We start from the raw sequence: 142,228 nt of genomic DNA, 5'->3' as shown, positions 1-142,228 counted from the left end.
GCGCCGCAGGGTCCCTGCGCGCGGCGAGTGCTCCGCAGATGTGGGCGCGCAGCTGCAGAGCAGCTCTCGCCCGGATTCCACCCCGTTCCCACGTGCGCAGAGGCCACGGAAGGGGAGACCCTACCGGATGCGGCTGCTTGGAATTTTAGAGGGTGCACCCACACCCCAATACCATTACAGAACGGGGCGATCCTAAGCTTCCCGGTTTCGCCTAAAAGCGGGCAGCTGCTGCGCCCCGTTAAGGCGTGCACCCACCCACAGCACCCCTGATATGTTTGGATGCAAAAGCAAAGATCTATATTTCCCAGCGTGTTCCATAAATGCAGACCCCGCATGTCCTATGCACTTAGGGCAGGAGCATTCTGAACTGCGCGGGGTGCTTACCTATGCCAAATGAACCAAAACACTGCCTACGAAGCACAACAGTAGCCTTAGATACCACAGGTTATGCGGGGTCGAGAGCCCTGCAGGTTTCAAACGCGGGGTGGGGTGAGAGGAGTGCCACATTTTATGAGGTCGTATACTGGGACTGGAAACTCCAGAGGCGGTGGGGGGGGGGGGTCGCAGTTATCGGCAGATCTGAGCCCCCGTTTCAAAGCATATGGAGCGGGGTACAGGATCCAGGAATCTAAATACACCACCACATGGTAAACCTCTACAGAGGAACGCAGGCAGGCCTTGTAAGTAAATGACTGAGCTCAATGGGTTTTACTTCCAAGGAAATGTATATACAATCAGCAGGCACATCACAGCCTTATATGGGGCAGGAGCATTTCAGAGGAGTGTCTGTTTTGTTGCAATAATATCAGCCTTCTCCAACATGGGCAAACATCACTGTAGTCCAAAACATCCAGGAGGTGACTGGTCCTCTCAATAAAGGTATTCTGTCTGGGGACATTCAGTCCTATACATGCACAATAGGAGACTGGAATGTCACAAGCATGTACCAAAACAATTGATTCCTGCCTATATGTACTAAGGAGAACAAAAGCTTATGTGCCAGAAGATCTTCAGATGTCCACTCAAGGTTATGCAGCTTCCAGCTCCCTTTTATTCAGGTTCATTAATGAAGTTATTTTAATCCATGTTACTTTACAGAGTTCAGAAAAGGGCTAGATTATGGATTAAACTACCAAAAAGGCATAGTGGTAAATCCAAGGACACCCCGTAGCTACCTTGATCTCTATAAGGAAAAGTGGAGTAGAAACATTTTAATAAGTGATACCAACAAAACTATTGTGGAAAGAATGAGAGGAGGGTGTTAACAAAAGATTTGTCAGGGACAAAGTTACAATTCAGTGGAAAGCAGGATTGGACCCTCCAGATGCAGTCTAATAGGCTCAGATGTAAAGGAACTCAAAGAGAAATAAACATAAGGAAATGAAATCAACTATAAGAACCTTATAAAGGTCCAGTCTTGTATTTTAATAGTCCAAATAGGGTGGGGGCTAGTTGAAGATATTAAATTTCAGGCCTCAGAAGAGCATAACCTCATAAAATACAAGCTGCCAGTACGTTTTGGGACAGACCTGGTTTGTCTCATGGCTACTGGCCAAGAAGGGAACCTGGTTTAAGACCTCAAGCGATTTAAACTCAAGTCGCATAAAATTAAAGCTCAATCTCCATCAAATGCTACGAATATCATAAATATGGCATATAGGGGTAGCCGGAGGCCTTAGAAGCTCCACACTTCCTTCTAAATTGTGGAAATGGTGCCCTAAATACTGTGTGTGCTAGATACTGGGCTCTATAGATAAGCAGGGAGGGGACTTTAACAAGGTCTAACTGTACAGAAATGAGTTGGTTGATAGTTTCAGCAGCAAATAGAATTATATGAGATAGCAACTGGTCTCAACTTTAGACATTGTAGTACTGCGCTAGCATGCCAAAGTTGTCATGCAACTAAGCTCTAGAAGGCCCCTTTGGTTTCAGATATCCTTTCAGAAAATGTGATTTCATGTCTTAAACAGTGCACAATTCATGAGAAGAAGGGATTTGTTGACCCCATACTTTGTGGGAGAGAATTGATTGTGGAGCTGGAAATTCTGTTTCTTCAGTAATTTTGATTAACACTTTCAGAGTGCAAAATTATTTAGAAGTCACGTTTTATTCATGGCACACTGGCTTCAGACTTTGTTCACACTGTATTTATCTAGAGTTAACTGTACGTATAGCAGAAACTCTGAAGAAGCTTGCATAGAAAGGCCTCCATAAATATTATACAGATTGAGCAGCAGAGGGGTCTGTTTATTATAGTGTTTGCCTATTGGAAAGACACTGTTTTGAGTTCCTACTGATAGTTATGCAAGACTGGCTATGCTTCTAGAGCACAGGCCTCTCTTCCGGGCTCATATGCAGTTTGAGAGAGGCCTAGTACCTGTACTAAGGCCCTATAACAGCAGCACATATAAAGGGCTCAAGTTTTAGGGTCAAAATCCTCCTCAGTACCTGGATAGATAAGGAAAGGCTCCTCTAAGTTTCAGGGCGTTCTCCGAAAGGAGGCTGGCTATGAGGGTGGACCTTTGTCCCCCACTACTGGCCTGTGCCAAGGGCATATTTGCTTGGAAAGCTCTCGTTCTTAAAACACAGCTTGAGTAAGATGCAGGGCAAAAAATAAATTTACTGCTTATTAAAATACAGGCACCACAGGCATGACCTATAGGAGACTAGGCTGCCTTGTGGAGTCTGCATTAGGGGTGGGGAGCGAGAGAAAGGGCTCGAATTCAGAACCGAAAAACCTCACATCTGTTCCAGGTGCGGAGACGTTTTAAAAACAAGATACTGGCGTTATGTGAAAGAAAGGTTTGTTTGGTGGAGCAGACAGAGCCTCAGAATGAGAGGCGTAGCTACGAGGGGGCTAGCCAGGCTTTTTTGGGCCGGGGTGAAGCCCCCCCCCCAGGGGAGCCATTGAGGTACACACAGCCTGCGTGTGTGTACCCAAATCCGCGTGCGAAGAGATACCAAACTGGGTCTTTGACCCGGGTGAAATGGTAGCCCAGTTTCGCCCCTGCTCGGAAACACCCTTTCCGTAACCTTGCGCTTCGCACGCACGCGAGGAAGCCGAGAGAGAAGCGCCGTCTGCACGCGCCCAGGAACACCCTGCGCAAGCCGATGGAAGCGGGAGCACAAAGGCCGGCTCCACGCTCCCAGAGAAAGCCTAGTCGGCGGGAGGAGGAACCGGGGAGAGGCCGGGTCTCTCTTCTCTCTCCCGGCAGCCGCCCTTCACCCGGGCGCGGGGACCACGAGGCCTAGCCCGGCCGGCGTCTCCTTCCTTCCTTCCTTCCTCCTCCCGCCCCACGTGGTGCTCAGGCGAGGCCTCCGAGGGCCAGGCAGGCCCAGGCAGGGTAGGCGAGGGGGCAATGGCGGCCGGAGCCCAGTCAGGGCGCGACGAGGGGGGGTGAGGGGGGAATGCCCTCGTCGCGGGAGGGGGCAGCAGGGGGAGGAGACCGGCGAGGCCCCGCCTCTCTCCTCCTACCCCCCCCACCGCGCCAACCGCGGCCTACTCTGGCTTTCTCTCTCGGCCCCCCCCCCCCGCCGCACCTTCCCCCCTCCCCCCACCGCGGTTACCTTCAGTCTCCTTCAGTCCGGGGAGCGGGGCCCGACGCAGCCGCAGCGCAGCCCAGCACGACCATTTCCGGAGCCGCTCTCCGAGGGGAGGGGCGGGGCAAGAGGAAGGGAGGAGGAGGAGGGTCGGTCACGGGGCGAGGGAGGACGGCGCCGAGGGGGCGGGGCTCGCCTGAAGCCTCTCAGGGGGAAGGGAGGGAGGTGGGGCGAATTGGGAGGGGTGGGGTGAGCTGCCGCCCCGCCTTCGTCACGTGGCTCGCGCCATGCTCTGGTATTGGGGGACGAAGGGGAGAGAAAGAAAAGAGGCGGTCAGGTGACCCCCGCGCGGCCGGCGCGGCCTCTTGGGCACGTGACCTCCACGCGAGGCAGGCAGGGAGGCGGGCGGGCTGGCCGGCCGGCGCGCGCACCTGCGTCACGTGGCGGGGAGAGGAGCTTCCGTTTCCCCTTTCCTTGTCGAAAAGCGTTCTTGCCGCCGCCCGGTGCCACTCTATGGCTCGTGACACGTGTGGGTGGTGGGGGAGGGGATCGGGCCCGGAGTAGTTTCCTCGCTCTTCTTAATGAATAAGCACAGGGAAATCAATATAGATAAGTGTGCTTGTATATATGTATATTATAAACACACACACACAACAATAATTTCAGAGAACAATAATGTTTTTTTTTTTCTATTAATGCTTAGTTGTTTTTAATCTTTTTTTCTCCCTAAGTTTTTAGCTGTTCCTATTTTATCTGCACGCCGCCTCGAGACCCTGTTGCGGGAAAGCTGCGATATAAATAAATGCACAATAATTATTCTACTAAATCTCCCAGTGTACCAGCATACGCAGTAACAGGAGGTGCTGGTGGCTTCAGGCTTCCAGGGGCGGCGTCAGCTCATTCTTCCCTTCCACCTGGTTCCGAATGCGATGCTCCCAGCCAGTGATTGACATTCTGTAAGGCCCCTGCCGTTCCCTTACAGCCTCCACCCCGCCTCTGAATTTCATAGCACCTTTGTATCAAGTTTAACCCACAAGAGCTAAATGGAACTTCCAGGTTCAGAGACACTCTGCTCCTAGATTACAGGTCTTGGAGGATAAAAACATATAGAGGGTGCCTCTGAAGTGTGTCTGAAAACTTCAGTTGGCAAAGAATGTGGCAGCAAGGGTGCAAGTGGGTGCTTGGGCACGGGAGCTCATTATACCTATCTTACAGCAGCTGCACTCATTGGTTGGCAGTTTGTAAATGGGCTTAATTCATGCTGGTCATTACTTCTAAAGTTCTAAATGGCTTGAGTGCATGCTGACTGAGCGGCCATCTCCTTCTGTTCCCAACTGTTCACTCTTAACACCTTCCATCCAAATATTGCTTCTTTCTAAATCGGTTTGTTCCTCTCCCCCCTCTCCCTGGCCCTATTCAAAAACACATCTCCTCAAGGGGTATTTCCTCACTTTTCCCTCAACTCACCTCTATGACTTAGGCTCACAAGGACCAACCTCCAACTAATAATAAACTGCATGGTGATTTTAAAGTGTGTAAACTATGTACTGATTGACTGACCCAAGACCACAAGATTGGATGAAGATCCTATGTATGAATATGTTGGTTTAAAAATAATAATTGAGAGTTCCTTATGAAAGATCTACCTACCTGTCAAAATGGAGTAATGAAACAGACAGTAATGAAAAACATCAACTGACAGTGCCCTGCAGATATTATGCTGGCCTTTGCTTGCAGTTGTTGAAAAGTGCCCTCTCTTGGACGTAAGTTTGTACGCAGAGGAAAGGAAGGGCCATGAACCTGCCTGAACCCAAAGTCATCAAATGTTCTTTTAGACACTTGTGGAATTTGAACAAGCTAGAGTCAGAAAGGACACTTTTTAAATAACATAGTACATCCGTATCTTGAATTCTGGCTTTGATCAGCAGTTGAATCCAATTGTCAAGAGATGCTTCAAAATCACACACTGTTGGTTAGTCAGCAAGCAAGATAATTGCTAAGTGTTGCTTATGGTGACAGATAACGATGCAGACTCTCTGCAGCAGTCATCTCACCCCACCATCCTCTCACAAAATGAGCCTGAGCATGAATGAGCTGAAGTGTTTCTTTCATATGAGATCATGCTTATTCACCATCACCGAGTGTTCAAGTCAGGAGGGACGGTTAGTCTTTTCTGTAGCACTGACTCACATAAATCCCTTTTCTTCCCTTCAGCCACCCATACTACCTCTGCAAAAAACCTAGCCCAGAGTCAGATATGAAACCCACTCCTCTGCCGTGCCTTTCTGTTCCCTTTTAATTTGTAAGGTTTGTGTTCTGTCCCCAACCACTAAAAACTCCTCCTTTGTCATTCACTACATGAGGGGTGAATTCTATAGAGGGTTCACATTTCCACAGGGGCCGGGTAGGCAGCGTCAGAAGTAGATGTGACTTTTCTTTCTGTCACCTTTGTATCTTTTTTTTTCTACCATTCCTTTCCTCCCTGTTAGCAGTGCTGCCAGAGATTGCTCTTACAAAAGATCTGAACTCATCGCCTAAGCTGCAGTATACAGACGCTCAAGAAAACTCCTCACCAACATTAGGACTCCTAAGAGCTGAGATAAACAGAAAACACAGGCTATTTCAGAATCTACAGACGGGCTGGTGAACTCTTCAAACAAAAGACAAGGAATAAGTAAGATTTCTAGCAGTTATGGATCAAGAGCCTTCAGAAGGCACTGCCTGCTCCTCTTTTCACCTCCCTGGCCAGCGGACTGTAAATTTGAATAAGCTCGCCCCGGGGTCCCCAAAAAATGAGTGTCTACTATTTAATTGTCCTGACATTTGGTTTCTTACACCCTGAACGTCTGGCTCTTGCATTGCTCTATAGCAAGTGATTCTTAATCCTTGGCATGATGTCCTCCTGAATTTACTTTTTAAAAAACGAAAAAAAGAAATGTAGACACCCAAGGTATATAATAGCACTGAGATAGGTGAGTATCAGGATTTAAGGAAAGGAAGTAGAAAATAAGTCCCCCACCCCCACAGCCATGAAGGGAATAACAGAGGAGATTCCATTTGCTTACTTTCTAATCAGTACAATGCATATACAGGTAGATGTGTGGTTAGCAAGGATGACTTATCTTGTGACCTACAGCTATTAAAAAGAATGCCTCAGTTGATGTCTTTCAGATAGTGAAATAAAGGTAGAATTTGGCTATTTAGGAGACTGGTGCTATGCATCCTATTGCGATTTCTGAAAAGTACTTACAACCACAACGGGATATATATACATGTTTTACATAGTATTCCCTGATCAAATGAATCTACAACATATTAAACTTGAAAGGTGCAGAGCTGGAAAAGTTGCAGGGAAGAACAACCAAAATACTCACGAGCAGTGCAGCAGCTTCTTAAAGCAACTTAAAACATTTGGGGCTATTTTGTTTAGAAAAAAGGTGTGGGAGGGGGGGGAGAGAGACACAATATAAGTGTATGGCATGGAGAAAGTAGGTTTTTCTCCCTCTTCCAAAGCTAGAATCCACTACAGCAGACTGGTGGGAGATGCAGGACAGACATAAGGAAGTACTTCTTCACATGCTGGAGTAAAACTATGGTATTCTCAAAGATGTGCTGGTAGCCACCCATTTATATTGTCTAATCCAGGCATGGCCAAACCACTGATCCTGTTAGCTAGGGATGATGGGAGTTGTAATCCCAAAACATCTGGAGGGTCAAGTTTGGCCAATCTGTTTAAAACTAACTCACCAAGTTAGTTTTATAAATGGCTATATGATGCTTGTAGACTCAGAGACAGCATCTGTCTTAACCTCAGAGGGACTGGGGGACCCAACACACATCTAACCAATGTCCAGGGGGCACAGCAGTATTTAACTTTAAAAATAGCTCTCACCATGTGCCATCTTGCATCATCTTGCCTGTATCAGCCTCCCAAGATGTCAGCTTCCACCCACTGCACTCTGCCCTCGTTTTGACACCTGTGCTGCTAATGCTGGGACAAGCCGGTGCCAAATCAGCCCCTCAACACTTCTCTGGTGAATTAATGTGGAGATGGGATGCCATAGGCTACAGAGGCAACCAAGGGCCAGGCAAGACCTTTAGGCTTTGTGCTCAGGAGCCCTGCTGTAGTCCAGCACATTTTGAGTAGAAACGTTTCTTCAGGCAAACCTACTTCATCTGATTCTGTAAAAATGTAAGATAGGACAGCAGCACCATATGATTATCAAATGAGTTTCTATCCAGCACACAAAAGATTACAGCAGTTTACTAGCTCACCCATACATGGTCTCCCTTTGTTTCTTCCAGCTCCTCAGCCCCCAATACCTTTCCGTGGTTGGAAATGTGATTCTTCCATTCTGTATCTCTTTGATTATTCATGTTAGAAAACAAAGTGACTGAAAAATTGCATCCTTCCCTTGAACTGCTGCATTTCTTTACTAGAGAAATGCAGCCACTTTATTGGTCTGGAAGGATCTGACAATATTCTGTGAATTAATACTGGGTATTGTGGGAGCCACAGCAGAACAATTTCTGCAAGAGTCTTGCATTTTTAAATACCTGTGCTTACCAACAAGCTAGAAGGCATGCTGGCAACGTGGACTGACCCTGTAATCAAAGCAGGGGGACAGGATAGGACACAGATAAGACTTGGAATCTTCCAATGGCGAGAGTCCTTCAGCCCTCTGCCCAGTTTTCTTGTAATCTATAGACCTCTGTAGTCTGTGTTCTCAAGGAAATCCTTTCTTTTCAAGCATTACAATGTTCGCCAAGTAGTTTTCCAGCTGTCAAAAAACCACCCAAGTTCTCCTTGCCCTTTTCAAGTGTAATGATGAATATGAGACACTTCGTTCAATCATTGATAGATGTCAACTACACAAACCTCTTAATAACAGTGTCCAGGTTGTAGCTGCTCCTGGGAATCTACAGGCAGCCCTGTGCAGAGCCAAATCAGTTTACAACCCACCTTCCCTATTCCTAAGTAAAGGCCAAGGGATTTATGGTTACCTCCATTCTACAGATAGGAAGATCACAACAGAACAAACGGGAAGCCAAATTAACTCGGGTCAATTTATTTTCCTAAGAAGAGCTCCTTCTGTAACAAAAAAGACGGAGGAGGCTAGTCCCTCCTCACAGTGCCGCATCCTACTCCCCACTCCCACCCCACCCCAAAACCTCAGGCAATTCAGACATCATAGTTGGGATTCTTGCGAAGAATAACAAAGCCCTCCAGGATGGGTGTCACTGGCAAGTGCTCCTCTGTGGCCAGCTCTGCCCGCTCACCATGGGCCAGCAGCACTGGCGTTGTGTGGGTCTGGAAGCCAGTGATAGTCTTCGGTTTGCCTGCCTGGCCTACCACATCCACCGCCTGAGAGGAAGGCCAGAGGTTAGTGCTAGTGAACAGGGAACTTGCTCCCCCAACCCTCTGGTCCTCAAGCCTTCAGGGAAGTCAGGAAACAAAAGCACCCCAGATCCCCATTCTCCACTAAGGCTACCCATAGTAACCCATGAACAGCCAAAGTCCAGTGCCCCATGGGATCCCCAAGCAAAGCAGGGACCCTCCCAGCTTCTGTTCAGAGCCTACTTACCTGCCCCACTCTCACAGACACTGGCAAGGGGCGCAACTCCTCGTCAAAGGTCACAAGCATGCGTGGCTGCATGGCAGCCACAAGGCCATACAGTACATAGTGGGACTTCCCCAAAATTACTAGGAGAGAAAGGAAAACACAAGTCAAGGCTTGCAGAGACTGGTCCACTAAGGAAGTTTCCCTTATCCAATCCAAAGGTGCCCTCATACTTGATTAAATCTGTTCACCAGTAGAAGGCAGAGACAGAATTCAAGGGATCAATGAACCACATTAAAAAAAATAAATCTTGTCTGTCTATTGATTCAGCCACCATTTTGATGCACAGTAATATAGAACAGAAAAATCATTATCTTCCTTTGATCATCAACAGCACTTTCTCACTTTTTATTTAACTAGAACACAAAAAGGACAAGAGAGCACTTACCATATTTCTCTGTCTTTTTCCAAGTGGCAATTTAAATGTGCATGTGCTATTCTCTACTGCCACTGGGTACACGAATTTTGCACTTTGTCATCTATACTCCAGTACAAAACCGAAGCAGGATTATGGCCCAGAAGCCTAGGCTCAGACACACATGAAGGAATCCTTTATGTATGTCAGAACAATGACCCACCGAACTGGATAACTGTCAAGCCTGACTTACGAAAGCTCTCCAAGATCTCAGGCTAAAGAGAAAGGAGAATTCTAGGAGCACTGAATTAAGGATCTTGTGTACCAAACCTTCTCCCTTGAAGCTATGTGGATCTCTAGAGGAAAGGAGTTCCAGAATTAGACACCTAGAACTCCTCCAGTTACTCTCAACTGTTCACATCTGAATGATGGCTGCAAACAGGGGCCAAAAACATTTAATGACGGCACCTGCCTCCAGTAAAAATGAAATAGTCTCTTAACCACTGAAAAGTAATTAATTCCAGAGTTCACCATTAGAGGGGCCAGCCAATTATACTCCCCAACTCCAGGGGCCAATACTTACTGTTACGGACATCAAGGAAGGACACCAGCACAGTCAACAAGCCTGCCACGGCCACCTGGCTCATGAGCTGCCGATCACTGTGGTAAGGACAGAGAGTGAGGGTCCCTTTCCCAAGGTGTGTCAGGCCCTGCATAGCAAGCAGAAAATATATTGGTGATGGGGAAATCCATGGCGGGACCAAACGACCACTCGCAAGCAGTCTTGAGGCTCATTCAACTGAAATGTGGGATATAAACCTAACATTTAATAAACACCAAACATTTGGCTATTCGGGACTTGTTGTCACTATATGAGGAGTGTAAGAAGTCAGCAGCGTGTATGCATTATCATTCCAAATTGCTACCATAGATCTGCTCCGAGTACCCGGTGGTGGTACTTCATCAACCCTTGCAGACCTGCTCCCTTTCCCTCCACCCTCTCTTCTTGCTTTCCTTCCTTCTACAGGAAGACAACCCTCCTCACAATGACAGTGATACAGGTTTGGAAATGCAAGTCCCAAGACTCCAAATAATTTTCACAGACTGAAAAGCTTCCATGCGGTACTATAGTGCATCATTATTTTTATTATTTTTACAAAGCCCCAAAACCCATTTCTTTCTCAGAAAGATGATAAGCTGCTTGAGTTCTAATTGCTCTTTTCTATGTTGTTGTTTAGTCGTTTAATCGTGTCCGACTCTTCGTGACCCCATGGACCAGAGAACGCCAGGCACCTCTGTCCTCCACTGCCTCCCGCAGTTTGGTCAAACTCATGCTGGTAACCTCGAAAACACTATCCAACCACCTCGTCCTCTGTCGCCCCCTTCTCCTTGTGCCCTCCATCTTTCCCAACATCAGGGTCTTCTCCACGGAGTCTTCCCTTCTCATGAGGTGGCCAAAGTACTGTAGCCTCAGCTTCACAATCTGTCCTTCCAGTGAGCACTCAGGGTTGATTTCCTTCAGTGTGGAGAGGTTTGATCTTCTTGCAGTCCATGGGACTCTCAAGAGTCTCCTCCAGCACCAGAATTCAAAAGCATCAATTCTTCGGCGATCAGCCTTCTTTATGGTCCAGCTCTCACTTCCATACATCACTACTGGGAAAACCATAGCTTTAACTATACGAACCTTTGTTGGCAAGGTGATGTCTCTACTTCTCAAGATGCTGTCTAGGCCTGTCATTGCCCTTCTCCCAAGAAGCAGGCGTCTTTTAATTTCGTGGCTGCTGCCACCATCTGCAGTGATCATTGAGCCCAAGAAAGTAAAATCTCTCACTACCTCCATTTCTTCCCCTTCTATTTGCCAGGAGGTGATGGGACCAGTGACCATGATCTTCTTTTTCTTCTTTTTTCTTCTCTTCTTTCTTTTTCTTCTTTTTTTGATGTTGAGCTTCAGACCATATTTTGCGCTTTCCTCTTTCACCCTCATTAAAAGGTTCTTTAATTCCTCCTCACTTTCTGCCATCAAGGTTGTGTCATCTGTATATCTTAGGTTGTTGATATTTCTTCCGGCAATCTTAATTCCGGCTAGGGATTCATCCAGCCCAGCCTTTCGCATGATGAATTCTGCATATAAGTTAAATAAGCAGGGAGACAAAATACAGCCTTGTCGTACTCCTTTCCCAATTTTGAACCAATCAGTTGTTCCATATCCAGTTCTAACTGTAGCTTCTTGTCCCACATAGAGATTTCTCAGGAGACAGATGAGGTGATCTGGCACTCCCATTTCTTTAAGAACTTGCCATAGTTTGCCGTGGTCGACACAGTCAAAGGCTTTTGCATAGTCAATGAAGCAGAAGTAGATGTCTTTCTGGAACTCTCTAGCTTTCTCCATAATCCAGTGCATGTTTGCAATTTGGTCTCTGGTTCCTCTGCCTCTTCTAAATCCAGCTTGCACTTCTGGGAGTTCTCGGTCCACATACTGTTTGAGCCTTTCTTGTAGAATTTTAAGCATAACCCCCTTCATGGATCACTGCCTTGCCGTGGCGAAGGGGCTTGAAGAACTCAGAGAAGCTATGAACTATGTCGAGCAGGGCACCCAAGATGAACAGGTCATAGTGGAGAGTTTTGACCAAACATGATCCAGCTGGAGGAGGAACCGGCATGCCACTCCAGTATCCCTGCCAAGAAAACTCCATGGACAAAGACAACAGGCTCTTTTCTATACATCCCCCTAAACTCCCATTCAGGGTTGCAAATGCATCATGATCCTGTAAGTGCTTGATGCATGGGCTTGTGGAAATCTTGAAAGACTGAAGGGTGTAGCTGAATATGGTCCCCAGGATTCAGAGCAGGGGCTTTGGTGCTCTGCATAGCCCCTTGCTCCACCCAATGACGAGCATAAACAGATTACACAGTGCAAAAATTCTGTAAATCTGCCCAATCTGCATAATTTTTTACAGTCACAGGCTGCCTCGATGCATTATTATTATTTTGCTGCCTTTTCTTGCAGTTACTCTTTAAAATGCCATGGGCACTGACAGCATTGGAGAAATATTATTTGGAAAACAGGACAGAGGCAAAACTGAGAGGGGGGATTTTCAAATACATTTCCTCTGAGGGGAAAAAATGCATCTGTCTTCTGGTAATATTTAGTGGGGATAGAAGCACACCAAGGGGAATGAAAATCAGCACAGCAAAACACCCAACAATCCCATACAGACACCCCCTGAACACACACCTCTGCAGCCCCCCTTCCGCCACTGCTGCAAAACCCTGCAGCCGTACTTCAAAGCAAGCCCATTAGCAACCCTAACGTAGTCCTGCTGCTGTGAAATCTCTGCCTAGGAATAATGGCACAGTACAAAAGGAGAACAAAAACCCACCTAAATTTCAGGTCTCATCAAAAGTCACTTTCTGCTGAGAATGTTAATCACAGATACAGCCTAATAATAATATTTGGTATATTCATCTAGCTGTTTAACAATTCTAAAGTTAACAATGCTACCCACTAGCTTGGGGCAGAGTTTAAGCTGAGCCACTTACCTGGGCCAACCGCACCATAAAGAGGTTATTGGGATCCTTGGCATGATATTGTGCCAACTGTCGAAGCATTGCAGCCAGGCGGGCATTATTGGTACCTGTGGGGTCCGGAAAGGAGGGATCAGGAAGCAACTAAAAAAGGCCAAGCTCCCACAATCACTTTCTGGCTAGGACAGGGGACTGCTGTTGCGAACAAGGGGGATTCCCCCTACCACTAGACAAAATGAAAAGGTATGCACGGGGAGGTTCCATAGGGAGTGCAACTTAGGGCATGTAAAGGGGCCTGCAGGGTGGTACAGCCCTTAATCTCCCATCGCAGAAATATCCAAAAGATTTTAGCTTTGTTATTGCACATATTTTAACTCATGCTTAATGGGGGAGAAGAAAAACTGAAGTGAATGTATAGAGTGGCACTGCGGTCCACATATTTTCAGTTTTCATTTTAGTTTGTTTTCGCATGCAAGAGCCCGGCATCTGCAGGTATGGCCAGGAGAGACCCCCACCTGAAACCCTGCAGAGTCACTGCCAGCCAGAGCAGACAAGACCAAGCCAGGTAGGCCAATGGTCTGACCATGTGTATAGCAGCTTCCTATGATGCCGTGCCAAAATAAATTCTTAGGTTTTTAAAGTGCCACTAAATACTTTCTCTCGCTTTCTCCGAAATAGACTTAACACTGTGTCAGAAGCGAGCCAACAGTAAATCACACCATTCGAAGTTTGAGTTAACTCTTTATCAGCAAGAACACGATCTGCAATGACTGGGCGGGTTGCCGTGCCTAATGAGCACAGTGGTTCCTCCCTGGTAGGTCTTGCCCCATGGATCAGTTGCCAAGGCTGAAAGTCCCCACCTCCCTATAGCCACCTAAATTCCCTCCTCTTCAGGGCTTTCCCACAAGCAATTGGAGATGGTGCCTGCATGAATCCAACCTCTCCTCTGCACTTGTCAATGCTGTATTCTAACCACCAGAGCATTCTGGATCATCAGAAGGCATTTCAGACCAACTGCAGGGATTCCGCATTGGCCCGTGGCTTGCACAGTCACACAAGATTCTGAACGTGCTTACCGCTGCCTACCATGCCCATGGCAAAGATAGAGTTGTAGGACACTTCTGGGTCAGCATCATGGGAAAACTTGCTGAGGGTGTCAAGTATGTTGAGGCGGGGGTTAGAGACAGAGATGAGGGCCAGGGCTAAGGGGACAGCTCGGCGAAGAGTGGGTTCCCCATACCGCAACTGTAGAAGGAAGAGGAGAAGGTGAGGCCAGGATTGCAGAGCACTATGCACGCTCTGACACCCGCAACCAGAGACAAAAATGCAGCTCTTCTGAGGGTTGCAGCAGCAGTCCAAGAGGCATCGGAGCATCCACCAGCTGCCAGAGTAACAAAAAGTAACTCCAATCTCTTAGCAGAAAGGCTTCACACACACAATACAGTGGTGCCCCGCAAGACGAACGCCTCGCAAGACGGAAAACCCGCTAGACGAAAGGGTTTTCCGTTTTGGAGGCGCTTCGCAAAACGAATTTCCCTATGGGCTTCCTTCGCAAGACGAAAGCCCACAGGGAAATCTCCGGGACAGCGGTGAAGCGCAGCGCGTCTTCCCCACTGTCCTCGGACCTCCTCCGAAGGCTGGCGGTGGGGCAGAGAGACCTCCTCCCCCCGCCAGCCTTCGAAAAGCTGCTCCGAAGGCTGGCGGTGGGGCGGAGAGCCCTTCTCCCCGCGCCAGCCTTCGGAAGGTTCCTCCGAAGGCTGGCGGGGGGGGGGGCGGAGAGACCTCCTCCCCCCGCCAGGCTTCGGATGGCTGTCCTGAAGACTTGCGGTGGGAGGAGGGTTTTCCTTCCCACCGCCAACATTCAGAATGCTGTTCTGAATGTTGGCGGTGGGGAGGAAAAACCCTCCTCCCACCGCAAGCCTCAGGAACAGAGGAGAAGCGCTGTGCGCCTTCCCCTCTGTTCCCGTACCTGTGCTGAAGGCTTGCGGTGGGGAGAAAAGCCCTTCTCCGCACCGCCAGCCTGGCAAGCGGTCTCCATAGGAACGCATTAATTGATTTTTAATGCATTCCTATGGGAAACCGTGCTTCGCAAGACGAAAAACTCGCAAGAAGAAAAAACTTGCGGAACGAATTAATTTCGTCTTGCGAGGCACCACTGTATGTAGCAACCACCCAGTTTATCCACAGAGAAAGCAAAGCTAAAGTCTCAACAAACCCTTAAACATGTTAGATGCAAAGCTTTGTGGTTTCAAACTGCAACTCCTGCCCCTCCTAAATTCTCAGGAATGCAATGTTCATTTAGGTTCACAGCTCACACCCTGCATATGGCTGGCAGACCAGGGGTTGGAGCAGTGCAGCTCACAGGGGCAGCAGCGGCAGCAGTATTTCCTTGGCTGAGGTCACCCTCCCTTTACAGTGGTGCACCAGAGTGCAGACCATCCAGCAAGCCTGTATAAATTGTAATGTGAACCAGGGCCAAGAAATGTTTTGGAACACATGGAATGTAGATCTTGGAACTTGCAGGCAATGAACGGGATAGGACAGACTTTCACTTTGTTCCCCAGTGTCAGTGCAGTCCCTTCGGAGACACATTTCCAGTTCAGAATTCTTCTATCAGGGTAGACTTAATATATCTAGCTGTATTACACACAAACACCAAAAAAAGGCATGTTGAAGCAACACATTCCTAGGCAACTAGGGACATTCCAGAGACCTAGTCTGATCTGCATTATTCACACAAGACAGGTTTTTTTTTTTAGTCAAAAGGCTCTCCTCTACCCCACCCTTCCAACAAACAGTATTTCCCTTGTCATAACTTAATGGTAGGTGCTGCTCAAATTTAATCCCTTATTTGTAGAGCTAAATGAAGAATATGGCTTGTAATCCTGGAATGTCTTCTCTCTTTTCTATTAGTCCTGCAAAACTATTTCAAAATTGTGGCAAACTTGGCTTCACTGAGAAAGGAATTCAGACAAGGGGTTGGAACAGCAGGCAAATTTATTCTGTTTTTCAGTTCAGACTACGGCAGGGCTGGCCAATGACACAGAACGATCCCTGGCTGCACACTGGATCCCAAGTGGCAATCTTTGCCCCCAAATGGAGAGAGCATTTCCCCCACACCATCTTACTCACCAAGTGACCGAAGGTGCGCAGAGCCATCTCTGCCCCAATCTCTTCCCCCATAGCGATGAGTGCAATCCCCAGTACAGCTACGCCCTGCAGAGGGAAATACAAATTCTGAAACCAAAGGATACCTTGTGACATGGATGAAACACATTTTCCCCAAACTAAATGTGGCATCTCAACTTCCTCAAGCAAGGCCACCCTAAGACTGCCTCAGAGCTTTTTATTGTGAGAGTAAGAAAGAAAAATGGTTTCCCAGGCTAGTACTAACTTTGCACTCAAATCTGTCAGTCCAGTTTTGGCTCGTTGCTGTCCATTGGTTTAGTTCAGGACTCTTTATTCCACAGTGCCCCATATGGCCCTCCCCATGACTAGCAGAATTAAATCACGTTTCGCCAAACAGGAAGGCAACACCATCCAATTGGGCAATAAAATATTAGCAGCTAGTATTTTGAAGAAAGGCTATGGCTCAGTGGTAAAGCACCTGTTTACATACAAGCTCAATCCATGGTATCGCCCAACTAGGGCTGGTAGTGTCCCCAGTTTCAAATCCTGGAGTCACTGCCAGTGTGTGTCAACACCCAGTATATTGCAGCTTGCTATATTCCTACAACCATGACCAAGTGCTTTCAAATACTCCATGGAGTGAAAGAGCGCCCTTGTGCTGATTTCAAGATGAGGAAAGGACATAATTGAGGACATTACAACCAGCTGATGATGCAAATTATCAGCAACTGCTCCTTAGTTAGGAACAAGGACCCACACATCTGGGCTGGTACAACCAAAACTGCATTTTAAGACCAGCTTTTGGTGGTGATTGTTACCATGCATATACAATTATACAACCCTACAAGCAAATAACCAATGGCATTTGTTCAGGATTTATTTTTTCATCATTTCTGAACATATAACTAAGCTGGTGGTTTCATTTCAAGCACAAACCCAAGGCAACAATTTAAAATTGTTTAAACAAACTTTTTTTTTGTCTTGTTGCACAGTCAATCCCAATACCAAGGAGCAGAATGACCTTTGTCTATGCAGCTGTCAGCCCCTCTATCTAGGTTGGGAGCACAGGAATCAACCGTATACCAAGGCCAAACTGTTTGAACAACCAAGTAGAATCAGTTCTGACAGGCAGTGGCTTTCCAGGGTCTAGGCAGAGGCTCTTTCCCATCATTGGCTATTTGATGTTTCTAGTAAAAATGCCAGGGACTGAGCCTGGGAACCTCTGCACACACAGCACATGCCACATGTTTGCCTTGCCCACAAGCTCCTGTTCTCTCACTCACAGCATCCAAGAGAGAGAGACCTCTCACCTTTTCTTAGACCCGGAACCTTTACCCTACCTGATGAGCCCCCATGTCGGCAGAGTTCTCTTTTTTCTCCTTGTCCTTTTTCTCTTTCTTCTCTTTCTCTTCTTCCTTCTCTTTGGAGTCAAAATGCTCACTACAGATGTGGAGAAGCTGTTGCACCTTCAGCACATTGCCAGATCCTGGAGGAAAAACCCAATGCCACAAGTAAAATGGGACTGGGGCCTCCAACACCCAGTTCACAAGCAGCCAAAACAATGCTGAGCCCACTCACCTGCATAGGCACAGATGTCTACCAGCGTGTTGGCAAAGCTGCGGAAAGGCTCCGACACGACCTGCAGTGCTGCCAGGATTGCTTCAATGGCCTCACCCTTTCCTGTAAGAAACATCACAACAGCAGCTCAAGAGAAGCCCAAAAAATTCTGACCAGAGACCCTTCCTCCTCACTACACAAGTGTTTGCCTGACACCCATAGACCTGGCAATAGTGAATGTGCTTACCAAGGTGGTTCAAGCCCAGGCCAAGAGGTAGCCATCTGGCATAAGTGTCCTTCAGCTCCGTCTCAGATTTCTCCATGATGGTTTGGAGGATGGTGGAGGTAACATCTCCATTGCATGAGCCCACAGCAATCATTCCGCAAGCCAGGGCTGTCACACCGGCCACCTGGGGAGAAAAATAGTGTCACACCAAAATCCTTGCAGCTGGAAAATACAATAAGAGCCTGCTAGATCAGGCCACTGGCTCAGCTAGGCCTACAGCATCCTGTTTTCACAGTGGCCAACCAGATGCCTGTGGGAAGCCTCAAAGCAGGACCTGAGCATAACAGCCCTTCCCCCATCTATGATTCTCAACTGGAATTCAGACACATACTGCTTCTGACAGAGACATATTGCAAGCAGCATCCTGAAGGAGACCACAGAGTGAAAGCTATCCACCAGATTCCTGCAAAACGGTGCTACTTCCCAAGAGCCAAATCACTGAAACACCTGCTCATTGATATTTTCCTGCAGCACACAAAGGGAAGAATATGTATGGCAACTTTCCCCTTTTTCCAAGTGATAGCCGCCAGTCTATCAGGGTAAGGTCTGAAGCAACCATTAAAACTAGTCACACTTTACTAGGCTGAGCAGTTGAAACTAGGAAACACATCATTTCATGGGTTCAGCATTCCCTGGTTTCCTCAAGGTTTATATAGCTTTGCTGTGCCCCTGAACAAACCACTACAGATGGGATTTTCCGGTAGCCAAGAACTCTGACCCATTCCACGTGAGAAGAAATGCGTCAGGATCATCTTTCAAACCATCTTTCAAACTTGACATATATTGACATTCAGGACCTCAAGGTTACACAACTCCTAGGTTGGCCTTGAGCATTGTTTGCCCACTGCCTACTGCATGACAAACATGTTTAAGTGGCTTGAGATGACATTCACACTTCAGGCTCTGTGTTTCTGCAAACTTAAGAAATGGATAAACCTTTTCACTAATCCTCCCAAGCCAAGAGTCAAGCAGAAGACTCTCCACATGGATGCTTTTGGAGTCCTATGCATCTTTAAAGTTGTACTAACTTCCTATCAAAATTTGATTTTGCTGGGCAACATGCTGAGGGCACTGAGATATGAACCTCCTCCTTCCCAAGGTCACTTGGAGAGGTCTTGGTCCACCTGCCTTCTCATTATCAATAGGTTAGAGCAACAGGCTTTTACTAGGTTACTTACTTTTTAGATTCAACATTCTGTTTTGGACTCTGGGAAGAACACACCCCAATATTACAACATAAAAGTCTGAGTCAGCTAAATGGCCCTCAGCCATTCACACAAAAACAAACTCCAAGCTAGAGCACAGAAACTCTGCTTCTAATTGCCTTCTACACTCCATGAAAGACACAGCCCCATCCATCTACCCCTGGGCAAACAGCTGACCGAAGCACCAGATGGCTGTGGTGCTGTTCCCTCACCTCCATGTTGGACTTGGAATCTCCCATCACAGGAAGAAGCAAGGTCAGGACATCTTCTCGATTAGAACCAGCATACGCCAACCCCAGCCTGCAAGAGAATACCATGTCACTTAGAATGATATATGCGATGCTCTGCGGAGAGGGAAATGGAAGCCAAGGCAGGTCCTCACCCAAAGATGGCGCCGATCCTCATGGTGTTGCTATTGTGGAGGACATAGTCCGAGAGCAATGCAAGGGCAGGGTCACACTCGTTCCTCACGCCAGAGTTCACGATACCACAAGCCAGAAGAGCCCCCGACTATAGGACACAAAATAGGAAGTGGGGAGGCACTGTCAAGTACAACGAATGTCATGACAAGCCTATACAGTATCTAGTAAGTTAAAAGGGCTAAATTAACTGGAGGGTGGCATTATGTTAACTACTTGAGTTATGTAGTCCTTGCCCGGATGAATCAGGGCAGATGACCTGTCACTCGGATGCCTCACATGCCAACCTGATAATAAGAGTCAATGCGGAGATAGATGGACTAGTGGTCTCAGTGTAAAGAAGCTTCCTATACTCTTAAAAAGAGTCTGTCTTGTTATTTTGATATGACTGGATTGCTGTGAGCAGTTAACACTCGGGCTGAAAGGAAGGCCACCCACCTTGATGTAGTCTTCTGAGGAGTACAGGTACTTGTCAATCTGTGTAAGCCCCCCATCCACATCCCACAAAAGGATCATCCCCAGCGAGGCTGCAGCACTCAGCATCCCTATAAAATAAATGTAAAAGCTTCTTAGGGTGAAGATGGACACTCTTATAAGAGAATGAGAGGATGCATGTCTCATTGGGGTTATGGAAATTTACACTGGGGAGGAAGAAGAAAGGGGTTCAGGACAACTAGGAGGGGCAAGCAGCTATGGCAAAGGCTGCTTAACAGATGATAGCAGTTACCAAAAATATTCCAGGCTTTCAGACAACACCTTGTGTTAAAGTCAAAGAGCCTTAAAGGTCAAGAGCCTTAAAGGCCCTTATTTCAAAGCTAGGTGTTTCACATCAAGACACTGCTTGGCACAGTAATGAGATGTCTTTCAGATGAGACATGATCTAACTCAAATGCTCTCAGCTGTGCAAAGTCAAACCAACCCCACATCAAATGGTGAGGGTTTCACACTCTGAAGAACTAACCCAGAGGAAAACATGGCTCACGCCTGGGTTGGAGTGAGCAGTCTTGGCAAGGCAGCAGCAATCTCATTCGTTTATACCTTTCCTGTTCACATATAAAGTAGGGGGAGGGGTCTTAAGTCTTAAAATGAAAAGGTATGAGGCACCATCATGTACCACGTTCAGAGATCCAGGCTGGGGAAGTAAAGTGCCTGATGTGACAGAGGGTGGGGACACAAAGCAGGGGATGCTTCCACACCTATGCACACACTTCTTTGTAAAAATTTGCTTCCCACCCTCTGCTTTATGCCAGATCGTTTTATAATTAAAAGCAATTCCTGGGCCACCTATCATCCATGCAGATGCCACGAATGAAATATGAAAATAAACCCCTCACCCCTAGTTTGGCCTGAAGCAACCAATTTAACTGGGCGAATGTCACACATGCAGCACTCCCAGTACCAGTGAACGAAATGTCCCAAGCCCATAGCAGCCAAAAGAATTCAAACCTCAGGAATGAAGTCCTTGGCCAAGGGCACCAAGTTAGAAAGTATAACATACAAAAGTATCACCAGGCCCTTGTCAAGAAGGTCATTCAGTCAAATTTTGCCACAGAAAAATAGTAGGGCAGAGCTCTCTGATCACCACCACCCCCACCCCCACAATGTTCTCCCAAGCAGACCAGCTGCTGCCTGCTCCTCTTCTGACTCACCATGGTCCTTGTTCTTGTACAGCCACTTGTTGCCGTCGTCTGTCAGCAGCTTGTCCTGCCCAAAAGCAGCATTCACAAAACCATTAACAAAGGACGAGGCCAAGTTCATGCGAGCCGAATCCACTTGAGAGCCGCTGCCGCCAAACCCTGAAGGAGCAGAACGCACAAGAGGGAGCCAGTTGAGGATGACAGACTCCGGTGTCAGCCTAGAACTACTCAAACAGGTCCTCCTCTCAGCCAGCGCTCCATTCACACTTCTCCCATTCATCTCACGTGGCAGTCAAGGAAAGACAGCATTTTTGCAGGAAGAGCAGTCACCAGCTATTAAAGAGACCTACACTTTCTAGCTGAATGATTGCTTGATTAATATAGAAAACTGCATGCAACAATGAAGACAAGACACAGCATTTTGAAGTAAAGCACAAGTGATTTGGTGAGCCTAAGAGCTCGGGCAGAACTACAGATTTATCAACTTGGACTATCATAATACCCTGCACGTGGACAACCCTTGAAAAGTTTGGAATACCCCAGCTCTTACATATAACACCAGTTCATCCCTATGAACTAAGCAGGCAAGACATTGCTCCAGGTGCCACCACTGCCTGCAGTTAATTCTTAAGTTTTTTTATTCCAAACCCACAGTCGTCGCAAAATAAATGTGCAAATATTACAGCAAGCACCTGTTGGCAGCTTAATCATACTATTCCTGACAACCCCAAGATCACTGGATAAAGTTATGTTTTTAACTGAATCTGCTTTTAAATGTTTTAAACTGTTGTAGACTGTTTTTCTTTTTAAATTGTGGGTGTGTTTGCCATCCTGGGCTCCTTTGGGAGGAAGAGCAGGATACAAACTCAATGAACAGCAGCAATGGTCAACCAGACCATCTGCTTACAGTTAGCATCTACTTAAGAACAGAGCCATTTCAGCAGTGATATCTGTGTGGTGGAATTCCTCCCAAGGGAAGTTTGCCAGGCCCACTCTACTAAGCGCTTCAGAAGCATGCCTATTTCATAAGGTCTCTTCTAGCTCTGATAAAAAGCTCACTGATTTGATGCCGTGTAATAGGTGCTACATATTACAATGTGTGAATTTTAGAAATTGCTATGATGATCGAGATATCAGTCTCAATATGCTATAGATATTGGTATCTAAGCTGCTTTGAGTGCCTAAAGACAATAGCAGTATACAAATGAAAATATACACATTAGAATGTACTTTATTCATATAAAGTACATGCTAATGTGTATGTTTTCATTCAAAATCTAATACAGTGGTACCTCGGGTTAAGTACTTAATTCGTTCCGGAGGTCCGTTCTTAACCTGAAGCACCACTTTAGCTAATGGGGCCTCCTGCCGCCGCCACGCCGCTGGAGCACGATTTCTGTTCTCATCCTGAAGCAAAGTTCTTAACTCGAGGTACTATTTCTGGGTTAGCAGAGTCTGTAACCTGAAGCGTATGTAACCTGAGGTATCACTGTAGATATGTAACATAGCATGAAACCATTTTTATTTACTTTATAAGTGAAATTCCTTTACTGTAACTTGAAGCTGCCTGTATGGCTACCCCACTGCTCTGAGTAGAACACTTACGGTTGTTTTCTAGATGGGTTTTGTAAATATCATCTGGCACTTTTGGCTCCATGATGTCCAGCTGGAAGGAAAAGAAGAGGTTATTCTTCTTAGTCATATGATGCCGCAGCATCGTAACTTGGCTTTCCTAGCTTTACAGGAAAGCATTACAGTGGTACCTTGGTACTCGAATGGCTTGGCTCCCGAACAAATCGGCCCTGTGGAACACCCTCCCTTCAGATGTGAAGGAAATAAGCAGCTATCCTATCTTTAAAAGACATCTGAAGGCAGCCCTGTTCAAGGAGGTTTTTAATATTTAATGCTGTACTGTTTTTAACATTTGATTGGGAGCTGCCCAGAGTGGCTGGGGAAACTTAGCCAGATGGGCGGGGTATAAATAACAAATTATTATCATTAATTATTATTATTATTAGAACAATAAATTTCAGTTTTTGTTTGCAAAAGACAAAGGAAACAAAGTTTCACATGGTTTTCTGTTGAATTAAACCTCACTGCCTCGGTAAGCATTCCCAGACATCTCTAATAAATTTGGTATTTCCAATCAATGTTCACCAATCCGCTCCATTCTAAATGTGTCTTCTGCAAATCACCAGAGACAACTGCTCCCCTCATGATCCAATCCATCCATGAGAGTGAGCTCATAGCAGTCTGCAGGGCACTCACCTCCCTGGCCAGGGCCAGAAAGTTGCTGTTGAGTTGGACGTTAGACATGATTTCTGTGAGATCCTCATACTCTTCTACATCCTCACTTAGCTCCAGAAAGACTCCATGACGACCCAGCATGAAGGCCATTTGCTTTTGAACAACCCTGCAGTAAAGTGCAGAAAATGCAAGCATATGAGCACAAGGAACCGTGCATGCAACATTCCATTCCTCACATAACAAGGCTTGCGGAAACCTCACTAGTATCTTCCTAGATTTCAGCCAACAAAAGAACTATAGATCAGGGGTAGAGCAAGCAATTTGTGTATTTAAGGCATCATGGAGATGCCAGGAATGGAACGAGTGAATTTCTGCATGCAAATCAGTTGCTCTACCATTAAACTAGGACCTTTCAGGTATGGTCAGTTTAAGTGGTCATGGCCAATTTTTAATTTTTTAAAAATCAAATTCTGGAAGAACTTTGAGGGGAAGGTTCACAAAAACCTTTTGGCATCACAAAATCACAGCAGGGGACTAATGTCAGCGGTCACCCAAAAAATAAAGGTAATTAAAAAAACTAAATGAAAACTTTGGTATGGTCATAGAAAACATTTTGGGAACCAAGAGGTGGCCTGTGGGATGCAGTTCATCCACTCCTTGCTTATCAGTTCTAAGGCCATTCCCTGCCCTGACCTGTGATTTAAGTGAGAATAACCACACCAGCCTTGCTCACTGCATCTGGGCTTCTCACTACTTATCTGCTCTCCTTTTCCTCCAACAACCTGGACCTCTGTGACAACACCCAGCCCTAGACATGGTCCCCACATACACATCTTTGCAGGAGATGAAGATGTTCTCTGCCAGTTCCATGTCATTCAGCATGAGAGCCAGGCGCAGGGCTTCTGGGTAGCGATTGAATTTTCGGAAGATGCTGAGGGCACAGCGGAGGAGGGCAGAGTTTTCCGGCTCAGGGACATAGCTAACACAGCTGCAAGAGACAGGAAGGGAGATAATGATTTTTGGGTGGTATCAACATGGTGGGCAAACCCTTTCCTCAGTAATGGATGAGAAGGCAAACACTACAACATTCGGGGGGATACCGTAACTGTATGCACAGCAAAATAGTTGCTGTCACACACAAACCCATTGTTGAAGTAGCCAGAAATCTCAATGGCTAGTAAATAAGATCCACGTTTATGAGCGTTACCTGACTCAAGGGGCATCCCAGTTCAAATTGTGACAATAAAACACTTTACTTAAAGATGGATTAGCTACACCACAGTGAATATTCAACAAGAACTTCAGTTCTGTGAGCCAAGACAAGAGATCAATTCACTCTGCAGACACTATTAGGCCAAAGCTACACATTATTTGCCAACTTACATTTCCTATTGTTTAACTGTAAATTTTCCACTGCAAGGTGGTGATGGCACAATTTACAAGAGGGTGAAGCAGTGAATGGGAGAAATGTATTTAACCCTGCCTCCATCCATCACCTTTCCACAAGACCCCCATTGGGATTTTATCGCCAACAGAGACTTGGAAGCTCAACTGTAGATAATAGAATGAACTGTACAGGAAAAGAGGTAAGCAAGGGTTAAACCCCCTCCTCCAATTGCCCTTTTAGTCCTGTAAATTGTCCCCTACCAAATGATACATTGCAAAGGTAGAGAGATGGGTGGGCATTTGGAAACACAAGCTAGCCCATGTGGTTCCAGCCTTCGTTTGAAGTGCACTGCAGTGTCAGAATCAAAACTGGAATGCAAAGATCAGCTGACTGTGAAGTGACAGAACAATACCTCCACTTTCAAAGCTCTCCATCTTGTACTCTCTTAAACCTTTGCACTTCCCACCCTGCACAAGCTCATCTCCTTTTAGCCCTCAGCTGCTATTTTCCAGAATGCTCTTCTCTGGCCTCCTCTATACCTGCAAGTATGCTATACCTGCCACTCTTCATCAGGCTGCTCCCCTCCATTTTCCAAGTCCTTCTGTGTGATCCTACAGGGTCTTGGCTAATTATTTGTTGCCATACCAGGTGCCTCTCATGCAGTTACACCTCAAGATCGACAGGCTGGCTTTCTTAGTTCCACATTTTTTTTTAAATACTAGGTATCCTCCACGTTACCAAACCAAAGAACTAGATCTCACTATTGCTGTCCTCCACTTAATAGTTGAACCAGTCTGTGGAGACAAGAAGGTTCTGAATACACCAACTTCCTTAAGCCCAAGTCTCCATCCTATAGCCCCAGGGAGCAGCTCAGACTCAAACTCACAGACACACTGACCACAGAACCAAACAACAGAGTTCCCTCACCTTGTCAGGTAGAGGCAGACTTTGGCATAGGCGTTGTCATCAATATATTCCTCCAGCATGTCCATCTGCTCAATCTCCATAAGCAAGTCACAGGCCTCGTGCTCTGCATTGTGTGCCATGTTGTATGGCACAATCTCCTTCACTAGGGTCAGAAGAGTGTCCTTCTGGGTCTTGTCTGCCTCATCTATTTCTTGCCATTCCTTGGCCACCTCACCAGCCAAGTGTCTGTAGAGGAAAAAACAGCAGGAAGAGTCACAACAGAAGCAATATTTATTCATCTCTTTTCTGGCAGGTTCATCTCGTTTCTGGCAGGATTTATAACCTATGTTTAACCAGCTGTTCTCAAAGCAGTTTGCAAATGAAGCAAAACTGCCAATAAAATTATAGCAACAGCAACAATAATAAAAAAATATTATTGTAAAAAAAAATATTGTTTAGTGTGGTGACACCTACTCTTTGGAACCCCCTGCCTATCGAGATCAAGGAGGTGCCTTCATTTTACACTTTCTGGCTCCTGCTAAAAAGATTCCCAGATGCTTAGAAAGTTCAGGTAATTTTAATCTGCTTTAGCATTTTAGCTTTTGTACATTTTAAAGTAGCGTAAATTTATATTAATTTTATTGTCTTATCTTTTCATAAACTGCTTTTGAGTGTGTTTACAATCAAGCAAAGTATAAATTTTATAATTAAATAATTAACTCTTTGAGCTGATAAAAGCATATTAGCTTGGCAATGGAAAACAGCACTGAGCTGCTGTAAGAATTTGATGAAGCAATTCTGTGGAAGCTAAGCTGGTCCACCTAGTTCCTGGATGGGAGATCACCTGGGAACCCTATGCATGCCTCCTGGGGTTACCCAGAAGGTGGTGTTTCAGTTAATAATAATTAAAATACAAAAAATTACACCCCAGAGTTTCAGTAAAGTCAAGTATCTCAAATTGTTGCTTACCTGACATATTCATGCCCCCACGAGGCCAAGGGTTCCTGGGATCCTACCAGCCGGTACTTTAGACACTCTCGCTCTCCACTCATTGTCATGGCCAAAACTGATATTATGTCAGCGGCAAATCGCTGTGGGCAGAAAGCAAGTGTCAGAGATGCATCATATGGTCAACCATGAATATGGTTGGTATAAATTGAAGAACGGCAGAATTGAAAACAATATTATAATTTGCATCTTCCCCAGTTCAAAATATGTCTCCCTGAATCAGACCAAAGCTGCATCTAATCCAGTACTCTGTTCCCATAGGGGCCAACCAAATACCTAAGGCACAATGCTTCAAGGTAAAGGCTGTTCACTTCTTTCCAAAGAACAAACAACAGCACCAACTCCACTAAATACTAGTCCTCCCACAGCAAAGATAGGAAGTGGGCTTGCAATCCATACCAGAAGGGCTTCCTTCTTTCTTTTCAAATAAATTTAATGCACTTGCAATCCACATTTGCTCGTGCAGCACTGGGAGAGATGAAAGCAAGACTTGAGATGACCTCTAACACTTTCTCAGGCCAAACAATATTACATACCTTGTTCTCCCCAGCAGCCATAGCCTCATAGATCTCCTTCAGCTTGCCATAATGTGGCCGCAGAAACTTCAGAGGTTTGGGTACAGAAGTCATGGAGGTTGTGGAAGAGCGGATCTGCCTGCGTAGCTCTTCCAGTGCAGGTCGATAAAGAGCGGTGTCATGCTCCTACAATAAAATCAGTTGCTTTCAGGAGTGGGAGGGGATCAAACAACAACACCCAAACACCACTTCCAAGAACGCCTCTTTATATTAATAGTGTCAATGTGAGTTAACACACATCTTTGCCACCAGAAACCCACATATAGTTACTGGAAACAGACACAGGTAACTTTTCACAGACAATAACCTTCTTAAGAACCTGCCCAAGCCCTGAGATCTTCATCAGACTCTCTCCATGTGACCCAGGTGGCAACCAGGGAAAGCTTTTTTTTCCCCCCAACAATACCACACTTATGGAACACGAGGTGCCTTATCTGAAATTGTAGGTAACAGGTTGATTATACCTTTTAATTTGCTGTTGCTTTCAACAAGCAGCAAAATCTACGTCTACATAGATTGTTCCTTACCTGAGCATTTATTCTGTGATGCTTCATTTTCAGTGCTACTACTTGATCTAATTTGTATATTTCATTTTTTAATTATTAATTAAATTTCTATGCCACCCTTCATCTGAGGATCACAGGGTGGTTTACAAAACATAAAAATACAGAATATAGTAGCTAGGAAACAAACAAACCTCACACACAATTTTAAAGGCCATACATTGTTTAATTAGCCAAAGGCCTGGGAGAAGAGAAGAGTAGAGAAATTGTTTTGACTGGTGGAGGTAAAGAATGAGGACTGTTACCAACACAGCCTGCAGACTCCACCATGCACTCTACCTTTCCAGAGAGTGACTGCACCACACAGTGATCTATACTACTGATGTAGAAAAGCATAATGCTTTACTATTTAACTTCCACATGCTCCCAGTCAAGAACAGGGAACTTACCCCCAAGCGTTCCACAAGCATCTCCAGCTCATCCTGTAACTGTTTGTCTTCTTCAGACTGTAAGGAATTAAGGAAAGATGTGAAACCTCAGGCCTCTTGGAAAACCTGTACTGTTGGAGACCATTTTGCACATGTCCAACTGACGATGTGCGGATCCTTTTGGACCTGGAAGAGGGCAGAACAGGGGCGAGCTTCTGCATGCTCTACCAACACATGCAGGGGCCAGGAACAACACCCCCATGCAAAATTTTCTCCTCCTGTACTAGAAAATCAACTAGACCTTTCAGTTGCTCTGAAGTGCAACTGATGTTTGCAGCAATATGCAGTGGGAGGGGGTGCTCGCTTTCTCCCAGCCCAAAAGATCCCCAGCTGCTGGGCAAAACTGCTGATGAACACTTTCAGAAAATGGGGGGAACTGACAGGAAGCACTGAGACTGCCTAAAACACCTAGGAAGGTTGTTAAACAGATTTGTTGCCAGCACTGGACTAGACTGACTACCAACTTGAGGAGACTTTCATTTAAATTAGATGAGGGACCAGTCTTAATTATGTGCAATTCCCTTTCCTATTAAGGAATAATGCCATATCTAACCCATTTTCATTTTGCTCACCTAGGAAGAAACCATCAGATCCTAAACTCTTAACACACCCGCTCAGGTTCATATGCCCAGATACAGCCTTCCTGCCCCTGGGAACAGAAGGAGGGCCTCCCAATCATAATATTCTCAGCAGAGGGAGGGCTAGCCCACTTCTTACCATGGCAGACATAACCTATGCCAAAGTATTGCCAAATATATACCACTAATTATTGTCATTAGCATTTTTATTACCTCATCTACTAGCTCCACTGAGCAAGTGGTCTCATTAGGCATACCAGGAAAACCCAGGTTTTGAGTGCCCACAGAAACAGCACTACAGTGGTACCTCGGGTTAAGAACTTAGTTTGTTCCAGAGGTCCGTTCTTAACCTGAAACTGTTCTTAACCTGAAGCACCACTTTAGCTAATGGGGCCTCCTGCCGCCGCACTGCCGGAGCACGATTTCTGTTTTCATCCTGAAGCAAAGTTCTTAACCCGAGGTACTATTTCTGGGTTAGCGGAGTCTGTAACCTGAAGCATATGTAACCCGAAGTACCACTGTAATTATTTTTAGTTTGTTTGTTTGTCGCCCAGTCACTCTAGGCAGCTCAAAACAAAACAAAAAAGCCGTAAAAGCACAATATAAACATCGCATACTAAAAACTGGAGAGGGGAGGAAAGAGGGATGAAATCCACATCCCACTATGCCCAGCTGTGGCTGCCAGAGTCAACCCCCACCCCCCCAAAAAAAGCATTCCGCACATATTCAGAAGCACTCGCCTCTGTGAGGAACTCTGTACATGCTCAGAAGCAGTAGGCTTGCCAGAGAGCTCTCTCTGCACATGCTCCTTCGGCTCTTCCCACATTCCGGAGCTGACATTTCCCTGGCTATCAATCACTGCCCACAAGGGAATTAACTGCGCGGGGAAGGGGGGGTTGCGGGGGTTTTATGTGGCCCACCCGCCCCCTCGCGAGATCGGGGCCCGACGTCACGCGCCGCCGAGGCGACGGCCGTCCCCGCTAACTCCCGGCTCGGGGCCTGGCGGTGACTCAGCTCGGCTCCCTCCGGCGCAGCGCTCACCAGCTCCTGCTCCTTGTCCGCCGCCGAGGCGTTGGGGTCCTTCTTGTCCTTGCTCCACAGCGCCGCCGGCTTGTCGTCCCCGCCGCCGGGGCCCGACCCTCCTCCCGACTGAGACCGCCTCTGGCAACTGCTGCTCCCTCCGCCGCCACCGTCCTCCATCGCCGAACGCTTCCTCTGAGGGGACGGGAGGGGAACTGCGCAGGCGCGAGGGAGGAGGGAGGGGCCTAGGCGGGCCAATCCGCGGCGCGGTAAGGTTAAAAAAAATGAAAAAGAGCGGCGGGGCGCGCGCGCCGAGTGACGCGTTACGTTACGAGGCAGAAAAGCCGGGGGAAGTAAGGCGGGGAAGGGGAGGAGCCTGGCGAGCGGGGAGGAGGGGCGGGGCGACGGCGAAGACCACGTGGATATCGTTCCGTACCTCCAGGGGGCTGCCCGCTTTCAATTGGCTAAAATTAGAGAACAGTATTTTCTTTAAAGCACGTGATGCGTTTTGTATAATCAGGGTTGCCGTGTTTCAAAAATGAAGTTTTTGAGATAATTTTTAGGAAATTCGCCCAAAAAAGTGGGTTGCCATACGCCCGGGTTTTCAAGGACACTGTAACCGACTTTCGGAAAATCCTCCCGGGCGCTGTTTTCGACGGGCGAATCCCTTATGTGTCCGGAAAATTCTCGACTTACGGCAGCCTATTTGCGTATATATGCATATGTGCAAAGAAAAAATTCTTTCATTTAGAAGGTATAAAAGATGTATACTGTATATATTTGCCCACAAGAAGTTTGACATAAAAATACTCATTCATTACATTAATACGTCGCCCTTGAAATGAGGTTCATAGGGGAGTGTATAGTATAAAAACACATGTGTTTGTTTATTTAATAAAATTTATACACCATTTGTAAACAAAGAAAACTCTCAAAGTGGTTTACAAAAAGATACAAGAAAAAATTCACAACCCTTTTTTAAAATACACAAACGTTAAAATACTAAAACAGATTAAGATTGCCTCTACTTTCTAAGCGTCTGGACAGGCTTGTCTAAACAAGAATGTTTTTAACGGGCGCCAGAAAAAGTACAGTGAAGGGCAGCTGCTTGATGTCAATAGGCAGGGAGTTCCAAGGTGCAGACACTGCCACACTAAGCAGCTGAGTTCTTACAAATGCGGAATTGGTATTATGTGTCACCTATAGTAGTGCCAATTTCGCCAATCAAAGAAGTTGAGAGGGCACATGTGGCGTAAGGCAACCTGGCCCCAAACTGTTAATGAATGAAACAGTAAATCACACACAGCTTTAAAGCCCATACTTCGTTTAATTGTAGCCAAAGGACTACAGTGATGATGCCAATCCCAGTATCCCGTTACCTCCAGAGGGCAGTCAGGTGCACCTGGAAAGCCCACAGGTGACTGGTATCCAGAGACTGATTCCTGGAGGTAGCATACAGCCAGGACTGGCCCAAGACATTTTGGCACCTGAGGCAGACCCCAAAATGGCATCCCCCTCCCCACCAGGGAAGAAAGGGTGAGAGAAGATTTACTTCAGGAATAAGGGGGGGAAGAAAGATCGACAACAGGATTTGCTGCCCCTGTAGATCCTGCTGCTTGAGGCAGTTGCCTCACCTTGTCTCAAGGGTGAGCCCACCCTGCATACAGCTATCACAAAGCCATGGATATGTTCCAAGCTGTATGTTATAGCTGTTCAGGGCCAGCCCTACCGTTAGCCAGAAAGCAGCACCTGCCACAGGTGGCAGATACTTTGGGGTCAGGGCAGCATCGACCCCCAGAGTGTCCCTCCTAAAACAGAGCTGTTATTGATATTGAAGTGTCTGGGAACCATTGTACATGAGAAGCTACTGGTGTGCGTTAACTTCCCACTTTGTGCGTTAATCTTCCCACAGAAACTTTTCAGGAAAATCTGGATGGTGCACGAAGACATGGTTGAAATATGCAAGAGGCATCAGAGTTCAATGGCACATTTCAGGCAAAAGCAAAGCAGATTCCCCAAGGCTACTCCCCAAGAATCCCAGGATTCACCTTCTATATATTCAAGTTCGAATCTCCCTGTCTGCTTTATAATCCCTCTGTGTCCACCATCCTATGACTCTTTGACCCCAAACTCCTGCCTTCTGGGGTTGGTTTCCCAAGCTCCTCCCTTGCAAGCCCTTACTTTTGACTTGGCTTGCCGAGACACTGTTACATAGCACTGGCATTCTTTTTCTGCTGCTGGCTCGGCTGTCTGGCTCTGCTGCACTTATTAATTGGCTGTCACCCCAGCCTTGGCAGCTTGTATTGATGGACTCATGAAATAGATCTGGCAAACGCTTACTTTCCTGGCCTTGATCCGACAAAGGCCATTCACATCTTCTCCTTGACCGCTCCATTGTTAATCGTCCTGGTGCCTTTAAATGCTCCAAGGCAGGTTCCTGTAGACCAGGTCTGTTGGCCAGGCATTGTTGGAATACAACTCCCATCAGCCCTGAGTCCCATTGGCCAGACCAGCTGAGGATGATGGAGCAACATCTGGAGGGCCAGAGGTTCCCTAGCCCTGGTCTATAATCAGCATCAGGAGTCAGAATGTTTTCTATGACTGTGGTTGGGGTGGGGGAGGTGATATATTCCATACGGGCTCTGATAGCCAATTTTTATCAGGAAAGAGGCTTATTTATTAAACCAGGGCTGGTGCACCTATGGCCCTCCAGATTTTCATCTCCTAGTTCCCCTAATTATTTACCATGCTGGCTGGGGGTGGCAGCATCTGAAGCCCACTAACATCTGCAGGGCAAAACTAGCATTTTGCATGCCAGAGTGGTACATACAAAAGTGATTATGTCAGTGAAAATTCTAGACTAGGACTTTGTATGTGCACGAGGTTTTATATACTGCAGAGCATTAAAATATGCAACTCCTCCCCCCCCCCAAATGGCGTAGCTCAGTAAAATCTGAATTATATGTGTATAATTTAATAAACATCCTACCTACTGGTTTGCAAAAAAAAGAAAAGCATTTCTAAAGCCTAATGCCTGTACTTTTCCACATACAACCCCCCCCCCCCCAGTCCCCTGCTTCTATAATTTCACCACCATTTTGCCTCAAAGTACCTTCCACGGTCATGTTCTCCACCACTCGATCCTGGTTTGCTGATCCAACACACATTAACTGGAACATAATGAAAGTAGCATTAACATTTCAGACCCTATCAATGCTTGTTTGAAATTAGGACTCACTGTTTAAGACTGCAGCCTAAGAATGAAGAATTTAAGGAGGAGTGTCTTTTGACACTATTTCATGTTGAGGCGGTAAAATGCAGGCTTCCTCGGTTCAGTAACTCTTCTGAGCATCCAAAGCTTCCTTGCTTCTGCTACAGCCCCAGGTACTGAACACTTTTAAAAATTAAAGGTTATAACAATAGCTGGATAAGGTTGTTCTGCTTAGTATTTGCCACTGTTGCTTCAAACCCTTCAAGTGTCCCTATTTTCCAGTGACGTCCCTGATTTAGAGAAGCTGTCCCGGTTTCTGATTTGATCCCAGAATGTCCCGCTTTTCCTTAGGATGTCCCTATTTTCATTGGATAAATGTTGGAGGGTATGGAGTTATCCAACCCCCAAGCTGTCTGAAGGAAATCCTGTATAGGAAAGGTGTGTTTTTTTAACATTTCATGTTTTATTATGTTTTTATATATATTGGAAGCTGCTCAGAGTGGCTGGGGCAACCCAGTAAGATGTGTAGGGTATGGATACTAAAATTATCATTATGGAATGGGACTTCCCTGTCAGATAAATGTTGGAGGATATGCTGCTTTACTCATCGCAAATAACATGAGTAGCTGAGTTGAGAGCAGTAAAGCAAAAACTGCAGTAAAATTTCAGACATGTCCTGTGGCTTTAAAATTAAAATTGTGACTTTAAAATTAAGGGTTGCATTATGCTTGCCTGATGGAACAATCTCCTATCTTCTTCCCCCTGCATGCTGTTCGGGGACTTATCTTGTCTCTCCAGAGCAGTTTTGGCAAGGGGGGAAGTCTTGTTTCACTAGCAGACATCATTCCACTGACTTCTGCTAGTGTGGTTATTTACTTTTGTCTAGTCCGCTTTGAATTCTGGTGCTGGAGGAGACTCTTGAGAGTCCCACGGACTGCAAGAAGATCAAACCTCTCCATTCTGAAGGAAATCAGCCCTGAGTGCTCACTGGAAGGACAGATCCTGAAGCTGAGGCTACAAGACTTTGGCCACCTCATGAGAAGAGAAGACTCCCTGGAAAAGACCCTGATATTGGGAAAGATGGAGGGCACAAGGAGAAGGAGATGACAAAGGGTGAGATGGTGGGACAGTGTTCTCGAAGCTACCAGCATGACTCTGATCAAACTGCGGGAGGCAATGGAAGACAGGAGTGCCTGGCGTGCTCTGGTCCATGGGGTCACGAAGAGTCGGACATGACTAAACGACTAAACAACAACAACAACAACAAAAGTCTGCAAAGAGCCTTTTGCCTCAATAAATCTGGAGGGCTTTGAGGTGCCATGGGAGTTATTTGCCATGTATGGTTCCACTAGAAGCTTTCCCATGTTCTTGGCTCAGCTATTTTATGTGTCCTCAATGATGCTCTGCTCTACAACACAATCTGCTTCTGTTTACCCGCAGCTCCACCAGATGGCACTCATCAAGCTTCCCAGCTGATGACAGGCAAAAAATGCCGCAGCTCAAACCTCCCTCCCAGCTATTATTTACATCTGGGCTAACGCCTGAGTCACACAACCATTTTAAAGAGGGGGACAGTTGTCAGTTAGAATTATTGATGTTTTGTTGGTGCTTTTATGCATCTCATTGATTTTATTACAGTGGTACCTCGCAAGACGAATGCCTTGCAAGACGAAAAATGCGCAAGACGAAAGGGTTTTTCGTTTTTTGCGTTGCTTCGCAAGATGATTTTCCCTATGGGCTTGCTTCACAAGACGAAAACGTCTTGCGAGTTTGCTTCCTTTTTCTTAAAGCCGTTAATACCCAGCGAATCCGCGCTCCGCAAGACGAAAAAATCGCAAGACGGCACCACACGCGGAACGAATTACCGTAATTTCGTCTTGCGAGGCACCACTGTACTTTTGTATGTTGGTACTCTGCCTTGCTATATATTTATGGAAGTGCAGATTATAAATTTGTAAATAAATGGTGCACTTAAATTTTTCCCTTCCTCCCCTCGGGGTGTGACAAGGCTGCCTGTAACTACTTAATCCTGTGCCCATTTTGATTTTTTTTAAAAAGTGCAGCCACATTCCATTGCAGCACTCGTGCCCAGAAGTCATAACCTTGTGACTTCTCTGGTCATCATCAGTGTCGTGATCCTAAAGTCCAGCAGCGAACGGGACACTAAGCTGAGAAGACAGTGTCACCAGCTAAGGAGTCAAACTATGTTCTTGCTTATCAGAGGACCACTGAACCCAAGGCTGGCCAGCAGAAACCTACTGAACTAGAGACCACAGCACCAGAGTCCATAAAACCAAACCAGGATAAACATGCATGTCTTCCCTTGGAAATGCTTCCCAGAGTACCTTGCTAGCCCAACAGTGTAGGAAGCATCCAACTCAGCAGCCCATGGAGTGCAGGAGAAGTGGAATAGAAGCAGAGTGTCACAGACTGTTTGAGCGCAGAGGAATGTAGGGAAGAACCGGCTGGAGATCCCCCAAGGGAAGAAGGCTCAGAGCCCAGGGAGTGGTGGTAGGGGATCATGAGTGGTCAGAGGGGAGAAGACTGGGAGGAGGAGGTGTCGGAAGCTGAAGAGGAAACAGGGCTTAGTTAGCGGGAGGAGTCTGTGTCAGAGAGAAGTCCAGAATCAGAGGCATCAGCTGAAGCAGGGAGGCCAAGAGGCAGAGAGGAATCCATATGGTGAAGAGGCGCAGGTGTCTCCCCCTCCTATGGTGACAAGCTCACCTCTCTGCTGGTCTCCCAGAAACGGAAGAGGTATGAAGAGAATGGAGAAGTTGGCTTCACTCAGGCACAGTCTCAGATTGCTTGGGGAAAACCCTGAAGAGGCAGGGACTTAGGCAGCTGTGGGGAGGTGGGGACCTTTAGTCTTCGCATGTGTTTCAAGGGGGCAAGACCTGCCAGAGAAGAGTTGCTGTGCTCAGTAGGCCTGGCACTCCTGTGTAGATCCTATTTCTGCTAATAAAGAGTTGATGCCAACTTTCTCAGTGTGGTTTCCTGCTGGCTCCCTCCTGTCACAGAGGCTGCAGCTCAGTGGTACAGCCTATGCTTTGCATGCAGAAGGTCCCAGGTTCAACCTCCAACATTGTCAGGTAGGGCTGGGAGAAACTGCTGCCTGAAACTCTGGACAGCCTCTGCCAGTCATTGAAGGTAATCGTGTGATTTGCTCTAATAGGGCAGCTTCCTGTGTTCTTATGCAGAGGCTCAAAAGACTTTACTTCATTTCCAAGCCTTGTCAAAAGCAAGTTGCTCACTAGGAACTCTCCTTGGTGCTGAGCAACAGGCTTGCCTTGTCCTGTGGGCACCGGAGCAGATTTTGGAAGCATTTCTTAAGTCTGCCCAACCTCTGAGGTTAGGTGGGAGGTGACGGGAGAAAGGGCTTTTTCACTTGTCCCACCCCACACATTTGGAATGCCCCTCCTAGAGGGACGTTCCTGGGGCTAAGTCAGTTGGCTGAACTTTTCATCATACATAGAGACTTCGTTCTTATTTGCCTAAGCCTTATTTGTTAAATTTATTGAACAGACTAGCATTCTGCATTTTAGGAAAGTAGCTTCACAAAGCAGCTGTTATACAATCTGAACAACAGCCAATAACCAAAATAAAAGTACACTGTTAAAGCTTACAGAAGCACCCCAATCCTTTAAAAAATAATGCCTTCTAGCTGAGCCTCTCAGAAGCTTGATGTCCCTGACCCAGGACTCCAGGCAAGCTGTTAATTTTGCAGGAGGAAAAGTGGGTACATGATACACAAACAGTGAACTACTAGGAATGAGATGATGGTGAAGAGATCATTGTGCACCTGACAGAGTGGTCGCTAGTCCACACCAGCCTCTGCCAAAACCAGCCAGGGCCTCTCCATATGGCATTTATATTGAGCATTCATGACTATTTGTGCACATGATGGTATTGGGAAGGTTATACACAATCCCGCTTTCAGTACTGATTGCAACGTTTTGGGGTGGTCATTCTGCTTTGTTTGCAATCAGCACATTTCCCAAAGCTTCCTACTGAAGTCCTGGGAGAGGAAGTACCGGGGCAGTTGTGTACCAGGCGCTCTGAGAGCTGTGTATGGAGTGTGCCAGAAGGGGTGTGGCAAGGCCACACGCTGGAAAAAAGAGCAGCAGAGTAAACCGGCAGCTGTTAAGTGTGTCAGAGAGAGGTCCCAGGAAGGGGGAGGTTGGAGGGGAAGGAGTGGAGATCGGCAGAGTTGCTAGTGAAAGGCTCCCAGAAGTAGAGACATAAATACAGAGGAAAGCAGACAAGGAAAGAGAGAAAGGAGCGGGACAGAGCAGGAAGGCCAAGAGGAATTGGCAAGGGTTTCCCCAGAGGAGCCATAAAAGGCAAGGTAGATGAAAGGAAGGGGTATGAGAAACTTCCTTAGCAGGAGAGCTGGTCTTAGCAAGGACTCGGAACTTGTGTACAATAGTGTCTGTTGGAGACATTGTAAAATCTTGCTAAATATGAGAACTTGGGACTTTTTGCAAAGGATGTGATTTACCACCTAGCTGTGGCATCTCCCAAAGACCAGGTGTGCAAGGTGGAAGCAGCCTAAATCAGCAAGCCCCAAAGCCCTTGGCTTAGTCAAAACCTCAGAAGATAAGAGACATCCTGACAGTCTGCGGATCCTTGAGACCTGAGAAGGAAGGCTTAGAGAAGTTCACTTCCCGCAACTTTTTAGACCTCGAATATTCCAGGTTCTGATTTGTTTGTTGCTGTTCCGCTTTTGTTGTAGTGCAAGAGTGCCCCTCCATATAGCAATAATGCATTGGGGAAGCATCACAGAACAAGTACTAAAGATTAATGGTGTGTGGTCCAGTCCAGTATAAGCCAAGCACTAAGGCAAAATTGTTGCCATCCGTCTGCCTTGAGAGACGATGGAAGAGTGCACCATTGGGGGTGAAGTCAAGCTGCTGGAGAGTTACAGCATCTGCTGTGGCTGTAAAGACCAAAAAATGCACAATTACATGTTGCAGAAAACACCCAGATGGGGGAGGGGAGAAACACCAGTCTAGATGGGCCTTTGGTCTCTAAGGCACCAAGAGTTTCAGTCTTGATTTTGCAGGTAAAGATCCCTACTGTTAAGAATCAGTCATGAACATCATGTGGCACACGCATTAAACACAAAGGACGATGCATAACTGCCCTGCACAAAATCACCCCAGGGCTGCAGTAATAGAATTGTAGGGCTGGAAGGAATCTCAAGGGCCATCTAGTTCAACCCCCTGCAATGCAGGAATCACAGCTAAACAATCCAACAGAGAGCTCCTGTTTTTAATGTTTGAGTAGGAGCAGGAGCAGATTAGTGGGGTAGGAAAATAATGTCAATATATTTCACATCTGTCAACCAGTGAGGCACTATAGCTGCTAGAGGGTCATGAAAATTGTGTCTCAGGCTTTTTAGACTCATCTACCCTTGTACTGGGGATGCGGGTGGCACTGTGGGTTAAACCACAGAGCCTAGGACTTGCTGATCAGAAGGTTGGCGGTTCGAATCCCCGCCACGGGGTGAGCTCCCGTTGCTCGGTCCCAGCTCCTGCCCACCTAGCAGTTCGAAAGCACGTCAAAGTGCAAGTAGATAAATAGCTCTGGCAGGAAGGTAAACGGCATTTCAGTGTGCTGCTCTGGTTCGCCAGAAGCGGCTTAGTCTTGCTGGCCACATGACCCGGAAGCTGTACGCCAGCTCCCTCGGCCAATAAAGCGAGATGAGCACCACAACCCTAGAGTCAGTCACGACTGGACCTAATGGTCAGGGGTCCCTTTACCTTACCCTTGTACTATCTCCAACCAAAGAGGTGCATAAGTTGCCAGGTGTGGGAAAAAATTCCAGCTCTCCTACTCTACTAGATGAAGAGCAAGCGCAGAAAGTCTTCTCCCTGTTAAAAAGAAACTCTTCCTAGGCTCAGGCTGTACATGAGGTAAATTGCCATACCAGGCTGCCTGCAAGGGGTTGTTCCTCTTAGCTGGGCATCCCTAGATCACCATTCCACCCCCGAACGCTCCCAAATGTTTTGTGCTGGTTGGCTATTTTGGCTTGTTGGTTTGGGGTTGTTGAGGGTTTTTTGTTTGCTTCCATGAGGACTAGCAACTTGGGGAAGGGCTTGTTCCGAAAGCTCTGCAGTGGAGTCGGTCTCATTCCAAAAGAGAGCTCTGGAAGCCTGGCTGTCAACTCACCGCCTGGGTGTGCCCGTGCGTAAAGATGGAGAGATGAGGGAGCGCGCCGGAACAACTCCGCTCGCCCACCCACTCGGTCCTCGCGGCAGAGCCCGCGCTCGCTGACCTTCTCTGCCGCCGGCGGCACTGCACGGCCCGGCGTCTGCCTTGCGCTGGGAGGAGCTGAGCGCGTCGCTTGCGCTGCGGGCCCGACGGCTGCTGCTGCTATGGTCGGCTTGCCATAGCAACTCTCCGCGTGCGCTCACTGCGCGCCTCCTCTCCTCGTGGCGCGCTGGGCAGGGAGGGACTGAAGGGCCCGGCCCGCCCAACGGTGGCTCGCATCCCCCCTGGTGGAGCAGCTCGGCATGGCCCACGAGGCGGAGGACCCCGCCGTTCCTATTCCAGCTCCTGGCCGGCTCGTCCGTGGCTGGGTCCGGCGCTAGGAGGCGGCGGCGCCCGCCCGGTCCCTCCGCGTCTCCATCGCCAGCATGAACGTAGCGCTCCAGGATCTTGGCAGCAACGTAAGTAGTGGCGGCAGCTACCGCCTTGTCTTTGCTGCTTTCGGGGAAAGGAGAGCCGGGTCCTCGCCTGTCCGCTCGCGGGTGGGCGGGCTTGTTTTCCTGGAGGGCCGGGCGGGGCAAGCAGGAAGCCCCGCGACGCCGTCGGCCCGCGCGTAATCGCCCCTAGCCACCTGCGCTCCCCAGGCGAAGATGCAAGTAAGCCCCGCGGGAGGGCGGTGGTGATGGTGGGTGGGGGCGAGGAAGGGAGGGCGAAGGGGTGAGAGATGGAGAAATGAACCACCCTCAACTTTCCCCCCTCAGCCCCGCACTCCGCCTCCACCTTTTTAGCAAGGGAAACCTCCATCACCAACCTCTGTAACGGCGCACACAGAGAGACACTTTTCATTCTGGAGGTGGGTGCCAGAGGTGGACGCTGAGTGGTTGTTTCCCATGCCCCCACCCCGGTCCGATCCTGGCTCTGCCACTTAATATCTACCGATCCTGCCAGGTTTGGTCGAAAGAAAAACCCTATGAAGGGATAAGGCAGGGGATCCGATTCGTTTTCTCGTCTGAAGGCGAACCCGCCTCGTTTGCATATCGCCAATTCAAGAACGGAATCGTGGCCGCCGTTAGAAATCCGCTCTTCTCCGAATTTTCCAATGCGGCCCTCCAGCCAAGCAGCGCGTGCAAGAATGCAAATATTGTTGAAGATAACGTGCGTTATATTTGGGGGGGGGGGGGATTGTTTTGTGCATGTTAGGAGAAATTGGAATTAAGATGCTGGTGGGTTTTCCAGAAGGCTGAAAAAATAGCTTTCACAGAGTGATGTGGGAATGTGGGGAACTGAACTTAAGAGTGGGAAAACGAGAGAGCCCCCCAGAAGCCTAAACTGACAAATTCACCCATGCCCTGCTCACAGGTAAAATGTGTGCAGAGGATTGGTGCCTGGGATGCTGTTTCTGTATGTAGCCTTCAATTCCCCCTCCCCAAAGCTGGCAGCTCAGCACCACAGGTTCTGCATCCAAGTAGCATCTTGATCTCTTCGCCAACATTTCGTGGCCCACATCTCAAACAGCATGCTCTCCCCCCATGCACACCCCCTTGCCCACGCCCAAATGTTAATCGCAGGCACGTCCTCCTCCCAAGCACAAATTGCCCTGGTGTTTGTGGCCGGGAGCTTCACAAACAGTCTCCTTTGTTGTTGTTGTGTGCTTTGCCAGGGATGTGTGGGAATGGGGAAGGTACAGTGGTAGAGAATTAGGTGCGAGGAGGGTAGGTGGTAGGGAAGGAGCTTTGTGGCATCAGGAATGTAAAATGCAATGCGTGTTCGAGCTCACTTGGCACCTAATTAGAATAATAGAATTGCAGAGATGGAAGGGACCCCGTGGGTCATCTAGCCCAACCCCCTGCAATGCAGGAATCTCAACTGGATCATACATGACAGGTGGCCCCATCTGACCTCTGCTTAAAAGCCTCAAGGGAAGGAGAGTCCACCACCTCCCAAGGGAGTCTTTGACTACTCTTGTATATTGTAGGAAATCCTGAAGTATCCCATGTGTGTGAGAGAAAGAGAGAGATGGAGAGAGGATAATGAATGGGTGTGAGTGGGGATGGATGGATGAGTGTGTGTGTGTGTGTTCTATGTGAGAATGAATGTGCCGTTGTTACGTGTGAGTGTGGGTGTTCATGTCTCCATTTATATGAATTGGTGGGTGTTCCTATGTATGAATGGGGATGTGTGTAGAATCATAGAAATCATGGAAATTATCGAGTTGGAAGGGACCACGAAGGGAATCCAGTCCAACCCCCTGAAATGCAGGGGTCTTTTGCCCAATGTGGGGCTCGAACCCACGGCCCTGAGATTAAGAGTCTCGCGTTTTACCAACTGAGCTATCCCTCTGTATGAGAGAGTGGATGGCCACACCCACTTTCCACTGGCCCCAACCACCACTGTCATGTGACTCCCAGAAGGCTAGCCACAAGGAAATGCCCCACCCCACCCCTGTCCTAGAGTGTACAGTTGGCTCATGCAGTGGCCTGGCCTGCCCCTATGAGTCTTGCACGACACCCTATGCCAAGCACTGCCAGTGTTCTGGAGCCCTTTAGCACATGTGCAAAAAGGTGAGACTGTCATGGGCACACACACACCCCCTGCAACCAGCACACGCCACACCCTTCTCTACTGCCACAACAGGATGTTCCCAAGCCCTGTTTCAGCTGTGGGGAGGGGATCCCTGTGGGCATGGGCAAGCCCTGCCCTATGCTGTCTTGCAGCTCCTCGCAGCAAAGGAAGGATGGCAGCCGCAGGAGACCTGCCATGTTTCTAGAGAAGCTTGTCTGCCGCGATTCGCCTTCTTGTGGGTGAGCTTTGAAGAAAGCACAAGCTCCCCCTGAAAGAACCCAGTTTGCTGAGGGTGGGGACGACGACTGTGAGAAAACAACTGTTCTGTTGGGCAAACACAACGGGCAAAAAGGGAAGATTGAGATCAGGTGTGGGAATTTGGAAGGAAAGCGAGTAGCTTAATTTTCATTGGCCTTTTACTGGCAAGGGAAGGAAGGAGTCGAAGAAATACAAACCACAAGAGAAGGGGCAAGAGGGAGAGATGCAGCCTTGTCGAGTGGGGGGGGGGAGGAGAATGGATCCTTCATTTCCCTGCCCCCAGGAGATGGGCATCCCTCAAGCTGGTAGAGTGGGTGGCAGGGTGGGGATGCCCATTTCCACTGGCAACATATTGGCGAGGCATATGCCGAGATGCCAACGGTTCGCTGGAACCTTCCTTTGCCGACTCTTGTTTTCCTTTGCCTGCCAACTGTTTGTTCATCAGAAAACTGAGCGTGGCTCCTGATTCAGCAAGGTGTTTGTATATTTGCAAAGCCTTGCACACGGTGCTACGTGAAGGTGACACTTCCTTGGGCCTTGGCTCCTTGCCATTTGGATGCTGAGGACGCAAGGGTTGAAAATGTAATCTCTCTTTTTTCAAAAAAAGAAAAAGAAAAACAAAAACAACAGCACTGGAATGGAAAGGTCATGGCTGTGAGGAGGAAAGCAAGTCATGTTTTCCATCTTCCGGCATCCCTGAGGCTGCAGCAGGCTTGGAAACCCAGAACTCTGCACATGGACGAGAGCTATGTCCACATTTTGGTGCAGGGTTTCCCAAACTTGATGAATTTACTAACCTGCCATCAACCCCCAACCCAAATTCTTAGGGATGTGAATGAAATAAAGCTAAGAAATGCCAAAATACAATCGGCATTTATCACTCGTCACCATTGCTAGGATGTAAAAACATGTAAAAACAAAACAAAAACAAGGAATACCATTGCCTTGTGGGATCATCTCATTAAGCACAGAGATTCTTCGTTGGCAAGGAAGGTGCATCAGTGGCTTCATTCCACTGATACTGATGGGCATCCAGTTCAATTTGTCTACACTGATTGGCAGCAGTTCTCCATAGTATTAGGAAGCGTTCTCTCTCATCTCTTCCTGGAGATGCTATAAGTTGAACTTGGGACCTTCTGCATGCAAAGCAGATGTCTGCCACTGAGCTGTGACTCTTCCCCTTTATTTCGGAGGCTCCTCCTTCTCCTCCTCCTCCTCCTTCTTGCACTATTCCTCTCCAATGCCCTTTTTGAACCCCTGGGGCTTCATTTACCCTCTGCAAGACCTGTCAACCCCAGGGAAGAAATCTAACAAGGCCTGCCTTTGTCCACACTGCTGGAACTGACAGGTGCTGCGCTGCAAGCCTGACGTGGTATTTCGATACATGCCAGCAGCTCTTCCAGGGGCCAGGGCACAGAATTGCACACCACCAGCAACCTGAATAAATCAACGCCCAACTAGATTTGGGGACCAAACAGAATCGAGAAGAACTTGGTATTAAAAGAAACAGCAGATGGACTCCTGACCTGAGCAGCTTGAACCACCTAGCTGTGTGTGTTGCAGAACTTTGGGTTAACTGTAAGAGGTTTAATGTAGAAGGTTGTCACCTCTGTGATGAACAGTCATGAACCACGTTAGCATTCAGAGCTCCTTTTGATTCCATTGCTTCTTTTGATTCCATCCTGCTGCATGACTCAGGCATAGACAAACTCGGCCTTCCAGATGTTTTGGGACTACAACTCCCATCATCCCTGACCACTGCTCCTGTTAGCTAGGGGTGATGGGAGTTGTAGTCCCAAAACATCTGGAGGGCTGACTTTGCCAATGCCTGGCATGACTGCTCTCTACAGCTGGTGGTATGCCGCTGTTCAGTTTTTATCCAAATTTGACTTTTAAGAATCTCCTTCCCTCAAAGGAGCCTACCCCACCCAACTGTTGCATTTTTCAACCCTAGTCACTAGTTCTGGGTATTGGGTATGTTTCTGGATGTGGAGAAAGGCCAGTCCAGAGCAATGACTCTGAGGGTCATCAGGTCCAACCCCCTGCGATGCAGGAATCTCAACTAAAGCAACCATGGCAAATGGCCATCCCTCCTCTGCTTAAGAACCTGCAATGAAAGAGAATCCAACACACTCAATACAGCAGGCTTCCTCAACCTCGGCCCTCCAGCTGTTTTTGGCCTACAACTCCCATGATCCCTAGCTAGCAGGACCAGTGGTCAAGGATGATGGGAATTGTAGTCTCAAAAATCTGGAGGGCCGAGGTTGAGGAAGCCTGGAATACAGAATAGCATCGTGCTCCTTGAACCTGCTCTGGGAGACAGTGGGCTCTAATTGCTCTAAAAGAAATAAACTGCAGTGGCTGCAATGTCTTTTCTTAAAGACACAAGGGGGCAGTGTATCATTGCCCTCCATAGGGCACCTAGAATCATAGAATTATAGAGTTGGAAGGGACTCTGAGGGTCATCTAGTCCAACCCCCTGCAATGCTAGAATCTCAACTAAAAGCATCCCTGACAGCTGGCCATCCAACCTCTGCCTAAAAACCTCCAAGGAAGGAGAGTCCACCACCTCCCAAGGTAGTCTGTTCCACTGCCGAATAGCTCTTGCCAGCAGAAAGTTCCTCCTGATGGCTAATCAGATCTCCTTTCTTGTAAGTTGAATCCGTGGGTTAGGGCCCTACCCTCCAGAGCAGGAGAAAACGAGCTTGCTCCATTTTCTATTTGACAACCCTAGAAATATTTGAAGATGGCTATCGTATGTTCTCTCAGTCACCTGTTTCCCAGGCTAAACAATCCCAGCTGCCTCAACCGTTCCTCATAAGGCTTGGTTTCCAGATCCTTGATCTTTTTCTCCTTTTTTTTTTTTTAGCCAAACCCCACTTGAAAAATGTGCCTCTCTCTTCCCTGGGGCAGACAGAATTCTAGCTTACAGTCTTGGGTGCTCTTGCCCTCCTTGCAAGAACCATGACATCCCTCCATGGGTCTCTGTTCTCATTGGCTGCTGCATGCATAAATAGATGGTTCTCTGATGCTGGTCCTTTAGGGACGCCCAAGAATATTTGTTTCCCTACGAACCTCCTAGTTTTCTTACTATCCAGTCATGTTAGTCTGTTGCAGCAAGATCAACAAAGAGTCTTAAAATGCTAACGAAATGTGTTATGGCGACAAGCTTCAAGTTTTTGCGTGGACAAGAGCCCACTTCAGCAGATGCAGGAAGCGCAATCCTCAAATATAAATACGTATTTTACATGCATATTGTGGTGGCGGTGAATTGTAAGCAGTGAGGTCAGAGGGAAGAGAAATGGAAGAAGTACTGATGCTGGCAATTCAATTATAACTGGATTCAGAAGCAGCCAATGTGCTGGTATGGTGCCACACCCCTGTCCAAAACTGCCACTCGCTGGTGCAGCACAGCAGTGAAACCAGGGCTATGCAACCACTCTGGTGGTGGAAGCAATCTGGCATTTCTACTGGTGTGTGATGCATCCCATCCTCTTACACAAGCAATGACACTACTGCAGCAGCCTCTCCTGGCTAGAATGCATGCAAGACAAGCGCAGCGACCCTTTTACAACAGCACTGGTAGGTGACAGAACCATCTCCTTGGCAGCAGTGCTGAGTTAATGAACACCTGTGCTGGGAAAGGAAACCGTTGTCTTGATTTAGACCCAAACGAATGGAGTTGAACGTCTCGATGAATTGTAATTCTGCAGTTTCACACTGCAGCCTCCCTCTGAAATCCATTTGTTCATATTATGGTCAACTTAAGGTCAGTCTCTGAATGCCCTGGTTAAAAAGAAATGTCCCCCTACTGGTTTATGAATATTGCTACTTCAGACATCAGGTTTGTGCCCACTGATTTAAGTAAACTTCTGTAGAGAAGCAGGAAACACAGCAACTTATGAATGCTTAAATTTGCTTGCACCTGATATTTTTTTGAGAATAACTGTGATACTGGATGAGCTACTGTTTTGTCCTCAGTTATAGGCCTGTGCCTGTTTTTCATGAAAACATGTCATTTGATACCTTGAGATCCACTTGTTGTTTTTCTTGCTTTCGCCTGTCCTGTTTTCCTAGCCCTTATTATCTCTGGAGAGAGAACTGCAAATCCATGGGGCAGTGTCAGATGGCACCTTGGGACCCCCCCCTCCCCAGCTCCTAAACCTCTCGTTGCTAGTCAATTTCTCCTATCTGCAAGATCTCAGATCATGTCAGCTCACATTTCACATTCTGAAAGGCTGAGGGCCCTATATAAAGTTTCCTCGGACCCTCCAAGTATCCCTATTTTCCAGGGACATCCTTGATTTAGGAGAAGCCATCCCGGTTTCTGATTTGATCCCAGAATGTCCCACTTTTCCTTAGGACGTCCCTATTTTCATCGGAGAAATGTTGGAGGGTATGGAGTTATCTGACCCCCAGGCAAAGAAGATAAGTAACTATACAACTTTTAGGAGACATCTGAAGGCAGCCCTGTATAGGGAAGTTTTTAAATGTGTTACTGTGTTTTTATATATGTTGGAAGCTGTCCAGAGTGGCTGGAGCAACCCAATCAGAAGGGCAGGGTATAAATAATAAAATTTTTCTTGTTATTATTATGGGATAGGACATCCCTATTTTCATCAGAGAAATGTTGGAGGATGTGCTTTTTGATACCCTTTTGCATCAAGCATAGACAAAGTGTGTCAAGAGGAGAACTTTGTGGTCTGTCTCCAAAGGGACTTGATGGCTTAGTTCCTTTAAAAGCAGGTTCAAGCAAGCTGCTTGTACCCCTTCCCTCCCAAGCTTTATTTTTCAGAGAATAATAGGAACTTTACAACCACACAAGTCAGCCAGGTTAACAGCACAACCTTTCCTATGAGGCACAGGTGTCAGCTAAAAAGGTCATGTGGTTTTCAAGCAGAATCTGGGTCAGAGGAACTTATGCTGACCCCTTCAACTCTGCCTAATGTTAGGGCCGGCCCTGGTCCTGCTTTCCCCTAAATGTCTTTGGGAGGGGGACAGGGCCTGTGAGCACACTTACGTCTCATTCTTCCCTCCCTCACTTAGGTGGTTGGGAGGCTAAAAAGGGACAACTCCACGTCTACTAGCAAAAGCTTCTTCAGAAGAAGGATGAGATAAAAGTAGTTAATTAGAATGACAGCCATCCCTCCCTCCCAATATTAGTACAAATTAACACTAACATAAATTGTTAATCGTATTCATTAATATTAGTAAACCGGGGCAATTTTAAATCTCTCCTTCCCATGACTCATCACTGCTTGCATGTGGTTAACTGCTTGGGTGTGCGTGGACCGGGTGATTTTTCTGCATATTCCTCCTGAGGGGGAAATTGGCTGAGACCCGTGGAAAGCTAGTGCCAAGGAGTGACCTAAAATGTCCTCAACACTGAGGGCAGATTTCCTGCGCTGCCCCTCAGCTATGCCCTCTCAGGTCCCTTTCCCTTTCAAGCCACCTTTGCTTGTCTCCATCTCGGCTGGTTCCTTAGTGTGGCACCTTTCTGCTTATATGGGAAGTTCCAGCATGGTGGGTTGAGGAGAGGTGCTGAGAGAGGAGGAGAAAGAGGAGGCCCCGGCAGCCGTGATGGTGTTGCTAGGGGACAGAGCCTTGGGTTGCCAAGGAATGGAGGATAAGCCTCTCTCTCGGAAGCAAGTGTGACACTTGTCGGGGAGACAAAAGAGCCAGCAAGACAGCCATGACAACCTGAGGAAGATAAAAGGGCTCTCAGCTTGTGAGGCCCTGCTGGGCTTCCCTCTTCACCAGACTGGCACCTAGACCTGTGCATTTGGCATGGACTGGGTGCAAACGACCCCTCTGGGCCAGCCACCATGCACAGCAGGGGAAATGAAAACTCCCAGCACACCTGAGGCCTTTAATTTACTGGAAAGGGCCATCATCTTCAGAGATGAGAAATTACGTGTCTGTTTCAGCTGGGGAGCGAGGAATTCTGGGAGGTTCTGCAAGCGATGGACACCATGGAAGTAAAGAGGGTTGCCAACTGACCTGGGGTGTGTGTGGGTGTGACCTTCTGCTCTTTTGAGAAGCAGCCCGAGATGCAGATACTAACGAAGGAAACTTTTAATGGCATAGAGATAGAAACAATAGAAGTTGGATGGGACCTCAAGGGTCATCTGGTCCGCCCAGAGCTTTTTTCAGCTTGAATTCACTGAAACTCAGTTCCGGCACCTCTCAGGTGGGTGCCATTGCCGAGACCATATAACACCGGTCTTGAGAGACCTACAATGGCTCCCAGTATGTTTCCGAGCACAATTCAAAGTGTTGGTGACCCAGCCACATGGGCGGCGTATAAATAAATTATTATTATTATTATTGAACAAGGGAGGTATTAATAGTGAATTCTTCTGACACCTCTTTTTCTAGAAAAATAGCCCTGGGTCTAACCCGGCCACCACTTCCACCCGCAATGCAGGAATCTCAACGAAAGCATCCATGACAGATATCTGGCCATCCAACCTCAGCTTAGAAACCTCTGACATGATCTAATTCCTGCAGTTATTAAATGCAAAGTTTCAGGGGCAGATTCAAAAGTTGGCAATCGTAGAAGTGGAGCAGCAGCTGTGGAACTGCCTGCACACGCGACTTACTCAAACAGAAGGACCAAATTTAGAAACAGCAAATTATGAGAATGCAGTGTGAGGAAGCATAGATTGATAAGTGTTGTTTTGGGTCATTTATTTTGAATATAGAATTTGAATTTTCTTCCTACTTAATTTGAATAGTGACCCCCACCCCAAACAGCCCTGCTCTCTGCTACATGCCTGTCCTGAGCTGCCGTCAATGGTTGGCAAAGATTAGATACCTTTAAAAGCGCATGTGTTTTGTGTAAAGAAAATAACTTTATCTATAACAGAGAGAGAAAATGTGTTGCCACTTTTAAAAAATAGAAGTTATATCCCTTGGACTGCTGCATGACTCAGCCACTGCCTCTTTCTCCATCATTGCATCTCCAAACTCAAAAACGCAGCATCTGTTGAATTTCTGCCTGTTACTTAAGAGTGTGAAACGTCTGTCAGGAGAAAATGTGGCAACCCTGCATTTCTAGAGTAGACAGACCTGTGCTGTTCTTACTGTTTTCCCACACAGCTGCATTTTCAGTTTTGGATTGTTCCTTGGCCAACGGATGGTCCGGGAATCACCATGTTTTTACATGAGTTTTTACATGTCCTTTTATTTCAAATGCATCTCTGGGTTATTTGTAGGGCATAGGAATTCATTCATATTTTTTTCAAAATATAGTCCAGTCCACCACATGGTCTGAGGGATGGTGGATCGGCCCACGGCTGAAAAAGGTTGCTGACCCCTGGTCTAGACCCATTAAGATTTGCATTCCTTCAGCTGAACAAAGTGGTTTCAAAACAGAATAGCTGAGTGCGAAAGGAGATATCCCGTGGACAAAGGCACTCAGAGCTCAGCTGCACTTCAAGATGTGCCATGCATTTCATCACGGGAAATTAAGTTGCAATCCAGTATGCAAAAGCTTGTTTTAATGAACACCGGGCAGGGGGAGGGACAACAAAAATGAATCTCAAGTCCAGAATTTAATGCCAAGCAAGTGTCGTAGAGGCTTGGTTATCTGCACTTCTGAGTTCCCTTGACAGAAAACCCCGTAATTAAACTACAACTCCCAGGGTTCCATTGATGAAGACTGGACTATGAATGGCATCGTGTTGGCAGTACCGACGGAGCCTTAATGGAGTTGGTGCTGCCTGCGAGCAATTTTTCCAGCAATTAGCATCTCTCTCTCTCTCTCTCTCTCTCTCTCTCTCTCTCTCTCTCTCTCTCTCTCTCGGTTTCCCTCTTCAGATGGCGGAGTATAAGCGAGCTATGTTTCAGGACGACGAAGCAGCAGACACGGCCGGAGATGGAAGCATCTCTCCTGACAGCGTGGAGGTAGGGTAGACCGGGCCTTTCCCAGGTGCTTGAGCAATCTGTGCAAGGCTCTTGGAGAGCATCCCTGTGTCGTCCCAGAGGACCTGCCCCTGCTCCCGCCTGGCAGCACAATTACTATATTAAATTAATAATAAAGGCATTGTCTCTGCTGCCTACGTAATTACCGTACCAAAGCCAGTTGCCGAGCCTGAACAGAGGGAGGTGGTAGGAGGTAGGAGATAGATGAGCAAAAAGGCTATTTCTGAAGGGAAGCTCTTTCGAAAGAGCTTGCATAAAGGACACAGGCAGCAGCTTTGCCAAAACCTTTCATTGCCCTCCAGAGTCACCGATATTACCAGTGATTTATGATTATGCCTTTAATCCTCAAGAGAAGCCAGGGAGATTTGTCTTATGGGGCAAACTTAATAGTCTCAGCTACAATGATCTTATTTTGGATGATATGGTTGCTTATGTATGAAATAATTAAAAACCAGATGGGCGCGATAAACTGCATTTAAGGTACAGGTAACTTCAGAGCAGGCATGGGAGGGAGGGAGGAAGACAGATAGACTTTTTAAAAAAAGGCAACTGTAAAAACTACTGGGGGAAAATAGTGTGAACATTTTTAAATGCCATTCCTAAACTCATTTGCTAGCTCTGTTGAAATCAGTGGGGCTTACTTTTGAGTAAATGTGCACAGGATTGTGTAGTAGATTTTCGTTGGGATCCAGAAAAGGTAGCACCACGCATACTGAAATTGTCTCATGGTGCCCAGAAAAGCTATACACTTTGAAATTTGGAAGAAATTGTGGTGGAAATATAATTTATTATCTTTAAGCTAATCATGTTTTTTTTAAAAAAAATAGATTATGTATAGAGGTAAAGTTTATGTGTTAGGGTTTTTATTAAAGCTTTTCATAATATGGTAAGGTACTGGAAACAAGAGACAAAGGCAAAAAGAAATACAAAAGGGGGAAAAAGAAGCAAGAAAAAGAAATGAAAGAGAGAAGAAAAGGAAAAGAAGGGAAAGGGAAAGGGAAAAGAAGCAATAAAGAAAGATAAAAAGGACTGCCATTTTCCCATCTGCCGGTTGCATAAATAAAAGTTATTTAAGAGGTTTATGACAGGCTTTTGCCATATTAAACTTCAGTGGTCAGGAGCTGTCTACCTCTGATTATGGGGGGCTGGGGGCAGTTCACAGAGGACTCTTGCCTCCCGCATGACCGGCCAGTGAAGTTCCCACAGTTCTGGCCCAGCTTTCCACAACCTGGTGCTCTCTATAGGTTTTTGGACTCCATCTCCCATCAGCCTCAGGGAGAATGGCTCAGGGTTGGCCATCATCCAGCAGCATCTGAAGGGCACCAAATTGGTGGCAGCTGGTCTGGTCATTATTAGAGCCAGAGATTAATCTTTTGGGATGATCCAATAAAGGCAGTTCTTACATTCTTATTCTTCCCCTTTTTATTTACACGTTCCAGGACTAAACCCTGGAATTTGAAACAAGGAGTGTGCCTGAGTCTTAAGGCAGCGGTTCCCAAAACCTTTCCCCATGGATCACTTGAAAATCGTGGAATGTCTTGACAAACCACTTAATAGGGTTTTTTTTTGCTAGTTGTAGAAATTGCAGTGCACTATGCCTGATGTTTGGTTTTCAATTGTATGTTTATCGCTTCTTTATTTCTTTGTATTTTGTCGTATTGCACTTTGAATTCAAACGGTAGTCCCAAGACAATACAGCCTAGGCGCTAAAAGAAGCAGTACAAATGCAATTAAAAATCTAGGTGATTATTTAATGCGACGGAAATGTGCCATTTCCTGGTTTCAGCAACAAATTCACAGACGTGCTGCATGAAAGAAAATGTAATGAAAATGATATACAGATGGTACATGACCCCAGTTAAACTTGCCAAAATATACCATTCGTCTGATAACAAATGTTGGAAATGTAAAGAAAATGAAGGAACATTCTTTCACCTCTGGTGGACTTGCCCTAAAGTGAAGGCCTTCTGGGAAATGATATATAACGAGTTGAAAAAGGTGTTTAAGTATACCTTTACCAAGAAACCAGAGGCCTTTCTTCTGGGCATTGTAGACCAGAAGGTGCTAAAGAAAGATAGAACATTTTTCATGTATGCAACAACAGCAGCAAGGATACTACTTGCTAAGAACTGGAAAACTCAAGATCTACCCACACTGGAAGAATGGCAGATGCAACTGATGGACTATATGCAACTGGCGGAGATGACTGGCAGAATCCGAGACCTGGGAGAAGAAAGGATTGAAGAAGATTGGAAGAAATTCAAGACCTACCTGCAGAAACATTGTGACTTAGTGGAATGTTAAGAAGGATGCTTGGTTATAAATAATTGGCCATCATTAAAATAGATTAAGAATTGATATTTAAGCATGTGGTCATAGATTTGGAAATAAGATGATAATTTGCTTGACAAAAATTATTAAAGATGCAAATGGGAGCGGGAGGCGTGAGGAAGCTCAAGAATATTATGAAACTTTGTTAAAACAAAGCAATAATGTTCATTATTATTGTATTTTCTTATTAAAAAACCTTAATAAATATTTATTAAAAAAAAAACAAATTCACAGACGTGCTGCAGACCACTTGAAGGAACCTCATGGAGGATTGGTGGTCCACAGACCACAGCTTTTGAGAACCCCTGCCTTAAGCCTTGTCTACAGGAATTTTCTCTCTCTCTTTCAGAGGTTTTATGTGCATTCATTTAATGCACCTGATACTCAAAAGTTACATTGCTTCTGTTCACACCGGCATTGTACGTGTGGGTTGCTCACAGAGGAAGGAGATGGTTGGTCTGGTTCAGACATCACCAACATACCCCTCCAACGAAAGGGTATATGTGCACAGCTTTGAACCCCAGCAATGCAGCAGTGGCCTTCTCGGTGGCCGCTCCCAGACTTTGGAGCTCTCTCCCTGGAGACACCAGATAGGCTCCCTCCTTGTTGTCCTTTTGCCGGCAGGTGGAGACTTCCTTGTTCCAACAGGCTGTTGGGAACTGACTCTTTTTATTGAAAGGGCTGGTGTTGCACTGTTTTTATTATACAGTGGTACCTCGGGTTGCATACGCTTCAGGTTACAGACGCTTCAGGTTACAGACTCCGCTAACCCAGAAATAGTACCTCGGGTTAAGAACTTTACTTCAGGATGAGAACAGAAATCATGTGGCAGCGGTGTGGCAGCAGCAGGAGGCCCCATTAGCTAAAGTGGTGCTTCAGGTTAAGAACAATTTCAGGTTAAGAATGGACCTCCAGAACAAATTAAGTACTTAACCCGAGGTACCACTGTAATCATTTGTAAGTTTTAAATGGGTCATTGTTTTTTGTTTTGGTATGCATATACTTTTGATTCTATCCATGTTCCATTGTTTTTCAATGATTGTTTTTAATGGTTCTTGTTTTTATCTGCAAGCTGCCTTGAGTCCTATGAGGGGAAAAGGCTGGGTATGGAATGATGATGATAGGGCAGGGGGATCTATTATTCAATAAATTTATTCAGAGCTCTCTGCCAGTATTTCTTCTTCCTCTTCTTATTCTCTCCCTCTCTCCCCCTCTCTCATTTCAAAAGGCAGTGTTGATCCTGCAACCCACCGTAGGTCCTCAACCCACCGAATGAAGCTGTGGATGCCAAGGACTGAACCTGGGAACTTTTAACATGCCTGCCCTGCCACTGAGCTCTGTCCCCTCCAGAAAAAGGGATGGCAGACAACTTCCCTCCTTCCTGGAGAGGCCTTAGCCCATGGGTGCTCCATGTGAATGCCAGGGTGGTGCTGCTGGTGAGAAAGGCTGGTGTTGTCAGGTATGTCACTGCCCCCTGGCAGTGATGGGCCACCAACACGCAGGACCTGGGAAACTTCCTTATATTGAGTCAGACCATTGATCCATCTAGCTCAGCATTGTCTACACTGACTGGCAGTGGCTCTCCAGGGCTTTAGGCAGGAATCTTAGAATTGTAGAGTTGGAAGGGTCCTCCAGGGGCCAACTAGTCCAACCCCCTGCAATGCAGGAGTCAGCTAAAGCAGTCCTGACAGATGGCCATCCAACCTCTGCTTAAAAACCTTCAAGGAAGGAGAGTCCACCGCATCCCAAGCGAGTCCATTCCACTGTTGAACAGCTCTCACAGTTCTTCCTGATCTTTAGTTAGAATCTCTTTTCTTGTTACTTTTGGTCCGAGTCCTGCCCTCCAGAGCAGAAGAAAGCAAGCTTGTTCCCTCTTCCATTTGACAGCCCTTGAGATATTTGAAGATGGCTATTATACCTCCTCTTTTCCAGGCTCTACATACCAGCTCCTTCAACCGCTCCTCATAAGGCTCATAAACCTCATAAGGTTTCCAGACTCTTGATCATCTTGGTTGCCCTCCTCTGCACACCTTCCAGCTTGACAATATTCTTCTTAAATTGTGGTGCCCAGAACTGAAGACAGTATTCCAGGTGTGGTCTGACCAAAGCAGAATAGAGTGGGACTATGACTTCCCTTAATCTGGACACCATACTTCTGTCGATGCAGCCTAGAAGACCATTAGCTTCTTTGCTGCTGCATCACATCGTTGAGTCTTCCAGTCCTCGCTGGAGACACCAGGGATTGAACCAGAGACCTTCTGCTTGCAAAACAGAGGCTCTACCACTGAGCTGTGGCCCTTTCCCCTAGCAGAGGAGTCCAGGGACACATGTCAGCAGTTCCAGCCCTTGAGATCAGAGGTCTTCAAGCAGAGGCAGGGCAGAGGGATGTTTTCCTGTGCTGAGCAGAGAATTGGGCTTCCAAGGCCTCTTCCAATCGTGATGCAATGCTCTGTCTGAGGCTTTGCTGTCCGTGGAGACAGTTCACTTCTCCAGCTGATTTTAATAACCCATCCCACCTCTCCTTGCCCTTTTCTTCTTTTCATTACCTGGTTCCATTTTTGCTTCCTTTCCAGGTGGGCTTCAGGAAAAGCGATGGCCCCCTGCTGAGTCGCCTGGGCTCCCGAACCCAAATCAAGCTGGTGCTCTGTGCCGTCTCTCTCTTCGTGGTATTACTGCTGCTGCTGAGTTCGGTCATTGCTATGGGCATCCAGTACAGTAAAGGTAAGTGAGGTGGTCTCAGGAACTGGGCAGAGGATGAAGGGTGGAGACCGTCTCCCCAGCCTGACTCTTCCAGAGAAGAAGAAGACAGTTCAGAATCACAACAGAGGTTTGAGGGAGATCACAGCTCAGAGGAAGAAGAGGTGGAAAGTTGGGAGATAATGGGAGTGGAGGAAGAGGCAGAGCCGGAACAGCTGGCTGACAGAACCCAGCAGGCCTTAAAAGTAGGAGAGCAAAGGGCCCTCAGCACCACCTGTAAAGAGATGATGAATGAGGAAGTGGGAGAGGAGGGGATGGGATATTTACTCGAGACAAAAGGCTACATTCCAAAGCCTCTCTCTGTAAATACAGTCATACCTCAGGTTACAAATGCTTCGGGTTGCACGATTTTGGGTTGTGCACCACGTTGAACCCAGAAGTACCAGAACGGTTACTTCCAGGTTTCGGGGCTTGCGCATGCGCAGAAGCACTAAATTGTGCTATGCGCATTTGCAGAAGCAGCGAATCACAACCCACACGGGTCACGGGTTGCAAACACTGCGGGTTGCGAACGTGCCTCCCACATGGATCACGTTCGCAACCCAAGCATCCACTGTATTGAATAAAAGCAGATGGTGAGGACTTTCCCTTGTCTTATCCATTCCTGGCAACCTGCCATGGGGGCTGGTTCCTCTGCCGCCGGTCAGTTGGTGTGGCCACAGTGGACTTGAGCATCCTCCACGAGCCGCATATCACCCTCCACCCCATTTGGACCTGCAGCAATTAAACATCCCGGGTCTGCTGGGAAGCAAAATGGCAAGGGGCAGGTACAGAAACTGAGTGCATGGGAGGGAGAGCTGCAAGATTATTCCTTTAAGTCAGGGGATTTTGAACCACCTACGTTCAGGGATTCTTTTGGACATTAAACTTTCCACTGAGGAATCTGCGCAGCTGCTTCTTGCTGCAGGAAAAACACCGTCCGCTTTGTTCAGAGTCACGGGTCAGACCTGTACGTTACTATTAATATTTATTTATTTGCAGGTCTTTAAGCCCCTTTGAAACGAAGAGTTACTGGCTCTGTGTATAATAACAAAAATAAGATAGGAAATATCACAACTCAGTAAACTAAAGGCAATAAAAGCATTTCTACTACTGAGAGTGTCTTTAGTTGCCATCTATGCGCTTGTCTCATTTCAGTTGGTAACTGATTCCAGAGGGCTTGGAGCTGCAACACTAAAAAGCCAATTTCTAGTGCATAATAGTTATTGATACAGCATGATTAGCGTGCACGGCACTTCCAAGAGGACAGATTCCTGCCCTGAGGAGCTTACAATCTAAAATTCAGCACAGGGAAACAACAGCAAATGGGGAGGGAATGGAGTCAGGAGCAATTTATGACTGCTTCATTTGTTCATGCTTAGGCTGAGTTGCTGTTGCCTGAGCTAACCAAGCGACCACCGTGAAGTGGCTGTAAATTGTAGGGGGAAATTGGCAAAGGCGGTCTTTGGAGCAGGGCTGGCTATAACCTTTTCACCACTGGGCCACACCTTTTGGTATCTGTGACATCATTTGTGGTGGCACGTTTTTGCCTGGGCCAAAATAGAGCTGAGCCACCCGTGGTAAATTATCGCTGCCCCCTTGCCGTTGTGCCCTGGGAATCCTCACAATGCGATGCACGGCCATGCCAGGACTTCCTTCCCCCCCCCCATGGCACAGAGTGGGGTGAATGACACATGGCGAGCACTCTTCCAAGTTATGGCAAGGGCTGAAGAAAGAGGTCTTCTTTCTCGGTGAGGCATGCTGCCTGACGCGTGTTTGTGTGCTCCTTCCAGATCCCTCGCACACCACTTGCCTGACTGAAGCTTGCATCATTGTGGCCGGCAAAATCTTGGAGGCCCTGGACCGAGAGATCAACCCCTGCGATGATTTCTACCAGTACGCATGTGGGGGCTGGATCAAGCGGAATCCACTGCCCGACGGGCGTTCCAAATGGAGCACCTTCAACAGTATCTGGGACCAAAACCAGGCCATCATGAAACACCTGCTAGGTGAGGTGCTCCTTTCCACACACACACACACACACACACACACACACACACACACAAAATCTCTCTTCTCTGAGCCACCTTTTAATTTCAGCATTGGAGAAGGAAGGTTCCCTTTCGGGCAGCTGGTTTATTGAGCATCTGTCCTGACTTGTTTTCGCAAAGAATGCAGGGTTCTGCCTTATTTACTGAGCACTAACTTTGATCTGTTTGGGAGGTTAGCTGATATTGGGCCAAGCAAATGTTATCCCATACTTTGCAGTGCATTTCCCCAGAGTCTGATGCGGGGTGGGGGGTGGGGTTGGAGGGGGGGGGAGTGAGTTTGTTGCACAAGAGAGCCAAACCTTTAATTGAGCAACCTGAATTGTAGGCACCAACCATTTTAGGCGCATTCCAATGGATGCGCCATCGAGTGGGTCCTTTTAGACCTGGAAAAGGGCAGAATGGGGGGCGTATGGGGTTGGGGCACTTAAGCATGTTCCGCTGATGTGCGCGGGAGCCAGGAACACAACCTCCACACTAGATGGTTGTCACATGTATTATATTTGTATCCCAGCCTTTTCCCCCTAGGAACTCAAGGTGTGATAAGCAATTCTCCCCCTCTCCATTTTAGCTTCAGAACAACCCTGTGAGGTAGGTTTGGCTGAGAAACAGTGACTGGCCCAGGGTCACCCAGTGGGCATCATGGCTGAGTGAGGGATTAAACCCTTCTCTCCCAGGTCCTAGTCCAGCCCTGCAACCATTACACCACACTGGTTTCTGGTAGGTTAGACCATGTTGACCAAGCGGTTATTCTTCTGCACCTTCTAGTGCATTTTCCTGCCACTTCCCTTCTTGCAAAAGTGCTCCAAATCAACTTTAATTGCAGGATCTGGATTTGCTGGTATGTGACTGAATCCTGCCCCAAAATAGTGGCAACTTGGAAGCACCTGCCCCCCACCCCAAGCATTGAAATATCTTGAGATGCTGGGAACCAGGAAACTTGCCACTCTCTCATCAACTGTGTGCTTTCCTTGGCAGAGAATGCAACTTTCAACTCCAGCAGTGAGGCAGAGAGGAAGACCCAGCGCTATTACTTGTCTTGCCTTAAAGAGCAGAAGATTGAGGAACTGGGTTCCCAGCCGTTGATGGAGCTCATTGAGAAGGTGAGCCTGGCAGGGAAATGGGTGCAAGCAGAATGTACAGAGAAGGAGGGAAGGTCTCATTCCAGCATGTGAGAACTGGCCCTCTTTTTACTCCTGCCACTGGGCTGGGCTGGGTATGAAGTGAATGAATGGCAGTTGCCATGTTAGCACCAAAAGAAGGATAGAAGAAATGGGAACTCTCCCTGTGTTGGTTGCTTTTTGCAGCAAAAATCTACAAAGTTTAATCATTATGGTCTAAGCTTTATAGACTAGACTTCATCAGATGCCTGAAGTGTACTCTTGAGTTGCAGTTGTGTGTGTGTGTGTGTGTGTGTGTGTGTGTGTGAACACACACACAAACACAGTGGGATGAAAGTGAGGAAATGAAATGTGAAAAGTGCAGACAGTGACAATTCAGTTAGAGCTCAAATGGATCCAAACAGCAGCAGATGCAAAATTCACCCTCCTGGGAATCGCTGCTTTCATTTCTAGTTGTCAGAGGTCCAGGAGAAAAACATTGGGAAGGCGAGGCAGAATTTAGTGAAATCACAGAAGCCAGAAAAACAAGGCAGGGGAGGATTTGCAGGAGCTTTGGGTTGTTAGCAACTTGCGTAGCTCTTTCCTTCTTGTTACTGGAGATTATGAAATGACTATTTAAGAAATTTGTATACCATCATTTGCCCTACAAAGTCCAGGGTGGTGAACAAGAAGTGTAAACAACTAATAACACAACGCTAAAATATCTATAATAAAATCCATAATATTAACAATAAAATGAGGCAGCAAGCAAGAACAAACAGCAAGTTAAGGAAAGACACGCTTTAAAATGCCAGGGGATATTATTATTTTTAATCTTAGCATGGGGCAGAAAAAATGGAAATGCCGGTGTCATTTGGGTTGGGCATTCCGTATGCAGGATGCCATCGCCTTGCATTGCACCCTTCTGATGAAGGAGGCACTTATAAAAGAACTTCAGCAGGTGTGATCTCAAAATGCAGGCAAGATGCTGGTGGCAATTTCTCTCTTGTTCACCTTACTCTCTGCATCCTCCTTCTCTTCCCCCACCCCCAAACTCCAGATTGGAGGCTGGAACATCACCGGCCCATGGAATCAGAGCAACTTCATGGAAGTCCTGAAACTGGTATCGGGAACGTACCGGGCTTCTCCATTCTTCACCGTTTTTGTGGGTGCTGATTCCAAGAGCTCCAACAGCAACATCATCCAGGTAAGCCCCGCTACCTGAGAGAGCATTTCTGTGCAAAAGGAGCTTGGAGGAGGGAAATCTCTATCGGCATCCTGATCTCATCAGGAAGCACCATAACTCCATAGCAGAGCCTCTGCTTTGCATGCAGAAGGTCCCAGGTTCAGCCCCCCAGGTAGGGCTGAGAATGTACCTGAAACCTGGGAGAGCTGCTGCCAGTCTGTGTAGACAGCACTAAGCTGGATGGGCCTATGGTCTTACCAGCACAAGGCACCTTCCTTATCTCCCTCTCCTGTGCTATAGGGAGCTAGAAGGAGCTGTAGGGGAAGCTAAGGGCTGGGTATTCTGCCGCATAGACTCACTGGTTCCCTTTTGTACATGGCAGCTGGACCAGTCAGGACTTTTCTTACCATCGCGGGATTACTACCTGAACAAGACAGCCAACGAAAAGGTAAGGTGGTCTCAGTCTGCACTAGGTACCAACCCCTGCCTCTCACTTTGGGTCATGCACACTTCCACTTGTCTTGCAGCTTTCCCCTGGAGAAACCTTCTCTTTACTGGTGAATGAACACTGATCAGTTTTTCTGTGGTTCAACACTCATTCCAATTCAATGGTAAACAGTGAGTTTCCCCAGGGAAAGTGGTGGGGAGCACGAAAAACCTCTCGGGCCCTTGCCTAGGAAGCACATGACAAGTGTAAAACCTCTTGGATCCATGTTTTCTAGGCAGAAGGAAAGCTGAAGGGTGGATGAGCCCTCGCTCTCTCACTCTCACGAAAGCTGAGTTCTAGCAACATCTGGAGGGCAGCCAGTTCTCTGCCAATGCTTTAGTAAATAAATACCCTGCTCCCACCGACTCTGAAATGGTCTGCTTTTCGTCATTGCTAGTCACATTTACCAATAAATCTTTGTTCTCCAGCCCAGTGAGCTGCTTGCGCAATAGGTCTCTGCTGGCTCTGTTCAGACCCTGAAAATTATTTTATTTTTGGGGGGTGGTGCCTCCTTCTTCTAAGGCAAGTGTCAAAATGCTTTCTGAGGTGAGGATGGGCGGGACAGACCCCTTTGGTTGACATTCTCAATAGCTGCTCATTGGTAAATCGAGTTGGCAAATAAAGCACAGATACTTGAGGATAAGCAGAGGTGCCTATTCCTTTCTGTATACCAGGGCTACTGTGCATGAATATTAGTTTTATTAATATTGATTAGGGCGGAATTTGGTGACGCACCATGACGAATGTTTCGTCTGAGCAAGGATTGCAGCTTGCTAGACAGAGCGACCTCTTCTTTCCTCTCCACAAGCTGTTCTCCCAACTACCCCCCAGCCAATTTTGGCGGGGAGGAAAAGCCCCACTCTGCAAGTGGAAGTCCTTACGACGGGTGTTAACTGACGGAGTTGGTTCAGTGAATGCTGCCCTTTAAATATTTATATAGCACCACATGTAAGTACACTGCACAATTATTCTTATATCCCTCCTTTCCTCCAAGAAAGCTTAAGGAAGCACATAGTGTCTTCTCTCCCCCCCCCCTTTCACCCTCACAACAGCCCTGTGAGGTAGGTTAGGCTGAGAGACATTAACCTTCCTCAAGTCTCCCAGTGAGCATCATGGCTGAGTGGGGATTCGAACCCCCAGGACACCACCTGACGCTCTTAAGCACTAAGCCACATTGGCTCTGCAAAGGTCAATGCTTTACAAAGAACAGGTGTGTGACAAGTCCCTGCCCCAGGCAGATTACTATCCAAAAATAGACACAAGAAGCCAGCAGAAGGAGGAAAGAGAAACGGAAGCAGCAGCAAATAGGGAAAGAAAAATGGGATCATAAACAGAATCATAAAATCATAAACAGAATAATAAAATTGTACAATTGCAGAGTTTGAAGAGTCATCTATCCCATCCCCTGTCTCAGCTAAAGCATCTATGACAGATGTGTGGGACTCATCTGACCATTGGCCATGTGGCTGATGGGAGTTGGGGCCCAACAAAATCTAGAGGGCAGCAGCTTCCCCCTCCTATCTTTCACAATTTGACAGGTGAGATATTGTCAGTGGCCTGCCTTGTTGAGCATCAAGCAAAGCTGTAAGTGTTGCAAACTTCAGCTGGTACAGCTAGATGATTAGCTGGGACTGTGTTCATGGTATCCCTTTAGAGCATATTCGAAGAACATTTCTTTCCCCTCCACCCCTCAAAGAATTCTGGGCCCTGTTGTTCTCTAAGGGCTTCTGGGAACTGTAGCTCCCTGAGGGGTAAATTACAGTGCCTAGAATTATTTGGCGCTTTGAATGTGCTTTAAAAGTACGGTGTGTGCACAGATCTCTACGCATGGAATGTAGTTAAAACTACGTTGGCGGTGTTAAAACAGCCCTGCTGGCTTCCAGTATGTTTTCACACACAATTTCAGAAATGCTGGTTTTAACCTTTATAGCCATTTCAAGCTTAGGAACTGGGAATCTGAAGGAAGCCCACAATCGTGCCTGGGTGCTGGGGGTTGGGAGACTGCTATTAATGATTATTTTATTATTGCTCTGTCTGTTCTTATGCTTGTTCTTATGTTTGTATTATTGATGCTCCGTAAAATGTGTTCTTAATGTTGCACACTGCTCTGGAATCTTTCGATAAAGGGTGGTGCCATATATAAATTGAATAAATCATCATCATCATCATCTGTGGAAGCTATTCTATCAGTGCCCTTAATGTCAGGGAAGAGGTGGGTGGCAGCAACAGAGTGGTGGGGCTTTTCAGTTTATGAAACACCCTCCCTGAGAAATTTGCCTGCTGTCAGTTCCATTCCATTCTAGGCACCAGGTCAAAATAAGTATTTTTACCTGGGATTTTAATTGAGCACCGATGGTGACGGTTATGCTGCTGCTGAGCTTGTTTCCTGCAGCGTTTTATGGGCATTTCACCTGGTTTTATGCTGCCTTGTGCTGATTTTTTTTAAAAAAACCATTATGCTTTATGGTTTTGTTGTTTTGGGAGCTTGGTGTGAGTTTTTTTGTCACCTTGAAGCAGCTTTGTGAATTTTTGGCTAAATTGAAAGATGGTAGAACAGGTACTTTAAATGGAGAAATAAATGCCATCTAGCATGTCTCAGCAGCTATCAGAAGCTAGAAGCTTGCTTTAAGCAAACAAATAAACTGCTTAGATTCTCTGGCTGGGGCAGAGATTCTGTGCCCAAACAGAATTGTAGCAGCAGCATTATTATTGTTGTTGTTATTGTTATTATTAATTATTATTAATAATAATAATTTCTGTACATTTCAAGGTAAATTAAATGGAAAAGATAGGTGTGAAGAGAAAGGGAATTGATGCAGAGGCCAGGACAACTGGTGGGGAACTCAGCACAGCACTTTGGTCCATCCCAGGGGTCTCCCTCACCCCTCATGGGCCAAGTGTGACAGGTGGGTAATTCTGCCCACCTGCCAATCACACCAGATGTCACAATGACATCAGGTGACTTTTCTTTTTGCCTGCAAGGGCCTTCAGAAGCCCCTTTCAAAGCACTGGCTTCAAACATGACAATCATCTAACTGGCAGAGCCTGCAAGGACCTCCGGTAAGGGTTGGGCAATAAAGCATTTTGCAAACACTGACAGCTAGGAGGCCCACCCCCAGATGTTTTCATAGCAGAGAGAAGATGCTTCGAGAAGCACCTCTGGTTGCTCACCGCTGGAGGCAGCCATGTGCAGAAACGAAAATAATTTTATAGTATTATTATTATTATTGTTATTATTTTATTAACATTACACATGTGTTTAAAGTGCTTGACTTGTGTTATTCAGAAGTAATCTTTACAACAGCCCTGCAAGACAAGACAGTGTTGGTGGAGGTGGAGGCTGTTGATTCAGAGGAGTTTGCCTGAGCTCACCTAGCAAGCACATGGCAGGGGCAAGATTCAAACTGGTGACTTCCTCATTCATAGCTCCATCTCTTTAGCCACCTGCACTGCACCAGCATAGATCCTCATTCCACCCCCACAGCTCCTGACACTTCAGTCCCAAACAACAAAAGATTTAAGTTTTAAAAGATTTCAGTTTTGGAGGTGTGCCATCATTCCTCATCCTGGTGAAAGGAGGAGAACAAGTTTTTGAAGTGGAGATTTTTATCCCAGACATTAACCGATTGCATTGGGGATGTGTGTGTGTGTTTTTAATATGTGCAGTTGTTTTCATTGCTTTGTGGGATTGCTTAGGGATGTTTCATGTGAAGGGATTCATAAATAATAGCAATAAGGTTGGGGGAGGCAGTGGCAGCCCAGCCTAAAGCTCCTTAGCTTCCATAGTTTGAAAAAGGTGCTGGATAAGATAAGCGCTGAGCAGGGAGGAAAGGTGGCCTGTTGCTGCTGTCGCCTTTTGTTCTCCTTGGCTGGCGAAATTTCCTGGAATCACCCAGGTGCTTTGCACCCTCTCTGGCAGGTGCTGGCTGCTTACCTGGACTACATGGTGGAGCTGGGAATGTTGCTGGGCGGGGCCAGAGCTTCTACGGAAGAGCAGATGCAGCAGGTGCTGGACCTGGAGACCGAGCTGGCCAACCTCACCGTCCCCCAAGACGAGCGGCGGGACGATGAGAAAATTTACCACAAGCTGAACATCGCCGGGCTGCAGGTGGGACCTGCCTGGATAAGGCCCTGGGGAGGAGCGGATCTGGCGGGGAGGGGTCTTGTTCGGTCTCTTGGTTTGGTCCTGGCTCTAAATGGGATTCTTTGGCAGCTGGGGACATCTTGCGTAATTTGAGCAGAGAGAGGTGGGGTCATTCCTTGGGCCAGTGATGGCTAGCCTGTGGCCTTCCAGGCACTGTTGCTGGATGCGTGGCCAGCAACCAGGGCTGCTGGGAGTTGTAGTTCAACAGCCCCCTGCCCTGCCAGTCCCAAAGGGCTGTTGGAAAAATGCCCTGGGAAGGCTGCCAACTTCCCAAGTCTTTGGAGCGTCTCTCCATTGGTCCTCTCTGGCTGTAAATCTCCCTCAGTCCTGAGAGACTGGTAATAAGCGACCCTTCTCTCCTGAAAAGAGCACGGCAGTCTTCTGGTATATCATAACAGAAGAAAGACTCAATCATAGTTCTAAACTACTTTATTTACAGTCTTATATACATCAGACTCCATCAGTACATCTGTGCTCTCTGAACACCAGAACTGCGACACTTACAGAAGTGAAACCAACTTCCAACAGTACTCAGAAGGAAGAGATAAGACAGACTTCCTTTCTCACGCTCTCTCAGACACTCACATGATATACACAAAACATAGTACCCTCCACTGGAGCAGCTCAGATAGATAAAAATCCTAACAAGGGCATCATCCATCCTGTTAGTAAGCATTCCGCCAGCTGAGGCTTGTGGGCCGAGGCTGGATGACAGCCTCTCAGTGGGGCTCCTGCCTCAGCAAGGAGGGTTGGAGTTGAGAGCCTCTAAGGTCCCTTCTCTGTCATATTTGGAGGCTGCAGTTGTGTCGTGCATGTGCTTTGGGAGGTTCCCCAGACATATAGGGGCATACAGCAGTGCCTTCAAAGGTCCCCAGCCAACCAGCTTTTCCTCTCTCCCTCCCTTGCAGTAGCACCCTCTTCTCCCACCTTCCTCCTTCTCCCTCATCCTGGTTTCCTGCATCCTCCTTAACAGAGAACCAGCTTTTGTTGCATAAGCAAAGACCTCACTGCACAGGCGGCAGCCAACACCGTCATCAGACCCTTCATTAGGATTCCATTTCCGTGCCGCTATTCAGCCGCTGTGAACGTCACGCCCAGGAGCCTGGCTAGCTGATCGGCATCCCAATGAGCCCAGAGTTGCAGCTGTGATGCTGAGGCTGCCCTCCAGGCCCTCCTCAGACGCAGTTCTGCTCTTGGAGGCAAGAGGGTTGTGTTCGACGTAAACGCACCAGCGCACAGTGTTTCTCCTTGCGGCCATGGGACAGTCTCCCCCTTTCCTCCCCTCGTACGCCCTCTGATTCTGTCCCGGAGGCTCCCTCAGTCCTCCGGGGCAAATTTGGGAGTGGTGCGTCATCGTCATTTCATTTGCACGCCGTCTTTGCATGGTTAAAACCAGGCTCAAGGCGGCTTTCAACAAACATGAAACAATTTACATAATTGCGAAAGCAGTCGTCAGCAGTAAATGAAACACATTGTCAAGCAAGCACATGCACACACACACACAAAATCAAACGATTTCCACATAATAAGCTCTTAAAACAAAGATACAAACAATTAATATCAATAACAGCAACAACGATAAACAATACTCCAGCCCAAGAGTTCAGGAGGCTCAGCTTTTGTAGTTGGAGTCAGTCCGGGCACACACAGAGAGAGGAGCAGGGGGCAAAGTCCCATTGCACCTGTGCTGATCCTTGCACTAGTGCAAATATTTCACTGAGTACTGTACACAGTTCATCCTCCCCACCCACCCCCTTGGGGATCACTGCTTCCCAAAAGGGCCACTGCAGCAAAAATGCAACAGAAATGTCGCATTTATTTATCTGTTTATATCCCACCTTTTTACCCAAGGAGCTCCACCTAGCGTACATGGTTCTCCCCATCCTCATTTAATCCCCCCAACACCCCTGTAAGGTAGGTTAAGCTGAGGAGGAGTGACTGGCCCAAGGTCACCCAGTGAGCTTCATGGCTGAGTGAGGATTTGAGTCCGGGTCTCTCCCAGGTCCACGACAACATTCATATCTCATCTTTCCTCAAGCACTCCTCCCCATTTCCAGTTCACCCTCGCAACAACTCTGTGAGGCAGGCTGTTAGACTGAGAGACAGCAACTGGCTCTCACTTCCTGCTTGTGGGGTTTTCAGAGGCACCTGAAATAATAGAAAGATCGGCTAGGTCTGACCTGATCCAGCATCCAGGATCTGCTTAGATTTTTATGTACTAGCTAGGGAACTGAAGCATGAATCAGGAAGAGCCCAGCTTGAATTTTGTCTCTGCCACTAGTTCACTAAGGCAAGGTCCTCTCAACCAAATAGTGGTGTTGTGGTTAGAGTGTCGGACTAGGATTTGGGTGACCAGGGTCTGAACGCCTACAGGAAGCTCCCTGGGTGCTGCTGGGCCAGTTGCTGCCTCTCAGTCCACCTAATCTACCTCGCAGGGTTGTTGTGGGGATTCAACAAGGAGCGGCGAGGACCACGCAAGCCACCTTGAGCTCTGTGGAGGAATATATGTGCGATAAAGAAATAATGCTTACAGCAAACAAATAATAGAGACTTGTCTCGGAAGGTTGCTGTAAGCATTTCAAGCTCTTTTAAGACAAGGGTTGGGCCATTCACAAGGCTGGATTAGCTTGTGAAACTCCACATACCCCCCCAAAAATACCCCTTGTTTTTGCACCTCTGTCCACTGGCTTCTGGCATTCCCACCCCATTGGGCACAACTGTATTCCTGGTGTTTAACTCCCCTACCCTGGCCTCTCTCCCCCCCCCCAGCTCTGTATTCTGTTCCTCTGTTCCTCTTTGTTCTTCTTGTCTCCCTCCCATGCCTTGGACCTCCCAGTGAAACGGGAAGCCAACCTTCTTCATCACTCATTGGTTGCCAAGCAACTATTTGCCATGGCAACATGGAGAGAGAGAGACAAATAAAATCTGATTGTAGAAGTGTCACTTCTGGGAAGTCCAGGCTTTGGCCTGTAGAAACTAGAGCTGGATTTGGTCCCTGGGGGGAAGGAACCAGGAGCCAACGAACTGGTCCCTTGCTATGGGGGGCGGGGGGGGGCGGTCTGCATTAGGACAGTGCTGTAAACTGAGGCAAGGAAGAGAAATCACTTACTGCTCACTCACACGCCCAGCACCTCGCTCAGGACTTGGCCCCAGAACTTTTCTCTAGTGCTGGAGCCGATTGCCAGGACCTATACAGGACTAATGTGAAGGAAATCGGGCACATGCAGAGTTCCTTTCTGCCACCACCCAAATAATCACGTTTGCAATCAGGCAATATCTGTATGGCAGCAAACCAAAGTGTCACAAGTAGGGAGCAAGCTTTTGAGTCCTTCCAAATATTAGCCTGGGTTTGGGGCACAACTGGAAGGGGATGTGTGCCAAGGAGGTGGTTCGGTGAAGCTGCAAAGTTTGTTGCATCCGCTGTGCATTTAAAGCACGCTTGTACCACTTTTAACAGTCAAGGCCTTGCCCAAATAATCCTGGGAACTGTAGTTTATGCCCTCACAGTGCTACAGTTTCCACACCCATAGCAAACTACAGTTCCCAGGATTCTTTAGGGAGAGCAATGTGTTTTGAATGTATGCTGCAGATGCATAGGTACAGAGATCCCAAAGGACCAGAAAAAACTGTTCATGTACGCAACAACAGCTGCATGAACGTTACTAGCCCAGAGATGGAAAGAAGGGACAACCCTGACCAGAGAAGAATGGCAAACCAAGTTGATAGACAACTTGGCAAAATTAACTGGGAATCAAGAAGACGAGATTGTTAAAAAAAGAATGGGGAAAGTATATAATGTATATACAAGATTATTGTAAGCAGGTTAAAACACTGGCAGGATTTTAAATACGCTTGTAATGTAACAGTATGTATGAATAACTTAGGAAGATAAAAAACTGGAGAAGTAGTGATATGCAGTTAAAAATAGGATTAATAGGGCCCATGGAACTGATGGGGGAAAGTCAGGAGATTCAGAGTAATCTCGACATTTGGATTCAGAATTGGTTTTGTTGTATGTTTATATTTTTGAAAATCAAATAAAAATTTATTTCATAAAAAAAAGAATGTATGCTGCAGATGTGACGTAACTTAAGACGGACAGGTCACGTTGCAAACATCATTGGATTAAGCCCTGCTATGCATTAAGGTCAGCTGGGTTACAGATGACCGAGCCCCCGCCAGATGTTTTTTAAATACAAAATTCAGCAGTTGCACAGATGCATCTCCAGCATCCTCTGCTTTTTGGAGTATAACTCACAATGCATGAGTTTCTAGCATCTGCAGCATGGGAGCGAAAAACTGGTCAGAGGGTGTGGCCAGCCAGGCAGTCTCACCAGTTTCTTTTCACTAAATTCATTTCTAAGCTTTAGGTTTCTTTTTGCTTTCTGCAGGTTCTTGCCCCTGCCATTGACTGGCTAGACTTCATCTCCTACTTCCTCTCACCACTAGAGCTAACCGAGGCTGAGCCTGTGGTGGTTTATGGCAGGGAATATTTGCAGCAAGTGTCCCAGCTTATCAATAACACCGACAAAAGGTACCAGGAGGTGGGGATGCAGCAGGAACACAATGCCTGCGTGTGTGTGTGTGCGTGTGTGCGTGTGTGTGTTCGTTTGTGTGTTTCTTCATACCCAGAAGGCCTGGATGCAATCTGTTCCTGCACCTTGGCTCAGTGGCGTTCTTCTTATATATATTCTCTGCCTGTAATGCTGGGTGCAGAATATTGTGCTGCTGTGAGATTGATTTAGAATATGTTCCAGCAGCCCTGTGTCATAGGTTCCCAGGGCAGGTGTACAATTTAAAAGAATAAAACACCACAATGGAATTCTACCAGAAAATTCGAAAACAGCAACCTCCATTTGATGTCAGGTTGAACCATAGAACAGCAATTAAGGGCTCGCCTGCACTTTTACTTTGCCCCTTATTTTGATCTGATGGTACACCACAGAAGGGCCAGTGGTCACAGATGATGGGAGTTGTAGTCTGACAACAAGTGGAGGCCACAGATTTCAGCATCCTTGGTATGCTTTGGTTTTGGCTAAATCAACCTCTGGCGCCTCTGACACAGCAGCCTCTTTTAGAATGTGGCAAAGCTCACAGTTCTGCGAGTGTTTACTAGCGAAGGCTCAGGAACCAGATTAGTTGTAGGCAAGGTTTGCAGCTAATGGGGCATTCGTCATGGCTGTTTACAATGCCTGCCGATGCACGATGCAAGTGTGTTTTGGCGCTCTACACAGTGGTGTGCCCTTATCCCACGGCAACCCAGCTTTTACTAAACATCAACATACGCTCTGTTTCATTCTACCCAGAGTGCTATTATGTGTCACCTCTTTGTGAAGGAAAAAGCAGCTCAAAAAGGAATTTGCAATGAGTGTGGAGGGGAGCCATGCAAGTAGATTTAGCTCCTTGTACTTAACCGTCTCCCCTACACAGGTCCCTTCTCAAACTTTATGCTGTTTGCAAAAAACAACAACAACCCTAGACAGCATAATTATTACCTCAACGACCACTTCCCCCCATATCAACCAACCTGGACCCTGTGACCATCATCTGAGGCCCTTCTATGTGTGCCTCCTACCAAAGAAGTATGGAGGGTAGCAACATGAGAACAGGGCTTTTTCTGCTGTGGCTCCCCACTTGTGGAATTCTTTCCCCAGGGAGGCTTGTTTGGCGCCTTCTTTACATACCTTTAGGCACCAGGCAAGATCATTCCTCTTCTCACAGGCCTTTGGCTAATTAAACAACCCATGGCCTTCTAAAGTGGGAGTGGATATTGTTTTTGTTTGTTACTAAATTTTGCATTTTTGCGTTTTTGGATGGAGGGCAGTATAGAAAATATTGTTTTGCATTCCTGTCCTATTCCTCCCCTTCCCCTTCAGTACCCCTCATGCAAGCAGGCAATGTGAGAAAGCACAATAAATGCTCCCAGATGACTTCTTTACTGAGCACTCATCCTGATTTGTTTGCAGGGAGATTAGGCAACACTGGCTATTTAATGAGCATTCATTTTTTGATCATTTGCTTGAATGAAGGTTAGATGACGATGCATCAAAGCAAGTGTTAGCCCACATTTCCCAGTGCATTCTCCCATCACTTTCCTTTTCACAAAAATCTTTGGTGGAAGCAGGTTTTTTGCTCAAGTCTTTCCGATCATCACCCTCTGTCTGCCCAGTGTAGCCTTTCAGATTATATAAAAATCTGGAGCTTTTGAACCATAGGATTGTATAGCTGGAAGAGACCGCGAGGGTCATCCAAGTACAACCCCTCTGCTATGCAGGTCTCTTTCTTCCAACTTTCCTCAGCATGGTGCAGGTGGCACTTGGGTTTGAGGCATGCATGTGCCCAGCCAAAGTAGGATCTAAGCCTACAGCTGCGCCTTCCCATAAATAAGCAGCTGGGAGGAGAGTGTCTGAGCTTTGCAGAGGGTAGGGAGCACTCCAGCCCATTGGCCACCAATCCTGCATCTCAACTGGGTCCTCTTCTCTTGCTTTTCCTTCTTTGAGCGTCCTGAACAATTACATGATCTGGAACCTGGTTCAGAAGACAGCTTCTAGCCTGGATCAGCGGTTTGAGGCAGCCCAGGAGAAGCTTTTGGAGACCCTGTATGGTACCAAGAAGGTAAGCGAATCTTCCTTTGGGGCTGCATCTAAGGATTGATTTGATTTGTAGGCCTCTGGAGCTGCGGCACCCCAGGCCTCCTGGTTAGGTAGTCTGAGAACCAGCTGCAGCCCACCTAACCAGCTGTTTGTTTTGGGGGAGGCCTGTTGTTTGTTGGGGCAGGATCCTCAGCCAACCAGTGTCTTTACAGAGCAACACACATGCCCAGCTCTGCTCCCCCTTACTTATTTATTATTACTACATTAATATCCTGCCTCTAAGGATATTTTAGAGTATTGTGCATGTTTCTTCTCCCTCTCCCCGTTCTGTGCTTCCAACAACCCTGTGAGGTAGATTAGGTGAAGAGGTAAAGGTAAAGGGACCCCTGACCATTAGGTCCAGTCGTGACCGACTCTAGGGTTGCGGTGCTCATCTTGCTTTATTGGCCGAGGGAGCTGGCGTACAGTTTCCGGGTCATGTGGCCAGCATGACTATGCCGCTTCTGGCGAACCAGAGCAGCGCATGGAAATGCCGTTTACCTTCCCGCCGGAATGGTACCTATTTATCTACTTGCACTTTGACGTGCTTTTGAACTGCTAGGTTCGCAGGAGCAGGGACTGAGCAACGGGAGCTCACCCCGTCACGGGGATTCAAACCACCGACCTTCTGATCGGCAAGTCCTAGACTCTGTGGTTTAACCCACAGCGCCACCCACACCCCTTAGGTGAAGAGGTATAAGACTCTTAACCACAGCACCACATGAGCTGTCCCACTTATGTCTTGTTCTCTCTCGTTTCTCTGGAGTCCTGCACCCCCCGCTGGCAAACTTGCATCTCCAACACTGATGACACTTTGGGCTTTGCCTTGGGGGCTCTGTTCGTAAAAGCCACCTTCGACCGGCACAGCAAGGAGATTGTGAGTATCCCCAGCCATGTCGACAAAGCTGCCCTCTGTATGTCCCTGCCTTTAACAATACCCCGTGATGACAAGTTCTCCTGTCCGTGCGCTGTATGTGGCCCCTACATATTTTTCTTCCTTGGGAGAAAAGCAGCTGGTGACGGGATGCAGTAGCCGCAGCCGGGAAGGGGAGGGTTAAGCAGCTCCTTCCCTCCCCACAACCTGCCAGCCTGTCACTCAGCCTGAAACCCTCTATAGCTGCTCTGCTCATCCTTCTTGGGAAGGATGGAACTTACATGCAGAAACAATCACGGAACAACATTTAACCTGCAAGGAATCAGTCATTTATAGAATCAATAGAACTGCAGAGTTGGAATGGACCTCGAGGGTCATCTACCCAACATGAGGCTTGAACCCACAACCTTGAGATTAAGAGTCTCGTGCTCCACCCAGCACCAACTCTCTGGAACTCCCTGCCTATTGATATTATGCAGACACCTTCATTGCATTGTTTTCAGCAGCTGCTAACCACTTTCATGTTTAGGCAAGGCTACCCATGGTGCAGAACAGACTTCCCAATAGGCTGGTATTTGCAGGATGTCCTCTCCTGCAGAGCACAGTGATTCATTGGGCGTATAGTGAATGAGACGGTATTCTGGTGATGACATGCTGGAGATGAGATGAGTGAAGGGGAACTCACTGATGCCCTTCCATGGACTTCTTATGTCTTTTCCTTCAGGCAGAGGACATGATTGCTGAGATACGCACTGCTTTCGAGGAATCGCTGGACCATCTGGACTGGATGGACGAGAAGACGAAACAAGCCGCTAAAGAGAAGGTGCCCCAGATATTTATTTGCTGCCGACTTCGGATTCCTGACAATCATGTCTTTAATTTTTAAAGGAAGTTTCTAGTCCTTATGACTGTGCATTTTACATTTTGAGAACTTAGATATGCGAAGGTCCGTGTGGGAGAATGCAGCCCTTCTTATAGGCTGGGCCTAAGCCTCAAGTAGAGCATGAAAGCAATGGCTATCCCTGGTTGTGTCTCCTCTTGCTGTTTGGAGACAGACTACCTCTGAGCATGGAGGTTCCATGTTTGCCAGCCAATGGGAGGTGGCACCTGCAGATTTTACCAGCTGCATGTGGCGTCAGCTGCACAGCCTGTTCCCCCCTCCTCACCCCAACCCCTTATTGCAGTTGTGCAGCCTGCAAGCCTCGGCTGCCCATGCTTTCCTTTCTCTGCAGGCTGACTCCATTTACGACATGATCGGCTTCCCGGAGTTCATCCTTGATGACAAGGAGCTGGATGACGTCTATGATGGGGTAAGAGTAATATTCTACAGGCTTTAAGATGTGTTTGTGGGGGTATTGCTTTGTTTTAACTAGTTGCTTGTGTTTTACCTTGTATTTTATTCTGCGAACCTCCCTGAGATGACGATGATGATTTATTGAATTTGTATACCACCCTATACCTGCAGGTCTCGGGTCCTGTGAAGAAGGGTGGTATAGGTTTACCCCATATGGGAGACCTGGGGGACTGCTGGTTGACAGCCAGCAGTACAGTCCAGGTGATGCAGAAAGCAGGCAGGACAAACACGAAGGTCGAAAAGAGAGAAGGTATCAGTGTGACTTGGCCTTTTACCAGGCCTGGAAAGGTCATGCCCACCTACTAGTCACATGCAAGGACGGATTCTCCAGGCCAGGAGGAACAGGAAGTTTCGACTGGCTGGACCAAACCTTCCCTTGCATGTCCACTCTAGCAAAACATGGAATGTTGTACTTGACTGCTCCCAGTAGATTACACCCCACATACAGTTGTGGAGGGGAGCCACGCAAGCAGATTTAGATTCTTGTGCTCAACCATCTCCCCAACACAGGTCTCTTCTCAAACCTTACACCATTTGCAAAAAATTTTTAAAAAAATCCTTGGAAACATAATTATTACCTCAAGGACTGCTTCTCTCCATATGAACCTACCAGGGTGCAAGCATAACATTATCATTCATGATTATCAGGAGGCAGGATTCATGAGCATTCCACTGTCTGCAGCTCATCGAGTGTAGCTGGCATTTGGCATCTGTACCCCTTGTGTTGTCCATTGTTTTTCATCTGTCCCCAGCCATTGGGTCTTTGGGTTCTAGTAATAAAAAATAAGTTGATCATGTTACCTCAGGGGTGGGGAACCTTGGGCCTGGGGGCCAAATGTGCTCCTCCAGGCCTGTGTATCCAGCCCTTAGGAATCCCTCTTATCCAGATCACACAACATGCTGATCCCACTTTGCACCCTTCTCAAAGGCCCAGGGAGCAAAGCAACTCTTCTCGGTAGGTCTTGCCCCTATGGGGCAGTTGTGGAGGCTGAAGATCCTCACCTTCCCATGGCTGCCTCAATCTCCTCTCCCAGGTCTTTCCCAAGCAATCTGAGACTGCACCAATGTGCCTGGCCTCAGCCCCTCCCTCTTCTTGCCTCTCCTGGTTCTGGGAAACCAGGGGCACGGGAGCTTGTCGCAGCAGGAAGGGGAGACACCCTGGCTTCTTCACCAGTCAGACTCATCTCTGCCTCTTGGCCTTCCTCCTCTCCTGCTTCTGCTTCTCTCTGGCACAGACTCACCCTGCTCACTAAGCCCTGTTACCTCTTCAGCTTCTGACACATCCTCTTCCCAGTCTGCTCCCTGCGACTGCTCATCATCGACCCACCACCACTCCCTGGGCTCTGAGCCTTCTTCCCTTGGGGGGTTCACCAGCTGGTGCCTCCCACCATTCCTCTTTGTCCAGCAAGTCCATGACATCTGCTTTCTGCTCTTCTCTCTAGTACGAAGTCTCAGAAGACTCCTTCTTCCAGAACATGTTGAACTTCTACAACTTCTCGGCCAGGTTCATGGCAGACCAGCTGAGGAAGCCCCCCAACCGGGACCAGTAAGGTTTCTCTCCATACATTTCTTGCCCTTATCATTCACTGAGAGATGGCAGAAGGAGGGCAGGGGGGTCAGAGCTCAGTGGAGCATAGGGAATATTTGAGGAGGCCCCGGCAAAGTGTGCTTCACTGGTCAGCCCCCTGGCAGCAGGCTTGCCTGGCAGCGGCACTGGGCACCCACTTGCTGCCATTTTAAATTTCTCCAGCTCTCCCAAGATGGCGTCACTGGTATCAAGCCTGACAAAGAGTGTCACGGAGAGGGGAAGGCCCACACTCACATCACCTTGGGGCTGATCCTGTTCCAGAAAGATTGCTTCGGAAAATATCTTAGAACACCTTAGACTTACATAACTAGAGTGGTAACCCTAATCCCATTTACCTGGGAGTAATTCTCAATAAATTCAATGGGGTTTACTTTTGAGTAGGCATGGTCAGGATTGCATCCTAGGAACTGGACCTCAATGCAGGCAAACGGGGTGAGGGTGGAGATGAGAATGACCTGGTTTTACATTGATTGAGTTTAGGGTCATGTTTTGATTCGAACAGGAGAACGGAGTGGAGGGGTCGGTCAGGATGAACCCAAGACTTCCAGAAAATTCAAATCCACCGACAATCAAATAACCTTTTTTTATTGCATCACATCCAACTGAAGGTGGCTGATTTCACGAAGAATGCTTTCCCACGAAAGCAAGCAAACGCACCCGCGCTGCATGTGGAAAGCAAGCTTCTCAGGGAGAGGCTAGGCTAAACATCATCTTGTCATGCTAGCTTTTCATATGAAGGGAGATTTTCCCTCTCCACAGGAAAGGGCCTTCAAGTAAGGAGTTTCAAGCAGCATAGGCCAGAAAGAGCTCTGCTGTCGTGTCATTTCTGCAATTTCTTAGGCCCCATATGAACTATAACGCTGTATCATACCACTTTCAACAGCCACGGGTCCCCCCTGAAGAATGCCTGGAAGTGTAGTGTGTTATGGGTGCGGAGAGTCGTTAGGAAACCCCTCACAAAGCTACAGTTTCTAGAGTGGTGAAACTGTCAAAACCTCTTCCCAGGGAACTGTGACTTTGCGAGGGGGAACACTGGTCTCCTAACAGCTCTCAGGACCCTTAAAAAACTACAGTTCCCAGGACTCCTGGGGGAGGGCGAACCATGACCGTCAAAAGTGGCATCATAGTGCTTTAAAGGCATGGTGCAGTTGTGGCCTAAATCTCATTCTTTGGGGCAACATGGCCACGCTGGATGTGGCTGGCGGGAACTGTAGTGTAAAACTGCGGGACAAGGACAACTGTGACTTTAAGGAAGAATGGGAGCTTTTCACAAATTATTTAAAAAGGCAACAAAATGAACTGGACTCCTTGGCAGGTTTTGAAGAAACATACACAAATTTATTGGTTGATAACATGATAGATGGATAAGGTAAGGATATGTACAATTTTATAACATGCAGAGAATAATATGTGCAGAGAAATCAGAGAGAGGAGCTGAGGGAAGTCTCGGGGGGAAGGGGAAAAACTATGTTTGTGATTATACGGTTTGACAACTTGTTATGTTGAAATTGTTTAATAAAAACATTTTTTTGAAAAATGGAACTGTAGTGTAAAACTAGTGGAGGGCACCAAGTCAGGAAACACTTCTCTAGGGTCTTCCAGCCTCCAGCCTTATTTGCTAGCCATGGTCCTGAACAAACAAAGCCTCCTCCCAACCAGTTTTTGTTGTTGTTCCTTCTCCAGGTGGAGCATGACCCCTCAGACAGTCAATGCTTACTACCTGCCCACCAAGAACGGCATCGTCTTTCCTGCAGGAATTCTGCAGGCTCCTTTCTACGCTCACAACCACCCCAAGTATGTATGTCTGGGTCTCTTGATTGTTTGGTAGGGAAAAAAAGCTTGCTGGGGGGCTGGGGAGGGGAGGATGTGGTGGTGTGCTGGGCATGCTCAGACTTGACCTCTCTGGTCTGCAACTGCCTAGCTTGCAGGGAGGGGAATCAGATCTGTACCAAGAAGGGCACATAGAATCATAGAATCATAGAGTTGGAAGAGACCACAAGGGCCATCGAGTCCAACCCCCTGCCAAGCAGGAAACACCATCAGAGCACTCCTGACATATGGTTGTCAAGCCTCTGCTTAAAGACCTCCAAAGAAGGAGACTCCACCACACTCCTTGGCAGCAAATTCCACTGTCAAACAGCTCTTACTGTCAGGAAGTTCTTCCTAATGTTTAGGTGGAATCTTCTTTCTTGTAGTTTGGATCCATTGCTCCGTGTCCGCTTCTCTGGAGCAGCAGAAAACAACCTTTCTCCCTCCTCTATGTGACATCCTTTTATATATTTGAACATGGCTATCATATCACCCCTTAACCTCCTCTTCTCCAGGCTAAACATGCCCGGCTCCCTTAGCCATTCCTCATAAGGCATCATGATGGTGGCCTTCCTGTGTGTGGCTATTTCTGGCACACACACACACACAGACTTGCAGCGGAGTTGCAGTGCCCATCCATCTGACGCCTTCCACTAGAAATCTCTTGCTTGTGGTTCCTGCCCCAGTAATTGCTTCCTGATCAGAGGGGACCCAGCATTACTTAATTGCACCATAATTGGCCTATAGTTAGCCAGTGCTCGTTCCCGGAAGGGGGAAGGAAGGGCTTTAATTTCAGGCTTTCTTCCACTATTTTGCATCTATTTATAGTGTGAAATAATGCCGTTGCGCAACTTGAAAATGAAAGAGAGGCTCTATATTTGGTATCCATATTTAATAAAAGGGGGGGGGGAGCCGAAGAAATGTTTGTTACATAAAGGATGGGGAAGCTGTGGCACTCCAGATATTATATTTAGTCACCAGCACCCATTAGGGCTACCCAGAACAGCCAGTTGCCCATTTTTGATGGGAATTGACAGTCCCAGCGGCATCAGTCGAGTCCTATGTTCCCCATTCCTGTGCTACACAGTGTGTGATGCAAGACGCCTAACCCCTTTGATGCTGTGTCCAAAGGTGCCTTAATGTTATTTCAGACATGAGCTCACATTACCTCTCATCAACTGTGTACCAAAGGTTGTCCGCTAGGGTCATAACCTCTTGATTTCTCTTTGTTTCTTCCCTCGAGGGCCCTTAACTTTGGAGGCATTGGCGTTGTGATGGGGCACGAGCTCACCCACGCTTTCGATGACCAAGGTAGGAGCAAGGCGCTTGGATCGCTGGACCAGTGCTCATGGCTTCTTGTGTCATGCATGTATGCGCTGTCTGTCCTCCTACAAGGGAGGCCTTTGGTTGGTGTTGCCTTGCATGGGCCTTTAGATCTGTAACAAATGATAGAGCTGGTGGAATGAACCTCTCTTTATGTTCCTTGGGCATCTCTTCCCCAGTTATTCTGGCTCCATCCCATTAGACTTCCTAGTATCTCGTGACTTAGCTAGGTTTTTCGACAGCAAGGGCAGTTGAGGGCTTTTGCCACCCTAGGCAGACAAGGTCACCTTGATGTCGCAGAGGATTATGGGAGGCGGTTGGGAAATCAGCCATGACCAGAACAGAGCAAAGCAAAGCTTGAACTGTTTCCGCTGTGAGCCTCCCTAGACATCTTCCAAGATTGCATTAGGGAACCTGCAGATCTGCTGATCTTGTTGGACGCCCAAATCTCATCATCCCCAACCATTGGCCATGCCTGGGATGTGAATAGATGCTAGGAGGGGATTTATTTGTTAGATATAATTCTTCCTTCTTCATGTTTGTGAGTTCAGTAGAGCGCATCCTTTGGCAGATTAAAAGGGAAGCTTAGATAGGCTAGTTTTAGCCTTGTAAGTAATCCAGTATGCTTTAAGGCAGGCTGGATTCTCTTTTCTCCCTCTTAAAACAACAATCACTCAGTTTTGTCAAAGGTAAAAACATTTACTCATTCTGGATACCTGTTGAAGAGCAACAAATATGGCAGCTTTGTTTAGGCAGGCTTAAAAGGGTAATTCATTTACAAAGACATACTTGGGTCTAGCTTAAGATGTAGAGGCTCTCACATTGCTGGCAGTGTGGAAAAAGATGAGGAAGAGGGTGTTCCCAGGCAGGTAGGAGAATAGATATAGGTATGCCCTCCCTCTGTCAGGGCATAGTGGGAGCATCTCTCACAGGCCTCGGTCCAGTATACCTGAAGGAGCGTCTTCACCCCATCGTTTTGCCTGGACACTGAGGTCCAGTGCCGAGGGCCTTCTAGTGGTTCCCTCGCTGCGAGAAGCCAAGTTACAGGGAATGAGGCAGAGGGCCTTCTCAGTAGTGGCACCCGCCCTGTGGAACACCCTCCCACCAGATGTCAAAGAGAAAAACAACTACCAGACTTTTAGAAGACATCTGAAGGCAGCCCTGTTTAGGGAAACTTTTAATGTTTAAAAGATTATTGTATTTTAATATTTTGTTGGAAGCCGCCCAGGGTGGCTGGGGAAACCCAGCCAGATGGGCGGGGTAATAATAATAATAATAATAATAATAATAATAATAATAATAATAATAATAATAATAATAATAAACTCTTGCAAGTTCACAAGAAAACTCAGCTCCTATCATATGCCTATCTAGCAAAACATGAATTGGTGGTTTGGCTTCACTTTAAACGTCCCACACAGTTGGCCAGGGCTGATGGGAGTGGGAGTCCGACAACGTCTGGAAGGCCACAGGTTCCCACTTCCTGGTTTATAGGGTTGAGCCTGACCCGTCTGAAAGACTCCTGTTGGTGGCCTTTCCATTCATTTCCCCTGCTCCCCACTTGCACCTATCTCCATGGTAGCTTCCATTCCACCATTGCCATCAAGCCACCCTTTCCTTTCTGCGGTCCACTTGCTTCCCTACCTGTTTGCAATCCTTTCTCCCCAGGTGACACCTCCAGTCATCTTCCCTGGCTTCTTTGTGCTGCTTTTGCTCCTGCTCCATCCGCTTGGTGAGCATCCATTATCTCTGCACGAGTGGGCCACAGCTGGCAGCTTAGGGAGTTCACTGCCACCACAACCCCACCGATCCATTCCTCTCCTTTTAACTCACAGCTGCTTAAGGCTACTTCAGGAGCAACCCCCAGGTCCCCTTTCCTTTAAAGCTGGGGAATCCTTTGCCTGGGGCAACACAACTCTTCCAGCATTGCTGTGCTCAACAGCTGTAGATGGTGCAGGACCCAAAGGGCAACTGTGCCTTGCTGGGAGGGAAGGAGGGTGTGAATCACGAGGAACCTCGGAATATAGGAAGCTGCCTTATACTGAGCTGCGCCACTGTGTTCCTTCTAGCTCAGTATTGTCTACAGTGACTGGCTCTCCAAAATTTCAGACAGGGTTCGCTCCTAGCCCTACCTGGAGATCCCAGGGATTGAACCTGGGACCTTCTGCATGCAAAGGAGATGCTCTGCCATTGAGCCACAACTCTTCCTGGATCTGAGATAATCCCTCCTGTATGGTGGAATGGAATTGAGGATCTCTAATGTATGGGGGGATGACTAAGAAGCAGTTGCTCAGAGGTCTAGCAGAGGCCAGCTGCCAAGGAGCCATAGGGCAAGACTGTGTGCATTCCACATCAATGTTTCAGCGCAGATAGAGCATGGAGCGCAGCATTAGGCCCAGAATTCTGCTCCTGGTCATCTGAGCTTTTGTTTTTGAATCACAGCAAGTTTCTATCTCTTACACCTGAAAGTGTGTGGGCAACGCCTGGCAGAAAACTCAGAAAGCAGGTAGCGACTGAGTTGGATTTGCATTGGTGAGAGGGGCAGGATTTGGTTCCTCTGCACTCTCCGTGCCTTGTAGGAGCTGAACAAATTGTGCAAAAAGAAAATGCGTACAGATTGGTTGCGTGTGGACTGTGTGTAAAGTGTGGGTTTCCTCAAATCAGCAGGAATTCTGATTTTTTTAAAATGCAAAGTATGCACAGCATTAACTGAACTGAAAGACCCAAACAGCAGCTTGCTGGCCGTAACTTTGTTGTAGCTGAACCAAAGTCAGTAGCCAAGGTTTAAACCCTAGCATTGCCAATTAAAGAACCTCCAGCACCTGATCTGCACAATGAAGGATCAGTCCCTTGTACTGCAATAATAATAATAATAATAATAATAATAATAATAATAATAATAATAATAATAATAATAATTTTATCATTTGTACCCCGCCCATCTGACTGGGTTGCCGCAGGCACTTTGGCAGTAAGAATCCACGTTACTGCAAGAGGTGGACCCAGAATAAGGCAGCTTCCTAGAGTTCCTTGCTCTTTTGTAAGTCCATCCCTGGAGCCAGTAAACACCTGATTAGGAACAAAGGAAAGGGGACTTCTTTCCTCCATCATGCCCCTCTTGTGAGCTTCTTTGGGGGCACCTGCTTGCTGCTGTGGGAGCTCAGGCGTTGTGCCAGACGAACCTTCAGCCCAGTCCAGCAAGGCGATTTTATTCCAGGCCGCGAGTACGACAAAGAAGGGAACCTGCGTCCCTGGTGGCAGAACTCATCTCTGGAGGCTTTCAAGAACCGGACGGCATGCATGACGGAGCAGTACAACAAGTACCTTGTCAACGGGGAGCATGTCAACGGCAAGCAGACCTTGGGCGAGAACATCGCTGACAACGGGGGGCTCAAGGCAGCCTACAACGTAAGTAGCCTGTCCAGGGGGAGATTGTGCGCCCCCCACCGAAAAGGCAGGCCTGGGGGGAAAGGCCTGGCAGGTCTCAAGCTGGTTGTGTCTGCAAGGTGTCCTTTCTCTCAGTGGCCGTGAGGTGAGGGAGGCGCTTGGGCCCCCCTGAGCTTGGAAGCACAGGCTCTGCTCTCGCTTTCCTTGCAGGCTTACAAAGTCTGGCTGAAAAAGAACGGGGAGGAGAAGCGGCTGCCGTCCGTGGACCTCACTAGCCACCAGCTCTTCTTCTTAGGGTTTGCACAGGTAACTCATGGCTTGGAGGTGGGGGAATGAGAAACAGAAACTTCCCGTTCCCAATATCCCCCTCCCCACATCCATGCACATTCTGTCTGCCGCTGCCAGTACCCCTGGGTTAACAGTCCTCCTGGCAGGTCTGAAGATAATGGGCATAGAAGCCATCTCAGGAGTACAGGAGGGCCCCCACCCCAATAGTTCAGTGCTGGAAAGCTAAGGTTTGATCCCTGGCATCTCCAGGTAAAGAAAGAAAGTGTGGTGCAGTGGTTAGAGTGTCAAACTGAGGCCTGGGAGATCAGGTCCGAAATCACCACTCAGCCATGAAACTCAGTGGGTGACCTTTGGCCAGTCATGATCAGCTTGGATGGCTCAGTTGGTTAGAGCATGGTGCTGATAACGCCAAGGTTGCAGGTTTGATCCCTGTCTGGGACAGCTGCATAATCCCGCCTTGCAGGGGGTTGGGCTAGATGATCCTCAGGGTCCCTTGCAACTCTGCAGTTCTGTGAGTCTTCTTATCCTTTGGCCCTAACCTACCTCACAGGGTTGTTGTGAGGACAAAATGTGGGGTGTGGGGGTGTGGAGAACAATGCGCACCACCCTGAGTTCCTTGGAGGAAAGGTGGAATTTAAATGTAATAACGTAATAATAATAATAATAATAATAATAATAATAATAATAATAATGGTTTTCAAGCAGCAAGGCAAGAAAGAGCCTGGAGAAACCTCCAGAGAGCTGGAGGGACTGTTGCCATGCAGTGCCCTGTCATTGTACCATGGGGCTCACAAGGTCCTTAGAGCGATGTTCTGCTCCAGTTCCATCTCTTGGGTGGGAACTGCTGGAGCCCAGCTCAGCACCAGCCGTGGATTCAACAGAATGATCAGCTGTTGGCCTGTACAGGGCAACATGAAGATGCTGCTTGAAACTCATAGAATTGTGGAGTTGGAAGGGACCCCAAGGGTCATCTAGTCCAACCCGCTGCAATGCAGGAATCTCAGCTGAAGCATCCATGACAGATGGCCATCCAGCCTCTTCTAAAAAACCTCCAAGGAAGGAGAGTCCACTACCTCCCAAGGGAGACCATTCCACTCCCGAACAGCTCCCCCACTTGGCCATGAAGCTCCCAGGGTGAGCATAAGCCAGTCACTTCCCCTCAGCCTGACCTACCTCACAGGGTTGTTGTGGGAATTAAATAAGGAGGAAGAGAACCACGCATGCCAGGTGGAGCTCCCTGGGGTGGGGGAGAGTTGGGATATAAATCTAAGAAACTAATTAATAAAATAAACAAGCATCTCCTTCCTGGCGCAGGTCTGGTGTTCGGTGCGCACCCCGGAGAGCTCGCACGAGGGCCTGGTGACCGATCCGCACAGCCCGGACAAGTTCCGCGTCATCGGCACCCTCAGCAACTCGCGGGACTTTGTAGAGCACTTTAAATGCCCTGTCGGCTCCCTCATGAACCCTGGGAAGAACTGCGAAGTGTGGTAGAGAGAGAGAGAGGCTGCCCTTGGCAGGAGTCTGTACATACACACAACTTGCCTGTGCTCAAAACCCAGCCCATGGGGGGAGGAGGGTGGGGCCGGCAGTCACATTTTTGGGGTGCTACTGGCGGTTTTGCCTCATCAGCTTTGGTCCCCTTTACGGCCCTAGGAGAAAGGTGAGCTTACTGTGAACTCCGCCCCCCTCGCCCAAAGCCCGCTTCATGGGGTGGTGTGCAAAAGCACAGCTTCACTTCTCTTAGCTCGCCCCACCACCTGCTCCATCTTCCGCGGATTCTGCGAAGGATCTCCAGCTCTCCTCCTTCAGCTATAGCTCTCCAGGAAACGTCTCCCCGATCCTCCTCCACACCCCACCAGGCCGGCCCCAATGCCTTTGGCTTCTCGCTCTCTTCTTTTGTTTTGCTCGACTGCTTGCAGCAGCTGCAGAGAGGATGGACCCCCTGGTCTTTGTAAACTGCTACTTTTAAGGGTGGGGGGGGTCTTGGGGTGGCCAGGCAAAGGAGGGTACCACCGTCTACTAATGTGCTTCGACTAGCAGTGGGGAAGTTATGGGCCTCTTTGTGCTTCTGGGCTCTGACACCCATCTCCCCAAGCCTGCATGGGCCAAACAGTCTTGGGTGATGGAGGGTGTTGTCGTTCAGCAACATCTGGATGGCTGCAGGTTCTTGACCTCCAGGCTAGATACTGCAGGGTTTTCTTTGGAGGCCGGCAATGTTGATTCAGTCGAGGAATTCCCAACCATATAGCAGGACTAGTTATGAAAGCTTCAGGTATAGCAAAAGAGCCTTTGAAGCTTGAGCAGGGAGTGGTGCATCGGAAGATTTTGGCTGCATCAGAGCATAGAATCAGAGAATTGTAGAGTGGGAAGGGGCCCCCAGTTGTCATCTAGTCCAACCCCCTGCAATGCATGAATCTCAGCTAAAGCATCCATGATTGATGGCCATCCAACCTCTGCAGGATTCATCCAGGATAGCGTTCTGTTTCTAGCAGGCTAAGGAGCTGACAGGCAGATCATGAAGGCAGCAACCCATTCCTGGCATTGAGGTATACTGGCTCAACATGGAAATTATTATATTATATCTGTATATTGCCCTTCAGCCAAAGATCCCAGGGTGGCTCACAACAAAAAAATACAAAATGAGAACACAAAATACATATTAAAACAAAAAGAAACCCAGTAGCCCAATACATTTAAAAGGCTGAAGATCATTTAATCAGCTACAAACCAGCGCCTAAAGATATACAGTGGTACCTCAGTTCTCAAACAATCCGTTCGGAAGACCATTCGGCTTCTGAAACATTCGAAAACCGAGTCACGGCTTCCCATTGGTTGCAAGAGCTTCTTGCACTCAGTGGAAGCTGCATCGCATGTTTGAGTTCCGAAAAATGTTCGAAAACAGAAGCATTTACTTCCAGGTTTTTGGCGTTCAGTAACTGAAACATTTGACAATGGAGGCATTTGTGAACCGAGGTACCACTGTATAATGAAGATGCTAGGCGAGCCTCCCTGGGAAGAGCATTTGATAAATGGGGAGCCACCGCAGAAAAGGCTCGTTCTCATGTTGCCGCTCTCCAGAACCTTTTGCAGAGGAGGCATACGAAGAAGGGCCTCAGATGATCAGAGGGTCTGGGTCAGTTCATGTGGGGAGAGGTCCCACTTAACTAAAAGCAGATCTATCCTTCATTGTCATTATCTCTCTCTTTTTAAACACACAAATAAATAGCCATTTCAGCCAGTGGCTTTCCCATGCAGCGCAAGGGTGTGCACTGTAGCTAGGATTTGTATGCCTATACCGTAGTATGGGGGACGCGGGTGGCGCTGTGGTGTAAACCACAGAGCCTAGGGCTTGCCGATCTGAAGGTCGGCAGTTCGAATCCCCGTGACGGGGTGGGCTCCCGTTGTTCGGTCCCAGCTCCTACCCACCTAGCAGTTCGAAAGCACGTCAAAGTGCAAGTAGATAAATAGGTACTGCTCCGGCAGGAAGGTAAACGGCGTTTCCGTGTGCTGCTCTGGTTCACCAGAAGCGGCTTAGTCATGCTGGCCACATGACCTGGAAGCTGTCTGCAGACAAACGCCGGTTCCCTCGGCCAGTAAAACGAGATGAGCGTGCAACCCCAGAGTCGTCCACAACTGGACCTAATGGTCAGGGGTACCTTTACCTTTACCATAGTATGGGCACCTGGCCGCAACAGTGAGTTCAGGGACGTGGCTCTCCCATTTTCCTACACAGTCAAATATCCAAAACAACAGCAGGCCTCTGGCCACAGGACACCTTCCTCTCTTGCTAGCCTGGGCTATGGCGCCATCTCGCCGGTATTGTGCAGCAAAGGGAGGTGCCGCACCACCCATGCTTGCGCACAATCCCACCCAAATCACTGTGGAATGATGAGCCCCTTTCTGGCTTGGGTTGCACCTACCAAGCACCCCACTCCTTCTCAAAGAGAAATCCCCACCTCTTGCCGCCAGATCCCTTGGGCAGATCCAGACCACCTTGTTGAAAGCACACGAATCCACGCAGCAGCTGGGCGTTAAGGAGACTGATCCCAGGAGAGATGGGAGAGGGAGGGACCCACCAGATCACGTCGGAGATGTTTCCTGTCACCCCTTTTCCAGGATCATTACTGATCCGAAACTAGCTTGGCTTAGAGGTTTTCCAAACTTTTGCTTCCCATCTATCGAGCTTGGTGGGGAATAGTGCCTTGGATTAGAATGTGTGTGTGTGTATGTGTGTGTGTGTGTTGGGGAGGGGGGGATACTGTTGGTGTATTTAATTATTAAAAGCACTTTCCGCTTGGTTATTTCAAAGTGGTCCTGGATAATGTCTGGTGAAAAATGAAATCTGGAGAGAGGAGGTTCATGAAACGGCAAGCACAGCCTGTTTTTAGGCTAGAAATCAGGATTAGGACCCGCAGTGTTTCCCAACCTTGTGCCTCCAGCTGTTTTTGGACTACAATTCCCATCATCCCTTGCCACTGGTCTTGCTAGTCAGGGATGATGGGAGTTGTAGTTCCAAAACAGCTGGAGGCACAAGGTTGGGAAACACTAGACAATCGGCCTCAATATTGCCTACACTGATTGGCAGTGACTCTCCAAAGTCTTTCCCAGTCCTGGAAACATGGGACCTCCTGTATCACAAAGCAGATGCTTTTATCACTGAGCTGTGGCCATGCTCAATAGGCATTGCTCTAGGGTAGGTAGAGCCTTAGGTCATTTCCAGCCTGTCCCTGTTTGTGAGTCAATCATATACTGGCAAATTTAAGTTGCCCCGTTTAAGTGATACACTTGAATAACAAGCATGCTCCCCCCGAAAAAGTGAGGAGGAAGGAATTTTTGTGGTAAGAAAAAATGGCAGCAAAGGGTGGGATATGGTGATAGTCAACAACATCATATACCCGATGCACATTTGGTCAGAAAATGCCCACTCTCTTCAATGGTATTTTTGCACTGGTGAGTGTGTCGGGGGGGGGGGGATTGCAGCATCCCACGGTTATCTATCTGGATCCTTCCTCACATAACATAACAAGTTTTGTGTGTGGGGTTTAATGGCACCAGTAGCCTGCATGCATCAGACCCAGATTGTGTTATTTTACTTATTGTCAGTAATAGGTATGTTTCTTTTCCAGAGTACATAGAATCATAGAATTGTAGAGTTGTAAGGGGTCCTGCAAGGCAGGAATCACAACTAAAGAATCTCTGACAGATGGCCATCTAACCTCTGTTTAAAAGCCTCCAATGAAGGACAATCCACCACAGCTCTTACAGCATAAAGTTATTTCTAATGTTTAGTCAGAATTTCCTTTCTTGTAATTCAAATCCAGTGGTTTGGATCCTACCCTTTGGAGCAGCATTAAGCAAGCTTGCTGCATCTTCCATATGGCAGCCCTATAGATAGTTGAAGAAGGCTATCATGTCACCTCTCAGTCTCCTCTTTTCCGGGCTAAACATACCCAGTTCCTTCAACTGTTCCTCATCGGGCTTGGTTTCCAGACCCTTGATCATCTTGGTTATCCTCCTCTGCACACCTTCCAGCTTGTCAACAACCTTCTTGAACTGGGGTGCCCCGAAAAGTCCAGGCTGGGTGTGGCCAAGGCAGAATAGAGGAACACTAGAATCACAGAATTGTGGAGTTGGAAGTGACTGCAAGGGTCATTTAGTCCAACCACCTGCAAAGCATTAATTTCAACTAGATAGAATCATAGTTGGAAGGGACCCCTTAATCTGGACACAACACTTCTGTTGATGCAGCCAAGAATGAGAGAGGGAATGACATTAAACCGCCATATGAATGGCTTTAACAATAATTGATTTATTATTTGTTTTTATTTATTTCATAAAATTTATACCCTGCTTGACAGTACATTTTTTAAAAAGCACCCCAGAGCGGCTTACAAAAAAAATGGGACAAGAAAATACAAAGGGGGGGGTTGCAGGAGTACTTTAAAAACATACAAAAAAATGAAATGCTAAAGCAGATCAAAACCACCTCAATTTTCTAAGCAAGAATGTTTCTAGCAGGTGCGGAAAGGGGCTCGGTGAAGGATAATTAAATGCAACAAACTCCTCTGCCAGACCATGGTGCAAGCTCGGATAAACGGGGTAAACTTCGGGCAAGGTGAAAAATAACCTTCCCGTCGCCCTCGTCCATTTCCACGCCTCCAAATCGCTGTCAAAGCCATTTAAATGCTTGCTGGACAGACCAGCTGAGCTCGCCGCTACGCCTGATGGGATTTGTAGTCCTAGGTAACTTCGGAGCGAATCAGAACGTACTTAGCCTCTGCCGATGGCTTCCATTGGGCGATGCAGAGCATGCCGGGAGTCGTAGTCTCCGTCGCGGGAGGCCGTCCCCGCGTCGCCACCAGGGCGCGAGGGCCGCTGGACTTCGCTTCCCGTGTGCCACCGCGGCGAGGGGCGGAGCAGCGTGGGTGTAACGCACTAGGCAGCTCGGCCGGGGATCTGATGCGCGTTGCTTGGTTCCGCTGGGAAAGTGGTCCGCGGAGATGGAGGTGACCGCTCTCGCGCCAGGAGGTAGGTGGGCCCGAGACCCGCCGGGTACCTGCACCTGAATGTCGACGTCGCCTTTGTACCCCACCTGTCTCGTTTCCCTTTCACCCCCCACCTCAACCCTGCGGGGTGGGTTAGTTAGGCGGACAGGCTGTCAGGTCGCCCGGCGAGCTTCGTGGCTTGAGTTGGGGCGGGATTTGAACCCAGATCCTGGAGGCGGAGTTGGGTGGAGGGGGCGGGCGTGGGTGCCTCGGAGCACGTGTTTTTCGGGTGGGGGCAGGGCTGGGCATGGAGGGACTTCCCTTTCTCTGGGTGGGCAAGCATTGTGGCGCCCTCCTCTGCTGCCAGGGCCTACCAGCCCTCTGCTCCCTCCTCTGGAGCAAGTAGTTTCCTGGTACAGGGGTTAGATTTCTCTGTTCCACACGTCAAGGCCAGCCCTGCTGGGTAGACCCTTTGAAGTCAGCAGCCAGCTTATTTATTTTACAATTACATCCCACCTTTTCCCCCCCAGGGGAGTCAAGGTGGCGTACTTGGTTGTTCCCCTTCTGGTTCGTCCTCACAACAGCCCTGTGAGGTAGGCTAGGTTGAAAGACAATGACTAGCCCAGGAAGCTTGGTGGCTGGGTGGGGAATTTGAACTCAGGTCTCTCCCAGGGTAACTCCACATTCTAACCATTGTGTAGGTTCATTCATTTCTGCTCCGAGTTGAACTTTGTAGAATGCAATCCAGGGTGTCTTATGTGGCAGGTCACCGGTCTAAGGTGGTTTTGTGGAGTAAAAGTGGAGGTGTTGAACCAGTAGTGCTGAACTTCTCATTCCTGTCCACCTCCCAGAAATCCTGCTTTCATCCTGGAGAGGCTGCTCTTTGGGTGTCCTTGATATCAGCAGGACAACTGAAGGGAACTCTGAACGGAGCATAGGACACCAAGCAAAGCTCTGCAGAAAAATCAATCTGGCACTGCCTTCTTCCTTGTTCAGACTTGATAAAGCGGTATCTCGGCCTAGGTGATCCTCCCTTGTCATGTGACCAGCTTTCTGCATAAAGCGGAGGGCGACATGTCAGCAAGAGTTTTGCAGTGCATTATTTATTTATTTATTTATTTATTTATTTATTTATTTATTTATTTATTTATGCGTGCTTGTAAACTGCTTAAAAAATCTCCAAGCAGTGTGTACAACATAAAACAACATAAAAGTGATAGGCAATATCATGAGAACAACAACAACAACAAAAATAGAAACCACTAAAAACAGCCGCAGTAAAGGAATCATCCCAAAACGAAAGTGGATGTTCTAGAGAATAAAAATAGCACCTGACCTTGTGGGTCCGATCTTCATCTATTACAGAGGGAAGGGCATTTCATAGTATAGTGGTGCCGTGAGTGGAATTTCCCCAGATAATCTAAGTGATTTTACAGATCTATAAAGGGCTAGGCAGACTTAGCATAGAGGGGGAAAAGTCCCATGTTTGATCTTGGGTCTCTTCAAGTCAGTATAGACAGCACTGAGCTACGTGGACCAGTGGTCTGGTGACTTTAGAAGGCAGCTTCCTCTGGTGTTATTCAGACAGTGCTTGTTCTCTGTGTTTCTGGACACTTCCATGTCCAAGAATCACTCTAGGTGAGAGAGGCATTGCCTTGTTCCTGTGTAACTCAGTATCTGATTTTGCTTCTCTTCCAGCTGTCAGGAAGAAGCTCTGATGGATACTTTGCCTTTGACACCAGGAGAGCTGGTGTGTTTAGGATCCAGCCTGGCCTTCTCTGGTCTCTTTTATTACCTGCACAGGAAGAAGGCCAAGGTGGTGACCAAGATCCAGGTATACTGTTGCACATCCTGCTTCTCCCTTGCTCTTGGGAGAACAGATCAGAGTGATATTTAGCATCTATACAGCTTGTCTCAAGTATTCAAAGCATTTCCTATGTTGCTTCAATCATCTTTACGATAGTACTATATGATAGTCTGGTATTTATCCACATATTGTATCTGGAGTCCGAGGGAGTGGAGTGCTAGACCCCAGGGTGGTTAGAAGGGTTTCCCAATGGGGCAGACACAAGATAGCATCCCTTTGCACAGCATAGAAGTGTAGAGTTGGAAGGGACCATGAGGATCATCTAGTCTTCATATATAGGAATCTTTTGCCCAACATGGGGCTCAAACCCACAACTATGAGGTTAAGAGTCTCATGCTCCACCAACTGAGCGAAATTCACTACCCTGGGATTTGAGGATGGGCACGAGCTTTGATGGCTTTGGAAAGGGTTCGGTCAAATTCGCGGGGGGGGGGGTAGATGGGCTTTTGGCCTAAACCAGCAGGGTAGCTTTGAAGTGTGAATTCAGCAAAGAAGTTCTGAAGTGTGAATTGGGCAGTTTTTAAGGTGGCACTCGCAGAAAAACTTGCATAGATCAGGGTTGGGGAGCCTGTGGCACTCCAGATCTTGTTAGACTCCAGCTCCCATAACCTCCAGCCCACGTGACCAGTTGTCAGGAATGATGGGAGTTGTAGTCCAGTAACTTCTGGAGGACCGCAAGCTCCCCATGCCTGCCGTTGATGACCTTGGGGCACGGGGAGGAATGTACGGGGAGAGATCGTCCATTAGTTCCCAAGGCACACAGCACCAAATCAATGTGCTGCTTTTAACCATTAAAGCCCTACATGCCTTGGGACCCCTGTCCCTAATGGGACATCTGTTTGCTTATGTAGCTACCTCTGCTCTGAGACCATCTGTGGAAACCCTCTTGTGATTGCCACCTAATTCTGAAGCACACAGGGTGGCAATGAGAGAGATGGCCTTGTCGGTGCTGGCCCCCTCCCCCCTCCCCCATTTATGGAACTCTGTCACTAAAGAGGCTCTCCTGATACCTACTTTAATGTCACTTTGGTCCTGGACAGAGACCTTTCAAGGCTGCAATCCTGACCCCTTGATGGAGTAACAATAATAATAATGATAATAAATTTTTATTTGTACTGTACCTCACCCTCCTCTGCCGGAGCCAGGCTCAGAGCAGCTAACATCATATAAATAATACACTATGCATAAAAACAAGCAATCAATTGATTAATACAGTGTTTTTCAACCTTTTTTGGGCAAAGGCACACTTGTTTCATGAAAAAAAATCACGAGGCACACCACCATTAGAAAATGTTAAAAAATTTAACTCTGTGCCTATATTGACTATATATAAAGTAATTCTCTTGAATAGGAATCAATTTTTTCCCACAGCACACCAGGCAACATCTCGCGGCACACTAGTGTGCCACGGAACAGTGGTTGAAAAACACTGGATTAATATGCACCCCAAAATTAATTCAAATAAATTAAAATTAAAATAGCACAGCCAGCACCACACCTGCAGTCCAGTGGCTCACCCTGGCCAGAGCAGAAGAGTGGGGGTGGATAAATGCCCCTTTTTATATCATCATCATTTTGTTATTAATATGCCAGCCATCTGACTGAGTTGCCCCAGCCATTCTGGGCGGCTTCCAGCAAAATATGGAAGTGTAATAAAACATCAAACATTAAAAACTTCCCTATACAGTGCTACCTTGAGATGTTTTCTAAAAGTCAGATACAGTGGTACCTCGGGTTACATACGCTTCAGGTTACATATGCTTCAGGTTACAGACTCCGCTAACCCAGAAATATTACCTCGGGTTAGGAACTTTGCTTCATGATGAGAACAGAAATCGCTCTCCGGTGGCGCGGCGGCAACAGGAGGTCCCATTAGCTAAAGTGGTGCTTCAGGTTAAGAACAATTTCAGGTTAAGAACGGACCTCCAGAACGAATTAAGTACTTAACCTGAGGTACCACTGTAGTTATTTATTTCCTTGACATCTGGTGGGAGGGCGTTCCACAGGATGGGCACCACTGCCGAGAAGGCCCTCTTCCTGGTTCCCTGTAACTTGGCTTCTCGCGGTGAGGGAATCACCAGAAGGCCCTCGGAGCTGGACCTTAGTGTCCAGGCTGAATGATGGAGGTGTTGTGCCAACTCTGATACAGATACTTTTTCCTCCCTTGCCAATTAGCTGTGCTATTTTGAAATGTTTGCAATCCGCTGGTGTCTTGCTATATTTTAACGTTTGTTCTATATTGGATCGTCTCTCGCCTAGAGGCTCGTTGCGCAAGAAAACTGATGAACATAAGAAATACAGTTCTTATGACATAGAGAATTGACTAGAACGGTTGAATCGGAAACTCAGGAAAAAAACTTAGATTTGAACTCAGGACTTAACTTTTTTTTTCTTATACTGCCTCTTCCATTTAAACCCTTACTCGTTTTTCTTCTTCCATGCAGGAAGCGCCAAAGCTTCAAGTCAACGACAGTCTTCCCAGCATCCTCTCTGCCACAGGAAGCAGCTGCCTAGGCTATGTTGCCATTGAAGGTAAGGGGCCCCTGAGGTTATTTTGCCTGGCTTTGGAAGCCATGAGGGCCACATCAGAGCACCTCAGCCCTTTTCTATTGCGTTCAGAGTTCTTTGCACAAATTCTGCCAGGAGAAACAGCAAATCTCTGCTGTTGGGATGTATTGCAGGTTTGTAAATGGTCAGCTGTGGTGAGCAGGAATTGCCTCCAGAGACCAGGCAGAGAAATTTTTGTAAATGAGAGAGAAGGAGAACTGAATGGCACGTCTCTGTTTGGAGTCCCAGGCTTATTATATGCATTGCCTGGAATCTTGATCCAGTTGGTAGAACATGAGACGCTTAATTTCAGGGTATGGGTTTGAGCCCCGCATTGGGCAAAAGAGTCCTGCATTGCAAGGACCCTTGTGGTCCTTTCCAGTGCTACAATTCTCTGATTCTTTCAACTTCTCTCAGTCCCTGTTTCATTTCTTGGGTTCCATCTAAGTGGGTAGGAATGGGGTGGTTCTTAAACACCTGTAAATCACATGGAGAATTAGGCTGTACTTTAACAATGGAGGGATGCAATCTCCTTCTTTTGGGGTTAGTGAGCTGGATTACACATTCTCCCCTGCCCAATATGTTGTTGCTATGAGTCACGTCTAAAAACAATGTTGCAATAAAAGTAGAGCACCTGCTTTTCATGCAGAAGGTCTCTAGTTCAACCCCTGGCATCTCCAGTTCGAAATGGGAATGGTCTCCTCTCCGAAACCCTGGAGAGGCGCTGTGGGCAGTGCTGGTGATACCAAACTGATAGCCAGACTCAGACTCTGCAATGAACACCCTGCCCTTCCTTTCCTGAACCTCCGTCTCCTTCTCTCCTCCTTTAGGAGTAGTCCAGCCCGTCGAGGCGGCTCTGACCAGCCCATACCATGAAGAACTGCAGGGGGTGATCGAGAGGCTGGTGCTAAAGGAGCACCGACTGATCTGGAATAGCTTGGCCCGCAGCTGGTAAGCAGGAGAGGAGCCACGGAAGCAGCTGTTTTGAGGCAGCCCCATTGGCTGTAGATCAGGCTGCCCAAGGAGAGCATTGGGGGTACATAGGAAGCTGCCTTAGCCCGAGTCAGACCATTGATTCATCGGCTGCCTGCTCTAGCTGGCAGAGGCTCTCAGGGGTTTCAGGCAGAGAGGGCTTTTCCCAGCCCTGCCTAGATATGCTGCGCGTTGAACCCTTTGACCTGATGCTTTGCTGCAGAGCTGTAGCCCTTCCTCAGGTGGGAGGTGCGCTGTCCTATCAAGGCAGGAGTAGATTCCTCAGTGTTTGGGAATGCCGCACAAAGGATGTTGGCAGGAGGACGGGACAACCAACCTGTCCATCATGTGACATCATGATGATATGTGATTGACAGATGGGCTGATCCACCCACCTGCCAAAGTTGGCCTTTAAAGCCTGAAAAGATGACCAAGCTCTCCTTCTGAGCATTTTCTAAAAACTCTGCAAGACCCTATTTGGCTTTTGGCAGGGCTAGAGGTATATCTTTATCAGGGGAGGGGAGCAGAAAACCCTGCCAAGTCGGATGCCAGGTACCACAGCTCCGTGTCCTAAGAATCTCTGCTTTTAAAAAGGGAAACCAAGCATATAGCCCTTTTGGCTGTGTAAATGTCCTCACAGTCAATTGAGCATCATTTGGCAGCCATATTTCTAGTGAGCAAGGCTTTATTTAGTGTCCTGAATTAAAGTGTCCTTTATTTAGTGTCCTGCTGCCTCCGCATAACTTGCAAATAAAAAATGACTAAGTACGCGGATGCAAACATGCTTTGTTTACACCACCAAGGCACCTTACAGATTTAAACTTTTCTCGATGCAGAATTCATTCCCTTTTGGCAATGCAGAAATCACACAGGCCAAGGGTTTGGTGGCTGCAGCTCATTGGGAGTCTGGTTTTCATACGGATGCCCATTGCCTGTAGGTTGCAACCCTGCCTAATCCTCGGGGTGGAGCAGGCTAGAATGTGCCAGATGAGAAACGGTTAGATCAGTGCAGCCTTGCATCCCGGCAGAAGTGTTGCAGCATGAATGCCCCTGGTGGTCAGTGCTGGTTGGGGGAGATTTCAGACCGCTCCAAAGGCTGCTTCCTTGGCTGCCTTGTCCAGCCCCTCTCCTCAGAGCTCTCTACCTTGTTGCAGGACGGACAGCGAGCGGGTGGTCCTGGAGCAAGTCCACACAGTGCCGTTCGTCCTGGCGTCCCCCAGTGGCAAGGCCTCGGGGCAGGTGTGCGTGGAGTCGCCCCTCCACGCCGTCGAGCTGCCCGTGGAGACGGTGTATGAGCGCTTCCAGCAGACCTCGCACGGCTTCAAGGACTTGCTCAGCCACTACCTGAGCGGGGAGAAGCCCAAGGGCTTCCTGGAGACAGAAGAGATGCTCCTGGTGGGGAGCAGCCTCACGGGCATTGGTGAGCTCACCCTGCACCGGGACGGCTCCCTCCACCTCCAGCCCCCGGCGGATGGCACCGGCTACTTCCTGCGCCTGGGGGACTGGGAAACCATCCTGGCTGACCTGCGCTCAGTCAGCAGCTTCTGGAAGTGGGCTTCGCTGCTGTGCGGCTTGGCGGCTGTGGCTGTCATCCTCCGTGCCCTTTGCCGAGCTTACCACCGTCACAAGGTGCACCAGGAGCAGGAGGCACAGCGGCAGGAGTTTGAGAACCTCCGGCGCCACCAGAGTGCCGGCCTGGATCTGTCGGAAGAGCCGCCCGAGAACGCCTGCGTCATCTGCCTCACCAGCCTCCGCGAGTGCGTCCTGCTCCCTTGTGGGCACGTCTGCTGCTGCTTCCGCTGTTTCCAGGCCTTCCCCAACCGCACCTGCCCCATCTGCAGGAGCCCCATAGACCGGGTGGTCCCCCTCTATCAAGCCTGAGGGCACAGCTCTGGGTGATGTTGAAAGCGTCCCACTAGGTGCCCCCAGGAGAGCCTGCGAAGGTTAAGAGAACAGGCGTGCGATTGCATGGAAAGCAAGGGTGTCCTTTAGCCATGGAGGGGTGCAATCTCCACCTCTTGAGCTGGATGCACATTCTCCTCCACCGCCCAAAAATTATTGTTCCTAAAAGGTGTATCCAAAGATGATATTGCAATAGTTAGGTCATCATCTCAGCACTGCTAGGCTGGGAAGGAGCTGCAATCTGTGTTGATCCATTGCACTTTCTGCCCAGAGGCATGGAAGGAGCCCCTGAGCTACTTGGACCTCTCCTGCCCATGTGCCAGTTGTTGCAAGAGACAGGAGGAGGACCTTGCAGATTCGGCAGCGGGTGAGAATCTTCACCTCCAACTTCAGCTTCTTGGAATCTGGGCCACGTTCCACTCTGAGGCTACCTCTGTGAGCCCAGCTGACCACCATCTCTCCCTGCTTTGACCTCCCCGGCCCCCAAGGGAAAAGGGTCACAGTGGGTTAAAGGCAAACACATTTAAAAAAAAACTTGCTGGAAGAGCCACTTGTTCTCGTGCTGTACTGTAAGCCGGATTTAGATTTCGTAGTAGAGTTTTGTTTTTATGGAGCACCTCCCTCTGTTAGCAAGCAGGACACAGGAGCATTTACCTGCTTGGTGTAATGGTACAGGACTACTGTTGCAGCTGCAGGATCTGTGGGGATTACTGACCTGGCCTCACATTCGGGCAGGAAGGTTTTCAGCGTTACACCAGCCTCATTTTAGCTGCCTTAACCTAGACAATCATCCCACAGGTAGCCAAGGTGGAACGGGGCAGGCAGGGGTCTGCTAAAAGCAGGCCAGCAGTTGTAGGTGAAATGTGCCAACTGTACTCTAGCTCTAATCCCTTACGGTTGCAGTCCTGCACCTGGGAGCTCAGGGCAATTCCTTTCCCCGTTGAGTTGACCCAATCCCTGAGCAGCAGGCTGTTGCTCAGTCACGATCTGCCAGTGGTCCCCTTGCTCATCCTGGAATGACTTGGATCTGTTTCCCATTTCATGCAGAAGCACTCGAGGCAGAGAGTCAGGCAAGTTCTGGGTGAGCATCCCAATGTGTTGTTCAACTGGCTGATGTCTTGCTGGTGGGTTGTTCAACTGGCTGATGTCTTGCCTTCCTGGGCTGGCGTCCCCCACCCCCCAAATTATTGGCATCAAGCTCCTGGTGGATTAGCAACAGTCCTTCACCTTGTCTTAGTCTTTCTTTACTGGCTGTTTGGACTGATGTGTTTGCTCTCCTCTGGGCATGAGCCAAGCGCTGGCAGAGCTTCACTGAGCAAATGTGGAATCAAGGCTTATTGATAAATTGATGAATCTTTCAGAGCCTGCCTTGTCTCTTTAATCTAAACACCGCTAGAATCGAAGCAAAGGGGGGAGGAAGGGCGGACAGGAGTATCTGAAGAGAGGGTCCTCATCTTTGGAAAGCAAGAACGAAACAGCAGAACTTTGGGAGGCGGAGGGGCCTAGAGGAGGAAACAAGCTTGCTCCATCTTCCTTGAGATATTTGAACATGGCTATCAGATCTTCTGTCAGTCTCCTCTTTCCCAGGCTAAACATACACAGCTCCCTCAACCGTTTCTCATAAGGCTTAGTTTGGGGGTGCCAATTCAGCACTTTCTCGGATTCGCTCAGGCCTCATTTAATCCTCACAACAACCCTGTGAGGTAGGCTAGGCAGAGAGGCAGTGACTGGCACCCAAGGCTGCCCAGTGGGTTTCAAGGTTGAGTGGGGATTTGAACCCTGGTCTCCCAGTCGAGCAAACTAACCACTCCGGCTCTCCTTGGTAGTCCAGCAATTGCTGGAATGACCAAAATTCAGACACTCCTGGGCAGCTGCTGGCTGGTGGGAGGCTCCTTGTCTCCAAGCTTCTTAAGGAGCAAAGGGCCTGGCCTTTCTCCTTAGTTTTTGTGGGCCAAAGCACCTGGGGTCCCAGAGGGCAGGTGGGGAGCCTGACTAGGGCAGGAGCCTCAGCAATGTATAGGCGACACAATGACCATGTACATACACAATAAACAATTTTTATAGAATAACATCAAACCAAAATGAAGTCTTTAGTCTCAAAGTCTCTGAAAATCTTTAAATGAAGCGAGGTATCAGACTTTGTACGATGAAAGACAAGCTGTGAAGCTTTCAACACAAACAGTGATTCTGGATATATACTGTTTTGTAGAATTCTTCGTCAGCGTGGTGGGAGGATATAGAATGAATTATGAAAATATCAAATGCTGTGGAACAGTGCTCATGTAATAATGTAGTCACTGCAGTGACTACATTATTACACGAGCACTGTTCCACAGCATTTGATATTTTCATTTACATACATTCATTCAAAATAAGATGGGTTTATGAAGCAATTCTATATCCTCCCACCATGCTGCCTATACAATGCTGATGTTCTCTTTGCAACATAGGACAGGAGCTTGGCAGGCCCTGCTGTATAAACTTTCCCTGTGCAGTTGCTGAGTCCAGGACTTCGATCTGGTTGATTTGCACCTATCGTTCTAGTTGATTTGTAGCTCACTTTTGGCAAGGGAGGGGGCCAAGAAAAGAGAGAGGGATTTGAGGGTGAACTGAGGGGAAGCAAAGATCCATTTCAAGCAATTGTATGATTCAGCTTTTCTGTGGGTGTGAGCTCACTATGCCCCCAGCTGGCTGCTGGAGGGAGAGGGGATCCATCCAGCGCAGAGTTGACTCAGCGTCCCTGAGCTGCGCCTCCACCCCGCGATTGCAAAGCAAACAAACACCCTCCAAAGAACAATTGGAGAAGAAGCAGCGGTGCAAGTTCAGGAAGGCGTCAATTTGCCTAATTATTCCCTTGTAGGAGCTGGGGGTTTTGTTTCTTAAAACACCAATTTCCAAGCCACATGATCAAATTGGTCTGTAGAGCAAAGCCAGCAGTCTCTTAAGTGGAAAGACGGTGGAGAAATTTGAGTGCAAATAAAAGAGAACACACAAACACAACCGCGTAAACTGACAGGCTTAATGTGATGTCTAGGGATGGAGTTGGCAAAGAAGGCTCATCAGCTGCAGAGGTGGCTTGAGGTTTGCACTTTGAGTCCAAGGCATCCCAAACCAGCCTCTTATTCTCCTGCCACAAGCAGGGAGAGAGTCTGTTGCTCTTGTTTATAGATGCAGGTCCAGGCAGAGCCCAGTGGTAGAAGCTGTACTGGTACCAATCCACCTAAAAATTGATGGAGGCTCAGCCTCCCTGTGGATGTTCAGGATTTAGTACTAAAGCACCAGGACCCATCTTTTGGAACAAGGATGTGGAGCCTGTTAAGACTACAAGTCCTATCATCCTCAATCATTTGCTCCGCTGGCTGGGACTGATGGGAGCTAAAACCTAACATGGTTAGGAGGACCAAGAGTTCCCTGTCCCTGCCTTAGGGGTCCTTGGCTTGCCTCTGTTTTAAAACAGAAATATTTGCGTTGTAGAAAATGCAGGCAAAAATGGACCACAAGAGCCTGCTGGATGAGGCCAATGGACAATCTAGCCCAGCCTCCTGTTCTCACAGTGGCCAACCAGATGCCTGTGGGAAACCAGCAAACAGGATTCGAGCGCAAGAGCAATTCTCTCCCCTGTGAACTTGCTTCAGCCATGTAGTTTACAGGGTGACCTTAGGGCAGCCTACCTCACAGGGCCATTGTGGGGATTAAATGAGGAGGGGGAGAGAACCATGTAGACCACCTTGAGCTCCTTGGTGAAATAGGTGGGATATAAATAAATGATTAAAAACAATAATATTAGCTTAAAGGGTACCTAGTGCAGAAATTAACACCAGCAAGTTCCAGGGCACAGAGTTCTTGGGACAGCGTGTTTGCGACATTCCAGGGGATGATAGGATGCTTGAGGCAGGTGCAGCCTTCGTTTCCCTCCCCCTTAGCCTCGTCCTTGTAGTGTTGAATGCCCCCACCCCCGGCATAGGAACCCTAGTTGATCCCATTGGCCTTGTGGGTGCAACACACTCCCCATTTCAGCTAGGGAGCTGAGAGTGAGCTGTTGCTTTCTGATGGTGATTTTCCAGCGCATGGTTTAGATATGGGGGGTATATTTTGCTAGTCCTTTTTTAATGTCAGTCCTAGAATCAGAGAATTGTAAAGGGACTCCAAAGGTCATCTGGTTCAACCCACAAGCCTCGGTAGGCTGGAAGCACACGACTTTGTGCAAGTCTCTGCACCCTCACCTCTGGAATAGATGGTTTGGGGCTGGGATTAGGGGGAGCCGGTCAGTATGAGCTCAGAGGGAGAGCTTGAACCCCCAAAGTCTGAGAACACCAGCTTAAGCAAGAACTGAGCAAGAGATAGTATTTCAGCTATGATTGGAAAACAGGCATCTGTTTTATACAGGTGACTGTCTGCAGTCTTTGGGAAACCCCAAAAGTAACCCACTCCCCACTCCAGAATAAAAGCACGGGCAAAATCAGACCAGTAAGGGTTGCACATAATTAGTGGTCCCACAACAGTGAATGGCTGGCTTGGGGGGGTGCAGTGGGGAGAGGAATGGAGAATGGTTGTGGGTCCCATTTGTATAAATTGACTTCCAGAAAGGTAGTCATGTGTTCATGGGTGGCAGCAAGAAGAAAAACAACACTAAACTCTCCTTAAAGGCAAACATATTTATTGTGTTAAAAATACCTTTCAGGCTTGCTTTTAATGATTGGTTGAAAGAAAGACCTTTTTTTTCTTCCCTCATTCAGAAGCTTCCCACATTAGCAAACTTGGAGGGCCAGGTGGAACGGGGCTGGTTAAATATTTGTGTGGCGTTCAGGGAGATGGAAAAAGCTGGTCCCGCCAGTTGGCTTGTGAAGCAATACTGTCTGCCTCCAGCAGAGGGAGGAAGACAGCCTTTGTATTATAATGGGTGGCTGTTGTTAACAGATCTGGATTTCTACAGACTCATCTTCATCAATAATTGGTAAAAGGAGGGACTCAGATGTGTAGCCCAAATGGTTAAGGTACTTCCGGACAATTCACAAAGCTGACATTTGGTAAATATTTAGACAAATCTGAAAGGCAAAGCTCTGCCGAATCTTTCCTCAGAAACAAAGGGCAAGAAGTGTATTCCAAGATGTTTGAGGTAATTCTAGGCCACCTAGAAAACTGATATCTGGTACTTTACAGATCTCCAGGAAACTTTAAACATGGGATTTTTTAAATATATCTCATCATGAAACAAGAGCATGAATTTTATCTCATAGGACAGCCCAGCATTCCATCACAGAACAAGCCAGGCCACATGGGCTGGAAGGTTAGGCTAGTTTTTGTTCTTAAAAGGCTCCTGCCAGAGCATTTACTTGTTTATTTATCCAGGTGGTTTATAAATATACCTTTGTACTTCAAAGAAGTCTCTAAGCAGATTGCATCATTTTTGAAATGTCACAAATACACAATTAAACTACAATTAAAACCCCACATTTTGAAGTAACATTGAACAATCGTCTTAGTAAAGATTGTCTTAGGCATCAATATAAACTAAGGCAGCTAACATTTGGGGATCATAATAACTACTTTTGGGGAGGGGTGTCAGTGGCAGCGAGGGACGTTTGAAGAAGGCAAACCTCCCCCAGTAATATAAGGATACTGGCAACTGACTGATGGAGGATATTATATACTGTAGTTGTTAAGGTATTTTCATGTGACCTAGAAAGCTGAGATTCAGCACACACGTAGTCAAAGGCAGCCTGATAACTGGGACAATCTGCCAGAGCAACGTTTTGTACCTCTCTTCCTCAAAAATGGGGAACATGATGAATGTTTTCCCACGTTACTAAAAATCTATAATCTGGTACACAGCCCCAAACACACTCATTAGAGGAGCAGCTGTATATTGGGAGGTTTTCTCACCCAGTACAGTGGTACCTCGGGTTACAGACGCTTCAGGTTACAGACGCCGCTAACCCAGAAATAGTACCTCAGGTTAAGAACTTTGCTTCAGGATGAGAACAGAAATCATGTGGTGGTGGCATGGCGGCAGCGGGAGGCCGCATTAGCTAAAGTGGTACCTCAGGTTAAGAACAGTTTCATGTTAAGAACGGCCCTCCAGAACGAATTAAGTTCTTAACCCGAGGTACCACTGTACTAAAAATCTGAGTCACAAAGTCATCCTAAACTGAAAACAGCGTACAAGAGTCATCCCTGGGGTGCTGTGACAGACAGGTTTCTGAAGTTCTGGGGCAACTTTGCACTCTTGAAACAGGCATGGGTTCGAGGTGAGAATGGAGAGGAAAGGAGTTTTAGCAGAAGCCGTGAATGCATTCCTAGGTCTGCAGAATCCAAGCTTTGTATGCATGTAGGCAGGCAGATTGACCTGTGTCTAGGCGCATTATCCTGTTCCAAATCTAAACCCCACATCTGATGGCAGCAGTCCATGGAAGTTTGTGCTGTACTTGGTACCGGCCTGATTTTGCAAGCAACTCGAGCCCTACAGATGCACACACTACTTTTGTGTACAGACTGGAGTGGGGGCACCAGGTTGGCAGTGGTGGGACAGAGGGCAGGGACTCCAACAGTAGGTGGAGCTGGCACCAATAACAGGAAGAACCCACTAGTTATATTTTTGTCCCCATCTTCCTCCTCCCTGTCGTGTGTCATGGACTGGTTGGATGCAGAGGAACGGTGGGAGGAACCAGCTGGGGAACAAGAAGGCTCAGATGAGGGCCCTCCAGATGTTGCTGGACTACAGCTCCCATCATCCCAGGCCATTGGCTATGCTGGCTGAGGCTGATGGGAGTTGGAGTCCATCAACACCTGGAGGTCCACAGGCTCCCCATTCCTTTGCTTGAGGACTGTAATACGAGGTGGTGGTGCCACTAAAGAAACAGGCTGCACACAAGCCAAGGATTTCACTTTGGCATCCTCTGCAACATTGCAGTGGGTCTTGAGGTGAACCTCTTGGGTTCTTCAGAAATTTGGTTCGCGAACTGTTTTGACCAGGGATAGGGGACATGTTGTTGTTGGACTACAAAGCCCATCATGGCCGATGGTCAAGAATAATGGGACACGGAGTCCAAGGACATCTTGGGAGCCACAGGTTCACAACCCCTGCTTCACACAGTCGCTGATTCCAGTGCCAGGCACTGTATTTGTGCACAGCTGGTGGGAAGACCCCCAAAATTCCTTATTCGCAGATCGGGGAAGGAGGTTAGCATCTCTTGATGCTCCCGTGGCTCCTCTTCTGCTTCCTTACCCAAGAAACCAGAGAGGTTAGTTTGCAGAGACAAAGCAAAACCTCTTGCCTTAAACAGCGCTGCTGCTACTTCTCTTTCTTTCTCTCGTCCCTCCTGCGGGAGTCCATGTGCTCCCCCTCCTCCCTCCCAGCTGCCAAAGAGTTAAAAGGATCTGCCTCTGGAGCAACAATGTGGGCAAGCGCCATGCTCCTTCTCCCGGTTTCCACGGCAACGCCGCACTCCTCATCATCTCTGGCTTGATCGAAGCGCTTTGGCGCCTCCGTTGCCCAGGCAACCCATCCCTGGGTGTTCTGTGTTTCCAAAGCCCTCGTACCTTGTTTTGTTTTGGTTTCTGCGGTGGGGATGCTCGTGGGAAGACCTGGAGAGGGAGGAGGATGGTGGATGGGTTGGGGAAGTGGGAAAGGACACCAAAGCATCAGGGTGACCCAACATGCCTTCTCAGAGACCCGCCTTAACCTCCTTGGAGAGAGGAGTCTCTGAGATGCTCCTGCCATGCAGCTGATACAGAGAGGGGACAAGCGAGAACAGAGGTAGGTGGACCATTGGTCTGAATCAAAGAGCCATAGAATCTTAGAGCTGTAAGGGGTCCTGAGGATCATCTAGTCCAACCCCCTGCAATGCAGGAATCTCAGCTAAAGCATCCATGACAGATGGCACCCCACTTGGCACTTGTTCCCAGGATGATGAGGAACCATTAATGAGCACTCTTTGGGTTTGGTCAGTCAACCAGCTACGAATTCACTTTACAGTAAGCCCTTTCAACTCACTCTTTACCAGATTCTCTTCAAAAATATCATGGGGGACTTTGTCAAAAGCTTTACTGAAGTCAAGATACACTAAGTCCATGGCATTCCTCTGATTCACCAAGTGTGTAACTCAGCTTCCTAACCTGCGGCCCTACATCTTTTTGGACTTCTAACTCCCATCAGCCCCTGGCAGCATGGCCAGTGGTCAGGAATGATGAGTGCTGTAATCCTGAAACATTTGGGCTGTCACGGGGTCCCCGTCTTGGGTTGGAGACTCAAAACGACCTTGGGCTAGTCACATTTTCTCACCCTAGCTTTCCTCACAGGTTGGGGGTGGGGGGTGGAGTCATGTATGCCAGTCTTGGGAGGAAGAGTTGTATAACAGTGAAATAATCTACACCTGAGAATAAACACCATGTAATATATAGTGGTCTTACTCCTGAGTAAACATACAAAGGATTGGGCTGTCACGTGCATTAAGTCTGTCTGGCCACAATGTACAAATCCCTTTACTCTCCTTTTAAAAAAGAGAGAGAGAGAGAGTATATAATCGCTGTTATGTATTCAGTGGTCTGTGTTTGCCTGAGTTTGAGTCAGGACTAAGGATACCTAAAAGATACTACTTGCCTGCCATTTAATTTTGGGGTTTGCTTCCATCCATTGTTAAAAGTATCCATTAGGGAAAAAGTGCCAATCAAGTCATCAGCTGCAAGAAAAGAAAGTGTTCTTAACGTGTCAAAAAAGAAGTGTTTTCAAATCAGCTGGAGTCCTATTTGTCATGCAACCAAATCCCCAGCCCTTTGTGAATTGTTCTGCCCTTCTGATAGCCCTTTAGCCCTCTGCCAGACCTGAAACGGAGCCCCTGAAGTCCAGCCAGGATAGAGGGTTGTTCAGCAGGACTTCTGGGGGAGAGGGTGGTGTGCAGAGGAAGGAGACACATCCCCTCCCTCTCTCCCACTTCCCTTAGCACTTAAGACTTTTTAACATTCCAGCGCGAGATATTTCAGGAATGAAACAAACACCAGATGCGGGAGGCAGCGCTTGATTGTCAGGAACAGGCGGAGAATGTCTGATGTGTGAAAAAGTGAGTCGGCTCCGAGAGTGCATACGTGAGAGAGGGGCGGGCAGCGATCGCCTCTGGTGATCACTCTTGTACTTGCATAGCCACTGATTCTTTTGCCGATTTGCACACTATATAAGAGACTGAAAGCTCGAGGAGGAGCAAAGGAGCCAATTCTCAGCGTGCAAGACCCAAGGTGCCTCCTTGCCTCGACATCCAACTTGGATGGCTTTAAAAGAGGATTAGGCTAAATTCGTGGAGGAAAGGGTCAGATAGATAGATAATTTATTACGGTCGGAGACCAACTTATAAAACACACTTCGGGGTACAATCCCAGAAGGAAAACAGACATTTAAAACAATGTACAACAATTTATAAATGCGATAAGCAAATAGACACTTAAAACTTTAAGATGAGCTGCCGCAGAGAGATGACCCAGAGTCACCCATGGAACAGGGTTTGGGGATTTTCTTAACGAACTAGTTTGGGTCGGGGGATGGTCTACACCTACAGATTTGTACACAGAATCTGGCGACCATCCGGGTCATCTTATCATCTTTGCCTAACAGGAAAAGGTCAAATTTTTGCTTTTCCAGGAGGTCAGCGAGCCTCACCAGCAGGGGATCAATGGTCTTACTATTTGCCTCTTCATAAAAGGGACATCTAAAGAACAAGTGCTCTGGGCTTCCTATCTCCCCCAATGAACAGGCGCAAAGTCTCTGAGCATATGGGACTTTTAAAAAGGATCCTTCCAGGACTGGCGAGGGCAGAGCCAAACTTCTGGCAGATGGAGAGGGTTATCAGTAGCTATGTTCTGCCTCCACAGCTGGAGTCAGCAATGCTTCTGAATATCTGTTGCTGGAAACCACAGGAGGCGAGAGCGCCTTTATGTTTGACTCCTTGCACCTATGAGATCAGGATGCTGGACTAGATGGGCCTGATCCAGAAGGCTCTTCTTAGGTTCTTGTGCTTGAATGCCCACTCCCCAGCATAGGCTGCCAGTCAGCCAGTCCTTTACTGGTCCGAACAAAAAAACTCATGTCCTGTCATATTTGGGTCTGAGAGCCCAACTGCAAATTCTCCCAGGCTTCTCTCCTACCAGGCTTAAGGTTGCTGACTTTTCAACCGGCCTCTGTAGCTGTAGCATTTGACACAGTGGTGAGGATACTTTTCTTCAGCTTGTGGGTCACATTATGCAACTTTCCAAGGGCCAAATGCCAGCTGTGTGGGATGTAATCCACTGGGAGCAGTCAAGTACAACATTCATTGTAATGCTAGAGAAGACATGCGAGGGAATGTTTGGTCCAGCCAGTCGAAACTTCCTTGTTCCTCCTGGCTGGAGCATCCTTCCTTTTGCTTGTGATAGGAGGTGGGTGTGACCTAACCTGTGTGAACTGCTGGACTGCTAGCTTGCAGTCACTGGGATTATTCCCCTATATGGGGTAGATCCACATGTACATATTTGTAACTTTAAGCCTATAGCCTGCCTTGAGGGATCACACTGCTCTGCCAGATTGTGAGTAAACTTTCTTTTTATTGACATTGAATAAGATTGTGGCGTCTTTATTCTTTTAAGAGGGATTCAAGGGAATTTACCAGGAATGTACAATTCAATCTGATAAAGTGAGAGGCTCACACGAGCCTGCAACCAGCTATCTGTTGTACATGTAAAAGGGGGAATGTAAACTCTGCTAAGTAAAGAAACTTGCTAGCGCAAGTTAGGAATGATATTAATAAACAATATATCCTCTCCTGCCACCCTGAACATTCCCACAAGCTATGGGCAGAGTCAAAAATCTCAAAGTGTTTGGAACAAGGAATGTTAGTTTTACCTTTGTACAGTAGGGTTGTGTCTAACACTTGCTCACGGACACCTTTTTAGCCTCCACCCAGGCAAGCAATAAGCAGTTGCAGAGTTCAAGGACACATTCCAGCCAGGCCAATACTTTCAAAGAGTGAGATGCATGGATAGTGAGGGGTGTGGCTGGAGAAGAGGGTGTGGTCTGGGGAGAGTCCTGCAAGCTAGATACAGAGGCCTTGGCGGCTGTATCTACTCCTGGTCCTGAAGTTCTCCATCCCTGATTTAATAACAGACGAGATAGGCAGCCAGTGTTCAGTGATACTGTCCACCTCCATGCTGTGAAGAACTTCACCTGCACATCAAGCTGCTGTTAAAAGGCAAACGAACAGGGGGTGCTTGTTTTTGTTACACCTGTTTCCCACCATCCCTCCAAGGAGCTCAAAGCAGTGTACAGGTGTGAACCACTTGCCCCATTTTATCCTCCCAACAACCCTGGAAGGTAGGCTAGGCTAGGCTGGGACCAAGGTCACCCAGTGAACTTTGTGGCCAAGTAGAGATTTGACCCCTGGTCTCCCATGCACTAGTCCAACACTAAGAACTATGCCACACTGGTTCCCTCCCCTGTCATAATCTCCCAGGCCCCACCCATGTCCCTTTTGCCATTGTGTTTAGGAATGCATAATGGACCACCCTGAGGGCTCCTTTCATTGCTCCTCACCCATGTGAGGTTCTCCTCCCAACTAATGCTGCCTCACACTTTCTCCTCCCTAAATCTGGAGGTTCCCTGTGCAAGTGACGTAGCCAGGGCTTTTTTTCAGCTGGAATTCACTGGAACTCAGTTCTGGCACCTCTCATGTGGGTGACATTGCTATTCTAAGAGAACAAGGGAGGCATTCAGGTTGAGTTCTGGGCACCTCTTTTTCTAGAAAAAGAGCACTGGATGTAGCTCTCCTCTTCGGATTCTCAGGGCATAGGGGATCTCTGGATTTAGGGATAACATAGTGTGGGGCAGTATTAGTAGGGAAATGAACATCACATAGGCAAGGGAAATTAAAGGGGTTCCCAATCACATGGTGTGTACGGAAATGGACTGGCGCAGAATGCATGTGTGAATTGGCCGCACCTCAGGGTTTGTTTGGCCCAGCCTACAAGCAGAAAGACTACCCCATCTCTGAGCAGGCAAAACCTTTTGGGATTTGCAGAACATGTGCTAAAGCATCAGGTTGTGTTTGTAAACAAGGAATGGGTTGTCCCTACCCCACCCCACCTTGTCCTCCCCACGTTCATGTGCCAGCCTGCGCCCTCTCTCCTCCCAGCCTCCAGCAACCCACCCCTTGTTGCGTCTGGCTGCTCCATACCCTCACTAACCCTCATGCCGTCTGTTGCTACAGCAACGATAGTTATGGCGACAGACAGGGTGAGATCGCAGCTGATGAATATGAAGCAGCAGCAGGTGAACGATTGCTGAGCTGAAGCATCTCTTGCTCCATGTGATAGTCCAGGAAGAGGAGGCCGGGTTGAGACTTCAAAGATGAAGAGGCAGCTTTACAAGCTCTGGCCCCCAACTTGCAGGTGTCGGGTGAATTGCGGGTCACTTCTGACATGCCTGATGGACCCCCGCTCTGGATTACTCATCAGTTAAGGATTCAAACTTGGTGACTCACCACCAAATGTGCTGCTTCACACCACCCTAACCTCCAAGTGGTGCAGATTTCAGGGTTCCGTTTCCTCCGAATGAGGGAAAGAGGCAACTGTGGGGTTTTCATAGGGCTTTTTTTCTAGCTGGAACTCACTGGAACTCAGTTCCAGAACCTCTCAGGTGAGCGCCACCTATTTTTCTGTTTCTAGAAAAATAACACAGGGTTTATTTATACATTTCTACAACCTGGGCCTATGGTGGAGGGCTTCACAGCATTAAAACCCCAAGAGGGTCTTGCTTCTGCCTTATCCACAGCCTTGGAGTCCAGTAGAAATCAAGCATGTCTCTTCCTCATGGGCTTCATCCTTCATCCTGCTTCTAGCTCTCACACACATCTCAACACCGGCCCTTGTCTTTTTAACTACCAGCCAGGTAAGGAAGGGCCCCCACCCATTTGCTTTCTGGCACAGAGCCACTTCCTTTGTTATCTTAAGTACCCATACTTAAAGGGATGTGGGTGGCACTGTGGTCTAAACCACAGAGCCTAGGGCTTGCCGATCGGAAGGTCAGCAGTTCGAATCCTCGCAATGGGGTGAGCTCCTGTTGTTCAGTCTCAGCTCCTGCCCACCTAGCAGTTCAAAAGCACATCAAGTGCAAGTAGATAAATAGGTACTGCTCTGGCGGGAAGGTAAACGGCGTTTCCGTGTTCTGCTCTGGTTTGCCAGAAGTGGCTTAGTCATGCTGGCCACATGACCTGGAAGCTGTCTGCGGACAAACGCCAGCTCCCTCGGCCTATAGAGCGAGATGAGCGTGCAACCCTAGAGTCATCTGTGACTGGGCCTAACGGTTAGGAGTACCTTTACCTTTTTTACCCATACTTAGGGGGCCATTAGCCCTTGCCTGGCTAATTCAACAATTGAATCTTTGCTGGATTCAGGAATTAGAAGGGACTCAGGGACACTGCCTAAACACCACCACCATCCTTACTAACTCGCAACAGTACAAACTGGCCCTTCTGGAATCCTTGTGTTTAAAACAACCTACACCAGCCCCACGCCATTCAGATGTTTTGGACAACAATGCCCACCAACCCCAACCAGTAGAGAGATGGTGGCAGTCATGGTCTAAAACATCTGTGGAGCAACAGGTTGGGGAAGGCTGGTTTAAAATTACAAAAATAAAAATAAGAATCCCCTTCCAATGTCTAATCTGGCTGATGACGTGGAATCATAGAACTGGAGGGCACCCCAAAGGCCATCTAGTCCAACCCCATGCAAATTCAGGAATCACAGCTAAAGAATCCCTGGCAGATAACCAGCCAAACTGTTTGCAAAGCTCCAATGAAGGAGAGTCCACCACCTCCTGAGGGAGTCTGCTCCACTGTCAAACACCGCCTAATGTCAGGTGGTTCCTCCTAATGTTTAGTCAGAATCTCCTTTCTTGTAATTAGTAGTAAGAGATGGTGGGGACTCTCTCAACTGGAGACCCTGGAGATTGCCAGTCTGATCAAACCACACTGGGATGGAGAAATAGTCTGACCCATAGTAGAGGGCACCTTTCTTTGTCCTATGCAGGGCAAGATGGTACATCCATGCTCTATTTCAGAATATTCATTTCCCACAGAAGCAAACTCCTGAAACAGGCACTCCAAAACCTATGTACAGTTGATTCCAAAGATTATTTGTGCTTTGTAGTTCCATCCTGAGCTCTTTCAGCAGCATCAGATGATTCCTAAAAACAAGGGGGGGGGGACCAAATGATTTTTGTCCTTAATTGCCTCCTACTCAGATACATTTTTTTGAAAAACACACACACATCCAGTGGATGAGAAGTTTGTGTTGCTGGCTGGCAAAAGCAGACTTGGAATCTTGCTAGGGCAGGAGCTGCAGTCGGGTGCTGAAAAGCCGTTCTAGAGCCAAGAGCAGTTTTAGCGACACTCTGCTAGCGTGATGGGGGGTGAGTGGGTCTGAGCTGTGTGGGATGTGTTGATTCTGCCTTATGGAGAACACGGCTGTGTTGATTGCTGCTTCCCATCCAGCCCTCCTCAGCCAGCAGATCAAAAAGCAGGATGGCTGCAAGAATCCCACCATCACGGAATCTGGCTCAAAATGGAAGTCCCATTGCAGAGTTGGAGGGGCCTCCAGAGGTCATCTGCAAGGCAGGAATCTCGACTCAAGCATCCAGGACAGATGGCCACCCAACCTCTGCAAATAAACCTCCAAGGAAGGAGAGACCACCACCTCCTGAGTCTGTTCCACTGTGGAACATAGCTGTCAGGTTTAGCAGCCATTGATTGCCTTACTCTTTCGTGACTTTGTCTAGCCCTCTCTTAAAGCCATCCAAGTTGGTGGCAGCCACTGGCTCTTGTAGGGGTGAATGCCACAGTTTAACCACGTGCTGTGTGAAGCACTTTTGACTGCCCTGAATCTTCCAGTGTTCAGCATCAATGTTGGCGGATAGAGGGGATTGCATGTGCATTGAAACTAGCCCACTGTGTAGGTCTGCCCATATATCTGGGTTTTCCCAGACACATCCAGGAATTGGGTTGCCAAAATGGCGTCTGGGCAGATTTTTGCTGAATTGACAAAATGTCCTGGAAAACTCGGACGTATGGCAAGTAGGGCAATTTTTAAAAAATGCTTTTTAAAAGCCCCCCAAAAGCCCCATAATTTTTTGGGGGGGGGGATGTTTGCAAAACAACTTAACAACGACATCGTCTGAATTTTCACTTTGGAGAATCCTACCATTGTGCAAATGTAAAAAGCTGCAGCTGTCACTTCACCCAGTTTTGCTGCAATTCCCCTTCCACTCCAGCCAGCAGAGGCTGATGGGAGTTGTAGTCCAAAACACCTGGAGGCTACCAAGATGCACATCTGAAGCCTTTCTGTTTGTGCCTGTGTCAGATGGTCATCAGTCAACCACTGTCTTGAGCAGAACAAAATGCCCTCTGCCACTCACTCCGGAATCTTCTCTCTTCCTTGCCCTGGTTTCCAGTTGGTGAGGCTGAGGTGCCTCCACTCACAAGTGATGGCCAGCTGTCTAGAGCGCAGTTTCCACCCACTGAGAAATCGCACCCAGGGGGACTCCAGATGGACAGCTCTGAGTCTGTCTGTCACCTAGAGAACAAGAGGCAGCCTAAGGTGCAGGAAACACATCTCAGTGACTGTGGATAATCACCTTGCTTGTTCTTCATGTCCAATGTACCATATAGGATTCCACATTTTGGGGAGGGTGAGGGAAGGAGGAGAGAGGCAGGGAACCTGCCTGATCATGGGGGGCAGGGGGCAGACACCAGGAGTGGAATCAATAATATTTACCAGAGTGCCACCAAATTAGAGTTGGATAATGGCAAGCAATGGGTTATTTGAAGTTAGAACCTGCCACTTTAAATGGGTAACCTATGCCTGTCACATATTTGCCTAATTCTCTGATGAATGCTCTGTTGTCCTCTCTAGGTGGCCCCCACAGCCCAGGCAGGTACACCAGCTCACACTGAGAGAGAGAGAGAGCACTCACACAAGAAGGAAGTGCAGGGGATCATTTCCTTTGTTAGAAATTCCCACCTGTTATGAGAAAACACTGCTCCTTTTCCCCTATGGGGTACCCAAGAGACCATATAAAGTCCTATTGTAGGTTCTCTATCAGTAGGAAAAAAATAACAGAGACCAACCAGAGAATATTGAGAAGCAAAGCAGCCAGTAAGCCTGATTAAAGCTGTTGCAACAGGAGGGGGGAGGGACCCAGAACAAAGGTGTGCCCGCCCTTATGTAGACTTTTTAAATTGCCCACTCTCAAACTCCAGACCACCCCCAGAAACATCATACATACATCACAGGAGGGGCTGACTACAACAGAAATATGAGTGCGTTGTTTTTTTCTCTTTTTACAGGTAGGTAGCCATGTTGGTCTGCCATAATCGTGTGCATGCACACGAAAACCCATACCAATAACAAACTTAGTTGGTCTCTAAGGTGCTACTGGAAGGATTTTTTTATTTTGTTTTTTCTCTTGTCTGCTAGGTTGCTTGATTGGATTACCTAGGCATCCTGGCCACTCTTTAGTTACTCAGTTCCTGAATCCAGGCCACAGGTCACAGGCTCACACCCTATTCATATCTTAAATGTGCCCTTAAGGCAGGATTTGTGAAAGAGACAATGGGGAGATTTCCCATTTCCTTCGACCTTGCAGAGAAATATTTAAGGTCATTTTAGGAGAGAGAAAATGGTTTTAGGACTTTTCTGTGGGTTTCAGACATGTGGTTTACATATTTGTATGTGTTTGCTTGGTACATTTATGAACATCTATTTTATATATATAAGACCTTAAATTTTTTATAACACCACCAAAGCATTAAAGTCCTTTCCATATTGATTCAGGAACTCTTAGTAGTGCCAGCCCCTTACGTGCCTGTCTTGCAACCATGCCTTTGTGATTTTACTAGGAAATCCCACCATATGACCCCCAGTTTGCTTAGGAGACCAGCTTTGCTGGAAGCAGCACAAGATCCCAGACATGCCTATTTCAAATCACACCTCCTTAGCCTACCTCAATTTATTTATTACATTTCTGACCTATTCATCCCTGAAAGGAGATCAAGGAGCAGATGTGTGCATACCCTCTTGTATCCTCCATGAAAACAAACAAACAAATAAATAAATGCTGGAGCAAACATACAAAGCACATCTATGCATACATCTAGAACAAAAACTGTGATAAAGATAGAATATGTATTTTTTTTAAAAAATGAGATACATAAAATGCAATGTATGTTACAATTTTCTCCCTTTCAGTTATTTCTACAACAGAATGTTTAGGACTACAGCTCCCATAATTCATAGCCATTGGCCATGCCGACTAGGGCAGATGGGAGTAGTAGTTCAGAACATCTACACAAGAACATCAGGAGAGCCTGGCTGTGTGGGATGTAATCCACTGAGAGCAGTCAAATACAACATTCCATGTTTTGCTAGAGTGGACATGCAAGGGAATGTTTGTTCCAGCCAGTCGAAACTTCCTGTTCCTCCTGGTCTGGAGAATCCTTCCTTGCATGTGACTAGTAGGTGGGCGTGACCTTTCCAGACCAGGTAAAAGGCCAAGTCATGCAGCTACTCCCTCTCTTTGGTCTTCTTTTTCATCATGCAAACATCCTGTTTCACCTGGACTATACTGGTGGCTGCCAACCAGCAGTCCCCTAGGTTATGGGGTAAACCTGTTTGTACTTGTTTGTAACTTTAAGCCTAAAGTCTGCCTTCAGGGATCACACTGTGCTCTGCCTGATTTTGAGTAAAACAACTTTTTGTTACTTATGAATAAGACTGTGGTGTCTTTATTCTTTTAGGCGGGGTTCAAAGGGGTCTTACCAGGAATATTAGAACATATCTCAATCTGGGCAAGCCAGATCGAACTGTTTGTTGTCTTAAGAAACTCATAGGAGTTTGCAACCAGCTTTCTGCTGCATAAGAAGGGAATGCACTCTGCTAAGTGAAGAAACTTGCTAGCACAAGTTAGGAAGGGCATTAATAATCAATATATCCTCTCCTGTCACCCTCAACATTCCGATAGGCTGCTGGATCAGACCAGTGGCCCATTTAGTCCAGCATCCTGTTCTCAGTGTGTTCAACCAGATGACTATGGGTAGCCTGCAAGCAGGAACTGAGTGCAACAAAGCACGTCCTCCTCCCTCTGATTGGTTATCCCTCTTCTACAGGACTTATTTGCCACAGATCACTGAACTAGGGGCATTGCTTTTAATTGCATTGGGAGTTAAGCATCCAAACTGAGTATCAATTCCACATATCAGCATAATAGGCCAGGAGTATGACTGATTCCCTTCCCTTGCATCCTTTTTCTCTAAGCCTCTTCAGGCTAAGAGACTGACTGGTTTAAGGCTATCCAGGGAACCTCATGGTTTAGGGATGGCTTAGGAGAGGATATATGTATTAGATAGTATCCTTTCTTCCTCACATTTATGAGTTCGGCAGAGTGCATCCCTTGGCAGGTTAAAAGGGAAGTTCAGATAGGCTAGTTTTAGCTTGTTGGTTTAAGCAATCCAGGATGCTTTAAGGCAGACTAGGTTCTCCTAGTATTCCCTCCCTTTCTCCCCCTTAAAACAACAATCACATAAACCGTCTTGTAAAAGCTAAATGCTATGTTACAAGCTTGGATCCTAGAACAATAGGCAACAACCTTGGATCCTAGAAGGCAACAACCTGATTGGCCTGCAGGAGCAGCCCAATCAGGCCCCAGGAGGAAGTTAATCAGCCTATTAGGCAGGTAGGATCCTAGAATGCAACAACTGATTGGCCTGCAGGAGCAGCCCAATCAGGCCCCAGGAGGAAGTTAATCAGCCTATTAGGCAGGTAGGATCCTAGAATGCAACAACTGATTGGCCTGCAGGAGCAGCCCAATCAGGCTCCAGGAGGGAAGCAGAATCAGTCAATCAGATGGGACCCATTGTGTAAATAATGCATATAAAGGTTTGGGGAAAATTTCATTCACTGTTTTTACGAGCTGCAATAAAGAGCATGAAATCACTACACGACTCCGAGTATATTTCACTAAAAATAACATTTACTCAGCCAGAGTACTTGCTGAAGAGTAGCAGATAAAGCAGCTTTGTTCAGGCAGGCTTAGAATGGCAGTTCAGTTACAAAGACATACTTTAGTCTAGTTTAAGATTGTGTCTGAGCATTGGAGCTCAGATGTGTTCTCACGTTGCTGGAATGAAGTGAAAAAGCAAAGAGCAAAGAGGAAGATTATGTGTGGCTACATCCTCTCCCTGCCAGGGCACACTGAGTGTGGCACTCAGAGCTCTCTCTAGAAAACCTACAGGAAAACTCTTCCTATCATGTGCCATTGTTGGTTTGATTGCATTGTGAATATCCCACACATTGCTGAGCAGGGATTTGAACCAGGTTGAAGTCTGACACCCCACCCACCCACTACACCACACTGCCTCTGTTACTGTATGGCACAGCTGGGAAAGCTCAGCACATTTTTTGGCTGAGCAAGGATGCATAACACCGCCACCTGCACTCAAACCGTGACACTGCACATCACACCATACTAGTTCTCATGGAGGGCAGGCCATAGAATTCAGCTCTATAGTCTGTGCGAAAGTGCGTCCTGGACCACATCCATGCTATTCTGGGGGGGGGGGACCAAAACGCTTCCCGTCTTTGGGTGAAGCGAGCTCTTTACATTTCCATGCCTTCCTTCCTCCCTACAGCTGCAGTGGTGTCAGCGGCAGGCCTCCCTCCAGAATGCCAAGTGGAGGAGGAGGAGGAGGAGGCGGGGCTCCGAGTCGCAGTCTCATTCAAGAGATTTTATGAATAAAAATGGGCTACGTGCCTGGCTACCTCTTCAATGGATACACTCAGGGTTTTAGTGAAAGGCGCTTGCAGGCATTCCAGTGCCAGTTGCCGCAGATGCAGCCCTTGGCACGGGAACATGAAAAAGGCACCCGCACAAAGGATCACAAAACAAAGGGACACACTGCTGCGCACAGTTGCACAATCTCCTTCCCCACATTTATTTATTTTTTTGCTTGTTCAGGCCCCTTGCCCACCCCCCACCCCCACCTGGCCCCATAAACTCCCAGCAAGCGCTTCTCTCCTCAGCCAGCTGCTAGGCACCAGGGAGGCCTTTATTCTACTAGCTAAATCGAACCTCTCTGTTCAGAGGCAGTGTACCATGCAATATCAGGTGCTGGGTGGTTGTCACCTTCGCTCTCTGCTTGAGAACTTCCTGGATGCACCTGGGTAGAAAGAGAACGCTGAGTCCTTTGGACTTTGGACACGATCCTGCAGGGCTGTTCTTGTGTTGCTCTGATCTTCATAAAGCAATTCAGGCATGCAAAAAGTCACAAGCTCTTGCACACGAGGCCACAGCATCTTGGTCCCAGACAGAATCTCTTTCTTCCCCACATGATTTGCCTTCCCCAACCTTCAGGGCCACCCAAGACATTTTGGCACCTGAGGCGAACCACAAAATGGTGCCTCCCCTCCCTGACAGGGAAGAAGCGGGGAGTGAAGCTCGACATCAGGAACAAAGGGGGAACAAATATCTGTATCAGGATCTGCTGCCCTTGTAGAGCTTGCTGCCTGAGGTGGTCTTCTCCCCTAGCCTTATGGGTGGGCCGGCCCTGCCAGCCTTGCCCCAGAGATTCCTAAGGCACCTTGAAATACTATCAGATTTTATTGCGGTGTAATTTTTGATCCAATAAATTTAGCAAAGTAACACAGCTACTGCTCCAGAATTTGCCTGTTCTCTCCTCCTGTGGACTCCAGCAGCAGGTGCACTGCTTTCCTTCCATTGCATATCTACTCTTCATAAGATCTTACACACACCTGTGTTATCCTAGGAAGCTGCATTGGTCCATCTGCCTCAGTATTGCCTGCACTGGCTGGCAGCAGCTCTCCAGGCTTTCAGACCGGGTCGTCCCCCAGCTCTGCCTGGGACTGCCGTGGCTTGGTCCTGAGACCCCCTACATGTACAACAGATGCGCTACCCCTTTGCCATGTCAGACACATCCCATGTTGCTGCTGCAAATATCCCTCACATGGCTACTCTATTGGAGTTTTGTCTTCTCTGCACCCCAGAAATTCGCAGTTTGCTTCTCCACTGGACCAAGCAAGCGGGAGGGTTCCTAGCCCCACAGCCCTGCAGCTGAGCCTTGTCTTTGCTCCCCTTTGACCAGCTGGAGGAGGAGAAGTGGTCTTGCCTGCGGCGTTTCTGCTCTTGCTCTGTCCCTCTGTGACAGAGATCATAGGGAGATAACGAGCTCCTTGCTGCAGTCCTGCCAGAGCCTTAGTGGAATTTCTCAATGCAGCCTGGCAGACGGGGCGGCGGTGCGTTAAGGAGCTGGCTGTGGTGCTGAATATTAATACAGCCCGTTTGCGCCAAAGGTAGCATCCTCGGCAAAAGAAAATCTGGAGCTTCTCCGTCCTGGTTAGGAGATAGGCTGGAAGTGGGCAGGGGTGGGGGAGAGGGGAGAGGAGCAGCCTCCTCCTCCTCCTCTGTGGCTCTCATTGATAAAATGCTCTAGTACCATCCCTGCCTCTGCGACATCAACATCCCTTTGCAGGGAGAGGAGTCACAGAACGGAGAAAAAGACCTAAGCAGGTTATGCAATCCAACCCGGAGCCCTTGTCCTAGAGAGCTCCACATCATCTGCCTAAAGCTGCCCTTTTCTACGAAAGCTTTGAAAGGAATGGGTTTCCCATTACCACAACTTCTTGAGAAGGGGCAGACCTTTTTCTTTAGCTCTTAGCTTTATGTAAGACGGTGTGCCTTTGTTCTTTGTTTGCCTGTCTATGTTGCTGCACCATCAATGTCCATGGTGTTTTAGGGTGCAAAAGGAAAGGTCCCTGCCCCCAAGGAGCTTGCTATGTGAACTTCAACACCACCAAGGATAACCAAGGAGGGGAAGCAGGAGGAGACTGGGAAGTCTATGGGATTGCTTCAGTTGCACCTACTTGGAGTTGGTTCCAGTAGAGCATATGATGCAAGGGGTCATACCAAAGGTTTCAAGGACAAGGTGGGATTGGAGGAGGAATCTGAAACAAGAGATGGATGACATCAGACAGGTGATCTGGGTGGCAGTTTGAGGTGTGCCTGGCAAAGTTTTTATGTAAGACTATACCATTATGTAAGTGTTTATGTAACACTTTCTCATTATTTCTCCACTCACATTTGGGGGAAAGGGTTCTTAGAATTTGGGATTTGGTTTTCAGATCTATTGGACAGCCATGTGGGCACTGCTTTACTTATTATTTGCTGTGATTTAGAGAATCTCTGCCTCTATCTATATCTATCTATCTATCTATCTATCTATCTATCTATCTATCTATCTGGCTATATCAGTGCGTTGAGACTGCCCTGTCCTTATTGTACTAAAGTCTTCAGCCTTACCCAACCTGGCGTGGGCTTAAGGGAATTGAAGTTAAAACGTCTGGGTGGGCACCAGGTTGGGGAAGGTTAGCCTGTCTGACCATCTAGGATATCCATTGCTATTCCCATTTTACAGAAAGAAAACATGAAGCTGAGGATGACTCACCCAAGGCCAGCAAATAAATTGATGGCCAAGCAGTGGTTGAACCTCAAATCAACATTCTACAACTCGTAATGATGGCTGCACAATATATTTGGTGCCAATGGGTCCTGTAAGAAACAATGACATGACAGGGGCCCTGATTACAGGGCTTAACAGCCTGCTTTGAATGGGCATATCTGATGTGGAGGAGGAAGTTGGTGTTTGATTAATGGACCAAAGGTGAGCCTGGTAAGGGCAAGGTGGAGGTATGTTGGTCTAGCAAAGTCTTTGGTGAAGGTCTTGAGAAGAACCACAATAAATGTGGCTTGGAGAACTAATGGGGAAAGGCTGCTCCATTTGTACAGTGAGTGCCTTGGTAGAAGTCAAAGAGGCAGAAGTGGGAGATTAGGCAGGACAAGAGGCACTAATAGCAGAGAAGCCTAGGAGAAGTAGAGTGGTCAAGGAGAAAAAAAGCAAGGATGAGGCACCAGGACCATCCCCAGGTGCATTGGGTGTAAATAAGCCGCCACAAACCACACTTTCCTTCAGACAACAGATTTCACTGGATAAACAGGGAAGAGTCACTGTTCTGCACAGTCAGACACTCGGCTCAGGTTGAGCAATCAAAGGAAGACAAAGCAAATGATGTGGGCATGGGGTGGTGGAGGAGGAGGAATTGCATGTGCTCACCTTGCTGCCCCTTTTTCCTGTTGCCCTCTCCCACTGCTTCCCTTTCTCTGTTCTTTGCTATCCCCACCTATTCCTTGTGTTGTCCCTGCTACTGGCAGGATCTAGACTGGAAGCTTCTCGGGAAGGGGGAGGCATGCTTCTTAGTTGCTGCATGTTGCTGTGCAAATGAATGAACCAGCCGGCAGTTAGAGCAGAGCATGAAACAAGCTAAAAATGAGGAGCAGAGGTTTGTTGTGGATGCTGAGAGCATGAATATGCTGGACCCCACTCATGCTGACTTCTGTTGTATTTTGTTAGAGGGGTAGCTTGCAGAGCCCCTAAGTGGCATGTTAAATCCACAGATGTGGCAGAAGAATCATGCTGAGGATCAGAGGCATTGCTGGTTGACATTTCTTTCTGTTTGTGTGGTTATAATGGGCTCAACATTTTGATCGCTGTCAGCAGTGCGGGAAAGGGATCCACTATCATCACCATTACACACAGCTCACTCTGCGTCAAGGTGATGCAGATGTTAATTACTTTTTCCTTAAAAATCCGGCAGAGGCAGTGGTGGCAATGCAGGAAAAGATGAATGAGGCTCCCCCCCCAAAAAAGCGGCCCATTCAAAAAACAAAACAAAACCCTGGGTGGGAAGGGGAGGATGTGTTGTGGTTTCCTCCCCATTTAATAAAAATGACCCAAAGTTTTGCAGAATTAGGATACCACCCCTATTAACTGGAGGATGGACATGCAAACAGCATGTCCCTGCACACATATTGGGAAGCTGGTGGCTCTTCCAAACTTTCATGCATGCTCATCAGGAAATATTACATAAAGAATGAAGGTTCACAGACAGCTGCCAATCACAGTGCGATAGAGGGAAGGAACGAAGAAAAAGAAAATTTCCAGATTAGTGGGGAGGGAATGATTTTAGAAGTGATTGCTGCTACTTCTCTGTCTGCACTCCTCCTGCAGTGGGTGTTAACAGTGAGCCTTCAGTGTGACCTTCACTAGGACTAAGCGAGGGCAGTCCTGCCTTCTTGCCTCTTCTTGATGATTCTGCAGTCTGAACCGGAAGAAGGGAATGAATGGCATGCAGCTGTTTATTCAGTCTCTGCCAATGTAGCGCTTTGAGACTTAAGGTATTAATGGGATGTTCATCATCACAGCAGCTCTGCCAGCTAAGGGGAGAGCTGCACCCCCTCTTCTCATCACCACCACCTCATTTAGCAGCCGGGAAAGCAATGCAGCAGTCAAAGCACTGTCCGGGGAATCTGAGCCAGAACCAAGCGTTCCCAAATCAGTACCTTAAGCCACAAGGCTGTTCCAAGCGTGGAAAGTGACTCCAGAGAGACTTGCAAGGGAAGGAGGTCTGCACAGCTGTCGCCGCACTGCGAGTCGCTGGATCTGTCTTCCAACGTGGATTATGTAGCATCATGGCCATTTGAGTGTGTGCATTGATAAACTCCCTTGTATCCAGGAGGCATTTCCAGGTGCACCTGGAAACTCCTCCTCTCCGGGTGTGCAGGAGGGGAATGGAATCTGTGCAGCCCAAAAGAGTGAATTTGCTTCCTCTGCCCTGGACTGCTTCACTCTTTTGCAGGGTGCCTTGCATCTTGATTGTTGGCTGCACAAAGATCACTTTTCAGGCTTCCATTCACAACCTGAGCCTCTTCAACTGCATATGTGCTGCAGTTCAGGTTTCTAAATTTTGTGGAAATGCCTACTAGCCATCATTGCTGTATTACCTCTGAATACCAGTTGCTGGGAGTGCTATTGTGCTTATGACCTCCTTGTGGGCATCCCAGAGGCCGGGGTGATTGGCCTGTAGCCCTCCATGCTAGCTGGATCTGGTGGGAGTTGGTGGGCTACAGGTTAGCCACCCCTGTCATGAGCATCTGGTTGGCCATAGCAGAAGCAGGACGCTGAACTAGGGAGGTATTTGGTCTGATCTGGCACAGCTTTTCTTATGTTCTGATGCCCTAAGGACACTGGCCCCTGAATGACACCTCAAGTTAGTGATGGAGGTCAACCAAACATTGCTCATGGATGTGTTTCGGGGAGGACCAAAGTGGTCCAGGAAGTCACGCAGATGCAGAACCTGAATTAAGTAAAGGTGAAATTATTGGTAGTGTATTTTCATACCCAGTGGGCTGCAAGAGTAGTTTGACAGGAAACCTGCAAGCCCCACACTGCTTTGTCATGGGGCAGGGGGCAGGGGAGGAAGGCAAACATTTCAGCCCCCCCCCCTCAGCCCACACGCTGCCTCCCCAAAGCTGGCTAAGCAAGGAGCTGGGCTTTGGGAAGGAGGCATGAGGTTCTGGCAGGGTCCTAGAGCCCTCCTTTCTCCTTCCCAAAGTCTATTTTTTTCCAGCTTTGGGAAGGAGGTAGAAGGACTCTAGGACCCTGTCAGAGCCTCACGCCTTCTTCTCAAAGCCCAGTGCTTTGCTTACCTGGTTTTGAGAAGACAGTGTGAGGACTGGGGGGGGGCATCAAATGTTGCTGAGGGCCAATGAAAAAGGCATTGATGGCTGCATGTGGCCCTTGGGCTGTGCATTGTACCACTGTTACCGGAAAAATCCGAGGGCTCCCTTGGACAAAAAGTAAAGACACCAACCAGAGTAAATTGGAGCTAATCAGCAGCCTGTAGGCTTGGCCTTTATTGAACTGTTGCAACAGGGTGTTCCCCTCACTTGCAGGAGAGAGGAAAAGACACAGAAAAATGGTGTGCAAGACCTTATAAAAACTTTTGAAATTCCCATCCTGTAGGTCAAGCCCACCCCCAGAAACATCATGCATACATTACACAAAGGAGGGGTTGAGGGAGGAGTTGTGGTGGTAACCTGAGTGTCCTGTCACCTGGCTGGTTCCCTTCTCCTTCTCCCCATGAGTCATTTTCTGAAGACAAAAGGTAGTCGCAGTTTCCTGCCCCCTGAGGGAAGATCTGATCATTGTCCTTTGTTCCAGTCCATGCTGAATCCACTCCCATATGGAAGTTCTTTGTGATCTTGATTGTCTTCTGTCTAGGACCATCAGGGTTGGCATAGCAACTGGGCAGGGCTCCTGTGGATGTGCTGGGATGGTGAAGGGATTATGGCTGGCCTGTATCAAACTTTCCCCATTTTGTAGTCCTTCCTTCATGGAGTAAAATAAAAGTGGAACAGTGCAAATCCGATGTATGGTTGATTTTCTATGAATTTATAACAGAAGCGTAGCATATATAGTGTGTGAGTGTGAGTGTGTGTGAAGTTTGTACAAAATGAATGATGGGGGGGGTCCTGCTACACCACCCTGTCTTGCTGCACATTGGTCTCTCTTAAAAGTAAAGGGACCTGCCTCATCTTGCTTTATTGGCTGAGGGACCCGGCGTACAGCTTCCATGTCATGTGACCAGCATGACTAAGCCGCTTCTGGTGAACCAGAGCAGCGCACGGAAACGCTGTTTACCTTCCCCCCCCCCCGGAGTGGTACCTATTTATCTACTTGCACTTCATGCTTTCAAACTGCTAGGTTGGCAGGAGCAGGGACTGAACAACAGGAGCTCACCCCGTCACGGAGATTCGAACCGCTGACCTTCTGATCGCCAAGCCCAAGGCTCTGTGCTTTAACCCACAGCGCCACCCGCGTTCCATCCGTCTCTCTTAAAGGGCTTCAAATATCTCAACTCACCAATTGCTCAACGTTAGACATTCATCGCCAACCATTTAGTACTTAGTAAAGAAAAGAAAGGGAAGTATTTGTCACCACAGCACAGTACATTTTTCTCTCTAATGTTAGAAAACATTAAAACATACCTGAAGCAACACATCCTTCCCATCAAAGCTGATGTCACTTAGAGGATGTGCTGTATTAAAGGTTCATTGTGTTGTGTTGTTCATTTGTCATTTTTCTGAGCAAATGCAAAGCAGAAGGGAAGGTTGCTATTTACCAAGCCCCCACTTCAAACAGAGACATGGATTCTGAAGAATGAGGCAATTATTTTCTCATCCAGGTAATTAACATCATGGTTCCGTTTGCTCCTGCCCAAAAATGGTATTTCCCCCTGTCTGTATTTCTCATAAGATGATCAGCTCTGGTCATATGATTCTGCTGAAAGTTCAGCCTAGAAACCAATCTTCCAGTAAGGACAGTCAAAATGCTGAACCCTAGTTAACCCCTCATCTGTGCAACAACATTGGGATCTTGGCATGACGCGCAGATGGTAAAATAAAATAAGAATTATGATGGTAGGGATGTAAGTTGGATTTGCCACTTTTACAAGAGTCAAGCCTGTCAGAAGCTAAGAGAGCAATTGTGTGTGGTATAGATAGATGACAGATAGATATAGATAGATAGATGGTAGATAGATAGATAGATGATAGATAGATAGATAGATAGATAGATGATAGATAGATAGATAGATGATAGATAGATAGATGATAGATAGATAGATAGATAGATAGATAGATAGATAGATAGATAGATAGATAGATAGATAGATGATAGATAGATAGATGATAGATAGATAGATAGATAGATAACACAAAATGGCTTCTAAGTGGTTTACAGCCATAACTTCAGTTATGAAAACCCATTTGTGTTTAACACACACATGAAAAGAGTTCCATCAAAGATATTTTGATGGGAGTATACAATGCAAAAGTTGATTGGACGACTATAAAGTCCTTTAAAAACGTTGGTACCTTAGGCTGAAGGATGGGTGATAACATACAATAAGAATTATGGTGGTAGTGATGCAAGTTGAATCTACCTGTTTGACAGGAGTCAAACCTGTCTGTAGGCACAAAGGCAGGTGAGCCTTGAGGAACCAAGGCTGAGGTGGTCGGGGCAGTGCCCCATATGCCCAGTGGATTCACTGCCACTGGTTCTAAGCAGGACTGAGTGATAAATGCTGGGTTGTAGGTGGTTCTACTGTAGACTTGTCTCCAGGAATGCAAGAGCAAAAGGAAGGCAAGTGCTTGCCCAGGGATACTTTGCTGTCAATGTTTTTTTTGATGGAGCATAGATTGTTCATGCTGTCCACTCACCCGTCCCCCTATAATTGTCTTGGGCTAATGGGCTATAACAAACCTTCCAAAGCCCTTTCCCCACCGGTGCTGACTCTTCCTAGCTCAACAAATGAAGAACCTCTCAATGAGCTGTGATGACATTTCCTGCCCTGAACGTTCGGTATCTGTGAGTTCCCCCTGTGGCTTGAATGCTGCAGATGGTCTGTGCAGCTTCCGTAAATGTGGGCTGTGCCTTCTGTACATCTCCTCCTGGACTTTTTGATTTGCCTCGTGAGAATGGAACCGGGGGGCAGGGTAGAATAGGCTCATTGTGGGGCTCAATATTTGATATCGTTGCTGACGAGCTGGAAAAGATTCAGTTCTGAATATTTTATTAACTGCCAGCAGATTATATTTTTTTAAAAAGAGAAAACTTGGCAGTGCCCATTGCTGTGACCTTCCTGCCTACCTACACAGCCAGTTTGTGCTTATATTACCAGGGAGTGGGGCATCCCCAACAGAACTGCGGGACCAGTCTCATTTTCCACACCCAACCTTTCCATGTTGAGGGGGGAACTGAGTTGCCTTTCCTAAGGGTACCCCAAATCTTGGAGCTAGTGTCTCTTCTTGACTCTGAGCCATGGGGGAAGAGCCATAACACAGTAGGACATCTGTGTTGCATGCAGAAGGTCCCAAGTTCAATCCTTGGCATATCCAGGTAGGCTTGGAATGTCTCCCGTCTGAAATGTGGGAGACCCACCGCCAAGGAGTGTAGACAACACTGAACTCAGTGGTCTGATTCAGTATAAGCCAACATTCTAGGTTCTGCTGCTGTTGGTACATGTTTCCCCTCTTCCAGCATTGGAAGGTCCCAAGGTATGGCTTTCAAAAGTTTGACTTCCTTTGGAAGGAGACTAAGAGTGTAATTGCAATATTTTGTTCTATATGCATCACTTTTCAGGGATTCTTTGGTTGGTTACAGTGTGGTGCTGATAATGACAAGGTTGCAGGTTCAATACCCATATGAGACAGCTGCTTATTTCTGCATTGCAGAGGGTTGGACTGGATGATCTTCAGGGTCCCTTCCAACTTTACAATTCGTTGATTCTACGATTCATATAGAGCAGGCAGCATATATCTCAAGTAAGTGGAAGATCCTCTCCCCCAGATCAGATCCCCAGAAGTAATTGCCTACATCGTCAAATGTCTTCCAGCCTACAACTCATAATTGATCTCTCTCCCTCCCTCCATCCCAAACTGGAAATTCCACAGAGCAGCCTTAGATCTGCCCTTCCTCTTTGGCTGAGATGCGGTGGAAGGTGCACTAGCTTCCTGTACCTTTCCCCAGTAAGAAGCCATCAACCATCCATCCTGAGCAATTGATTGATGGATTGAGTTACCGCCTTCCACACAAGATTTAAGATGATTTACAGACATAGCAGAAAAACAACCAAAATAGTTTTAAGAGCAGTGCAAAGCAATGACTTAGGATAGGTTTGAAAACAATACAGAATAACTCCTAAGGCAGAGGGATCTTTTCACCCAGCTTGTCAAAACAAGAATGTCTTCAATTGTTTCCAGAAAGCACAGATATTGGGTGCCTGTTGTAGCTCAGTAGTGATGATGTTCTACAGAACAGGGGCGGCCACAATGAATTGCTCTGCTCTGAATTAGCGGCCTCCTGATATTTTAGGGAATTCGAGGAGACACTGTCCTGAAGAATGCAGAGATGAACAGGGCACAGAAGGCACAAGGTGGTCTCTCAAGTATCGTGATTCTGAACTGTAGAGGGCCTTATATTCCTGAACTTGGCCTAGGAGCAGATGATCAGCCAGTGCAGATCCCACAGACAAGGTATTACATGCAGCAGCGTCCTCTTACAAGCAGCCTAGATAGTGGCTGTGCAGTAGCTGCAGCCTCTGGACCAACCTCAAGGGCAGCCCCACATGAAGCACACTGCAGTAATCCATATTTGCGGTTACCAATGCATTGACAGCCTGTGGCTGTCTTAACAACCAAACTGGAAAATGGCACTTGTACCCACCAAGGTCCATTGCGCCTCCAGTGACAGGCGCTGCACCCCAGGAATGGCTTCGAGTGCCTGGCTAAACCAGGTGAGTGTAGCTGACGGGACTCAAACCCATGGTGAGTCAGGGACTTCCCCTGCATGAGAAAACAGGCTCTGGCGGATTGAGCGGACAAAACCAATAGCAGGTCCAATGATCAAGAAGGTGGTTTCTGCACATGCTGTAGTGTAGAGGGAAGTGAGGGGAAGATGGGGCTCATCTGTGGGAATGTTCAGGGATGCAGGAGAGGATATATTGTGAGATTATATCCTAATCCAACTTGTGCTAACAAGTTCCCAAAATATCAATAGAGTTTATAACATTCCCCTTTAAGTTTGCAACGGTAACGTCTGCACAGGTTCACTAGAACCTCTATAATGATTTGAAACCAGAGGCCTTTCTTTTGGGCATCGTCGGCCAGAGGGTGTTAAAGAAGGACCAAACATTTTTTATGTATGCAACAACAGCAGCAAGGATACTTCTCGCCAAGCACTGGAAAACCCAAGATTTGCCCACACTGGAAGAATGGCAGATGCAACTGATAGACTATATGGAGCTAGCAGAAATGACTGGGAGAAGAGGCTGTGGAGGAGGACTGGAAGAAATTTAAGGACTATTTACAAAAATATTGTAAATTGTATGAATGCTAAGAAAGATGTAAGATTATTAACAATATGGCACCAACAAGCTAGTTAAAAGGAATATGAAGATAAATGAAAAGATAAGAAAAGATAAATTTTGGATAAATATTATGTTAAAACTAAGCTTTTAAGGTTTGGGTTAAATTATCTAAAATTAGGGATACAATATTGGAAAATTATAATATAAGAATTGAAACAAGGTGATAAATTGCTGGGTAAAGCTTGAAAATTTGGAACGCAGGAACGAGAGATGCGAGGAAGTCCAAAGAAGCGAAGAAAGTCTGGTTATTGTAAAAGTATATGTTATTTTGTGTGTTTTTTTATTGTATTAAGAAAATCTTTAATAATTTTTTAAAAAATATATATATATATAATAATTACTCTGGTAATTTCCCCTTTTGCTCCCTCTTAAAATACAAGACACGACACAGTCTTTATAAAAGTATAAAAGAGTTTACTCACATTCTGTTCACAATATGATCCCAGAAGGCAGACAGGCTTAAAAAGGTTGCATACATTCAGAATCTATCTTATAGGAAGATAGTCCTTTTCTCCTCTCTTGGCTGAGAGCCAAGAGGGCATTCTTAGATGTTGCTTCCTTGAAGAAAAATGGCAGAGAGAGAGAGATGGCTGCCTGCCCTGTGCTTTTATCATTTACCTGCACAGGTGAGGCCACACCCACCTCTGGTCACATGCGGAGGAAGTCCGTCCCAGGAAGTTTACCTGCTTGCTGGACAGACATCCCTCCCCATGTTTAAACATGTACACTCTAGGAATGTTGTCACTGACCGCTCCTGTGTTTTACATCCCACATCATCAACCTGGGACAGGAGCCCATGTAGGAAAATCTGGTCATAAACCTCTGCTGCTTTGCAGGACATCTTCCGTATAGAAAACGCTAAGGGGTACAGCAGCAAGACTATTACTGGCACAGAAATGGAAACAAGAAGAATTACCAATGAAAGAAGAGTGGCAAATGAAATTAATGGACTATGTAGAATTAGACAAATTAACAGGAAGGATTCGAAACCTGCAGGACCAGAGATTCTTAGAAGACTGGAGTAAATATTTGAACTATCTAAAAAGCAATTGTAATAAACAGATTACGCTAGTGGGACTGCAAGAAGTTCTACAAGGAGGAGTATGTGAAGTATTGCAAGGAAGACTATGAATAGAACTATTAGTTAATGATAATTAAAAGTAATAGAGAAATTAAGAAATGCAGAATAAGTGATAATGGAAAATCTTCAGATGTAGTTGATGGAAGTCTAAAATATTGTATAAGATATAATTTATGTTAAATACTTGTTGGAAATGATATGTTTAAAAAAATCAAAAATGTGTGTGTGTGTATGGCTAAGGGGTAAACTCTGAGGGACGCGGGTGGCACTGTGGGTAAAACCTCAGCGCCTAGGGCTTGCCGATCGCATGGTTGGTGGTTTGAATCCCCACGGCGGGGTGAGCTCCCGTCTTTCGGTCCCAGCTCCTGCCCACCTAGCAGTTCAAAAGCACCCCTAAGTGCAAGTAGATAAATAGGTACCGCTTTATAGCGAGAAGGTAAACGACATTTCCGTGTGCTGTACTGGTGCTGGCTCACCAGAGCAGCTTTGTCACGCTGGCCACGTGACCCGGAAGTGTCTCCGGACAGCGCTGGCCCCCGGCCTCTTAAGTGAGATGGGCACACAACCCTAGAGTCGGACAAGACTGGCCTGTATGGCCAGGGGTACCTTTAAGGGGTAAACTCTACACAAATCCAGAGTGATGTCCCTAAGGCAGTTGGATGACTCCTTGTGTGCCTCCTTCCAGTGCCAAACGTATTGCTCTGCTTTCCATTGGACCACATCAGTGAGGCTGAGAGGTGGGTCTTGTTGTCAGGGCAGCCCAGGACCTCCATACCCACTGCCTTTCTTGCACTCCAGGGAGGTCATTTTGGTGCTGCTACCACAGCACTTCAACTTCACCCCTAGAGGAGCACTCCATTGCCTCTTGAGACAGACAGATGCTGACAGCAACAACAATAGGTCCGTAGACTGTAGCTTGGCTTTCCCCAACCTGGTGCCGTCCACATGCTTTGGACTACAATTCCCAGCAGCTGTGCTGGCTGGGGCTGATGGGAGTTGTAGTCAAAAACACCCAGAACACACCAGGATGGAGAAGCTTGAACTAGATGCTAACTATAGATGGCAGAGAGGAGAAGGAGATGGAATGAATGGGCAATGCTCCAGGACAGGGGTGAATATGAGTAAAAGCAACTACATGCCCAGTCCTCACTGGATCTCAAGAGATTTCTCTCTCTCCTCTTGGTATTGTCTTCCTCTATATTCACAACAGTATTTTTATGACACCCCAGCAGTGAAGCTCTCTGGGCATTTTATATCAAACTCATTAAATGGTCACTAATAATTAGTTAAAATGCAATATGAACAAAAAGCGAACAAGCCATCTCCACAGTATAATACACACTGCAGCAGAAGGTAAACGATACCATTCAATATAAACCATACAACTATTTATAACTATACAATTCAATGCAAACTAAAAAATAAAAACTTTTTAAAATCCCCCAAACGGCCATCCTGTACTTGAAGATAATCAATGTGCCTCTCAATAGATAAATAGACAGGCTTGATGCAACACCTGATTTCCTCTGATTCTTTGTGGCATTCATCCACCCCCTTTGCATGCTGTCAGTCCCCTCTCAGAAATTCTGCACTGGGCAAACAGGGTCTGAGTGCCAAAAGAATGCCTTTCTGGCGCTCCTGTGTAGGCAGGTACTATGATGCCTTGAATCTTGGATGTGGCGTTTCTGTTACAAGAAGCCAAAATGGCAACTGACCTTTTGGGTCCCAACATCACATCCCTTGAGTCATGTTTAGAGCGCGGTTGGACTGGCAGTGCTGGAATTTTCCCATTCCAATTAACCACTCCAAATGCCACTTCCACAGCCTATCAGAGCCACAGCAGGGAAGAAATCTCACACCTGTGTCTGTTTTCTTATGCAAAGGGATGCAGTGAATCAACAGACCTTTGCCCAGTTGTTGTTGTTGTTTTTCATTGCAGTGGGTGGGTGTCATAATCAAATAACAATGAATTCTGGAAGCTGAAAGGTGTTTGAGGTTAGAAGCAAAATCTGTTTCATCATTAAGAACTTCAGGAGAGTTTGGCTGCTAGATCAGGCAAAAGGCCCAACCTGCCCAGATCCTGTTCTCAGGGTGACCAACCTGATGCTCATGGGAAGCCTACAAGCACAACCTGAACACAACAGCACCTTCCCCTGTGGTTTTGAACAGCTGGTACTGTATTCAGAAGCATAATGCCTCCAGGAGTGGATGGTAGAACATGGCTAGCAGCCATTAGTAGTCTTATATTCCATTAATTTGCCAGCAGATGCCTTGGAGGTTGATAAGAGACAAGAAAAGGAGTGTCCGTCATGGAGGCTGGTCTCATTTGGGCTGGTAGGGCAGAAGGCCGAGAGGCCAACAGTAGGTGGAATCAGAGCCCTTGATAAGTGGAGGCAGAAGCAATGATAGTCAGAGCCAACTGATTCTAGCTTTGACCCTTCCTCTGCTAAGTGCTACAAAGGCAACAATAAGCCTGAGGAGGAACAAACTTGATAAAGACAGCTACAGTAATCTAACCTAGAGGTTACCAGAGCAAAGAGGATAGAAGTTAGACTATCCCTGTCCAGATATGGGCCACCAGCCAAAGCTGATGGAAGGCACTCCAAGCCACCAAAATCACCTGAGCCTCAAGCAACAGCAGTGGATCTAGAAGTAGCCAAGCTGTGTACCTGCCCCTTCATAGGGAATATAACCCCATCAAGAGCAGGCAACCTCCCATCCATCTGGTCTAGGACACTGCCCACTAACAGTGCCTCAGTCATATCTGGATGGAGCTTCAGTTTGTTGGCTCTCATCCAGTCCATTACCAAGCCAAGTCAATGGTCCAACACATCCACTGCCTCACCTGCAGATATAAAGGAGAAGTAGAAGGACACTGACAAACTGGAACGTGTCCAGAGGAGGGCAACCAAAATGGTCAAAGGCCTGGAAATGATGCCTTATGAGGAACGGCTAAGGGCATGTTTAGCGTGGAGAAGAGGAGGTTAAGGGGTGATATGATAGCCATGTTCAAATATATAAAAGGATGTCACATAGAGGAGGGAGAAAGGTTGCTTTCTGCTGCTCCAGAGAAGCGGACACGGAGCAATGGATCCAAACTACAAGAAAGAAGATTCCACCTAAACATTAGGAAGAACTTCCTGACAGTAAGAGCTGTTTGACAGTGGAATTTGCTGCCAAGGAGTGTGGTGGAGTCTCCTTCTTTGGAGGTCTTTAAGCAGAAGCTTGACAACCATATGTCAGGAGTGCTCTGATGGTGTTTCCTGCTTGGCAGGGGGTTGGACTCGATGGCCCTTGTGGTCTCTTCCAACTCTATGATTCTATGATTCTAGAGTTGTATGACATCAGCATATTGCTGACAACGTACTCCAGAACTCTGGATGACCCCACTCAGCAGTTTCATGCAGATGTTAAACAGCATGAGAGATAAAATTGAACCCTGAGGAGCCCCAAACTGAAGGCTCCATGGATCCCTCCCCAAACAACACTCTCTGGAAACAACCATCCAAGTAGGACTTGAACCACCACAAAGCAGTGCCACCCGCACCTAACCTGGACAATCACTCAAGAAGGATACCATGGATGATGGTATCAAAAGCCACTGCAAGGTTGAGAAGAATGAACAAGGAAACATTTCTCCTGTCTATCTCCCAGCAGAGGTCATCAGACAGGGTGACCAAAGCAGTCAGTCTATGTGCCAAAACATGGCCATGTTAAATAGCATTGGGGAAAAAGTGGTGCCTTGCAACACCCTGCAACTAAACTGTGAAGATGTAGTTCAGTTCTCCAATGCTGTTCTCTGTTACTGGCCATGCAAGTAGGAGCAGAACCGCTGTAAAACAGTTCCTGCATATCCCAACCCATGGAGTTGGCCCAGGAGATTACTATGGTCAGTGGTGTCAAAAGCTATTGTGAGAACCCACAGCAGTAGCAGAAGTGCATGCCCCCTGTCTCTCGCTCAAAGGAGGTCATCTGTTAGGGCAATCAGAGCTGAGTGTGTGCCAAATCCAACCTGGAATGGGTCCAGATAATCTGCTTCCTCCTAACAGTTGCGACAGTGGCATGCTTTCACTCTTAGGCAAAGTCTAAGAGGGAAAAGGGCTATTTCTGGCAGCAACTCAGCCAAAGGCACAGCGCTTGAGAAGGAAACGAAGGGTCTGACACTTCTTTTGTTTTAGGAAATGCAATTACCTTGTCGATTTTATAATGCTAAATTAAGTTACGTATCATGGGACTCGTCTCAATGTCTGAGCGGAAGCCAAGCAACCTGATGCTGTCTCAGAGGCTTCATAACATACGCCTTTTAGCTCGGGGGTGTGTGTATCCATATAATTTTCACCATTTGCCTTTCGTCCTCTGGGGAGGGGGGCGTTTGGCTTGTGGGCAACCTACCCTGTGAGGGAAAGGGCAGGATATAGATGTAATAGGTCTCAAGTACAAAACGCTCTTCACTCCCTTGTCAGAACTCCATCAGACATTGCCTGCTTGCACTGAGAGTGTACATAGAAATATCTAAGACCAGCATCTGTTAGGTGCTCCAGAGAAGAAGAGAGCAGGTTACAAATATATATGTTTTGAATTTATATGCTTGCCGATCAGAAGGTTGGTGGTTCGAATCCCTTCAACGGGGTGAGCTGCTGTTGCTCGGTCCCTGCTCCTGCCAACCTAGCAGTTCAAAAGCACGTCAAAGTGCAAGTAGATAAATAGGTACCATTCTGGCGGGAAGGTAAACGGTGTTTCTGTGTGCTGCTCTGGTTCCCCAGAAGTGGCTTAGTCATGCTGGCCACATGACCCAGAAGCTATCTGCGGACAAACGCCGACTCCCTCGGCCAATAAAGCGAGATGAGTGCGCAACCCCAGAGTCATCCACGACTGGACCTAACAGTCAGGGGTACCTTTACCTTTAAGAGCATTGCATCAAATGTAAAACACATGACGGTAAAACCAGTTAGCAAAACAAAATTATCAGCCTAAAAAAACACAGCAGCAGCCAATTAAAAGGGCATTCCTAACCATGTCCATACAGAAGTAAATTCTATTGAATTTAGTGGTAAGTAACATTAGGATTGGGACGCAGGTGGCGCTGTGGGTTAAAGCCTCAGCGCCTAGGACTTGCCGATCGAAAGGTCGGCGGTTCGAATCCCTGCTGCGGGGTGCGCTCCCGCTGCTCGGTCCCAGCGCCTGCCAACCTAGCAGTTCGAAAGCACCTCCGGGTGCAAGTAGATAAATAGGGACCGCTTACCAGCGGGAAGGTAAACGGCGTTTCCGTGTGCGGCTTTGGCTCGCCAGATGCAGCTTTGTCACACTGGCCACGTGACCTGGAAGTGTCTCCGGACAGCGCTGGCCCCTGGTCTCTTAAGTGAGATGGGCGCACAACCCCAGAGTCTGTCAAGACTGGCCCGTACGGGCAGGGGTACCTTTACCTTTACCTTTAACATTAGGATTGCAGTCTAAGGCAGACAGCTCAAGAGAATAGTGGGAGGGGACTTTCACACCCTACAAATCCCAGAGATTAAGAGATTAGTTTGACTAGGAAGAAAAGGCTAAGGATTAAACCCTCCACAAATCTGCAGTAGCATCCCTAAGTGTGGGTGGCCCCTTGCACACCCAGTGGCGTAGCTGAGTTCTAAACATCACTCAAGGGATGTGATTTTGGGGCCCCAAAAGTCAGTGGGTCATTGCAGCAGCCCTGCAGGGGCCACCCCCCCATGACTAATTGGCCCACAGTGCTATTGCAAAGTGTGAATGGAGTGCCCAGCAAAACTTGAAGGGAAGAAAAACAGAGAGCAGGTGAGAGTTGCAGGGGGAGGAAAAAGGAAGACAGGGATGAGGCAGAAGGGAAAGCAGGGAGCAGAGGGATGGAGGAAGGCAGGAAGGCAGGCAGACCCAGCAGAGCAGAGCCAACCCCAAGGACTGTGGAGGAAGTCACTGGCAGAGTGCAAAAGGCTGCGAAAAGCCAACTGTTTGAGTTTCTGGTCCATGGTCTCTTCTGGATTTGGAGACACTGAGACCACGCCTTGCCATGGGCACAGGGGAGCCGAGGTACGCTTCAACTTTCCTGCACCCCCAACCCTTACCTGCAATCCCCAACAGCTGGTACTGAGAGGCATGCTGTCTCCAGTGGACGTAGAGCATAAGCCCAAATTTGCCTAATCTCAGCTCAGTTCAGTTCAAGATGGTGGCCATCACAACTCTTTGTGGGAATGAGTTCCATAGTTTAACTATGGGCTGCATGAAAAAGTTGTTCTTTTTGTCCACCCTGGTCACCCAGCTTCATGCCCCTGAGTTCTGGTATATCATGGGAGAGGGATAAAATACTTTCTCCACCTGCTTTCTCCCCACCAGCCACAATCTGATGCAGAACCTCATAGTGCACCTTTGTGCACTAGGGTACATTCAGTGGCGTAGCGTGGGGGGTGCAGGGGGGGCCGGCCGCACCGGGCGCAACATCTGGGGGTTAGGGTTAGGGGGCGCAAATCCACGGTTTAGGGGGTGCAAATTACTTGCCTTGCCCCGGGTGCTGACAACCCACGCTACGCCACTGGGTACATTCCAGCCATTGCAAAGCCAGAGTTTTCTGCACAAAAACAAACACTCCTCTCTCCATTCTCTGTCTAAGTGAGCAAGAGTCATTCCTGGTTCAAGGACACATTCAAGACCGGTAAAAGCACTCAAGGATGGCAGGGAGCAAGTCTTGTGGAGTGAGTGTTGCCTGGGAATGGTTTTGAGGGTCAAACGGAGGTTCTCCCACTTTTTCTGCAGTACTTTTCTGCCCCCACCTTCAGCTGCTTCCTCAGGCTTCTGAAGGGTCCTTTTTTATCTATGATCAATGTTTTACAGAAAGAAAAGCATCTGACTTCCAGACCTCCATCCAATTCTCTGTCTATTTGTGCTGCACATTTAACAACCTGGCTAGCAAAGGTAATATAGGGGAGAGCTGCAATCAAAGGACTCCTAGCTTCTCAGGAACCTGCAACAGACTTGTCATTCTTTTGATAGCTTTGTTTGCTGGATTGAATAAGAAATGAAATAAAAAAGTTTCTTCTCAATGGCTGTGTTGGAGGAGATGCCACATGACAGAAGAAGGTGGGAAGGTTAAGAGACAAAACTCAACAGGGTGCTTAGTTTGCAGTTACGTAATTTCTTTTTTTAAAAGTAGTGTGTGTTTTAAAGTATTAATAGAGCTTTGCAATGGACACCTGTACTGAGACAGGATGCCTTTCTTTATTAATGATGATGGTGTTAATTATTTCTTTGTTTCATTTATTAACTGCTTCCCATGAGTCATCCCAAAGTAATTTACAAAATAGTAAAAAATAAATAAATTTAAAACAATATAAAAACCCAAGCCCGCAAACACACACACACACACACAGAGAGAGAGAGAGAGAGAGAGAGATTTTTAAAAAGCATTCACATAAAATTGGATCAGTTAGGTATATATATTGTCTATTTTAGATTGTTTGTCCTTGTTTATATCCTTGTTTTCAGTGTTCATTTTTCTAAGTTCCTTTGAGTCTCACTTTTTAAGACAAAAACTGACTAAGATACAGTGCTTTTTTCTAGAAAAATAGGTGCTGGTACTCACCATGAAGTTGTTACAGTAAGTGCCACACTTTTTAATAATGAGAGAGAGAGAGAGAGAGAGAGAGGTACCAGTACTGCTTACCCTTGAGTACCCCCTGAAAAAAAGCACTGCAAAGATATATGATGATATAAGAAAAAATTGCTCCTTTTCCCTTTTGGGGTACCCAAGAGCCCATATAGAGTCCTTTCATAGGTTCTCTATAGGTAGGAGAAAATAACAGAGACCAACCAGAGAATATTGAGAAGCAAAGCAGCTAGTAAGTCTGATCTTTATTAACTGTTGCAACAGGGTGCTCCCCGACACACAGGAGAGAGGAGTAGGAGGACCCAGAGCCATGCCTGCAAGCCCTTATATAAACGGTAAAGGTACCCCTGACCATTAGATCCAGTCGCGGACGACTCTGGGGTTGCCGCTCTCATCTTGCTCTATAGGCCAAGGGTGCCGGTGTTTGTCTGCTGACGAACCAGAGCAGCGCACGAAGACGCCATTTATCTTCCCCTATTTATCTACTTTTTTGAATTATGGTGCTGGAGGAGACTCTTGAGAGTCCCATGGACTGCAAGAAGATCAAACCTCTCCATACTGAAGGAAATCAGCCCTGAGTGCTCACTGGAAGGACAGATTGTGAAGCTGAGGCTCCAGTACTTTGGCCACCTCATGAGAAGAGAAGACTCCCTGGAGAAGACCCTGATGTTGGGAAAGATGGAGGGCACAAGGAGAAGGGGGCGACAGAGGAGGAGATGGCTGGATAGTGTTTTCGAGGTTACCAGCATGAGTTTGACCAAACTGCGGGAGGCAGTGGAGGACAGAGGTGCCTGGCGTTCTCTGGTCCATGGGGTCACGAAGAGTCGGACACGACTAAACGACTAAACAACAACAACAACAACATTTATCTACTTGCACTTTGATGTGCTTTTGAACTCCTAGGTTGGCAGGAGCTGGGACCGAGCAACAAGAGATCACCCCATAGCGGGGATTTGAACCGCCAACCTTCTGATCGACAAGCCCTATGCTCTGTGGTTTAGACCAGAGCACCACACGAGTCCCACAAGCCCTTATATAGACATTTTAGATTGCCTGCCCTGGAGTCCAAGACCACCGCCCAGATACATCATATCTACTTCACAAAAAAGGCGGTCTACAACAGAAATCTGAGTGTGTTGTTTCCCTGATTGCATTATCTGGGTTTTGGCCACTCTTTTGTAATTATAACTACTTAATTCCTGAATCTAGGTCACAGGTCACAGGCTCACACCCTGTTCATATCTTGAATGTGCCCTTAAGGCAGGATTTGTGAGGACAGGATTTGTGAGGAAAGAGACAATGGAGAGGTTTCCTGCTTTGACCTTGCAGAGAAATATTTGAGGTCAATTTGTTCAGGACCTAATCTGTGGGGTTTCAGAGATGTGATTTATATATACAGTTATGAACGTTTAATTTTTTTATATATGACCTTAAAATTCTTATAACAATGATAAATAAGTAAAATCAATTCAAATCCAAGACAGATACCAACTGGGATAAATATCTCCATTTAGAAGGCTTGTTGAAAGAGGAATGCCTTTAACAGGTGCTGAAAAGACAAAGGGAAGGTGCCTATTACATAATGGCATCCCTGAACGTGACAATTCATAGCAAAGATAGATAATGTGGTCTCCTTGTTGGACTACAATGCCCAATGGTGTCCAGATCAAGGGAAGTCATAGTCCCACTCCATTCTGCCTTGGTCAGACCACACTTGGGATACTGTGTCCAATTCTGGGCACCACAATTTAAGAAGGATTTTGACAAGCAGGCATGTGTGCAGAGGAGGGCAGCCAAGATGAACAAGGATCTGGAAACCAAGCCTTATGAGGAAGAGCTGAAGGAGCTGGGTATGTTTAGCCTGGAAAAGAGGAGACTGAGAGGAGCTATGATAGCCATCTTCAAATATCTCAAGGGTTGTCACATGGAAGATGGAGCAAGCTTGTTTTCTCTTGCTCTGGAGGGTAGGATTCAAATGGCTTCAAGCTACAAGAAAGGAGATTCCATTTAAACATTGCAAATAACTTTCTGGCAGTAAGAGCTGTTTGACACTGGAACAGACTCCCACAAGAGGTTGTGGACTCTCTTTGGATGGCCATCTTTCATGTATGATTCCTGCATTGCAGGAGTTTGAACTAGATGACACTCAGTGTTGGGGTCCCATCCAACTCTACAAGTCTATGATTCTGGTTCAATGAATCAGTAAATGATATGAGTCAGATGTCCAGTCATTGCCTGAGCTGTCATAATTAAATTGGATCACTGCTGTAAACGGAGCAGCTGCAATAGAGCCTATTGTCTTTCCTCTGGCAGTGGTGGCTGGTGCCCATAGGGAGCGGGAGGGAGGCAGGAAAGCCAACAGTGGCAGAGCTAGATGCCCAGATCATGTGAACACAGGCCAATGTGTATCTGCAACTTCTGCACCTATCATTTCAAAGATCAGAACAGCTTGGCAAAGGGTGCAAAGGATTGCACATGTGTGCATCAGTTCCTTCCACTGAAATAAATTGGACAGCTTTGGTTCTGCTGAGCTCAAACCACATCGCAGGACAGTGGTGTCTCTGGAGAACAGAGTGGTGGTTAGAGATGAGTGTTCTCAACAGAGTTCTCCATTTAGGTATGAAAGCACATTATAAATACATCGAGATTATTTTTGCACTGGATCAGCATGAATTCTTCTGGAAGCCCAGCATTTGCCTGCCTTCCCCCTCCATCCCTGTTAACAAATATGTGCAGGGAGAGATTCATTTGCGGCTGCAAGCAGCACAAAGAGCTCCCCACCTGGCAGCGGGTCCGAGGACATTATGATAACAGTAGGAGCTTAAGTTCAAGAGTTTTCCTGACATCACCAAGTCCTTCCCCTCCCAACCCCCCTGCTGTGCAAGGCCTGATTCATCGCTCTGCCGCCTTTGTGTTTCAAGCTGGTGCTTCACAAAAAGATTTCACAAAGAACAGCTGGCTTCTCCATCTCTGACATAAAAGTGGTCTTGAGTTCCAGAATCTCAGGGCTGTTGAATTTCATTCTTGGACATGTGTCTCTGTCAAAAATAATAATAATACAAAAAAAAGCAGGTGCTAAGGGCACATCACAGACAATGACAGGGAAATGCTTTTAAGACCCCTCTTTTCTCCCCTACCCTCTCGTTCTTATGTATAAAAATAATACAGAGGGAAATTGGTAATTTGTAGAGATGCTTCTTTCGATTGCAGTGGAAAAGCTGGGGGAATGGGAAGCCACAAAAGGGGCATCAGAGCTTTAATATAAAAGGTTGATGCCCCCAAAGCATTTCAAGCTGTCATGGGTCTATTTTTGGAGGATAAGTTTTAAAATACAATGAACAGTAAGAGTGTTATATACACATACAGGCAGACACCTGAGCTGAACCTCTGTCAAGCAAACTTTTGTTTCCCAGATTGTTTTGCTACTTATGCCCAGTGCTTAAAACACACACACACACAGACACACAAAGGTTCCAGTACTCACCATGAAGTTGTTACAGTAAGTGTCACAGTTTTAACATTTGAGTACCCCCAGAAAGTGACGTGGGTGGCGCTGTGGTTTAAATCACTGTGCCGCTTGGACTTGCCAATCGGAAGGTCAGTGGTTTGAGGCCCCACAATGGGGTGAGCTCCCGTTGTTCAGTCCCAGCTCTTGCCAACCTAGCAGTTCGAAAGCATACCAGTGCAAGTAGATAAATAGGTACTGCTCTGGCGGGAAGGTAAATGGGGTTTCCGTGCATGCTCTGGCTTCGCTAGAAGTGGCTTAGTCATGCTGGCCACATGACCCGGAAAAACTGTCTGCGGAAGTGGACAAACGCTGGCTCCCTCAGCCTGTAAAGTGAGATGAGCGCCACAACCCCAGAGTCATTCGCTTCTGGACTTAACTGTCAGGGGTCCCTTTACCTTTATCCCCAGAAAATGTGGGATGTATTACTACTAGAGCTGTCAAGTACAACATCTTCCTGTTGCCTAGAATGGACACACAGGGGTATGTGGCTCCAGACAGGAAGGACTTCCTGTCATACCTGCTCTGGAGCTTCCTCACCCTGTATGTGACCAGGTAAAAAGGTAAAACATAAAGGACCCCCTCGACAGTTAAGTCTAGTCAAAGGCGACTATGGGGTTACGGTGCTCATCTCACTTTTTAGGCTGAGGGAGCCGACATTTGTCCACAGACAGCTTTTTCCAGGTCATGTGGCTAGCATGACTAAACTGCTTCTGGCGCAACGGGACACCGTGATGAGTGTCAGAGGGTGCGGAAATTCCGTTCACCTTTCCATCGCAGTGGTAACTATTTATCTACTCACACTGGTATGCTTTTGAACGTCTACGTTAGCAAAAGCTGGGACAGAGCAACAGGAGCTCACCCCGTTGTACAGATTCAAACCGAAAGGGCTTGTCACGCAACCACCTCTCTCTTGGACTCCTACTCTCTTACTCTTACTCTTGGACTCTCCTGGCTCTTAGCCAGAGCATGGCTCAACCTTCACATAGGATGGAGCCCACAAGCAGAAAGTCTGAGATGTAGCTCAGGGTTCTTTTCACTGTAACCACGAGATCAAGCCTGCTTTCAGATCACTGCTGTGAGCTGAATGTGAGTAAAACTTTATTCTTAATTTTAAAGAAGATTGTGTTATGTTATTATTATGTTATTATTGTTATTATTATTTTAAGAGGGAAATAAAGGGGAGACTTGCCTGGGACTGGATTGCTTAATCAAAGGATTCTAACGAATCATCGACTTGCTACCAATAAGTTGCAAAGGGAATGTGCTCTGCGGTTTACTCACTAGCGTGAGTGAGGACACATGATATGAAAACAATATATCCTCTCCTACCTACCTTAACATTCCTACAGAAAAAAGCACTACTTATGCTCCTTATTTTTGTTGCTTGATGCGCTGACCCAGCTAAAGAGATCTGTGCATGTGAACAGGCTTGTTTATAGGTATGAATTGGGGTACAGGCATGAATTGGCACATGCTGTCACATGCAGTTGCCAAGCCCAGGTGTCTTATGCATATTTTACTGCACCTGAGTAAGACTGCAAAGCTGTCTCCTGTGCACTGCATTCAAATGTGCATCTCCTGGCACATTTCCATCCAACAGTTGTTGCTGGCATCTGTCTGTCTCGAAAGAGTGCACCTCTGGGGGTGAAGTCAAACCTCTGTGTGAGCAGCACCTGTGACCTCCCTGAGGCACAAACCTGGTCAGTGTGTCTGGCTGCCCAGACAACAAGACTCCCCTCTCAGTCACACTGACGTGGTCCAAAGGAAAGCAGAGCAAGACATTTGGCGCTAGCTTGGCTGCAGGAGCTGCCGCAAGAAGGCATACAAGGCACCATCCAACTGTCTTAGGGACTCCTCTCTGGATTTGTGTAGGGGTTACCCCTTAGCCTTTTCTTCTCCCAAAAATGTCCCACAGTTTCCCATCTTCTAGGTGGGCTGCCTCCCTGGGTGGATGAGCCCCACCTGCCCCTCAATTCCCTCTACAGCATATTGACAGCTTATTTTGCATGCCACTAGAGCTGAACTGGTGGCAAAAGGTCTACAACCCCATCCCAAAGATTTGGGATGTATCCCATTGGGGTATCCAGGAATTACCATACTGCTTTGCATACAGGAGGTTGAATCCCTTACATTTCCAGGTAATTTTTGGAAAGCTTCTCTGTCTGAAACCTTGCAGAGATGCAGCCAGACACTTTACTGTATATGCATTTTATTTCATACCTTTCCATTCTACCCTTCTTTAAGATTAACACCAAGTTTGGCTACTGGTATTAAAAATCACCAAAATAAATGGCTGGTTTTATATTCTCTGTTTTCTGAATAAATCAGTCAGGTTACCTGAAAGACTGCCTTGCTCCTTACAGACCTGTGCAGCCACTACATTCATCTGAGGAGGCCCTGCTGATGGCGCCACATTCTCCTGAAATCCATTTTTCAATACTTGGAGCGGGGCCTTCAGCACGAAGGCGTCTGCCATGTGGAACAGGTTTCATTTTGAAATAAGGAATGTGCTGACCACTGTGTGCTTCCTGTGTGCTGAACACCTTTCTGTTCATCCAAGCCTTCATTTGCTGCTGATACCAATGGGTTTATATCACTGGATGCTGTGGGAAATGCATCTTATTGTATTGTTTTGTGCTCTTCATTTATGGGTGTGAGCCTTCCAATTGGAGAACAGCTTTTACCAAAGGTGCCATAGACTTTGACGAAGTATGAACTCAGGACGAAAGGGAGAAATGTGCTAAGAGGAAGACACTTTTGGCAAACCCTCACCCTGATCAACTCCCACCCAGAAACCTATGTCCCCACTGTGGAAGGACGTGTGGATCCAGAATTGGCCTCCACAGTCACTTACTGACTCACTCACTTTTAAGACCGTGTTCGTGCAAGACAATCTTACTCGGCTACAAGTGATCGCCAGAGAGATGATGATGATGACGAATTATCTGGCTATTGTTCTGCAGGTAGCAGCTAAGATGGTGTGGGGAGTCCCACCTATTTGTTCTGTGGCATAGAGCAACGTCTTTGGTTATGATGCATCATGGTAGTTCACAAGCCAGACAAAGATGTTACCTTAACAAGGGAGCTGGATGGGCTGATTTCCTCCTATGGATTCTAGCCCCCCCCCCACGACCACAGGTCAGGAAGGGGCACAGGGTATCATCTAGACTGACCCCCCTCCCCGAACTCATAACACTATATTAAGTGCTGGGTTCAGATCTGCTTGGACTCCCTTCCCCCACTTCCACTCCAGACCACTTGACCCTGGACATTCATCCCTCACTCCTAGACGACTTTCCAGACTGTGCCTGAGTGGGAAACCCGTAGCGATTCATCGGTGAGAGGAAAGCCCTCTGCCCATGCTCAGAAGCAGCGGGTGACTGCAGCCGTTGCAGGCTGAGACCGCGCCGTGCCCGCGTCTACGGCTCCAAGGAATCTTCTTTGCTGCTGACAAGCGAGTCCCAAGCGGAAGAGAAAGCGAAGCTCCCTATTGCCTGTTGTTGCATAAAGTGGGAAACACAGAGTGACGCCTGGAACCAAGGGTGGGGGGTGGGGGAGGAGGAGGAGGAAGAGGAGGAGGGGGGCAGGGGCTCAGCGGCTCCCAGTAGGGCTTTCCCCAGGGGATCTGCGGAAGGCGGACAGAGGGCGCGCTCCGCAGGGGGTCTGGGCTCCCAGGGCGCTGGGAAGGGGCGGGCTCCCCCTCTCTGACCCTTCTTCGCCCCCTCCTCTTTCCCCTCCCCCGCTGGGGGGGGCTCGTTTGCTGCATCCTCATTGTCATTCCTTCCTCGCCTCCTGATGTCACCGCCTCCCTTCCCTGCCACGCGCGGCGGGGAGGGGAGAAAGGGGGGAGAGGGAGGACCTTGCCGCCGCCGAGCCGCGCGCTCAGCCCCGGATGCATGACTTCA

The 142,228-nt window shown here is 47.4% G+C and overlaps 5 protein-coding genes across 19 annotated transcripts in view; 3 read left to right on the top strand and 2 right to left on the bottom strand.

Annotated features, from left to right (window-relative positions):
- EIF4G1 (eukaryotic translation initiation factor 4 gamma 1) overlaps nt 1-3,728 on the bottom strand; it is a 79,998-nt gene extending 76,270 nt beyond the window's left edge. For 8 of the 13 annotated variants that reach the window (XM_081910687.1, XM_081910690.1, XM_081910691.1 and 5 more), the window contains exon 1: nt 3,568-3,728. The gene's annotated coding sequence lies outside the window, so the exon portion shown is untranslated. The remainder of the gene's footprint in view (nt 1-3,567) is intronic. The other 5 variants (XM_081910700.1, XM_081910688.1, XM_081910698.1 and 2 more) reach the window with 3 other exon arrangements.
- Nucleotides 3,729-8,593: 4,865 nt separating this feature from the next.
- Nucleotides 8,594-30,201, bottom strand: PSMD2 (proteasome 26S subunit ubiquitin receptor, non-ATPase 2). The gene is made up of 21 exons (XM_081910880.1): nt 30,008-30,201; nt 28,350-28,406; nt 27,359-27,523; nt 26,784-26,905; nt 25,836-26,060; nt 24,351-24,509; nt 23,543-23,687; nt 22,880-22,940; nt 21,287-21,433; nt 20,076-20,182; nt 19,601-19,728; nt 19,431-19,518; nt 17,975-18,137; nt 17,749-17,850; nt 17,511-17,656; nt 16,174-16,257; nt 14,118-14,286; nt 13,057-13,151; nt 10,100-10,226; nt 9,126-9,244; nt 8,594-8,905 (listed from the first exon to the last, which is right to left on the bottom strand). The coding sequence occupies exons 1-21, from the start codon at nt 30,164-30,166 to the stop codon at nt 8,723-8,725; spliced, it is 2,751 nt and encodes a 916-aa protein (XP_081767006.1). The 5' UTR covers nt 30,167-30,201; the 3' UTR covers nt 8,594-8,722.
- A 9,405-nt stretch (nt 30,202-39,606) lies between these two features.
- Nucleotides 39,607-85,741, top strand: ECE2 (endothelin converting enzyme 2). Of its 3 annotated transcripts, XM_081910950.1 has the most exons (20): nt 39,894-40,063; nt 40,169-40,260; nt 50,049-50,135; nt 55,058-55,205; nt 57,014-57,229; nt 58,247-58,371; nt 59,429-59,575; nt 59,937-60,002; nt 63,961-64,149; nt 68,577-68,719; nt 70,686-70,800; nt 71,584-71,694; nt 72,416-72,514; nt 72,924-73,001; nt 74,488-74,591; nt 76,317-76,427; nt 77,686-77,753; nt 80,983-81,173; nt 81,363-81,458; nt 82,755-85,741. In XM_081910950.1, exons 3-20 carry the CDS (start codon nt 50,049-50,051, stop codon nt 82,929-82,931), a joined length of 2,271 nt encoding a protein of 756 aa, XP_081767076.1. In that variant the 5' UTR covers nt 39,894-40,063; nt 40,169-40,260; the 3' UTR covers nt 82,932-85,741. The 3 variants fall into 3 exon arrangements, with proteins under 3 accessions (XP_081767074.1, XP_081767076.1, XP_081767075.1); XM_081910948.1 differs by lacking the exons at nt 39,894-40,063; nt 40,169-40,260 and adding an exon at nt 39,607-39,868; XM_081910949.1 differs by lacking the exon at nt 40,169-40,260 and having other exon boundaries at nt 39,906-40,063.
- A 2,100-nt stretch (nt 85,742-87,841) lies between these two features.
- On the top strand, nt 87,842-96,571 carry LOC309369892 (mitochondrial ubiquitin ligase activator of nfkb 1-A-like). Its single transcript, XM_081911331.1, has 5 exons — nt 87,842-87,968; nt 89,624-89,759; nt 92,237-92,324; nt 93,170-93,290; nt 94,466-96,571. Exons 2-5 carry the CDS (start codon nt 89,643-89,645, stop codon nt 95,190-95,192), a joined length of 1,053 nt encoding a protein of 350 aa, XP_081767457.1. The 5' UTR covers nt 87,842-87,968; nt 89,624-89,642; the 3' UTR covers nt 95,193-96,571.
- Nucleotides 96,572-142,208: 45,637 nt separating this feature from the next.
- CAMK2N2 (calcium/calmodulin dependent protein kinase II inhibitor 2) overlaps nt 142,209-142,228 on the top strand; it is a 3,197-nt gene continuing 3,177 nt past the window's right edge. Inside the window, exon 1 of the mRNA XM_081912899.1 lies at nt 142,209-142,228. This exon is cut by the window's right edge and continues 389 nt beyond it. The gene's annotated coding sequence lies outside the window, so the exon portion shown is untranslated.

This window comes from Podarcis melisellensis (genome assembly GCF_964234715.1).
Source record: "Podarcis melisellensis genome assembly, chromosome: 5".
NCBI classification, from domain to species: Eukaryota; Metazoa; Chordata; class Lepidosauria; order Squamata; family Lacertidae; genus Podarcis; species Podarcis melisellensis.
This window is presented reverse-complemented; position numbering and strand designations above follow the sequence as displayed.

Coding starts and splice junctions, on each gene's coding strand:
- PSMD2 (XM_081910880.1), bottom strand. CDS start 30,166: ATGGAGGACGGTGGCGGCGGAGGGAGCAGCAGTTGCCAGAGGCGGTCT. Junction 28,407..30,007: donor CGGACAAGGAGCAGGAGCTG/GTGAGCGCTGCG, acceptor AATTCCTTACAG/TCTGAAGAAGACAAACAGTT. Junction 22,941..23,542: donor TTCTGGCCCTGGCCAGGGAG/GTGAGTGCCCTG, acceptor TTTTCCTTCCAG/CTGGACATCATGGAGCCAAA.
- ECE2 (XM_081910948.1), top strand. CDS start 39,836: ATGAACGTAGCGCTCCAGGATCTTGGCAGCAAC. Junction 50,136..55,057: donor TCTCTCCTGACAGCGTGGAG/GTAGGGTAGACC, acceptor CTTCCTTTCCAG/GTGGGCTTCAGGAAAAGCGA. Junction 70,801..71,583: donor CCCTGTATGGTACCAAGAAG/GTAAGCGAATCT, acceptor GTTTCTCTGGAG/TCCTGCACCCCCCGCTGGCA.
- LOC309369892 (XM_081911331.1), top strand. CDS start 89,643: ATGGATACTTTGCCTTTGACACCAGGAGAGCTGGTGTGTTTAGGATCC. Junction 89,760..92,236: donor AGGTGGTGACCAAGATCCAG/GTATACTGTTGC, acceptor TCTTCCATGCAG/GAAGCGCCAAAGCTTCAAGT. Junction 93,291..94,465: donor AATAGCTTGGCCCGCAGCTG/GTAAGCAGGAGA, acceptor ACCTTGTTGCAG/GACGGACAGCGAGCGGGTGG.